We start from the raw sequence: 144,179 nt of genomic DNA on the forward strand, positions 1-144,179 counted from the left end.
TGTGTGTGGCAGTGTTTATGGTAATGTACATGTACATATTATGTGTAAGGAAATATATTTGTAACTGTAAATACATGTCTGCGTTCAAAGACCAACACTACACACAAACATACTTCTGCATTAAAACACCAACATTACACACACAAACATACAACTGCATTACAACACTAACACTAAAATAGACCCTGCATTCCAACACTATACACAAACTTGCATTCAAATGCCAACCCTATAGCCCCCCTTACCCCACATTCAAACATGAACACTACACACAAACATACCCTGTCCCCTGTATTCAAAAACTAATACTACATAAACATACCCCCAGCATTCCAGTGCCTACACTATGGTATTCAAACACCAACACTGCATACAAACTCACTCTGCAAGCAAACACTTGTATTACAAACAAATGCAGCCCAGCATTAAAACACCAAAACATAACACCACTACACTCCTGATTTCAAACATGAGCAATAGAAACAAAAACACAAACATTTTTACACACATACTCTACACAAAAGCATGCCAACACAAATATAACCCTGCAGCAAGGATGTGCAAATGGTAAATCCACAGCTGGTAAAGGATCATGGGAGATAAAGGCAAGCAGCAAGAAGGGGTGCGTAATCATTAAGATAGAAAAAGCATTAGGAAAATAAAACTGAAATAAAAAAATTCTGATCCCTGTAGTATTGTGCTATCCTGTTTTCGGATTATCACTTTAATCTTATTCATAATTATTTTGGTCTCAACATGCACTGTATTTCTGGGTACTAGTTTACACAATTTCTCATTAGTAAACAAAATTGCTTAAAAAGTCACCGGAATAAGTAAAAGAAGGAAAGATACGAGGATGGAAAAATCTTGGTTTGAATGTGTAAGAAATATTTGTCATAGGACAATATTACAACTACTTAACTATATACATGATCGATACAATTTGGTTTATCTGGCCAAAATAAAAAATTACCATTGCCAAATGCGTGCTAATAAAAGAAGATTGTTGCCCAACTCAATTACTTTTTAAATCCCCTTAGACTGTAAGCTCTTTTGAGGTCGGTCCTTTTCACATTTTGTTTTAGCTTCTTTAACTCGTCATGGTTAGTTTTATGTTTGTTATCAGTTGTACTGCACTACAGAATATATTGGTGCTATTATTATGAATAATACTAAAAATAAGTAATAATGATAATAACTTAGTGTAGTTATGCAAGCAGGCATGAACATGTCTCCAACATGTCTTTTGTTCTTCCATTATTCAACAAGCTTCTATTGTTTTTTTTAACAAGATGGTACTGTTTTGCAGCAAAACAATTCTAGCAACCACACCGTTTAGGGGCTGGATTTGGAAAACCAAGTCAAAATGAAAAAATGCAATATTGTGGCATGTTTAATAAATGTCGTATGGAGAGTTGAACAAACAAAACTGAGAAAAAAAACCCTACAGCAAATAATGATTTCTTTGAAGAGAGATTTCCATGAGAAAGGTTGCCGTTTCGGAAGAGAACACTTGCACTATGGGTTAATGTATTCACCTATAAATAAATGCTATGACAGGTCTCCTGTCAGTACACACTGATGAACGGTTCCTTTTTTCACCATTACAACCTTGTGAATGTGGGAAAATTAATTTAAGTGGTAGTTAATTTCTAATGAATTTCATTCAAGCGGCTAATATGATCCCTTGATGTTATGGTAACCTTCATGGATCATTGCTTTATGTAAATAAATTCTATTTTATGCTTGTTTAAAAAAATAATAATGGAAAAGAAAAAATAAGGTTTTAGAAGATGGAAAATTCTTGCATGTCTTGCAAACAGGAACAAAATGTACTAGCGATATGACCTGAGTGGCTATGGAGAGACTTGTTCACCACATTAGTATGGAGATTTTAAAATGCAATCCTTTGTATGCCATATACTTGCTCTTTCCCTCTCAAACTGAAAAAAACGAGTTGTTTTTTTTGTTCTATTTAAAGTAGATGTAAATAATATTGTGCTGACTGAGAATGTGTGCCTGATGACTGGTTTACTTGGCAAGAATGACACATCATGGAATTATCCAGTTAAAATATTTACCATGTCTTTTTACTGTTAAGTAAGATGGTACAGGTGGATAACTTCTTATACTAAATCAAAGTCAGACATCCATACGATAATGGAATTATACTTAATGACCTACAAAGTGTAGTGTCTCTCGCCTCCAGCAGAAGCAGCCATTTTGATTTTGTAGAAGAGCTGCAGCAAATGGTAAATGCTTTTATCTCAATTCGCAAACTAGCCTTTTTATTTTTAGTTAGAACGCTAGGCTCAACAAGATTCTTGCTTCATACATGCATGTATAAACTAAGTATTTTTGTTCACTTAGCCTCTTACTCCTTTCATTACCATTTTACAAAGAAACATTTAAAATATAGCATTTATTTTATACATGTAATGCACGGCAAACATGTGGAATTAAGAATATATCTGCTTTTTTGTGTTTAGTCTGTTAAGTGATAAGAAAAAAGTTAATTTTATCACAATGCTTCCTAAATATTTAGGAATAATTAGCATAGGATAACACATATGAGTTTAATATGTGGTAGGTGTGACACTGTAATATAAACAAAATGGTGCCATGCTTAGCAGTATTTTGGAGGATAATAATGCACACAGCTTGTAAAATTAAGTCTGAATAAAATATCCTGCAATATCTACTACATAGAGCTTTCTTACCCTAGCTACTTTGTGTTCAGTAATGTATACTGGGCCTTGTTGGCTCCTGTAATTGTTACAAATGGTACTTCTGCATCAGAGAAAGGGACTAACTAACTGGTGAATAAATCAATTGTTCTGAGGGGTGATGTTAGTTTGGCACTGATGTGAAATGTAGGTAAGTACCTTTGTTTTGTTTTGTAACTATTTTGCTTTCTCCATTAAAGTGGCATTTTAACGTTTTTTTTTCCAAATAGTGATTGTCTTGAGAAGGTAAAGGAGATATACTTAATTGAAGATCTCTTTACTCTCTTTGAAGGACTCTCTTCAGCTGCCGGCAGTTGGCAGATCACTGCTGTATACTTCTATATATATTTAAAGTAGAAAATAGAGTTCTAAAGAAGATACTCCAAAATCACCCACAGGCCTTTGTGTGCATGCACAATGAGATATCAGTGGCATCTCAATGGGTATTGCAGAACAACAAATCTGTACGATCAGCCATAGTGAGTGAAAAATGGAAACTAACTAACGCTATAGTTTTTCAATAACTATAACCCTGGGGTTAGGTTTAGCTAGACGTGTATAAAGGTTAATTTAGGGTAAAGGTTAGGTTTGGCTAACCTAACCTTTACACTAACTATAACCCTAAGGTTAAATAACCTTCACACTTAACATTAACCTTAACACTTGCATTAACTAGTTAACCATATGACTGTATTGAAGGAAGGGTGGGGATGTACTGTTATGCAGGATGGCAATCAACAAGGACCATTCATTTCAACCTTTGCCCCTGCTGTTTTTAATGGGTTAGGATCAATGTTGGTGGTCTGAAGGCAATCAGAGCACCGGCATCCGCTCAAGAGAGTGTAGGCATAGTCTCTACATTGCTATAAGTAGTGGCAAGGATATGATCAGCTGAGGTCACTATTTCAGTGAATTTGTGCTACATGATCGCTCCACAGCCAATGAGAGGGTGTTAGCAGTAGCGTTGCTGTGTAGGGAAGTGTCTTCCCTAGACGGTAGGGCTGTTTTTAACCATGAAAGCGCAGAGGATTCCTATGTAGGGTTAAGAAAGTCTAACACAAGGCAATCACGTGGTTTGCTTTTAAAGCTCACTTATTAAACCCTAAATAGCCTTTACAGTACGTGCGCTCCTTGCCATCATTCGAAAGGGTCTACTCACTAAAAGCTGAATTTGCTTTTGCTTATTCCCCTGATTTCATTAGGGGGAATTTCCATGTCGATTACACACTTTTTAGACATGCATTATTTGCTACAAGGTAATTCAGTTTTACTAGCAAACAAGAGGTTAAACTACTACTATTCCCTTATCAGAGATACAGACACATACATAAATTGTAATAACAAAATGTATGTGGACACAACATATCTTTAAAAACATTTTTAATGTATAGTTTTAAAAATATATGGTATGTAAGATAACATACATTTCCAAGACTGTTATCATTTATGAGTAGCCGTATGTGAATATGTCCAAAAATTAAAAATGTTTTTTTGAATAAAACCAATGACAGTTCAACTAATCCAGTTGAAATAAATGGATTTCTGATCCAATCATAGTCTTAGATTTCAACATTTGGGAAGTAATGATGAACTTTCTCTCCTAGCAATGTTAACCTCTTAAGGACACAGCTTCAGAAGCTTGTCTTACGCTTAATGACACAAGCAATTTTAGCATTTTCTTGCTGTATGCGTTCAACTGCAATTTGCATCTCTCTCGTTTATTGCACCGACACATATTATATACTGTTTTTTAAAGGACATAAAGGGCTTTAATTTGATGTAACATATATATATATATATATATTTATATATATATATATATATATATATATATATATAAATGCTTATTTATTATTAAAAAAATACAGAAAAATGCAAAAAAAAAAGAGAAATGTTGTGTTTTTTGTACAGTTTTTGCAATAATAATGTGTGCCTAATTAGTGCAGGTTAAAGAAAGTAATTAAAAATAAATTTATTTAGTTGTCCTGATTTACAGAATATATAATGTGTCTGGGATTTTAAGTTTTTTTTGGTAGTTACAGGTCACAAAGCACAAGGAGTAAAATAAACTTTTAATGTGGAGCGATTTTAGAATTTGGTATGTTTGTCTTGTAAACTTAAAGGAACACTATAGTCACCTAAATTACTTTAGCTAAATAAAGCAGTTTTAGTGTATAGATCATTCCCCTGCAATTTCACTGCTCAAGTCACTGTCATTTAGGAGTTAAATCACTTTGTTTCTGTTTATGCAGCCCTAGCCACACCTCCCCTGGCTATGATTGACAGAGCCTGCATGAAAAAAAAAACTGGTTTCACTTCCAAACAGATGTAATTTACCTTAAATAATTGTATCTCAATCTCTAAATTGAACTTTAATCACATACAGGAGACTCTTGCAGGGTCTAGCAAGCTATTAACATAGCAGGGGATAAGAAAATCTTAATTAAACAGAACTTGCAATAAAGAAAGCCTAAATAGGGCTCTCTTTACAGGAAGTGTTTATGGAAGGCTATGCAAGTCACATGCAGGGAGGTGTGACTAGGGTTCATAAACAAAGGGATTTAACTCCTAAATGGCAGAGGATTGAGCAGTGAGGCTGCACGGGCATGTTCTATACACCAAAACTGCTTCATTAAGCTAAAGTTGTTCAGGTGACTATAGTGTCCCTTTAATAGCCATAAAAGAAAACAAAATTGCCACACAAAAGTATATATTTATATAAAGTAGACATCACAGGCTATTGTCCTAAGGTTGTTTTGACACTTTCTAAGTAGCCATTTCACCGCCAATCTCTGCTAAATATTGGAGTAAAATTTCGTTTTTTGGAGTTTTTGGCACACAAACTTATAACAAAGAACTTCTCATGTGTATTTTGTAAAGTTGGTGTGTGCTATTCCTGTACAAAGTTTTATTTTGTGTTCAGTTACTTCTGCTGAGTACAACGATATCACCATTGTATGTCTTTGGCACTATTTCGTGAAGCTACAGTGCCATATAGGAGACCTGTCCGTTTCAACATTTACAGTAGAATTTTGAGAGGCGGATTTAATGGGCCTATGCTTTAATTTGGGGTATTATAGCAGTTTGACTGTTCAAAAAAAAAACACAAAGGCCTACCATTTATAAAAGTAGACACTCCAGGGTATCTCATATGGTGCATATTGTGCCTTAACTTGCCCCCATTTTTTCACCAATATATGCCAAAGTATGTGGTAAAAAATAATTTTGGGCATTTTTTACATACGGATTACATTTTTGCTGGGCATTTTGTACATTTCATATGTGCCACTAAGTTCAAACCCCCCAAATTATGCTCAGCTAAGTCTTCTGAGTAAAACAATATGCCCAATGTATGACCTAGACACTATTTTGTGAAGTTACACTGCTGTAAAAGAGACGTAACAAGTTAAGGTTTTTAAGTGTGAATTTTCATGGAGGGTTTTGATGCGTCCGTGTCCCACTTTGGAGCACTTGAGCAGGCTACATATTACAACTACACCATAAAGGCATACCATTTCTTAAAGAAGACATCCCAGGGTAATTCAAAAGGCAGATTTTGAACCTTAGCGTGGGATCATTTTTCCGCTAGCTTGTACCAAGTGTAGTGGTAATGAGCATTTTTAAATGTATTTTTTTACTTTGTAAAACCAGTTTTTAAACTTTTTTTTACTTATTAAATGTTTTACACTATCTTAACTTTTTTACACTTTTAATTTTTTTTCTAAAGTTTTCTTTTACCATTAACTCCTAACTAGCAGTAAGCAGCACTAACCGTAAATTCCCCATTTTCCCATTACTCCCACCCACCCCAGCTAGCAAAATATTTAATTATAAAATATTTAAATTAATGAATTAAATAAATTGAACCCCTGAGGGTTAAAAAAAAAAAAAAAAAAAGTTAATCCTCAGGGGTTAAAAAAAATTAGATCACAGTATAATACTGTGATCTGTATTTTGATCACTGTAGGCAGTGATCAACTGGCAGGGAAGAGGTTAATTTGTATTCAGACTGGTAAAGGGGGGTGGTATTTATTTTTTTCTTAAACGTTACTAAAACATTTAAAAAAAATTATTTTTTTTTACCTTTTTAAAGCTTATTTTAAAACTTTTTCTAGCGTTAACCCCTAGTTAGCCTAACACCAAATTCCCCAATTCCCAACTAACTTCCACCCATCCCAGCTAGCTAAATATATAATTTTTAAATATTTAAATTAATAAAATAATTTTAACCCCTGAGGGTTAAGAAAAATAATAATTAACCGTCAGGGGTTAAAAAAAATAAATCAGATGACATTAAAATGTATACCCTGCCAATTGATCACTGTAGTCAGTGATCAATTGGCAGGGAAGGGGTTAATTGTATTAAAACAGGGGAAAGGGGGGTGGGATTTAACTTTATTTTATTTTTTTTTACACAGGGAGAAGATCAGCAGCACTAATCCGTCTCCCTGCACTTCACACAGAACCCGGAAGTACAAGGAGGCGGAAGGTAAGTAAATTGAGCACATGTGCTCGCTCTGACATGCTGTCAGAGCGAGCACCGGTGCTGGGGCAGCCCGATTGGGTGCTCCCGGTCTGCCTCTAATACAGAGGCAGACCGGAGCACTGTTAACCCCGCGGTCTGGGGTTAACTTTACGGAAATTTTCCGTAAACGATCCTTAACTGAAGGACAAGGTTGACGGAAAATTTCCGTCCGTGGTCGGGAAGGGGTTAAACAATTAACAAGTCGATATCACATTTTAGCTCACACCGTTTGGGAATACATTTAAAAATGCCCTTCTTTTACTTTCCTTTTCCAAATTGGTATTTTGTCTCTCATAACACAATATCCTGTATCTACCGCTGTTGAGATATTTTCTAATTTTCCTTGCACATTTGTGTTAATGTTATTTAAATGCTCAAATATGTCTGCAAGATAATAATGATAACAAAGTATTTAACCAGGAAAGGTATGTTCAGATTACTCTGGTTTCCATGTATGTCCTGGGGATGTTACTTTGCCCAACATCCAGGGGATGTTACTATTACCCAATTTAGCGTAATGCCAATTTTGTGCACCAAAGTTTGTCTTGAATTAGATCGCAGAATTCCTTTTGCTGATTTTCTTTGGACAGTTTACGTAAACTGTGTACAAATTTAGTTTTTCCCTCAATATGTATACACAACAAAGCACTCGACCACTTAAGAGTGTCAGTGTATTTATATCGGCAGACATTTTGTGCTATGATAGAAATTAAAATGTACATTGTCAGTCACTCTGAACAGAGTAGACTCCATTTTGTTATTTTCAAGTTAACAAAAGACACAAGATTTCTATCCCTTCTGTAAAACTAACCACTTTGCCAGAGCTAAAGGAATGCATAGTATAGAACGGGGGATGGACAGACTGTCTAAATGCTAATGGAGAAATAAATAAAAAAATCCAGACATTTGTGACAGAGAAGATTAAATAATTTAATTTTACTTTCGATATTGTATAACGTCCCATTGTAAGTTTAGGGGTCATACTTAGTTATAACTGTCATATTAGAAATTATAGCAGAATTTGCCAGACACATAGTCTGGACAAAACTTAAATAAACTACTTGATCTGACAGAAAACTTAAGTTATAGACAACTATAAAGATAAGGTAAATGACGTCAAAATAGCCACCAGGAAAAGTTAACTCTTTCCTGGATAGGTATGTTTAGTGGGACGAGACTGCCCTCTAGACCAAATACTTAAATTGTTAAAAGGAAGGATACCACACCCCCAGTGTCCCTATTGGTCTATTACCTAGTGACAAACAGAGAATCTTTTCCTTTAAAAGTTAAGACAAAGGGAAGAGAGAGTGATGCAGAGAGTATGCAGAGGAAGCAGTTGGAAGCAGGCTAAGTCAGGAGACAGAGAAAGAGACCCATGACATTCAGTTCCTGAGACTACTTACTAATCTGATGAAAATATCTACTTAACTGGTAATTATACTGGCTTCAATTAATTAATCTAAATTAATTAAAATTGTCTAATAGAATGATATATGACTGGATAAATCACAATCAGATTTCGATATTTAGAAATCTTAGTTAAATAAGAAGTACATGGTTATAACCATTCTATTCTGCAGATAGAATTACAATAATTATGTATTTATGTGACATATCACATGTTAGCATATCGTGATATTTATCCAGGTGTATTGATTTGCTCTAAAATAAGATAAAATATCTATTTAGGCAAGTTAAAATTCTGCTTATAGAACATGGTAGATTAATCTTATTGGATGGTCCCAGGAAATGACTAATGAGCTGGTTTAAATGTTATTTTATTTAAAATCACATGAGAATAGGTCTCCTTAATTACTTAGGAGGTCTAGCCAGCATTGAAAGGGTTATTCTAACTGTCAGCTAAAGTTTTTATGGCTATTCGCTGGAAGCTTTCTCTGTGTGTAAGTTTCACTGTCGTTTCTCTGTGAAGCCCATCATAAATCTTCTTGACAATTAAGACTGTGTTAGCCATTGGAAGATGTTTTTACATTACCATATTGTATTGCATACTAAATATTCATTGATTATTGTCACGCATGTTACTTATTATTATTTAAATTGTCACAATAAATTGTATCTATTTTTATAACAAATTGTGATTTTATTTATATGGGATACATTTCACTTACACGATAACGATCTTTGGGATCTGAGAATTGAAATAGTGGGCAATTCTCAAATGTTTACTATTATTATCCCATAAATATCCCCACAAGAGTTAACAAATGTCTCTGTTTAATAGAAGCTTTTTAAACCTTGCCACCATTTGTTCACAAATATGAGCAAATAATCTCGATTGAAGAGGTCTACTTTTAATGTAATTAACCATTTGAACCACTTTTTCCATAACGTTTCTTAATTAATTTCCAATGATTTGCACAACTAGTGCTTTGCGATGTAAAAAGCAATGAGTAATTATAACATTTTCATTCTCTTACTTTTCTAAAGCTATAAAACCTTGTTTTGAACCAACCATTGATGGTTAACCATCATATTCCTACACAATTTAACCATTGCTAAATTATTTTCATTCACAAACAATTTGAAGTTTGAAATATATCTTCACCCCTAGTTTTCACTGGAAGCTTTAGACAACACAAGAATTGCACAATAATTCTGTCAGCATGAGTAAAAAACAATTATTGTGCTAACCCACTGACTTATGTTGATTCGTCTAATTGCTTTGTAAAGATCAAATTCTCGTCTTGAAAAATATCCTTTACTTGCAGCTTAAAGGGAAACTAAAGTGCCAGGAAAACAAACATGAAAACACATGAGAATAGGTCTCCTTAATTACTTAGGAGGTCTAGCCAGCATTGAAAGGGTTATTCTAACTGTCAGCTAAAGTTTTTATGGCTATTCGCTGGAAACTTTCTCTGTGTGTAAGTTTCACTGTCGTTTCTCTGTGAAGCCCATCATAAATCTTCTTGACAATTAAGACTGTGTTAGCCATTGGAAGATGTTTTTACATTACCATATTGTATTGCATACCATGTTATACTAAATATTCATTGATTATTGTCACACATGTTACTTATTATTATTATTTAAATTGACACAATAAATTGTATCTATTTTTATAACAAATTGTGATTTAATTTATATGGAATACATTTCACTTACACGATAACGATCTTTGGGATCTGAGAATTGAAATAGTGGGCAATTCTCAACTGTTTACTATTATTATCCCATATAACCTTAGCGTGGGATCATTTTTCCGCTAGCTTGTACCAAGTGTAGTGGTAATGAGCATTTTTAAATGTATTTTTTTTACTTTGTAAAACCAGTTTTTAAACTTTTTTTTACTTATTAAATGTTTTACACTATCTTAACTTTTTTACACTTTTAATTTTTTTTCTAAAGTTTTCTTTTACCATTAACTCCTAACTAGCAGTAAGCAGCACTAACCGTAAATTCCCCATTTTCCCATTACTCCCACCCACCCCAGCTAGCAAAATATTTAATTATAAAATATTTAAATTAATGAATTAAATAAATTGAACCCCTGAGGGTTAAAAAAAAAAAAAAAAAAAGTTAATCCTCAGGGGTTAAAAAAAATTAGATCACAGTATAATACTGTGATCTGTATTTTGATCACTGTAGGCAGTGATCAACTGGCAGGGAAGAGGTTAATTTGTATTCAGACTGGTAAAGGGGGGTGGTATTTATTTTTTTCTTAAACGTTACTAAAACATTTAAAAAAAATTATTTTTTTTACCTTTTTAAAGCTTATTTTAAAACTTTTTCTAGCGTTAACCCCTAGTTAGCCTAACACCAAATTCCCCAATTCCCAACTAACTTCCACCCATCCCAGCTAGCTTAATATATAATTTTTAAATATTTAAATTAATAAAATAATTTTAACCCCTGAGGGTTAAGAAAAATAATAATTAACCGTCAGGGGTTAAAAAAAATAAATCAGATGACATTAAAATGTATACCCTGCCAATTGATCACTGTAGTCAGTGATCAATTGGCAGGGAAGGGGTTAATTGTATTAAAACAGGGGAAAGGGGGGTGGGATTTAACTTTATTTTATTTTTTTTTACACAGGGAGAAGATCAGCAGCACTAATCCGTCTCCCTGCACTTCACACAGAACCCGGAAGTACAAGGAGGCGGAAGGTAAGTAAATTGAGCACATGTGCTCGCTCTGACATGCTGTCAGAGCGAGCACCGGTGCTGGGGCAGCCCGATTGGGTGCTCCCGGTCTGCCTCTAATACAGAGGCAGACCGGAGCACTGTTAACCCCGCGGTCTGGGGTTAACTTTACGGAAATTTTCCGTAAACGATCCTTAACTGAAGGACAAGGTTGACGGAAAATTTCCGTCCGTGGTCGGGAAGGGGTTAAACAATTAACAAGTCGATATCACATTTTAGCTCACACCGTTTGGGAATACATTTAAAAATGTCCTTCTTTTACTTTCCTTTTCCAAATTGGTATTTTGTCTCTCATAACACAATATCCTGTATCTACCGCTGTTGAGATATTTTCTAATTTTCCTTGCACATTTGTGTTAATGTTATTTAAATGCTCAAATATGTCTGCAAGATAATAATGATAACAAAGTATTTAACCAGGAAAGGTATGTTCAGATTACTCTGGTTTCCATGTATGTCCTGGGGATGTTACTTTGCCCAACATCCAGGGGATGTTACTATTACCCAATTTAGCGTAATGCCAATTTTGTGCACCAAAGTTTGTCTTGAATTAGATCGCAGAATTCCTTTTGCTGATTTTCTTTGGACAGTTTACGTAAACTGTGTACAAATTTAGTTTTTCCCTCAATATGTATACACAACAAAGCACTCGACCACTTAAGAGTGTCAGTGTATTTATATTGGCAGACATTTTGTGCTATGATAGAAATTAAAATGTACATTGTCAGTCACTCTGAACAGAGTAGACTCCATTTTGTTATTTTCAAGTTAACAAAAGACACAAGATTTCTATCCCTTCTGTAAAACTAACCACTTTGCCAGAGCTAAAGGAATGCATAGTATAGAACGGGGGATGGACAGACTGTCTAAATGCTAATGGAGAAATAAATAAAAAAATCCAGACATTTGTGACAGAGAAGATTAAATAATTTAATTTTACTTTCGATATTGTATAACGTCCCATTGTAAGTTTAGGGGTCATACTTAGTTATAACTGTCATATTAGAAATTATAGCAGAATTTGCCAGACACATAGTCTGGACAAAACTTAAAGAAACTACTTGATCTGACAGAAAACTTAAGTTATAGACAACTATAAAGATAAGGTAAATGACGTCAAAATAGCCACCAGGAAAAGTTAACTCTTTCCTGGATAGGTATGTTTAGTGGGACGAGACTGCCCTCTAGACCAAATACTTAAATTGTTAAAAGGAAGGATACCACACCCCCAGTGTCCCTATTGGTCTATTACCTAGTGACAAACAGAGAATCTTTTCCTTTAAAAGTTAAGACAAAGGGAAGAGAGAGAGATGCAGAGAGTATGCAGAGGAAGCAGTTGGAAGCAGGCTAAGTCAGGAGACAGAGAAAGAGACCCATGACATTCAGTTCCTGAGACTACTTACTAATCTGATGAAAATATCTACTTAACTGGTAATTATACTGGCTTCAATTAATTAATCTAAATTAATTAAAATTGTCTAATAGAATGATATATGACTGGATAAATCACAATCAGATTTCGATATTTAGAAATCTTAGTTAAATAAGAAGTACATGGTTATAACCATTCTATTCTGCAGATAGAATTACAATAATTATGTATTTATGTGACATATCACATGTTAGCATATCGTGATATTTATCCAGGTGTATTGATTTGCTCTAAAATAAGATAAAATATCTATTTAGGCAAGTTAAAATTCTGCTTATAGAACATGGTAGATTAATCTTATTGGATGGTCCCAGGAAATGACTAATGAGCTGGTTTAAATGTTATTTTATTTAAAATCACATGAGAATAGGTCTCCTTAATTACTTAGGAGGTCTAGCCAGCATTGAAAGGGTTATTCTAACTGTCAGCTAAAGTTTTTATGGCTATTCGCTGGAAGCTTTCTCTGTGTGTAAGTTTCACTGTCGTTTCTCTGTGAAGCCCATCATAAATCTTCTTGACAATTAAGACTGTGTTAGCCATTGGAAGATGTTTTTACATTACCATATTGTATTGCATACTAAATATTCATTGATTATTGTCACGCATGTTACTTATTATTATTTAAATTGTCACAATAAATTGTATCTATTTTTATAACAAATTGTGATTTTATTTATATGGGATACATTTCACTTACACGATAACGATCTTTGGGATCTGAGAATTGAAATAGTGGGCAATTCTCAAATGTTTACTATTATTATCCCATAAATATCCCCACAAGAGTTAACAAATGTCTCTGTTTAATAGAAGCTTTTTAAACCTTGCCACCATTTGTTCACAAATATGAGCAAATAATCTCGATTGAAGAGGTCTACTTTTAATGTAATTAACCATTTGAACCACTTTTTCCATAACGTTTCTTAATTAATTTCCAATGATTTGCACAACTAGTGCTTTGCGATGTAAAAAGCAATGAGTAATTATAACATTTTCATTCTCTTACTTTTCTAAAGCTATAAAACCTTGTTTTGAACCAACCATTGATGGTTAACCATCATATTCCTACACAATTTAACCATTGCTAAATTATTTTCATTCACAAACAATTTGAAGTTTGAAATATATCTTCACCCCTAGTTTTCACTGGAAGCTTTAGACAACACAAGAATTGCACAATAATTCTGTCAGCATGAGTAAAAAACAATTATTGTGCTAACCCACTGACTTATGTTGATTCGTCTAATTGCTTTGTAAAGATCAAATTCTCGTCTTGAAAAATATCCTTTACTTGCAGCTTAAAGGGAAACTAAAGTGCCAGGAAAACAAACATGAAAACACATGAGAATAGGTCTCCTTAATTACTTAGGAGGTCTAGCCAGCATTGAAAGGGTTATTCTAACTGTCAGCTAAAGTTTTTATGGCTATTCGCTGGAAACTTTCTCTGTGTGTAAGTTTCACTGTCGTTTCTCTGTGAAGCCCATCATAAATCTTCTTGACAATTAAGACTGTGTTAGCCATTGGAAGATGTTTTTACATTACCATATTGTATTGCATACCATGTTATACTAAATATTCATTGATTATTGTCACACATGTTACTTATTATTATTATTTAAATTGACACAATAAATTGTATCTATTTTTATAACAAATTGTGATTTAATTTATATGGAATACATTTCACTTACACGATAACGATCTTTGGGATCTGAGAATTGAAATAGTGGGCAATTTTCAACTGTTTACTATTATTATCCCATATAACCTTAGCGTGGGATCATTTTTCCGCTAGCTTGTACCAAGTGTAGTGGTAATGAGCATTTTTAAATGTATTTTTTTTACTTTGTAAAACCAGTTTTTAAACTTTTTTTTACTTATTAAATGTTTTACACTATCTTAACTTTTTTACACTTTTAATTTTTTTTCTAAAGTTTTCTTTTACCATTAACTCCTAACTAGCAGTAAACAGCACTAACCGTAAATTCCCCATTTTCCCATTACTCCCACCCACCCCAGCTAGCAAAATATTTAATTATAAAATATTTAAATTAATGAATTAAATAAATTGAACCCCTGAGGGTTAAAAAAAAAAAAAAAAAAGTTAATCCTCAGGGGTTAAAAAAAATTAGATCACAGTATAATACTGTGATCTGTATTTTGATCACTGTAGGCAGTGATCAACTGGCAGGGAAGAGGTTAATTTGTATTCAGACTGGTAAAGGGGGGTGGTATTTATTTTTTTCTTAAACGTTACTAAAACATTTAAAAAAAATTATTTTTTTTACCTTTTTAAAGCTTATTTTAAAACTTTTTCTAGCGTTAACCCCTAGTTAGCCTAACACCAAATTCCCCAATTCCCAACTAACTTCCACCCATCCCAGCTAGCTAAATATATAATTTTTAAATATTTAAATTAATAAAATAATTTTAACCCCTGAGGGTTAAGAAAAATAATAATTAACCGTCAGGGGTTAAAAAAAATAAATCAGATGACATTAAAATGTATACCCTGCCAATTGATCACTGTAGTCAGTGATCAATTGGCAGGGAAGGGGTTAATTGTATTAAAACAGGGGAAAGGGGGGTGGGATTTAACTTTATTTTATTTTTTTTTACACAGGGAGAAGATCAGCAGCACTAATCCGTCTCCCTGCACTTCACACAGAACCCGGAAGTACAAGGAGGCGGAAGGTAAGTAAATTGAGCACATGTGCTCGCTCTGACATGCTGTCAGAGCGAGCACCGGTGCTGGGGCAGCCCGATTGGGTGCTCCCGGTCTGCCTCTAATACAGAGGCAGACCGGAGCACTGTTAACCCCGCGGTCTGGGGTTAACTTTACGGAAATTTTCCGTAAACGATCCTTAACTGAAGGACAAGGTTGACGGAAAATTTCCGTCCGTGGTCGGGAAGGGGTTAAACAATTAACAAGTCGATATCACATTTTAGCTCACACCGTTTGGGAATACATTTAAAAATGTCCTTCTTTTACTTTCCTTTTCCAAATTGGTATTTTGTCTCTCATAACACAATATCCTGTATCTACCGCTGTTGAGATATTTTCTAATTTTCCTTGCACATTTGTGTTAATGTTATTTAAATGCTCAAATATGTCTGCAAGATAATAATGATAACAAAGTATTTAACCAGGAAAGGTATGTTCAGATTACTCTGGTTTCCATGTATGTCCTGGGGATGTTACTTTGCCCAACATCCAGGGGATGTTACTATTACCCAATTTAGCGTAATGCCAATTTTGTGCACCAAAGTTTGTCTTGAATTAGATCGCAGAATTCCTTTTGCTGATTTTCTTTGGACAGTTTACGGAAACTGTGTACAAATTTAGTTTTTCCCTCAATATGTATACACAACAAAGCACTCGACCACTTAAGAGTGTCAGTGTATTTATATCGGCAGACATTTTGTGCTATGATAGAAATTAAAATGTACATTGTCAGTCACTCTGAACAGAGTAGACTCCATTTTGTTATTTTCAAGTTAACAAAAGACACAAGATTTCTATCCCTTCTGTAAAACTAACCACTTTGCCAGAGCTAAAGGAATGCATAGTATAGAACGGGGGATGGACAGACTGTCTAAATGCTAATGGAGAAATAAATAAAAAAATCCAGACATTTGTGACAGAGAAGATTAAATAATTTAATTTTACTTTCGATATTGTATAACGTCCCATTGTAAGTTTAGGGGTCATACTTAGTTATAAATGTCATATTAGAAATTATAGCAGAATTTGCCAGACACATAGTCTGGACAAAACTTAAAGAAACTACTTGATCTGACAGAAAACTTAAGTTATAGACAACTATAAAGATAAGGTAAATGACGTCAAAATAGCCACCAGGAAAAGTTAACTCTTTCCTGGATAGGTATGTTTAGTGGGACGAGACTGCCCTCTAGACCAAATACTTAAATTGTTAAAAGGAAGGATACCACACCCCCAGTGTCCCTATTGGTCTATTACCTAGTGACAAACAGAGAATCTTTTCCTTTAAAAGTTAAGACAAAGGGAAGAGAGAGAGATGCAGAGAGTATGCAGAGGAAGCAGTTGGAAGCAGGCTAAGTCAGGAGACAGAGAAAGAGACCCATGACATTCAGTTCCTGAGACTACTTACTAATCTGATGAAAATATCTACTTAACTGGTAATTATACTGGCTTCAATTAATTAATCTAAATTAATTAAAATTGTCTAATAGAATGATATATGACTGGATAAATCACAATCAGATTTCGATATTTAGAAATCTTAGTTAAATAAGAAGTACATGGTTATAACCATTCTATTCTGCAGATAGAATTACAATAATTATGTATTTATGTGACATATCACATGTTAGCATATCGTGATATTTATCCAGGTGTATTGATTTGCTCTAAAATAAGATAAAATATCTATTTAGGCAAGTTAAAATTCTGCTTATAGAACATGGTAGATTAATCTTATTGGATGGTCCCAGGAAATGACTAATGAGCTGGTTTAAATGTTATTTTATTTAAAATCACATGAGAATAGGTCTCCTTAATTACTTAGGAGGTCTAGCCAGCATTGAAAGGGTTATTCTAACTGTCAGCTAAAGTTTTTATGGCTATTCGCTGGAAGCTTTCTCTGTGTGTAAGTTTCACTGTCGTTTCTCTGTGAAGCCCATCATAAATCTTCTTGACAATTAAGACTGTGTTAGCCATTGGAAGATGTTTTTACATTACCATATTGTATTGCATACTAAATATTCATTGATTATTGTCACGCATGTTACTTATTATTATTTAAATTGTCACAATAAATTGTATCTATTTTTATAACAAATTGTGATTTTATTTATATGGGATACATTTCACTTACACGATAACGATCTTTGGGATCTGAGAATTGAAATAGTGGGCAATTCTCAAATGTTTACTATTATTATCCCATAAATATCCCCACAAGAGTTAACAAATGTCTCTGTTTAATAGAAGCTTTTTAAACCTTGCCACCATTTGTTCACAAATATGAGCAAATAATCTCGATTGAAGAGGTCTACTTTTAATGTAATTAACCATTTGAACCACTTTTTCCATAACGTTTCTTAATTAATTTCCAATGATTTGCACAACTAGTGCTTTGCGATGTAAAAAGCAATGAGTAATTATAACATTTTCATTCTCTTACTTTTCTAAAGCTATAAAACCTTGTTTTGAACCAACCATTGATGGTTAACCATCATATTCCTACACAATTTAACCATTGCTAAATTATTTTCATTCACAAACAATTTGAAGTTTGAAATATATCTTCACCCCTAGTTTTCACTGGAAGCTTTAGACAACACAAGAATTGCACAATAATTCTGTCAGCATGAGTAAAAAACAATTATTGTGCTAACCCACTGACTTATGTTGATTCGTCTAATTGCTTTGTAAAGATCAAATTCTCGTCTTGAAAAATATCCTTTACTTGCAGCTTAAAGGGAAACTAAAGTGCCAGGAAAACAAACATGAAAACACATGAGAATAGGTCTCCTTAATTACTTAGGAGGTCTAGCCAGCATTGAAAGGGTTATTCTAACTGTCAGCTAAAGTTTTTATGGCTATTCGCTGGAAACTTTCTCTGTGTGTAAGTTTCACTGTCGTTTCTCTGTGAAGCCCATCATAAATCTTCTTGACAATTAAGACTGTGTTAGCCATTGGAAGATGTTTTTACATTACCATATTGTATTGCATACCATGTTATACTAAATATTCATTGATTATTGTCACACATGTTACTTATTATTATTATTTAAATTGACACAATAAATTGTATCTATTTTTATAACAAATTGTGATTTAATTTATATGGAATACATTTCACTTACACGATAACGATCTTTGGGATCTGAGAATTGAAATAGTGGGCAATTCTCAACTGTTTACTATTATTATCCCATATAACCTTAGCGTGGGATCATTTTTCCGCTAGCTTGTACCAAGTGTAGTGGTAATGAGCATTTTTAAATGTATTTTTTTTACTTTGTAAAACCAGTTTTTAAACTTTTTTTTACTTATTAAATGTTTTACACTATCTTAACTTTTTTACACTTTTAATTTTTTTTCTAAAGTTTTCTTTTACCATTAACTCCTAACTAGCAGTAAACAGCACTAACCGTAAATTCCCCATTTTCCCATTACTCCCACCCACCCCAGCTAGCAAAATATTTAATTATAAAATATTTAAATTAATGAATTAAATAAATTGAACCCCTGAGGGTTAAAAAAAAAAAAAAAAAAGTTAATCCTCAGGGGTTAAAAAAAATTAGATCACAGTATAATACTGTGATCTGTATTTTGATCACTGTAGGCAGTGATCAACTGGCAGGGAAGAGGTTAATTTGTATTCAGACTGGTAAAGGGGGGTGGTATTTATTTTTTTCTTAAACGTTACTAAAACATTTAAAAAAAATTATTTTTTTTACCTTTTTAAAGCTTATTTTAAAACTTTTTCTAGCGTTAACCCCTAGTTAGCCTAACACCAAATTCCCCAATTCCCAACTAACTTCCACCCATCCCAGCTAGCTAAATATATAATTTTTAAATATTTAAATTAATAAAATAATTTTAACCCCTGAGGGTTAAGAAAAATAATAATTAACCGTCAGGGGTTAAAAAAAATAAATCAGATGACATTAAAATGTATACCCTGCCAATTGATCACTGTAGTCAGTGATCAATTGGCAGGGAAGGGGTTAATTGTATTAAAACAGGGGAAAGGGGGGTGGGATTTAACTTTATTTTATTTTTTTTTACACAGGGAGAAGATCAGCAGCACTAATCCGTCTCCCTGCACTTCACACAGAACCCGGAAGTACAAGGAGGCGGAAGGTAAGTAAATTGAGCACATGTGCTCGCTCTGACATGCTGTCAGAGCGAGCACCAGTGCTGGGGCAGCCCGATTGGGTGCTCCCGGTCTGCCTCTAATACAGAGGCAGACCGGAGCACTGTTAACCCCGCGGTCTGGGGTTAACTTTACGGAAATTTTCCGTAAACGATCCTTAACTGAAGGACAAGGTTGACGGAAAATTTCCGTCCGTGGTCGGGAAGGGGTTAAACAATTAACAAGTCGATATCACATTTTAGCTCACACCGTTTGGGAATACATTTAAAAATGTCCTTCTTTTACTTTCCTTTTCCAAATTGGTATTTTGTCTCTCATAACACAATATCCTGTATCTACCGCTGTTGAGATATTTTCTAATTTTCCTTGCACATTTGTGTTAATGTTATTTAAATGCTCAAATATGTCTGCAAGATAATAATGATAACAAAGTATTTAACCAGGAAAGGTATGTTCAGATTACTCTGGTTTCCATGTATGTCCTGGGGATGTTACTTTGCCCAACATCCAGGGGATGTTACTATTACCCAATTTAGCGTAATGCCAATTTTGTGCACCAAAGTTTGTCTTGAATTAGATCGCAGAATTCCTTTTGCTGATTTTCTTTGGACAGTTTACGGAAACTGTGTACAAATTTAGTTTTTCCCTCAATATGTATACACAACAAAGCACTCGACCACTTAAGAGTGTCAGTGTATTTATATCGGCAGACATTTTGTGCTATGATAGAAATTAAAATGTACATTGTCAGTCACTCTGAACAGAGTAGACTCCATTTTGTTATTTTCAAGTTAACAAAAGACACAAGATTTCTATCCCTTCTGTAAAACTAACCACTTTGCCAGAGCTAAAGGAATGCATAGTATAGAACGGGGGATGGACAGACTGTCTAAATGCTAATGGAGAAATAAATAAAAAAATCCAGACATTTGTGACAGAGAAGATTAAATAATTTAATTTTACTTTCGATATTGTATAACGTCCCATTGTAAGTTTAGGGGTCATACTTAGTTATAAATGTCATATTAGAAATTATAGCAGAATTTGCCAGACACATAGTCTGGACAAAACTTAAAGAAACTACTTGATCTGACAGAAAACTTAAGTTATAGACAACTATAAAGATAAGGTAAATGACGTCAAAATAGCCACCAGGAAAAGTTAACTCTTTCCTGGATAGGTATGTTTAGTGGGACGAGACTGCCCTCTAGACCAAATACTTAAATTGTTAAAAGGAAGGATACCACACCCCCAGTGTCCCTATTGGTCTATTACCTAGTGACAAACAGAGAATCTTTTCCTTTAAAAGTTAAGACAAAGGGAAGAGAGAGAGATGCAGAGAGTATGCAGAGGAAGCAGTTGGAAGCAGGCTAAGTCAGGAGACAGAGAAAGAGACCCATGACATTCAGTTCCTGAGACTACTTACTAATCTGATGAAAATATCTACTTAACTGGTAATTATACTGGCTTCAATTAATTAATCTAAATTAATTAAAATTGTCTAATAGAATGATATATGACTGGATAAATCACAATCAGATTTCGATATTTAGAAATCTTAGTTAAATAAGAAGTACATGGTTATAACCATTCTATTCTGCAGATAGAATTACAATAATTATGTATTTATGTGACATATCACATGTTAGCATATCGTGATATTTATCCAGGTGTATTGATTTGCTCTAAAATAAGATAAAATATCTATTTAGGCAAGTTAAAATTCTGCTTATAGAACATGGTAGATTAATCTTATTGGATGGTCCCAGGAAATGACTAATGAGCTGGTTTAAATGTTATTTTATTTAAAATCACATGAGAATAGGTCTCCTTAATTACTTAGGAGGTCTAGCCAGCATTGAAAGGGTTATTCTAACTGTCAGCTAAAGTTTTTATGGCTATTCGCTGGAAGCTTTCTCTGTGTGTAAGTTTCACTGTCGTTTCTCTGTGAAGCCCATCATAAATCTTCTTGACAATTAAGACTGTGTTAGCCATTGGAAGATGTTTTTACATTACCATATTGTATTGCATACTAAATATTCATTGATTATTGTCACGCATGTTACTTATTATTATTTAAATTGTCACAATAAATTGTATCTATTTTTATAACAAATTGTGATTTTATTTATATGGGATACATTTCACTTACACGATAACGATCTTTGGGATCTGAGAATTGAAATAGTGGGCAATTCTCAAATGTTTACTATTATTATCCCATAAATATCCCCACAAGAGTTAACAAATGTCTCTGTTTAATAGAAGCTTTTTAAACCTTGCCACCATTTGTTCACAAATATGAGCAAATAATCTCGATTGAAGAGGTCTACTTTTAATGTAATTAACCATTTGAACCACTTTTTCCATAACGTTTCTTAATTAATTTCCAATGATTTGCACAACTAGTGCTTTGCGATGTAAAAAGCAATGAGTAATTATAACATTTTCATTCTCTTACTTTTCTAAAGCTATAAAACCTTGTTTTGAACCAACCATTGATGGTTAACCATCATATTCCTACACAATTTAACCATTGCTAAATTATTTTCATTCACAAACAATTTGAAGTTTGAAATATATCTTCACCCCTAGTTTTCACTGGAAGCTTTAGACAACACAAGAATTGCACAATAATTCTGTCAGCATGAGTAAAAAACAATTATTGTGCTAACCCACTGACTTATGTTGATTCGTCTAATTGCTTTGTAAAGATCAAATTCTCGTCTTGAAAAATATCCTTTACTTGCAGCTTAAAGGGAAACTAAAGTGCCAGGAAAACAAACATGAAAACACATGAGAATAGGTCTCCTTAATTACTTAGGAGGTCTAGCCAGCATTGAAAGGGTTATTCTAACTGTCAGCTAAAGTTTTTATGGCTATTCGCTGGAAACTTTCTCTGTGTGTAAGTTTCACTGTCGTTTCTCTGTGAAGCCCATCATAAATCTTCTTGACAATTAAGACTGTGTTAGCCATTGGAAGATGTTTTTACATTACCATATTGTATTGCATACCATGTTATACTAAATATTCATTGATTATTGTCACACATGTTACTTATTATTATTATTTAAATTGACACAATAAATTGTATCTATTTTTATAACAAATTGTGATTTAATTTATATGGAATACATTTCACTTACACGATAACGATCTTTGGGATCTGAGAATTGAAATAGTGGGCAATTCTCAACTGTTTACTATTATTATCCCATATATATCCCCACAAATTGGAGGCACTGCTGAGATCGTTTAAGTTGAAATTATATTCCATATACAATAATATTGGTGTAATTCATGCAATATTAATCTAAAAGAGTTTTGTATTGAGATTAAATCAGTGTATAGAAATATGTCTGAATCTAGCGCTTCATCTCAATCAGAGAATGGGAAGAAGTTAGCAGAAATACAAGGTTTTCCCTTAAGCATCTTATATCAGCATCTAAGGATTAAAATTGATTATCCAGAGTGGATACTCCAAATAAAAAAACAGGTTTATGATTCGATTCATGATAGATCGGATGATTCACCTATGGTTAAACATTTTAGCAACATAGACGAAGACTCTTCAATGCAATCTGTTACCAAATCATGGCCGTTTTTCATATTGGGTTATTCAATTATGTTAAAAAAGCATAATGAGATTGAACTTAAATTGGACGAGTGTCAGAAAGACCTGGTACTCGAACAAAGAAGGTTCAACACTTTGTCTGATGAAAATAATATCCTCCAGGCTCAAAACTCTGACCTTTCAAATAGACTGGAAAGAATGAGCAAAAGGATGGATGATTATTGTAGCGGAATGCAGTAAGCCTGTCCTGTAACATGCCTGTGTGATTGTATTCGGTATATTTTGCCTGTGTTAATTTTCCTATTCGTATGCTTTCTGTGTGAATTGTATGCTATTCGGTAGTTTCCATCCGTACCATATGCATATGGAAACTACCGAACGGAGGGACCACCCCAGAGAGAAGTGTGTTAGCAATTAAGGTTCACATACTTTCTAAACCGCAAGTTAACAAGCTCGTTAGGATTGTATCTGGGTGGCCGCCATTCGGCATGCGTACACGTGGCGGCGGCCATCTTACGCATGAAAATCTCAGCGGTGTTTGGTCGTCGAGTGTCTGGAACTCAAATCGGACACTCAAACAACCGAACACCGCTGAGACCTCCAGAGCTCCGTAACTACCGAACGGAGAGTCCTAACGAATCCCCATTCGGTAGAAACAAAGTACCGAATGAGGGAACCAATATCTAGGCGGATGGAAGTATGGATAGCAATTGTAAGTGTATGTTTTAACTGCCGAACGGAGACCGACCGCAGGGCCCAAACTTATGGAACCCTTTTTGGAAACCAACTCGTGTGCGGTCGGTCAAACTTCACCTCCACGTAACTACCGAACCACTGGTCCGATCTGGGTGAATTTTGGATATAATAGTCACCCAGATCAGGGCTACCTAGCGGTACCCTAATATTAATGTTATGTTATGGTTTAGGGGTACATCCAGGTTTGGGGTAAATTACTGTGTAAGTTAAGGGGATTATGAGTCACTCTGAGGGGAGGAGAGGTGTGGGAGGTAACAAGCACTGTATTGGTTACTGTCCTAATTAATGTGAATCCCTCCCTTGCATGGGAGCAGGCTTTATAAGAAACCCTGGAATAAACGATTGTCAGTTCTACTCCTGAAACTGTGTGTCGTCCAGTTATTGGGAGTGCTGTGGGGATATTGCTGTACCTTTTTACCTGCTGGAAACTCTGCTGTGGATTTACTAATGACTTGTTCCTGAGCCTCCCTAGGATCTTAAGTGGAGAATAGCTGCGAGAAATCAGCTCTCCGCTACAATTATGATCAACAGATAAAACAGTTACAGATGCAGTTAGATGAATGTCAAAAGGAAAGTGAAAAATTACTGGGAAAAGACCCAGGTGATTCTTCTCAATTCCCTGAGATTCACACACCAGACCAGGTTTTCATAAAACAGTCTCTAAGAAAAGATGTGAGTAATTCTGAGAAAACACCTGTAGATTCTTGGCAATCTTGGGCAGAACAGTTTGAAAAGACTGTCCTGGCCAAACTTGAGAGGGAGATTCCAGTTCAAGGTGATAGGAATGAAAACAGACATGGTTCTGTACACTGGCAGAATTCTGATGCTGATCAGAATTGTGACAGTGAACGAGAAGCTCAGAGTGATGGGAGTGAAAGTGATTGCACTGTCCACTCTGAAGGCCATGTGACTGATATGCCATCTGCACTGTTGTACGGGTCTTTTTCCTCTTCAGCAGACAGATCGCATAGACGCTTACCCAGACACAGGGAAAGTAAAAGAGGTCGTAAATCAACGATGCCTGTTTATGAAACGCCAAAGGTTATTAAATTCCTTAGAAAGACTGTCCCACAATTTTCTAGAGGTTCAGGAAACATATCTGAACATCTGGAAAATTATGATAGAGCAATGAATTCATTGGGCATGTATGATGACATTCTTAAGAAATGGTTCATTACATGGACCTTTGATTCAATGTGCCGTGTTTATCTAGAAAGTCTTCAAGCTATACAGTTAATGTCCTGGTCCAAGATGAAATATGAAATAATCATGGAATATGGTAAGTATAAAACCATTGCTTCTGCAAAGAAGGCGCTTTATAACTTAAAGTGCCGTCCAGATCAAAGCCCCAGAGAATTGTTAATAATCCTTAAAAATGCATACTCCGTGGCCCAAAGAAAACCCAGGTATGAAAGCAGAGGCGGCTCTAGACTTTATGAGGCCTTAGGCGAAACGCAAACATGAGGCCCCACTAACAAAAAAAAGTGTCACATATACACATTGATGCACTGTCTACCTGTGTATGTGCCTGAGAGTGTGTCTGACAAAGAGTATCCTTGTGTGTGTGAATGTATGTCTCTGAACATGTTTGCGTTTTTGTCTGAGACCCTATGTGTATGGGGTAGCTGCTTGAAGTGTGTTGTGTGTATGGGGGGGGGAGAGGTGGGTGATGGTGAGAGGGGGGTGATGGTGTGGGGGGGTGATGGTGAGAGGAGGGTTGATGGTGAGAGGGAGAGGGAGAGGGGGGGTGATGTGAGAGGGAGGGGGGGTGATGGTGAGAGGGAGAGGGGGGGTGATCGTGAGAGGGAGGGGGGTGATGGTGAGAGGGAGGGGGGGTGATGGTGAGAGGGAGGGGGGTGATGGTGAGAGGGAGGGGGGTGATGGTGAGAGGGGGTGATGGTGAGAGGGAGAGGGGGGGTGATGGTGAGAGGGAGAGGGGGGGTGATGGTGAGAGGGAGAGGGGGGGTGATGGCGAGAGGGAGGGGGGGTGATGGTGAGAGAGGGGGGTGATGGCGAGAGGGAGAGGGGGGTGATGGCGAGAGGGAGAGGGGGGTGGTGGTGAGAGGGAGACGGGGGTGATGGTGAGAGGGGGGTGATGGTGAGAGGGGGGGTGATGGTGAGAGGGGGGGGTGATGGTGAGAGGGGGGGTGATGGTGAGAGGGGGGGTGATGGTGAGAGGGAGGGGGGGTGATGGTGAGAGGGAGGGGGGGTGATGGTGAGAGGGAGGGGGGGTGATGGTGAGAGGGAGAGGGGGGATAATGTGAGAGTGAGAGGGGGGTGAGGCTGAGGGTGGTGGGGGGGTGATGCTGAGGGTGGTGGTGGGGGGTGATGCTGAGGGGGGTGGTGGGGGGTGATGCTGAGGGTGGTGGGGGGTGATGCTGAGGGTGGTGGGTGGTGAGGCTGAGGGTGGTGAGGGGTGTGATGCTGAGGGTGGTGAGGGGTGTGATGCTGAGGGTGGTGAGGGGTGTGATGCTGAGGGTGGTGGGGGGTGATGCTGAGGGTGGTGGGTGGTGAGGCTGAGGGTGGTGGGGGTGATGGTGAGGGTGGTGGGGGTGATGGTGAGGGTGGTGGGGGGTGGTAAGGCTGAGGGTGGTGGAGGTGAGGCTGGTGGGGGGAGGTGATGCTGAGGGTGGTGGGGGGTGATGCTGAGGGTGGTGGGGGGGTGATGCTGAGGGTGGTGGGGTGATGGTGAGGGGGTGAGGGGGGTGAGGGGGGTGATGGTGAGGCTGAGGGTGGTGGGGGTGAGGCTGAGGGGGATGATGCTGAGGGGGGGTGGGGGGCGAGGCTGAGGGGGGCTGGGGGTGAGGCTGAGGGGGGCTGGGGGTGAGACTGAGGGGGGTGATGCTGAGGGTGGTGGTGAGGGTGGTGGGGGCCAGGGGTGGTGGGGGGTGATGGTGAGGGTGGTGGGGGCTAGGGGTGGTGAGGCTGAGGGTGGTGGGGTGAGGCTGAGGGGGACTGGGGGTGAGGCTGAGGGTGGTGGGGGTAGTGGTGAGGGTGGTGGGGGCTAGAGGTGGTGGGGGTGATGGTGAGGGTGGTGGGGGCTAGGGGTGGTGAGGCTGAGGGTGGTGGGGGGTGAGGCTGAGGGGGGCTGGGGGTGAGACTGAGGGGGGTGATGCTGAGGGTGGTGGGGGTGGTGGTGGGGGTGATGGTGAGGGTGGTGGGGGCTAGGGGTGGTGAGGCTGAGGGTGGTGGGGGTGATGGTGGTGGGGTGGTGAGGCTGAGGGTGGTGGTGGGGGGATGGTGAGGCTGGGGGTAAGGCTGAGTGTGGTGATGGTGACTGGGGGGGTGAGGCTGAGTGTGTTGGGGGGTGATGGGGAGGGAGAGCCTACCTTGATTTCCCTGGTGGTCCAGTGGGCTCCCTGGTGGTCCGGTGGCCACTGCTCTCGGTCTGCAGAGCTGCAGACCGAGTAGTCTCGCGAGATTTCAGAGCGTTGCCGTGGTAACCCGCGGCAACGCTCTGATTGGCCAATTCTCGCGAGTCACATGGTCTGCAGCTCTGCACACTGCGGAGCTGCAGACCAGTGTCTGCGATGGTGGCCGGGCAGCCAGGAGGGGCCTCGCACCCGGCGGCATACCGGGCAAGCCGCCCGGCCCCCTCCTGGTGTCAGGTCCTCGGTCACTGACCGAGGACCTGACACACTCTGCCAACAGGCGGTTTAGGCGGCCGCGAGGCCCCCGCCAGCGCGAGGCCTTAGGCGGCCGCATAAACCGCCTAATTAGAGAGCCGCCTCTGTATGAAAGCACAGACTTCAAAGATCTGTATTTTCATGCCATGCCAGTAAACATACAAATGAATCTCGCAAGAGATTACGATTGTAAGTTACCGTTAGATTGGCTAGTCAGTCAGTGCATGAAATTGTATACCATACACCGTGCACATGATGAAAATCAGCCAAAGGTTAAGAAACCTGGTGATAAAATGGTGTCAGAGACTAAAATTCAGTTAGGTTTAGAAACCCAACAGAAAAAGAGGACCTATTCCGAGGTTTTGAAAACACCAAAACCTCAGAAACAGGAAAACGCCAGAAGCAATTCTGAAAATTCCTCTGATAACTCTGAAAAATCCAATACCAATGGGAATAAACTCCCCTGGGTTAATAAGAACCAAGGCAATTCCCAATGGAGAAGGAATCCTCAGGGAAATAGGAGATATGGAAACAGAAACAACTAATCTGCTTCCAATAACTCCCAACAGTCTCAGCCATCCCAGCCAAATTCTAATGGGCAAAGACAAAACGGCAATGGGGGAAATAATTTGCGTTGTCAGGTTGGTCAATTGACAGATCAGATGGGCAAATTAATGGAGGAAATAACAAAGATTAACCAAGTCTTTGCTATTAATCCTTTTTTAGGGACAGCTCCAATTGCAGAGCCACCTGTGCAACTGCAGCAGCAACAACAAGTGCCGCAGCAAATATAGCTACAGTAACTAAACAGGCTAGGTTGTCAGTAGATGTAATACCTAACCCTGTTTCCTTTGCAGGTACTCACAGTCAAATAAACAATAGTTGTGTTAGGAAACCTATTGCCTACCCCGTCACTTCACTTCCGGGTGAAGGAGGCGCAACATGTTCCTCTGCTTTTTCATTTCAGCCAAAGGCTAAAATAGCCCCAGCAACCACTAGTTTCCAGGATCCAGAACCTGGATGGCGAATCAGAGAGTCACAATGTGATAGCAAAATGTTTACTATCTATTTCCATCGGAAATAAGACAGTTAAACATTTATTCCTAATGATAGACGAACCTCGCTATCAGGTTTACATTGGCAATGATGTCATACATCGCTTTGCCATACACCTTGACTTGATTAATTCCAACTTGTGGACAAGGTTAAAAGGTAATCCTTGTGGATACCTACACGAGGAAAACGCCATGAAATCAGGACAAATACTCCCAAATGCGGTAAGTATCCAAGTGCCGGATGACATAACCATTCCACAAGGGACAAGTAACTTTTTTTTACCCCTACAGGTCAAGGAGGGTCAGAGATTAGAAAACTCTGATGCCCTAATCTGTTTATCCAACAGGATACAACAATTAGGGATGGTGGTAACGCATACACCAATGGTAAGTATTGGTAAGAATCCCACCTATATAATGGTCAACAATGTTACACCCAATAGTGTTACTTTACCAAAAGGAACATTATTAGGTCTAGCATTGGATGCTGAGTACTATACATTTGGTTTCCAAAACCAAATTATAGGCCTCATCCCTGAAGAATACTTAACTGAGGACAAAATAGTCGATCAAATATTTCATTCCTCCCCAGAAGGATTATTCACTATCCTATCTGTGTATCCCTTCAACGTCGAAGAAGGCTCGTGTAAAATCAAAGAAGCATCAATCACTTTCGATCATCCGCTCAATGAGCAGGAATCACAAGAGTATCAAGAACAAAGAGAAAAGGTAAGTCAACACCGAACTGACCTAACTTCTAGGCTTGAAGAAGCTTATGAGATAGGCCAGCCTGAAATCTTTCCAGGATTTCAGGAAAGGCTAGAAGAGCAAATGTCTTTAGCTGACGGTTGCTCCAACGATGCTGAGCGACAGGAGCTAAAGGAAATCCTTTTGGAATTCCAAGATATTTTTGCCAAAGATTCCTACGACTGTGGGTTAACTAACCTCCACGTAGCCAGAATACAAACTGATCCAAATTTACCACCTGTATTTATCGAACAATATAGACTCCCATTAGCATCATATGATGGTCTACAAGACATCATTCAGAATTTAAAGGAAAGGGGCATTATACGTCCAGTGCACAGTTCGTATAATAATCCGATCTTGGGGATTCTGAAACCTAATGGACAATGGCGTTTATGCGCTGACTTACGACAGCTAAACAAATGCGTCTATATGTCTGGTTGGCCAGTGCCATACATAGACCAATGTTTGGTAAAAATGCAGGGATCCAAAATATTCACTGCCATTGACTGTGCGCAGGGATATTGGACTGTACCAGTCCATGATGAAGACCAATACAAATTGGCCTTCACATTTGGAAAGCAGCAGTATACTTGGACCCGTATGGCCTTCGGTTATATAAACTCTGGTCATGAATTCGCTTTGTTCATGCATAAAGCTATGCCTGACGCATTCGAGAGAGGAACGTTATCATATGTCGACGATGTCTTGCTGAAAAGCACTTCCTTTGATAAGCATATCATAGAGATTAGACATGTTCTCACTCAGTTAAGAGAGGCAGGGATTAAACTGTCTTTACAAAAGGCGCAATGGTGTCGCACCCATGTCAACTTCCTCGGACATGAGGTAACTTCTGAAGGATTAAATCCCCAGAGGAAGAAGGTTGAAGCCGTACTAAAGGCTAAAACACCTTCAAACATCAGGGAATTAAGATCGTTCCTGGGTATGACTAACTACTCCCGTAAGTTCATAGATAACTATGCAGAAATAACGAAACCCCTCTTACACCTGCTTAAAAAGGAAACTACCTGGAACTGGGGGGAGCCTCAGGACCAAGCGGTAAGTGAACTGAGGAGGAAGCTCACTCATGCACCCTGTTTAGCATACCCAGAGGGGGGTAAACCTTTCTATCTGGAGACAGGTTATACCGATTTAAGCATCAGTGCTGTTCTGTATCAGAAGCAGGACATTTTAAACAAAGTTATTGCATATGCTAGCAAGACTTTGTCACCTGTTGAAGTTAAATTCAACATGTGTGAGAAGGCGTTATTGTCGACTGTCTGGGCACTACAAAATTTTCGTAGCTATATCCAAGGTGAGAAAATAATTGTAGAAACAGCTCACCAACCTCTACAGTATCTGCAGAGTGAAAGAATTAGAGACGGTAAGCTCTCTAACAGTCAGATTACAGGGATGGCCGTTAGAAGTCCGTTATAAACATAATAAGAGAAGCCCAGTTGCCCAAGGTTTAGCAGAATTACATGACTGTACTGCTCCATCTCTGGATGATAATGACACCGGAGATGATTTCCTAGAAGAGCAATTGTTATCCCCTTATAAAGTTTATGACGGGGAATACTGTTGACCACTTCCGTGGGTATACATTGATGGTTGTTCATATCACCACGTCGCTGGTGCTGAACGGAAGTGTGGCGGAAACCGCCTCGCCACGGGACATTGGAGGGGCCTGGCTGCCTGCCTCCTACCTGCTGACTATGGCCCCTGGAAAATTGGTACGTTTGAACTATATTTGGGCATGTTTTAGTTTATATTGCTGCTGCTGGCCCTTTTAGAATCATCCGTGGACATATTGGGACGTTTGGGAATAATGTCCCTTTAAGACTTTGTAACATATCACAGTAATACTGTCTTAAATATTATGTAGGTATTTATGTGTTCGGTTAAACTGGGGATATGTAGAAATGTGTGTTTTATGTGTTAAATGTATCAGTATGTAATTTTATGTATTTTACTGTCTTTTTGTCTGCCATGTGGGTAATGGAGTTTGCCTCTGTCCTTGGAGATAATTAGATTCCTTCCCCAATTATCTCCAGGCCAGAGGGGAGGGATTGTGAGGCATTGTGGGAGGTAACCGGTCTAAGCTGGAAAGTCATGCTGACAGGGGTTTTAAAAGATACTTTACTAACTTTTGAACCCCTGGTCTGATCCATGCCATTTTTTAATATGTTGTTCCCCTGAATGGATTGATTGTGGATATGTAATTTTATGTGAATGTGATGTATGGTTTTGAAGTTATAAATATTGTGTAAAAAGTATATTTTAAACTGTATGAATAATGGGATTATGTGTCACACTAAGGGGAGGGGATGTGTGGGTTGCACCCGTGATACTATTGGTTATTTTATGCCTCCCCCTGGGTGTGGCCTGTATGTGTACTCTTGTAATAAAAGCCAGGCTGGATGTGCCAGTCCAGAGTTCCTGTTTTACCCTCAAAGTGAAGTGTCGTCTCATTATTGGGGGAGGATTTATTGTATGCTGTTCCAGTTTGACTGCTAGGATTGAAAACCTATTCGTATGGTTCCTATTCAACTGTCTACAGCATTCAGAGGCTTGAGAAGATTCATATGCTGCATCGGTTCGGTGATTGTGGTGTCTGCCAGAGTGCTTGGAGTCCTCAGGAAGCGCTAGGAGCATCCATTAATGGAGGTACCAAGTCGGGGTGCCAGGCGATCCGTTACATTGGTGGCAAGCAGTGGGATGGCGTCCTAGTGTGAGGTAATGCAGCTCGGAGACACAGATCATTTGGATTACAAAGGGGGGGCAACACTAGTACCCGTACAGCGCCCCTATCCACAAAAGAAGCAACTTCAGCAGAGCAAGCATGGCGCCTGGCTACACTCAGGAGCGGTTAGACAGAGAGGTTGCCATGCGGCTGGCTTTCTTTGGACCCAACCCCTCTGAGAAAATTGTGCAGTTCATAAGGAAATCAACGACAGAGTTCCTGCAGCGCCTAGCAGATTTGGACAAAAAGGGAGCTGAAGGTGTCGTCCTTCCTCCCCAGCAGCAGTCTACAGTTCAGGGAGAGGAGCCTGTTATCCCCTCTCCCCAGCGGCAGCCTAACCCACCAAGGGGAGATGTTACACCCCCCAACGGTGTAGATGGGACCGTAGTCTCTGCATCTGCACCACCAGGGGTAGAGACAGTCTGCCCGATTCCCCAACAGCAAGGCAAAGTAATTGAAGGGGAGACAGTCATTTTTCCCCTACCACAAGAGAAGGTGTCGCAGGGAGAGGAACCTATTACCCCCTCTCCCCAGCGGCAGTTTACGGTTCAGGGAGAGGAGCCGTTTACCCCCTCTCCCCAGCGGCTGGAAGTGTATAAGGGAGAGGAGTTTGTTACCCCCTCCCCCCAGCGGCAGCTTTGTTCAACCAGGGGAGAAGACACCCTGGGTATTTTTTCCCCAAGCCATGGACCTACAACTGGGCACAAGTGGCAGGGGGCCAAATGGACAACTACACCCTGTGAGAAAGGCCGGCTGACTATCAGAGCCCCAGACCGACTGGAGGTCTGGAGTCTGGATAGTCTTAATGGAAAAGGGGAGAAATGTGGCGGAAACCGCCTCGCCACGGGACATTGGAGGGGCCTGGCTGCCTGCCTCCTACCTGCTGACTATGGCCCCTGGAAAATTGGTACGTTTGAACTATATTTGGGCATGTTTTAGTTTATATTGCTGCTGCTGGCCCTTTTAGAATCATCCGTGGACATATTGGGACGTTTGAGAATAATGTCCCTTTAAGACTTTGTAACATATCACAGTAATACTGTCTTAAATATTATGTAGGTATTTATGTGTTCGGTTAAACTGGGGATATGTAGATGTGTTTTATGTGTTAAATGTATCAGTATGTAATTTTATGTCTTTTACTGTCTTTTTGTCTGCCATGTGGGTAATGGAGTTTGCCTCTGTCCTTGGAGATAATAATATTCCATCCCCAATTATCTCCAGGCCAGAGGGGAGGGATTGTGAGGCATTGTGGGAGGTAACCGGTCTAAGCTGGAAAGTCATGCTGACAGGGGTTTTAAAAGATACTTTACTAACTTTTGAACCCCTGGTCTGATCCATGCCATTTTTTTATATGTTGTTCCCCTGAATGGATTGATTGTGGATATGTAATTTTATGTGAATGTGATGTATGGTTTTGAAGTTATAAATATTGTGTAAAAAGTATATTTTAAACTGTATGAATAATGGGATTATGTGTCACACTAAGGGGAGGGGATGTGTGGGTCGCACCCGTAATACTATTGGTTATTTTATGCCTCCCCCTGGGTGTGGCCTGTATGTGTACTCTTGTAATAAAAGCCAGGCTGGATGTGCCAGTCCAGAGTTCCTGTTTTACCCTCAAAGTGAAGTGTCGTCTCATTATTGGGGGAGGATTTCTTGTATGCTGTTCCAGTTTGACTGCTAGGATTGAAAACCTATTCGTGTGGTTCCTATTCAACTGTCTACAGCATTCAGAGGCTTGAGAAGATTCATATGCTGCATCGGTTCGGTGATTGTGGTGTCTGCCAGAGTCCTCAGGAAGCGCTAGGAGCATCCATTAACAGAGGTACCAAGTCGGGGTGCCAGGCGATCCGTTACAGGAAGTTAGTGGCAGGTATCGGAATCGCCTGGATAGGTGATTATCCCAAAGTATCTATAGGATACAATATTGGTCCTAAAAGCAGTCAGATAGCCGAACTCTGTGCAGTATATAAGACCATTCAAATGACAATAGAATATAGTATCACAGAATTTGTTATCATAACTGATTCCAACTATGTTCACAACAGTTTCGTCGAATATCTGCCTAGCTGGAAACGTAACCAAATGCTGAAAAGCAATAACAAACCTGTTAAACATGGGAATTTGTTTTGTAAAATTGATGAGTTGGTTAAGGACCATGGTTTAACCATATATTGGAAGAAAACCAAAGGCCATTCTAAAATAGAAGGTATTGACAAGGATGGTAATGACTTAGCCGATTCACTAGCAAAACAAGCAGCCATCAATGGTGAAACCCTAAACATTGATGATCTTATGGGTTCAATTCATGTTGAAGCCATAACTAGACGACAGGCTAGAGATAATGTCGACTTAAATGTTGCGCAATGGAGTCAAGAAACTCCTAGTGAGGACCTGATTACCAGTCAGAAGAACGATCCTATCATAGGCATATTATATAAACATATAGAAGACCCTGCTGCCAATCCCATCACAGATGAGGATTGCAAAGATAATGAAGATTTACGAATCTTGATGAGATGTAAAGTCCAATTTAGTATCATAGATGGGTTGCTGGTCAGAACTTCTAAACATGGTATTCAACAATGGGTAGTCCCAACTGTATACCGAGGGTTAATGCTCCAACACGCACATGATGCACCTACATCTGGGCATCGTGGTGATAAGATCACATATGAGATATTGCGTGATTATGCATATTGGCCACACATGTTAAGAGATGTTAAGACATACTGTCAGGGATGCTTGATTTGTCCGCAATATCAACCCCATGGTCCAACCCATCGTGCACCACTTCAGAAGAGGGGGGTGTCATTACCCTGGTCTGATATTCAAATTGACTTTATAGGTCCTGTAACAAGATCTTCAAGAGGTATCAAATACATGTTAACCGTTACACGTATGTACACAAAGTGGATAGAGTGTTTACCTTGAAAGAGAACACAAGTACCGTGTGCGCCACTTTGTTGATTAACCATGTCTTTTCCAGGGTCAGTCTGCCTCAAAGAATTGAGTCAGACAGAGGTAGTCATTTTACCAGCGAAGTAATGGCTAAGATGTGGAAAATTCTAGGTGTTAAACGAAAGCTACATATTTCATACTGCGCTGCGTCTAGCGGGGGGAGGGGGGGGGGTAGAGCGATATAACCAGTCTATCATTAATATTCTGAAGAAGTATGTTAAGGAGTCTGTTAAAGACTGGGACGTTAAATTGCCCCTAGTTTTAATGGCGATTAGAGCTACACCTAGCACTGCTACCAAATTGTCACCCTTTTGAATTGATGACAGGAAGAAAGATGGTTTTACCACAGCATTTACTATATCATACTTCGGATCATAACTTGATCAATGCTGCCACTACACATCAGTATATCAAAGATTTGCGCAAGCATTTACAGCATGCGTTTGCCTTTGCCTAAAAGAATCTAGAAAAAGCAGCGACATGGGTTAAGACCTATTACTATTTAAAAACCACGAAAAAGGAATATGAGATAACAGATCAAGTCTATCTGTATAACTTTGCGCGAAATAAAGTCAAGGAAAATAAATTTTTACCTTCTTGGAAAGGGCCATATGTCATCATTGACAAAATTTCCCCAGTAGCATACAAAATAAAAATTCCTAAGGATGGTGATTTTATTGAAAAGTGGGTTCACATTAACCAGTTGCGTGCTTGTCATCCTAAATCTCAATTAAGGATTATAGGTGTGGATTCGGATGCAGAAGGGTGAACGACTAACCTGGATGAATGCTTGATTCACGTGGTATCGTATGATGTGAAATGTTGTGATGTGCCATGATCTCATGTACGTTCATGTCATTAACCATTTCCTTGCCATCCAATAACTACCGTATTTTTCGCTCCATAAGACGCACTTTTTTCCCCCTCAAAAGTGAGGGGAAATGTCTGTGCGTCTTATGGAGCAAATATGAAGCATTACTTACCTGTCTTGTAGCGTTGGCCGGCAGCACAGGGCGCACCGCGGTACTGGAACTTGAATTCCAGGTTCCGGTTTCCGGCGGGACTGAAAGGAAGTGCGCACTCAGCTCAGTGTGCACACTTCCTTTCAGTCTCGCCGGAAACCGGAACCTGAAATTGAAGTTCCAGTACCGCGGTGCGCCCTGTGCTGCCGGCCAACGCTACAAGACAGGTAAGTAATTATGGGACAAGGGGAGGGGGACAATATGGGAGAGAAGAGAAGACTATGGGGAGGGGGGGGACGAAGACTATGGGGAGGGGGGATGAAGACTATGGGGAGGGGGGATAAAGACTATGGGGAGGGGGGATGAAGACTATGGGGAGGGGGGATGAAGACTATGGGGAGGGGGGATGAAGACTATGGGGAGGGGGGATGAAGACTATGGGGAGGGGGGATGAAGACTATGGAGAGGGGGGGGATGAATACTATAGGGAGGGGGGATGAAGACTATGGGGAGGGGGGATAAAGACTATGGGGACGGGGGATGAAGACTATGGGAAGGGGGGATGAAGACTATGGGGAGGGGGGGATGAAGACTATGGGGAGGGGGGGATGAAGACTATGGGGAGAGGGTGGATGAAGACTATGGGGAGGGGGTGGATGAAGACTATGGGGAGGGGTGGATGAAGACTATGGGGAGGGGTGGATGAAGACTATGGGGGGGATGAAGACTATGGGGAGGGGGGGATGAAGACTATGGGGAGGGGGGATGAAGACTATGGGGAGGGGGTGGATGAAGACTATGGGGAGGGGGGGAGAAGACTATGGGAGGGGGGGGGACACTATGGGACAGGGGAGAAAAAATATTCTGAAAAAACTGTCCCATAGTAAGAAACACTATGGGACAGTTTGTTCAGAATATTTTTTTTCTGGGTTTCTTCCTCTAAAAACTAGGTGCGTCTTATGGTGAGGTGCGTCTTATGGAGCGAAAAATACGGTATTTTCTAAGCAGGTTACTAGCTTGTTTAACTGCTATAGGCATATTGCTGAGGAGTCAGTAATAAATGTAGTGAGGGATGAAGTTATAAAAATAGAATTAGAGAGAATACATATATTGATGAATCGTAATAATGTGTTGTCCTAGGCCAAGTGATGTCACACTGTTATAAGTTTATATGCTTAACAAACCTTGAATCATTAGTAGATTAGTCTGAAACGAGTTCCTGATCCGTGACTGTCGAAAGATGTCCAAGAAGGATGTGGCGTATTTCTGGATCGTACTGCTCCTGTGCCAAGAGCTACGAACCGACCCGATCGCAGAGATGGGACCATCCTCCGGCATCCTGATTCAAGAGACACTAGGGTTCATTTTGACAGAGAAGAGGATTCTGACCCGACGTGTGTCCGTCAGCTTGGACCCCAAGATTTCCATCGAGAAGGCGTACAACATTTCATCGATGCAGCTTCCTGAGTTACAGACTTGGTACCAGATGCACCTCCAAAGAGCACAGGACCGTGTGCAAAACATCTTGGAGCAAGCCCGGAAACCATTTGTATCCAGTTCTATTTCGATGAACAACCGACCCAAAAGGTTCCTCACCGCCATAATTGTTGCATTAGATTGTGCCACTGTCGGTGCAGTTGTCGCAACTGGAATGTCTATTACTGTCCAAAAGCTGGATATGGAAATCTATGCACTAAAGCAACACATTAACGATATTCATCAGGTGATAAACCAGCAAAGAACACTTCTCCAAGACGTGTTAACTATTGTGGAAAACACAGTTGTTACAACAAATTTGCATTCAGAGTTAATTGCCAAATCCACTGAGTTGCACCAAAGTCATGACTTATTTAAGCGTGAACTTCTATTTCTGCATGACCCAATATTGTTCCACACACTTGCTTTTCTTGACGAAGTGCAAACTGGAATGATCGAATTGGCAGGGGGACACATACCTCTGTATTTTGTATCCAAGGATATTGTTCATGCGATGCTTGCCAATGTGGATGGAGAAACAATTGAGCCTATGTAATTAAATCTGGCCTTTGAGATGGGGAGCGCTATACCTCTCTTAATTGATCCGGAACGTATGGAGATTTGCTTTTTATTGGCCATACCATATGTAACTCCCAAAAACATTTTTCAAATGAAAACAATTTACAACGTCGGTACATGGAAGGAAAATATCCATGTAAAAGTCCAAACCCCAGATGTTTTGACTTTTCAACCGTGGATACCAGATTGGTATTCAATACCCATTTTGAATGACTGTGAAAAATTCAAAGACAATAATTTCCAATGTGATGGAAAACCTTTTGTGTACGATTCTACCAATGCTTTGTGTGGGATCGAGTACCTTAAACATGGCTCTGAAACATGTCAAGTAACTATGTCAAAAACCGACAGTAATGCGTTAGTACATGCTATCTTAGTAAAAGATAAATGGTTGGTAAGCACGTGTCTTAAAAACATGAGTGTTTTTCGCAGGGACCAGGTGACTAATAAAGTAATTGCCTTACCAGCACCTGTATCACTGATCAAGGTACCCGACGGCTCTCGTATCACCATCGGTGACGTTACGCTATACCCAGTGTACACTGACGTCATCGAAAGTGCTATCGAGTGGTGGATCCCTTCCAGAATCTAGATATCCCTCTAGATCCTAATCTAAAGTTCTTGCTGGACCATAAGCCCAACCACACTATCCAAATGTCAATCAGAAAAGATAACATTTCTGTGGACACATTTAAGTACTCTGAGCTAGATACTGACCTTATTGCTCGTGTTGACTGGTTCATCCATGTTAAAATTGTTATTGGGTGTACAATGATATTAATGATATTATGGTTGATTGTACTAAGTATAAAATTCTAAACTCTTACAGGTACAAAAATATACAAAAATTTTCATTCCACGCACGGGCGTACGTTAGAAATGATGTGATTGCACAATATATCTGGTAACTTCCGTAGTGCTTATTCATAAGCTAAATTAATTTTGGCTATGAAATGCACTAAAGGGGGGTTTATCGGCAGACATTTTGTGCTATGATAGAAATTAAAATGTACATTGTCAGTCACTCTGAACAGAGTAGACTCCATTTTGTTATTTTCAAGTTAACAAAAGACACAAGATTTCTATCCCTTCTGTAAAACTAACCACTTTGCCAGAGCTAAAGGAATGCATAGTATAGAACGGGGGATGGACAGACTGTCTAAATGCTAATGGAGAAATAAATAAAAAAATCCAGACATTTGTGACAGAGAAGATTAAATAATTTAATTTTACTTTCGATATTGTATAACGTCCCATTGTAAGTTTAGGGGTCATACTTAGTTATAACTGTCATATTAGAAATTATAGCAGAATTTGCCAGACACATAGTCTGGATAAAACTTAAAGAAACTATTTGATCTGACAGAAAACTTAAGTTATAGACAACTATAAAGATAAGGTAAATGACGTCAAAATAGCCACCAGGAAAAGTTAACTCTTTCCTGGATAGGTATGTTTAGTGGGACGAGACTGCCCTCTAGACCAAATACTTAAATTGTTAAAAGGAAGGATACCACACCCCCAGTGTCCCTATTGGTCTATTACCTAGTGACAAACAGAGAATCTTTTCCTTTAAAAGTTAAGACAAAGGGAAGAGAGAGAGATGCAGAGAGTATGCAGAGGAAGCAGTTGGAAGCAGGCTAAGTCAGGAGACAGAGAAAGAGACCCATGACATTCAGTTCCTGAGACTACTTACTAATCTGATGAAAATATCTACTTAACTGGTAATTATACTGGCTTCAATTAATTAATCTAAATTAATTAAAATTGTCTAATAGAATGATATATGACTGGATAAATCAGGATCAGATTTCGATATTTAGAAATCTTAGTTAAATAAGAAGTACATGGTTATAACCATTCTATTCTGCAGATAGAATTACAATAATTATGTATTTATGTGACATATCACATGTTAGCATATCGTGATATTTATCCAGGTGTATTGATTTGCTCTAAAATAAGATAAAATATCTATTTAGGCAAGTTAAAATTCTGCTTATAGAACATGGTAGATTAATCTTATTGGATGGTCCCAGGAAATGACTAATGAGCTGGTTTAAATGTTATTTTATTTAAAATCACATGAGAATAGGTCTCCTTAATTACTTAGGAGGTCTAGCCAGCATTGAAAGGGTTATTCTAACTGTCAGCTAAAGTTTTTATGGCTATTCGCTGGAAGCTTTCTCTGTGTGTAAGTTTCACTGTCGTTTCTCTGTGAAGCCCATCATAAATCTTTTTGACAATTAAGACTGTGTTAGCCATTGGAAGATGTTTTTACATTACCATATTGTATTGCATACTAAATATTCATTGATTATTGTCACGCATGTTACTTATTATTATTTAAATTGTCACAATAAATTGTATCTATTTTTATAACAAATTGTGATTTTATTTATATGGGATACATTTCACTTACACGATAACGATCTTTGGGATCTGAGAATTGAAATAGTGGGCAATTCTCAAATGTTTACTATTATTATCCCATAAATATCCCCACAAGAGTTAACAAATGTATCTGTTTAATAGAAGCTTTTTAAACCTTGCCACCATTTGTTCACAAATATGAGCAAATAATCTCGATTGAAGAGGTCTACTTTTAATGTAATTAACCATTTGAACCACTTTTTCCATAACGTTTCTTAATTAATTTCCAATGATTTGCACAACTAGTGCTTTGCGATGTAAAAAGCAATGAGTAATTATAACATTTTCATTCTCTTACTTTTCTAAAGCTATAAAACCTTGTTTTGAACCAACCATTGATGGTTAACCATCATATTCCTACACAATTTAACCATTGCTAAATTATTTTCATTCACAAACAATTTGAAGTTTGAAATATATCTTCACCCCTAGTTTTCACTGGAAGCTTTAGACAACACAAGAATTGCACAATAATTCTGTCAGCATGAGTAAAAAACAATTATTGTGCTAACCCACTGACTTATGTTGATTCGTCTAATTGCTTTGTAAAGATCAAATTCTCGTCTTGAAAAATATCCTTTACTTGAGGCTTAAAGGGAAACTAAAGTGCCAGGAAAACCAAAGCTCTGCTTAGGGTCCGACAGGGTAACAGATATGTAGCGGATTATACTATCGAATTCCGCACTCTAGCAGCCGAAGTGGTTTGGAATAATGACGCCCTCGTAACAGCCTTTCAGGAGGGTTTGGCCGCTTACATACTGGATGAAATAGCATCCAGGGAATTGCCTGTTCTTCTGGATGATGTTATAGACTATATAATTCTTATTGATAACCGTATTAGAGAGAGGCGTAGTCAAAGATGGATGAATTCTCAGGTGTTACCTCCTCTACCCAGTACTGCATTACTAGCATTACCTGCTCCTAGTCAACCATCCCCCGAACCCATGCAATTGGGTGCTACGGGGTTAACTGAGGCTGAAAGAGCGTATCGTAGAAGGGAGGGGTTATGCCTTTATTGTGGAAAGAGGGGGCACCACTGTAATACCTGCCCTAAATTACAGGGAAACTACAGCACCTAAGGCCTAGAGAGGGGTCAGCCTCGGGTGTTATGACTTTGTCCCCTCATGTGTCCATCTCCAGACCGTTTATTACGATTTCTCTTTCGGTCATTAAAACTACTATAACAACCAAAGCCTTGATCGATTCAGGTGCGCCAGACAACCTTATGGATGAGAACTTTGCTAAAACCACAGCCTTGACTTTGATCCAAAAGGCCACACCCTTGGCCTTTGAGGCCATAGATGGTAGACCACTTGAGAAACCTCTGGTGACCCATGAAACCCAAGAAATAGTTATGTCTATGGGTGCTTTGCTCAAGGAAAGGTTAACCTTACAAATAATTGACTCCCCTACTGCTTCCATCATTATGGGTTTTCCCTGGTTAGTTAAACACAACCCGATACTTGATTGGGGTTGTTTAGATATACTCTCCTGGGGAGAATCTTGTCAATGAGACTGTTTGGCCCATGTACGTCCTGTTTGTTTACTCAATGTGCCCACGGCTAAACCACTTTCTGTTTCTGTCCCTTCTGTGTATGCAGACCTTGCATTGGTTTTTGAAAAAAGGGAGGCAGATAAGCTGCCTCCACACCGTGACTATGACTGTGCCATAAACCTGTTACCAGGTACTATGCCTCCTAGGGGTAAGGTCTACCCTCTTTCTGAGAAAGAAAACCAGTTCATGGAGGAGTACATACGGGACTCCTTAAGTAAAGGTTTTATTAGAAGGTCCTCCTCTCCTGCTGGTGCTGGTTTCTTTTTTGTGGCTAAGAAGGAGAGCGATTCGAGGCCATGTGTAGACTACAGGGCTCTAAACAATATAACGATTAAAAATGCCTATCCGATCCCTCTCATCACTGAGTTGTTTGATCGTGTTAAAGGTTCTAGATATTTTACTAAACTAGACCTCAGGGGGGCTTATAACCTGGTTCGTATAAAGGAGAATGATGAATGGAAAACGGCGTTCAATACACGTAGTGGGCCTTTACGAGTATCTAGTCATGCCTTTTGGATTGTGTAATGCTCCTGCTGTATTTCAGGATCTCATAAACGATGTCCTTAGAGATCTACTGCATGTCTGTGCCGTAGTCTACCTTGATGACATACTTGTATATTCTCCAGATTTGAAGTCACACCATACTCATGTAAGGATGGTGCTTAAGAGGTTGTTGCAGAACGGTCTTTATTGTAAATTAGATAAATGCTTATTCGACCAAACTTCTGTACAATTCCTAGGGTATGTCATTTCTGAACAAGGATTCAGCATGGATCCTTCTAAATTGGAAGCTATACTGTCTTGGCCCCTTCCCCAAGGACTTAAGGCAATACAGCGGTTTATAGGGTTTGCCAATTATTATAGGAAATTTGTTAAAAACTTTTCATCCATCATTTCCCCTATCACTAAACTGACTAAAATAGGTTTACACCCCAGGGTTTGGACTCCTAAAGCTATTGAGGCCTTCAAGACTCTTAAAAAGGCATTTGACACTGCCCCTGTGTTACACCATCCTGAACCTTCCCTTCCCATTGAAGTAGACTCTTCTGAATCAGGTATAGGAGCAGTGTTGTCACAAAGACAATCGTATGACGAACCCCTCCTTCCCTGTTGTTACTTTTCTAAAAGGTTGTCTGAGTCTGAAAAGAATTATGACATCGGGAACAGGGAATTATTAGCTATAGTGATGGCTTTTAAAGAATGGAGGTACTTATTGGAAGGAGCTAGACACAAAATCCTGGTTATAACTGATCATAAGAATCTATCCTATATCGCAGATGCTAAAAGGTTGTCCTCTCGTCATGCTAGATGGTCTTTATTTCTCTCACGCTTTCAGTACATCATCACTTACAGGCCTGGATATCGCAATGTCAAGGCTGATGCTATCTCCCGACAGTACGAACCTTTAGATTCGATTGCCTCCACTCCTGAGCCCATTGTGCCTACATCTAATATAATAGCTGCTACCCGTTTGGTTATTTTGATGGTATCAAGACATACCAATCCCAAGCACCCTCTGAGACTCCTGTTGGTAAGCTATACGTGAAAGTGAGAGACAAAAAAAAAGTTATTAGCTTAATTTCACACTGCCAAAACTGCTGGTCATGCAGGGGTTACCAAGACATACAAGGGTCTCCTTCAACAGTTTTGGTGGCCCTCACTTAAAAAAGACGTGGTAGATTATGTGCAGGCTTGCCGTGTCTGCACACAGTGTAAGTCCCCTAATGTTAAACCCAATATAAAATTGTAACAGAACCTTACAATCCACTGAGCTCTGTGGAATAATCAAGGGAATTGCATTGTATATCATCTGTTCGGTAGTTTGATTCGTTTCTTTATCAGTATGTTTCTACCGAACACCGGACCACCTTGGTGTGTAATTAAAGGGACACTATAGTCACCTGAACAACTTTAGCTTAATTAAGCAGTTTTGGTGTATAGAACATGCCCCTGCAGCCTCACTGCTCAATCCTCTGCCATTTAGGAGTTAAATCCCTTTGTTTATGAACCCTAGTCACACCTCCCTGCATGAGACTTGCAAAGCCTTCCATAAACACTTCCTGTAAAGAGAGCCCTATTTAGGCTTTCTTTATTGCAAGTTCTGTTTAATTAAGATTTTCTTATCCCTTGCTATGTTAATAGCTTGCTAGACCCTACAAGAGCCTCCTGTATGTGATTAAAGTTCAATTTAGAGATTGAGATACAATTATTTAAGGTAAATTACATCTATTTGAAAGTGAAACCATTTTTTTTTTCATGCAGGCTCTGTCAGTCATAGCAAGGGGAGGTGTGGCTAGGGCTGCATAAACAGAAACAAAGTGATTTAACTCCTAAATGACAGTGAATTGAGCAGTGAAATTGCAGGGGAATGATCTATACACTAAAACTGCTTTATTTAGCTAAAGTAATTTAGGTGACTATAGTGTTCCTTTAAGAAGTACTTTACCTCCCAGCTTGTTTCCAGCCGTTCGCATAGTTCAGCACGAACTCCGTGTGTAAAATATAGGTGGCCGCCATTTCGGGACTTAAACGTGTTCGCGGCCATCTTGCGCACGAACAGCGGTGTTTGCCTGTGAACGCATGGAACTAAAAACGGATACAGAAATAGGCGAACACCGCTGAGACCTCCATACACCCATAACTTCGTGCTGGAACTACCGAACAACCGTCCGTTCGGTAGTTATACTTAATTTGCTATGGGGATTCCAGCGAATACCAAGATAGCTGTGGATGGCAAGGATTTCGTGGAGTTTTAATAGGCGAACGGAGACCGACCGCAGGGCCAAAACTTATGGAACTCTTTTCGGCTAGAAAATCTGTGCGGTCGGTCAAAACTAACAAAAAAGCGGTGCTGGACTTAAAGGTGTACCCCCTATTTTTGGGGTACATCCAGAACTTGGGTAAAACTGTGTATGTTCTAATTATGTTATATGTTTATCTGAGGGGAGGAGACGTGGGGGTTGTACCATGTATGTAATTGGTTATTTTCAACCTCCCCCTGGGTGTGTTCTGTTTGTACCTTTTTGTAATAAAAGCCAGGCTGGGTGTGCCAGCACCTCAGTTCTTCTTGACTCTTCAAAACGTAGCCTCGTCTCATTCTTGGAAGGGGATTATTTGGGAATATTATTCTGCTCCTTTTTACAGCTGAACCTGACTCTCGCTCTGGATATCGTGGATGGGATTACACCAGCTTTACTTTCTCCACAGCAGCTTGCAGGGAAAAGGACGTCTCCAACGGCTGATACCCTCTCACTACCTGGGTAGCCGTTACAAAAATAGACATAGATCCAGAAACCAGGTGCAAATAGAAATGTTCTATAGGTGAAAAGCTGCCACTCAAATTAGGCTCACCCCAATAAAGATGCAAATAAAACAAAGATATAAGTGGAGCTCTGGTTTACCTTTATAAGCAGTAATATTGTATGAGTAGACAAGATGCTATTACGATAATCTGCAAGTAATATATAAGCAAATCTTAGTGCACTCCAAAGAAGGCATAAACAAAATTTATTAATTAATTACCAATTAATACATTTTGTTTATACCTTCTTTGGAGTTTTTCCCTTTCCATTCCTACCAAATTGGTGTAAGGAGGAGGAGATCAGGAGGAAACAAAAGAGGGTCATATTCCGGCTCCCAGCTACAGCAGACAGCCCGCGCGGCGAGAGATAGCAGAGAGCACACAGCTCCCTCGCCGCGGCTGAGATGAAGACAGGCGCCCGACCCACTGGACCACACGGACAAGTCCACGCCAGCACTCCAGGTAGGGAGGCTGGGTGGACATTTTTCAATAAAAAAATAATAATTTGTGTGTCTGTGAATGTGTGTGTATATGTGTCTGAATGTGTGTGTATATGTGTCTGAATGTGTGTGTATATGTGTGTCTGTGAATGTATGTATGGGTGTCTGTGAATGTATGAGTGTGTGTCAGTGTATGTGTCTGTGAATGTGTGTGTGTGTATATGAATGTGTGTGTGTATGTGTATCTGTGAATGTATGAGTATGTGTCAGTGTATGTGAATGTGTGTGTGTGTATGTTTGTCTGTGAATGTATGAGTGTGTGTGTCTGAGTATGCGTGTCAGTGTGTGTGTGTGTGTGTGTGTGCATATATATATATATATATATATATATATATATATACACACACACACACACATTGGAGTGTATATTATTTTTTTGGGGGGGGGGAATCTTGAGAGAGTTCCCACACTTTATTCCCCAGGACTTTATTCTCCCCTGCTCTAAGCCTCCATGGGCCGGCGGGGAGATCAAAGATCTACCTCAAGATCTACCTCACCGGCCCACAGCAGCATGGAGGGAGGCAGGAGAGGACCCGGGGAACTCCAGACAGCAGCTCTGCCAGGTTCCTCTCGCGATATCTTAGCGTTGCGAGATCGCTCAGATCTCGCAAGAGTTAACTCTAGCCCCGCAGGCTAGAATTAACTCTCCACTGGACCACCAGGGATGGCACATGGCAGCAAGGATCCCCCCTCCCTACATAAGGTACGAAGGGAGGGGGATATTTACTAATCTGCCCCCACCTCCACAATCCCTCCAAACATACAGAACACACATACATACAGCACCTACAGAAATACAGCACCCACACACATCCAGTACACATACAGCACCCACACACAGCACGCTCACACACACAGTACACTAACCACACTCTCACAAACACACAACACCCTCACACACAGCACACTAACAGCACCCTCACAAATACACGACACCCACACACATCACACAAACAGCACCATCACACACACATCACACAAACAGCACCCTCACACACACAGCACACTAACAGGACCCTAACAAACACACACACCCTCACACCCAAACAGCACCCTCACAAACACACACACACAAACACCCTCACACATAGCACACTACCAGCACCCTCACACACACATCACACTAACAGCACCCTCACACGTACACACACAGCAGCACCCTTACACACAGCACACTAACAGCACACACACACACACAGCAGTGTGTGTGTATATATATATATACACACACACACATACACATGCGGCGTGTGTTTGTGCTTTAGGGTGCACACCCTAATGCAATAGGCTGCGCACGCCTATGGAGCCAAGTGTGTTATTGGCTCTACGTTTGTGAGTTACCCATTTATTATTTATTTCTATTCATTTCTGTAAAAACCATCTGCACTAAGATTTGCTTATATATTACTTGCAGATTATCGTAATAGCATCTTGTCTACTCATACAATATTACTGCTTGTAAAGGTAAACCAGAGCTCCACTTATATCTTTGTTTTATTTGCATGTTCTATGTTGTGAAGGTTAAGGGATTCCTTCACTTAAGTGTAAGAGCTTGTTTTCACCTTGCTGCTATTGTGTGCACCTTCTTTCTTAATCACCCCAATAAAGCCTAAGAAACAAGAGATAGGATAAATAGATGATAGACGATAATGTTAAGCCCCTGGGACTCCTTATGCCCCTATCTGTACCCAAGAAACCATGGACACACTTATCCATGGACTTTATTGTGGACCTTCCTTCATCTGATGGACAGACAGTGATTTTGACTGTAACTGATAGGTTCTCCAAAATGGCACACTTTATTCCACTTAAAAAGCTACCTTCTGAGGTTCAGTTGGCTCAGGTGTTTGCTAAAGAAGGGTTCCGCTTGCATGGTATACCACAAGATATCGTATCCGACAGGGGCCCTCAATTTGTCTCTCGGTTTTGGAGGGGCTTTTGTGCTGAGATGGGGGTCTCCTTGTCGTTTACTTCCTCCTATCATCCACAATCTAATGGAGCTGCCGAACGGGCAAATCAGTCTGTGGAGGTATATTTACGCTGCTTCACGAATGCACACCAGGACAACTGGTCTCATCTCCTTCCCTGGGCTGAATTTGCCAGGAACACTGTGACTCATTCTTTTACTGGCGTAAGTCCTTTTATGGTGGCTTATGGGTTCCAACCCTGTGTCCTTCCCGGTGTGTTCTCCGACAAGGGAATGCCCGCTTTGGACGAGCACCTCGCCTCCTTACGGAAGATGTGGGATCAGGTCCATGCTGCTCTGTCTCGTGCTGCAGTTACTCAGAAGAGGTTCGCTGATCGCCGTAGGTGTGCGGCTCCTTCTTATACTCCGGGTGATAGGGTTTGGTTGTCCTCTACGAATCTCCGCCTCAGGGTTCCCTCGATGAAATTCGCGCCCAGGTTCCTTGGCCCCTATAAGGTATTGCGTAGGATTAATCCTGTGTCCTACTCCCTGGCCTTGCCTCTTTCCATGCGTATACCCAACTCTTTTCACACCTCCCTTTTGAAGCCCTTGCTCTGTAATCGGTTCTCTGGGTCTCTCAGGCGTTCCGATGCCCTCCGCACGGTCTCTAGTGACGTGTACGAGGTGGCTGCTCTCCTTGATTCTCGTTTCTCTCAAGGTCGGTTGCAGTATCTGGTTGATAGGAAGGGTTACGGCCCTGAGGAGCGGTCTTGGGTTTCTGTCTCTGATTTGGACACGCCCTCTTTGATCCGCTCCTTTCATGCACGGTTTCCTTTGAAGCCTTCGGCTTCCCGCCCTCTGGGCGGTCCTCGAGGGGGGGTTATGTCAGGGCTCCACAGGCGGCTGTGAGGGGAGGCTGCAATCCTCTCGCAGCACTCACCCTCGGTCCGTCTACGCCCGCGGTCCCCTCTCCCCTTACCTGTCCGCGAGCGGCGTCCTCTCTTCTTGACACGCCGCTCGCGTCCTCCTCTCCTCCTCCCAGCGGCAGCATGTATAACGCTGCACGCTGGGAGCCGGCACAAATATCTGAACGCCGGGGTCACTCACGTGACCCGGCGTTAAAGCTACAGCACATTAATCTCAGTGGGAGGTATAGATATCCCCCACGTGTGATTGTTAATTCTGATTGGAAGTTATCCAATCAGAATTAAGCACAGGATTTAAATACTTACCTTTCCTGTCTCTCAGTGCCCTGTTGTGGTCTTTGATACCTGTATTGCTTTTTGCTCGTGCGTCTCTCTGGTTACCGTATATTTGGCTTGTTATTCCGATTCTCCTGCTTTCTCCATTCCTTTGACCTCGGCTTGTTTCTCGTTCTCCTGTTTTCTGGCTCCCTTTACTTGGCTTGTCTCCTGACTATTCTTAGTGTGCTTAACCCGGCCATTCTAAGGCCCGGTACTGCACCCTTTACTATCTGTGACCTGTTAAGCGTGTTAGGTTCCCGAATCGTGACACATGCCTTCAGTGTTATCGTGTTATCTGCCCAAGGTATTTTATTAACTTCCATCTCAAATTCTGGCCCAAACATTTACACTTACATTAACTAGCTAACCATATCTTTCCATATGGGCACGCTGGGCAGTTGCCCGAGGCCCCACAGCAATGCCCATGTGCACAGGGATTGAATACATATGTATTCAATATACACTGAACAAAATTATAAACGCAACACTTTTGTTTTTGCCCCATTTCTCATGAGCTGAACTCTAAGATCTAAGACGTTTTCTATGTACACAAAAGGCCTATTTCTCTCAAATATTGTTCACAAATCTGTCTAAATCTGCGTTAGTGAGCACTTCTCCTTTGCCGAGATAATCCAGCCACCTCACAGGTGTGGCATATCAAGATGCTGATTAGACATCATGATTATTGCAAAGGTGTGCCTTAGGCTGGACAAAATAATCATGCTGTCTAACTAGCATAATTGGGTTGAGTTGATATCTAATTTAAATCGCAGTATAAAAAAAAAAAACAACCTAGTGTAGTGTAAAGGTCATAAAGGACCACAATGTAGCATTAGCTATTTGAGAGGTTTATATACAATACCAATCACCCTATGCAGTAGCCAGGGACCATTCCTTTGTCATTCATCAAATCTAGCTTTGGGTGTGTCTGAATTGGGAAGTAGGATCCTCACTTCTGTAACAGATGCAAATCTGCTTCTACCATAGGCACAGAGTGAACCATACCATTTCTCTGTATTATTATTATTATTATTTTATTATTTATATAGCGCGATCAGACTCCGTAGCGCTGTACAATGGGATAAGAAGCATTGCCAGAAAGCCCCACCAGTATGGAATAGAGCGGAGAGTAGTAATAAGAGTAGTGGAGACAGTGCCTTGTGAAACTAAGGGGGACAAGGCAGAGAGGGCATCTAATGTAGTAATGTGTCTGTATTTATCTGGAAGAGTTTGGCACTTAAAGGCCTCATTAAAGGATCACTATAGTGTCAGGAGAACAAAGCGGTTTTCATGACACTATTGTGCCCTGAGGGTGCCCCCCCCCACCCTCAGGGTCCCCCTCCCGTGGCTCTGAAAGGGGATAAAACCCCTTCAGCAGCTTACCTTAATCTAGCGCCGGGTTCCCTCGGTGCTGGTGACCTCTCCTCCCCCGCCGACGTCAGCTCCCCGTCCGACATCAGCGGAGCCAAATGCGTATGCGCGTCAAGTGCCGCGCGCGCATTCAAAGTGTCCATAGGAAAGCATTTCTCAATGCTTTCGTATAGATGCTCTGTGCGATGGAGGCGAAATTCGCCTCCAGCGTCACAGATGCGCCTCTAGTGGCTATCCGGTAGACAGCCACTAGAGGTTGGATTAACCCCAAATGTAAACATAGCAGTTTCTCTGAAACTGCTATGTTTGCATCTGAAGGGTTAAAACTTGAGGGACCTGGCACCCAGACTACTTCATTGAGCTGAAGTGGTCTGGGTGACTATAGTGTCCCTTTAACTTTTCTTTCACATGAAAGAAGTGTATCATCGTTATCACATATCTAGGTGTAGTAAAAGGGAAAGTGTTGAGGACTTTGAACACAATAAACCCTATCCACCAGCAGCTCATTAGGCTGAACCGTGAGTATAAATTCCTGGAAGAAATCCTGTAGGTAGATATGTAGCTCTATGGTGGACACCATCTCTGGCATTCTCCAAAAACAGAGGTTATTTCTCCTGGATCTATCCTCTGCATAGGACAGCTTTATCCTAAAGTAATCCAAAGTGGCTTAGATTTTCTGGAGCTAGCCTATTGTGTTTCAGCATAATATGATTGGTCCTCTGACACAGATCCATATTTCCTTGTATAACTCACCAGCCAAAGTCTTAAGTTGGCTTGTAATTGAAGCTTGAAATGTCTTGGACAGGTCAGCCAGCAATGTTCTGATTTCTGAGGAGGTATCAGGCCAGTCCTCAGCCAACAGGAATACTGGCACTCCCCCCAGAGTTGCACGGCACCATCTTGGGCTTCATCTAAGCCATCGCAGGCCCTGCCAGCCGATGTACGGGGTAAGAAAAAGAAAGCTAAGTCTATTTGTCCTCTGGGATCTCTTAGAGGTAGCAGCAGGGCTACCTTCAGACATTTGTGGCTCCTTACACAGCTCAAGGCCTGGGCCCGGGACCAGTAAATGAGTCTGTCCACAGGGGCAATACTAAGGCTGCCCACAAGGATTCAGTGTGCAGAGGTGGCTCTAGACTTTATGAGGCCTTAGGCGAAACTCAAACATGATGCCCAACTAACAAAAAAGTGAAAAAATAGAGTTGCAATACATGCACAATGTCACATATACACATTGATGCACAGTTTACCTGTGTATGTGCCTGAGAGTGTGTCTGACAGAGAGTATCCTTGTGTGTGTGAATGTAGTCTCTTTTAAGTAGGAGTTAAAACAACAGGAGTTAAAACTACAAGGGAGTTTAAACCAAGAGGGTAAATATTGTTTTTGCTCACTTGTGTTTTTTGTAACTGGGGATGAGTGCTAGCAAAATTGCAAGTTTTACTCAGTGTACATCCTGCTGCATGTATGCATGCCTGGATAAATCTGTCCAGGGTCCATACCTCTCTGGTGGGTGTGAGCAAGTGTTTTTTCTGGAAGCTCAGATTGGAGATCTGGAGAGGCAAATTGCAACACTGAGGGAGATTGACATTCTTGAGAGGAGTCTGCTGCTCGCTGAGCAGAGTTTAGTAGGTGCAGGTAGTGGAGTGGGAGGAGATGAGACAGTTGGAGAGCAGGCACATAGCTGGATAACAGTGGGGTGAGGAAGCAGAGGGGGAGGGAAGAGGAAAGGTTTAGCTAGTCCTGATCTTGTGCAGCCCAACAGATTTGACGTTTGAGTGAAGATGTTGGGAGCATCAGCTCAGGAGTAGCTGTACTGCAGGAAGCTGTTCCTTCTAGCAGCCGTGGGAACAGCCCCTCTAGTACAGGTGGGGTTGAGAGGGTAAGGAAGTCTAGACAGGTTGTGGTGGTAGGGGACTCTTATTAAGAGAGTAGATAGGTTAATCTGCCACTCTGATCGACTTAACCAGACAGTTTGCTGTCTCCCGGGTGCTCGGTTCCGGCATGTTGCCGACAGAGTGGAGGGATTATTGGGAGGGGCTGGGGATGACCCAGCTGTCATGGTCCATATTGGTACCAATGACAAAGTCAGAGGAAAATGAAAGGTCCTAAAGAATGAGTTCAGGGAACTAGGAAGTAAGCAAAAGAAACGGACCTCCAAGGTAATATTTTCAGAAATATGACCTGTGCCGCGCGCTACAGTAGAAAGGCAGTGGGAGATTAGAGAGGTCAATGCGTGGCTGAAGTCTTGGTGCAGGAAAGAGGGTTTGGGGTTTTTAGAGCACTGGGACGATTTTGTGCTTGGGTACAACCTGTGTAGTCGTGATGGATTGCACCTAAACGGAAGAGGGTCTGCTGTACTGGGGGATAGGATGGCTAGAAGGTTGGAGGATATTTTAAACTAGTAGTGGGGGAGGGTCAAACCAGATAGAAACTGGAGATAGGATAGAAAGGAGATGGCCTTTAGCTCAGAACAAAGGGGGTGGAGATGGGGGGGAGGGGAAAGCTCAGAACAGAGGAGGTATGTAATATTGATAATTCACAAAAAGTACAAATGACTCATGATAATATTAAATGTATGCTTACTAATGCAAGGAGCCTATATAACAAAATGGGGGAACTAGAGGCAATAGCATACACTAAACAATATGATATAATAGGCATAACAGAAACATGGTGGGATGAGGCACATAACAGGGCAGTTATGTTTAATGGTTACACGTTATTTCGGAAGGATAGGAAAAACAAGAAGGGTGGTGGGGTATGTTTGTATGTCAACCATGAGTTAAATTGAAATCTTAGGCATGTGGAGTGTGACGAGGAAATATGGAAGCTCTTATGGGTAGATATCTGCTTGGGGCAAACAAAGGGAAATCAATTATTGGTTGGGATATGTTATAAACCACCTAATGTAAATATTTATGAGGAAGAACAGCTGTTAGAGCAAATTGGGAAAGCTGCAATTTGGGGTAAGACGTTAATTATTGGAGATTTTAATTACCCGGACATAAATTGGGATAGAGGGACTAGTACTTCAGCAAGGGGAATCAGGTTTTCGAATGTGTTAAATGACACCTTTATGTCACAACTTGTACAAGCACCAACTAGAAAGGATGCTTGTCTGGATCTCGTTATAACAAACAATGTTGATCTTTTAACCAACATTCGAATAGGAGAGCATTTGGGAAATAGTGATCACAATATGGTAATTTTTAAAATTAACTCAAAAAAGCAAAAGCATGTAGGGTATACCAAAACTTATAATTTTAAAAAAGCCAATTTCAATAAGATTAGGGCAGCTCTACAACATATCGACTGGCATAAACTCCTTAGTGATAAAAACACTGAGGATAAATGGATATATAAGGATGTAGGCAGCAGCGTACATACCGCGGTCGCAGGGGTCGTCTGGCAGGGGGCCTGGCCGCCCTGCGACCCGGTATGTACGACAGTGTGGCCATTCTCTTCTCCTGGGGGGCCCAGGATCTGGCCACCTCAGGGCCCCCGAGGCTGACCCTGGTGTCACCTGGCGGACGCGCGAGGGAGCACTCTCCCTTGAGCGCTCTCTGCCCAGCTCCCTTAACGCACTGCACTGATGCCAGAGCCGGAATATGACAGCATATTCTGGCTCCGCCATCAGTAAGTGGCGCGCAAGAGAGCTGGGCAGAGAGCGCTCAGGGCAGTGTGCTCCCACGCGTGCCCCAGGACCGGCCACCGGGCAGCCCTACTGGACCCCAGGGAATCCCCTAAGCACTCCTAAAGGTAAGGAGGCTGGGGGATTAAATTTAAAAAAAAAAGTATGTGTGTTAGTATTAGAGTGTGTGTGTTAGTATTAGAGTGTGTGTGTATGTGTGTTAGTATTAGAGAGTGTGTGTGTGTGTTAGTTTTTGTGTCAGTGTGTGTGTTAGTTTGTGTGTGTCTGTTAGTGAGTCTGTTTGGTGTCTGTTAGTGAGTGTGTGTTTGTCAGTGAGAGTGTATGTTTTGTAAGTGAGTGTGTATGTGTGTCTGTCACTGAGTGTGTCTCTGTCAGTAAATGTGTGTGTCTGTTATCTAGTTTGTATGCGTCTGTTCGTGAGAGTGTGTGTGTTTAAAACCCCTTCAGCACTTATCTTTCTCCAGCGCCGGACTTCCTTGGTGCTGGGGATCCCTCCGCCCTGATCCGCCTCTCAGCTCCGAATGCGCATGCGCGGCAAGAGCCGTGTGCGCATTCAAACCGCCCGTGTGCGCATTCAAACCGTCCATTACTCAATGCTTTCCTATGGACGTCCAGCGTCTTCTCACTGTGATTTTCATAGTGAGAATCGCGGAAGCTCCAATGAGAGGCTGGATTAACCCTCAGTGACACATAGCAGTTTCTCTGAAACTGCTATGTTTTCAGCTGCAGGGTTAAAACTAAAGGGACCTGGCACTCAGAGCACTTAATTGAGCTGATGTGATCTCGGTGTGTCTGTAGTGGGTCTTTAAGTGTATGTGTATCTACATGCACTGGCGTACATACCACGGTCGCAGCTCTGCGACCAGATGCCAGCCCCCATGTGTTGCGGCTCCGGCCCGCGCAGAGTAAGCGCGCGGGGAGGGCCACGGATCAATTTTAGCACCGGGGCCCCATGGGTCGTGTGTACACCACTGGATCTAGGTTTGGAAAGAGATGCCATAGATAGATACTGCACTTTTTATAGTTATTGCAAAAAGACATCAGAAACACAATTCTAATAAATTAACTGAAAGAGAATGAGAAAACATTAGAACTGTAGATAGTTGCAAGATGTAAGTACTACTGGGCAAATAGGTTAAACAGCAGCAGTTGATCAGATGGGGCATTGTCACCAGGGGAGGGCTGGCAGCCTCAGGCCTGGGGGGCAAATCCAGTCAAGTGGCCCATTGCACCACCGGATCAGCTAACCATCCTTGCTCACCTTTTCCTGGTTTTAGAATGGATATTGATGTTATGCTAATCAGTAGCTCTTTGCCATACCAACTCCTTCGTGGCTCCGACTTTCAATGTTGTCAGAGCGCAGGCTGAGAATCTCTGAGCCTGTGCTCTGACTCACTAATTGAGCACCAGAATCACGAGGGAGAGGATATCATCTAAGGCACCTACTGCTCTTGTGCACCAGTGGACCACCAGGTTGTTTTGGCCGCCGGGCGCATCTGTTGTCATGGCACCCTGCATGACCATACAACTTGCACAGCCCAAAGGCTGGCCCTGCTGACAGACACCCTGGCACTCACTCTCAATAATTTTCAAAACAACAGCACATGGAGAGACAATATAGTATCAAAATAGCCAGGTGCAAACCATATAAACACTCCCTCGAATGTTTCAAATATCCAAATATCTATAGAATACAGAATGCACACCATAACAATACTTTGCTTTATTATGTACAAAAAGTACCAAAGTGAAAACATACAGAAAAAAATAAACACAATGACAGAAGCAAGGGCAAATACAATAAAGTAAATAAAGTAAAGTAAATTACCCCAAAAAAATTCTTATAAGCCACAAGACGGGGGGTTTGGTGACTCGTGTTTCTGTCTTGTGGCTTGTAAGAATTTTGTTTTGGTAATTTACCATTACTTTATTGTATTTGCCCTTGCTTCTGTCATTGTGTTTATTTTTTTCTGTATGTTTTCACTTTGGTACTTTTTGTACATAATAAAGCAAAGTTTTTTGAGATTGTTATAGTATGCATTCTATATTCTATAGATACTCACTCTCAATAACACACACAAACCCTGGCAGACACAGACACACACACACACACACACTGAGGTACAAATGTTTTTAGTTTTTTTTATACTACTATACATTAAATAAAATATCAATGTCCCCCCTCTCTCCCCCACCACCCTTCTTCTTACCTTTGGTGAAAGAAGAGGGGGACACAGCCAGCCCTGGTGGACCAGTTGTGAGTTCTGTACAGCCTGCAGCTCGTCTGGCTGCAGGCTGTCTCCTGTCCTCCTGCACACAGAATGCTGTGTGGAGCATTGCCATGGTAATGCGCGGCATTGCTCCACACAGTCTGCTTGCGGGTCGGCCTCTTCTGCAGCCCTGGCTCCTAGCGTCCCTCTCTCACCGATCGAAGGGAGATCTCCCTCACCGGCCCAAGGGGGCCCACAGCCAGAAAACAGGGCTGCCTCCCCATTGGTCGGCAGGGGAGATCAAAGGATCTCCCCTGTCAGCCAGGCACACTGTGCAGCGTGGTGGGGCCCCTATGCCTGTGGGGCCCCCGGCTACTGCCCAGCATGCCTACGCAGAAAAACAGCGCTGACAGACACACATACACAGACTAACTTCCAGACACACTCACTGACCGACAAGACACACACTCACACACACACAAATTATTTTTTTTCCCTTGTTGCTCCTACCTTTAGGAGTCCCCTGGGTACTCTCTCCGGGATCCAGTGGCTTACATCATGATCTTCCTGCTCCTCTCTGCTCCCTCACACTGTTTAGTGATGCAGGGCCGGAATGACGTCATATTCTGGCTCCCGGCATCATCAGAAAGGGTTCGCAAGGGAGCAGGAAGGTCAGCAGAGGCAGTGCTCCCTCGCCGGCGCCTGCCTCCTCCTTAACCCGGACCATGCATTGCTGCAGAATAGGCACCTGTCATCTGGGACAAGCAGGTGCCTACTCTGCCTTGCTACGGGGGTGCCCTTAGGTGGCCTACTGGCCACCTGCTGGGCTCCATGTGACAGGCCATTGGCCTGCTCCACGTGGCACTCCCCACCTCCCAGCGGCCGTTTTTCAAATTATTTAGGGCGGCCTAGGGGGCAATTGCCTCCCTGCCCCCCAGCCCAGCCCGCCCCTGATTGTCACAGAGTATAAACAGCTTAAACCTGCCTAACATGGACAGAAAGATCTACACTTTTTTTAAAATTCTTTATTTTTGTCGTGCATAATAGTAACATATTGCTCTCGTGCGCCACAACAGCGGCATTAGGATAAGTTTAGAAAACATTTGCAATACAGGTTGTGACATATGTTAGTCAGGCACATTTTTAAGTTATTAGGAGTAGTATTTCAACAGTGTAGATTCTCGCTTGAGTAATTATAAAACATCATTAATTGAACTCTGTACAGCTTACAATTTAGCATACAATGTTTAAGACTGGCGTGTGAAACAGCACATTTTGTTTTAAATTGTGGAACAAGCTAGGCTGGCACGTCTATAGCAGTAACAGTAGTGTGGAGCAAATTCACAAGATTATATAGACATGTGTATAAGATGCATTGCTAGATGGGATAGGGTAAAACATAGTAAACTGACAGCATGGTAAAGGCTATTTGTGGATAAAGTTAGGAGTACTCCATGACATGCCTTAGCTATGACGATAGAGTGGAACGACAAAAAAGTAAACAATGGTATGTGGGAGCGTTTGTCATGCCTGCTGTTGAGGGTTCCTTAGGCTGTCTATCCTCCACCAGTCTTCCCCAGGTCAGGCCCAACCTACCCGCGTGGCGTTCTGCGGCACCGTGGGCACTCAGAGTCCGGCTCAGTGCACCAGACCCCCCCTCAAGAGTCCATGCCCCGGCCAACTCCTGCACCTCCCCAGCACCGCATATGCTTCCTTGAAGTGTTTGGATCCAGCTGCCCCACTGAGTGCCGGCCACACACTTGGGACTGGGTCTACCTCCTCACGGCCGCCGGTATACCGGAAAGGTAGGTGTATCCCCAGGGCTCACAGTGTCGGGAGCAGATCTCCTCTGGGCCACCCCCGAACCCAAAGGCCGGGTCCGTGACTTCTCTCCGGAGCTGGGCGACCAGGGGTCCTTTCGTGTGGCAGCTGCCTTCGGGATCCCCAGAGCAGCGTGCAATTGCTTCCTCCCATTAGTTTAGGCTTCCCTCCTCATCAGCGTCCATGTCTGCTAGCGGGCTTGCTTTGCAAGTTCAGGCGACTCGAGTGGCACCAATGCGGGAACCCCCGCCACTGTGTGAGCTGCCGCCATGTGGCCGGGATAACCTCCGCCGGCCGAGGGGGGGAGCGGGGCCATGCCCCGAGCCGCGGTAGGGCTCCTTGTGTCCAGGTTTCCTTCGTGAGACTGTTTCCCGTCTTGGCATCGCATTAAGAGTCATCTCGGCGGCCGCGTGTGTTTAGGCTTATGGCGGCTAGTAGGCCGAGGGTAGCTGTTTTAGCTCATCTGGTGTGCAGTGGGTGCCTTCCAGGTATCGGATTGAAGCTGGGGATATTCTCTGTTAAATGGAGTTAGAATATTAGGCTTTGGGTCGGTTGGTACCATTGTTTTATGTGATTTCCATGGGTTTGGAACTGGAGCCAGTGCAGATGGCTTCCAGTCGGCTCGGCGGCCCCGCCCCGCCCCCAAGATCTACACTTTTAATTGTAAAGTTTAACAGGGGCTTACAGCCCAAGATAATCTTAAAATATCAATAATGCATTTCATCAGTGATAGTAGCACAAACTACTGTAAATTTGACTGTTCCCCGCGAGATACCCCCAACCCACTCGGACTTCCACGTTGCCCATCAGGAAATCAGTGCGAAAGTCCTAGCACACAGACAAAAAAACAAGAGTAAAATGCACACACTAAAAAGGGGGGAAAACTTCCTGAAGGGTGCTTCAGAAAAGGATGGCCAATCCGTGAAGACATAAAATTAAAGAAAATAAATATCTGAAATGTCTCCACTTCCTTGTTTTAAATAAAAGGACTGCATTTTAGAAGAAGCCTCAGGTGTGCCTGGATATTTTTATTCTCAGATCCTACCAGTGGGGACTGGGATACCCCTGTCGGTCCACAGGGGAGGGAAATGGGACCAGATGATTACAGTTTTAGGAGCCATTGCAAGTTGATCAGGCCTGAGAGCAGAGCAGCAGCTGTCCACTGCGCCTCCGCCCTGAGTAGGCCTCAATTCTACATGTCATCTTCTGGAACTTCAGAGCACTTGTCTCAGGACACAATTGCAGCCCAGGTAGTCACTTGTGTTACAATCAGGAATTATTTTAGCACTGGCTGAGGTTATTATTATTATTATTATGGTATTTATATAGCGCCATCAAATTCCGCAGTGCTTTACAATGGGTGGACGAACAGACATGTAGTTATAACCAGACAAGTTGGACACACAGGAACAGAGGGGTTGAGGGCCCTGCTCAATGAGCTTACATGCTAGAGGGAGTGGGGTAAAATGACACAAAAAGGTAAGAATAGTATTAGACTAGTGACAGTTGCAGAAGAGGAATCAGTCAGGTGCTATTAACAGTTATCTCAGTGTGGTCATCGAATAAAGGCCAGAACTGTCAGGTGCTGGCCCCCGGACAGAAACATTTTAAACAAATAATTTACCAAATAATGTTGCACATATTGTAAGTAGTAAAAGTCAGTATAGTACAAGCTGCAGATAGTATTTTAAATAAATAACAATCCTGAATATTAACATAAATGTTCCCCTCATATTCTATAATCCTCACGCATATGTATTCTTTCATATGTACCGTTTATACTCGAGTATAAGCCGACCCGAATATAAGCCAAGGCCCCTAATTTTACCCCAAAAAACTGGGAAAACGTATTGACTCGAGTATAAGACTAGGGTGGGAAATGCAGCAGCTACTGGTAAATTTCTAAATAAAATTATATCCCAAAAAAATGATATTAATTGAATATTTATTTACAGTGTGTGTATATAATGAATGCAGTGTGTGTGTTTGAATGCAGTGTGTGTGTATGAATGCAGTGTGTGTGTGTGAGTGAGTGCAGTTTGTGTATGAGTGCATTGTGTGTATGAATGCAGTGTGTGTATGAGTGCAGTGTGTGTATGAGTGCAGTGTGTGTATGAGTGCAGTGTGTGTGTGTGTGTGTGTGTGTGTGTGAATGCAGTGTGTGTTTGTGTATGTGATGCAGAGCCTTGGTGGGGGGGTGGGCATTTTTATTATTATTTTTTTAGTTATTATAATTTGAATATAATTTTTTTTGGTTATATTAATATTTTTATTTTATTATTTTTTTTATTATTATTATTATTTTATTATTATTTATATATTTATTTATTTTTTCGTCCCCCCTCCCTGCTTGATACATGGCAGGGAGGGGGGCTCTCACTCCCTGGTGGTCCAGTGGCATTGGCAGTTCAGTGGAGGGGGGCAGAGAGCGTTTACTTACCTCTCCTGCAGCTCCTGTCAGCTCCCTCCTCCTCCGCGCCGGTCCGGTCAGCTCCTACTGCAAGTCCCAGTGTAAGTCTCGCGGCCGCGCTATGACCCCGCAGCTCTCGCAAGACTTACACTGGGAGCTGACAGGGGAGCTGACCGGACCGGCGCGGAGGAGAAGGGAGCTGACAGGAGCTGCAGGAGAGGTAAGTAAGAGCTCTCTGCCAGCCCCTTCCTACACAGCCCCCGGTCTGTATTATGGCAATGTAAATTGCCATAATACAGACATTGACTCGAGTATAAGTCGAGTTGGGGTTTTTCAGCACAAAAAAATTGCCGAAAAACTCGACTTATACTCGAGTATATACGGTACGTATCTTTTATTAATATATATAAATATACACACACACAAAGCTCCACATATATGCTTTGGACACACACATACTAATACGTGTAGAAACACATACATATACACTGATGCACACAAACACATGCTAACAGATACAGACACAGTGTGTCTGAAAGAGCGTATCTGGATGTGTGTATTTCTGACTGTGTCATTGTGTACTTGTGTATGTGCCTGTGAATGTCTGAATGGCAGTGAGTATCCTTGTGTGTGTCTGTAAATGTGTACCTTTGTGTTGGGAGTGTATGCAACTTGTGGTGTTTTGTGTGTACAGCGGCCTGCTGCTTGTGATCTTGATTTGTTGTTTTTATGGCAAGACTGTGTTGCATGTGTGGAGGGTAATTTTATCACATGACAGGAGGCTTCGTATTTTGCTTAATCTTTCTTTACTATCTCCATAGCAGCAAAGAAAAGAATGACATAACTTTTAACCAATCACAATATAGAATAGGGTATAAGAGGTGTGACCTATGACATCATTTCCTCTTTCTTTGCTGCTCCATCACAAGCTAAGTACTATATTTTGTGTTCTCTATACTTAACATATTTTATTCATGCACTTGCTCTATTACTGTACCTTTTAATATTTACACTTTTATTTCTCATACCCTATCTGTATACCATGGGACCTTGACTGGCTCCCTAGGTGTCTTTCACGGCTTCACCGCCGTCTGTACTTTCCCTCCATGTCTCTGTTTCTGCCAACGGCTTTTCTGTGCGCTTGCGCGCAAAATTTTCGGTAGTTTTCTACCGAACGCGTTATTCGGTAGTTTTGCGCATTCGCCTGTTTTATGCGAATGCCGCGGTTCTTCTATGCGATCGCTCATTGACTTTCGTTTCTTTCGTTTCTTTCTACCGAACGCTTAGTTCGGTAGTTTGACGCGTTCGCCTTTTTAAGGCATTCACATCCATTTTACATTACGCATGTTCGGCAGTTTAACTATACGAACGGCAAACTTTCAGTTTTGCCGCCCAAACTAGGGGAGGTACTATCCTCCCCACACTAAGGCTGTCAGTCCAGGGGCCATCTTAAAGGGATAAACACTGCCTGATTTTTCTGCTCCTGCAATCCTGCAAGCAATTGAAAATCTTTGACCCTTTTCATTCAGTGGGACCAGGTTAGTGCCTTACTTTAGGGGTTGGTTTAGCCAGTTGGTCTGCACCTTATTCTGGCCGGGGTGAGCACCCATTTTATGCTGCTAAACGGACCTGTTTATGCAGGATTCCTATTACCTGGGTGAGCCCCAGTAAACAGCCCTCTCCTCTTTACGACCTACTGGTCTCTAACCTCAGGTTATTTAGTCCTGATACTACACCACCACGGTCCCCAGGCCTCTCCACTTATTGTGCCTAAGTGCCCTCACGCAATTTATTGGGTGAGCCCTGAATTCTCATTCCTTATAATGGAGGAATCACAAACCTCAGACCTCCAGGCCATGATAACAGCAGCCGTGGCTGCAGCCGCTTCCAAGTCGCTGAACAAGCCGCTTCCAAGTCGCTCCAGACGGACTCTGAAGTCCCAAAGCCCATCTCAAAACGGGTTCATTATAAAGCGGACTCCGAGGACTCCGACTCCTCCAGGGAACGTTCACAACGGCGAAAGCGCCATTGGAAGGGCAATGTAACCCCACGCAAGGCTAAAGGGAAAGCCCCTGCTGATCGCAGGAAAGCCACGGTTCGTGCAACCCACGAACTCACACAACTTTCTTCAGGCGAGGAAGACGTAGAACCTACTCAGGCACTAGCTGTGCTGGATGAATGGCAGGCGGCAGCCTCCGACCAAGGGGACTCAGACAGGGATTCCACGGCCAACTCTGACCCTTACTGTATAAGAGAACAGGGTCTGGGTGAGCCCCAGGACTCCATGGCAACATCCATGGATAACCCACAGGAGGGCATGGAGATTTTCCTCGATAATTCGGGATTCCAAATGTTTGACCCACGAAACATCCGGCACCCCCGTTTGGAAGAATGGTCACCACCTGAGCATCTGGCAAGGTTTATGCACTTCTGGCTCAGAAAATCGCTGGACAAGGAAGATGAGATCCGAATGCCCTCGGCCTAGTCTCCCAGACAAGGTAACGCACACCCCCGAATTTGACTCGCTCATGACTACATTCATGTCCCGAGGGGGTCGGGATCCGCGCAAGGGCATAGAGCGCGGTTTCAAAGGAGCGCAAGACAAACTGCTAGATGCCATTGGGCCACTAGCCAAAATAATGGAAATAGCGGATGAAGCCTACGAGAGGGCTGATACTTTTACCCCAGATACGGTGCGTGAATGGGCACGAGATACCCGGGAATGGGCACAAAGGTGTTTCTGTTTCCTAGGGAACACCAACGTAGCGCTCTCTTCGGAGAGGCGCCGAGCAGCACTTTACCGTATTGACGAAAAACTGGTAGAACTGGGGGACAAGGAATTAGGACCCTTAGCACAGGGTAAATTATTTGGAGAGGCCTTCCTTAAGGAATTAAATAAAAGGGTCAACATATTCACGTCCCTTAACAAGGCACAATCTTCGATGCGGAAAGTCTTCCGCGGCTCTCATACCCGTGGTGTTTTTGGAAGGGCTGGACGGCAGAGGGGCCGTGCCGCCAGCCGTTTTTGGCCATCTGGCCCCCGTACAACAAGGACTCAGCAAATGTACAACCCGGAGTCATCTAGCCAACATAGATTCCACCAATTCAGGGGATCTGATCGTGGCCGAGGCAGCCGAGGACGCTCACTGGCAAGATTCTCCAACGGTAAGTCGGAATCTTACTCTGTCTCTAACCTCCTGTCATATCGCAGGTCGTGTTTCTCTTTTTTTCCAGAACTGGAAAGAACTATCTTCAGATGCGTGGATACTCCAGATGGTGCAGGGCTATCGAATAGAGTTCGACTCGACCCCGCTCCAGCTGGCCCCTCCACGTCCGATCCAGACTACACGGGCAGATGCCCGCCTCATAGATGCGGAACTCCGAGAACTTCGCTCCAAGGGTGCCATCCAACCGGCTCCGGATGCCACCGGTTTCTACAGCAATATCTTCCTGGTCAGGAAGAAAACCGTCGAATTTCGCCCTGTTATCAATCTCAGGGAGCTCAATTCTCACGTGGTATACCGTCATTTCAAAATGGAAGGTATACATCTTCTCCGGGACTGGTTCACTCGTCTGGACCTCAAAGACGCGTGCGTACCTTACCATTCCGGTACACAGAAGCAGCCGTCCCTACCTCCGCTTCTTCTGGCACGGGATTCCCTGGCAGTTCACCTGTCTCCCGTTTGGCCTCAGTTCGGCCCTGTGGTGCTTTACCAAGATTATGAAGCCAGTAGTGGCGAAGCTCAGATCCCAAGGCATAAGATGCATCATCTATCTCGACGACATCCTGATCTTCGACGAGGATGCGGAGACACACGGACAACACACTACACCTTTTGGGCTCTCTGGGCTTTGTCGTCAACCGTCCCAAGTCCGCATTGACCCCGGCTCAATCAGTTCAATTCCTCGGATTCGTAATAGACTCCACATCATGCACTCTCCACCTCCCGGCTACCAAAATTACGGCAAACCGCAGGGAGATCCGAAAAGTTCTTTGTCGGACTACCATACCCCTACGATTACTGGCACGGATTGGGGGCCTTCTCTCCGCATCCATCCAGGCCATTTTTCCCGGACCCCTGCACTACAGGGCCATGCAGCGCCTCAAGGCAAGTTTCCTTCGCAGGCAACCAACATACGACCAACCGGTTCCAATGTCGGCCGAGGTTCGGGAATAACTACACTGGTGGCTGGACTGCATGCAGGCTTGGAATGGCAGGGCCATATTCGGGAACCAGCCAGACTTCGTACTGGAATCGGATGCCAGTCGTTCAGGCTGGGGAGCAACAGACGGAACCACCTCCACAGGAGGAGTCTGGACTTCAGAAGAGCTCTCGATGCACATAAATTGCCTGGAACTCCTGGCCGGGTCCTTTGCCATTCGCAGCCTGGCAAAGGATCGATCCAACTGCTGCATCCTACTCCGCATGGACAACGTCTCCGCGGTCAGATACATCAACCGCCTTGGAGGCACTCGTTCTCGAGCACTGGTGGATCTCATGAAAGAGATCTTCGACTACTGCCTTCCACGCAACATCAGCTTGCTGGCAGAGCACTTACCAGGAGACTCCAATACGACAGCGGATTGGTACTCACGCCACTGGCGGGACACCAGCGACTGGCAGCTAGACCCTCATATTTTCGCGCTACTGGATGCACAGAGGGGCCCTCTCTCCATAGACCTATTTGCGTCCCGCAACAATCGACAGACAGAGGTTTTCTTCAGCTGGCTCCCAGACCCAGAGAGCCTCGCATCGGACGCGTTTCTCCAACAATGGCCAAGGGACGGTGCCTACGCATTCCCTCCTTTCGCAATGATAACGAGGGTCCTTCACCGGATTCGGCTACAGGGAGTGAGAATAATTCTCATCACGCCGCTCTGGCAGAGCCAGCCATGGTACCCGGACCTTCTGGAACTTTCAATCGAAGATCCCCTCCTCCTACCAGATGCCCCAACCATCCTCAGGAGCCCACCCACTAGTCCTGCAGGAACGCTTGCCCCTTGTGGCTTGGACTCTTTCCAGGGCTCCTGGAGAACCGAGGAATTATCGCAGGAAACTAAGGACCTGCTATGGGATTCATGGGCACCAGGAACAAGGAGGTGCTACTTATCAGCATGGCATTCCTGGACAAGTTGGTGTGTGGGACGTGACCTCAATCCCTTTACTGCACCTACTCACTCCATCATGAATTTCCTGACCTCACTCTTCACTGCCGGAAAATCATACCGTTCCATCAATGTGGTGCGGTCGGCCATCTCAGCGGCTCATACTCCGACTCAGGGGACTCCGGTCGGTAAGGACCTGCTCATCTGCAGACTGCTCCGCGGCATGTGCCTACGGCGCCCCCCCGGAACCCAAATACTCTAGACTTTGGGACGTTGGTGTGGTCCTCCAATTCTTACGAAATTGGCCTCCCAACGAAGAACTGTCACTCCTCCTGCTTACCGCAAAATTCACCCTTCTGCTCTGTCTTGTTTCTTTCCGACGGGTATCGGATGTACGCGCATTTGACGCCAACGTGTTTACCTTCTGTCCGGCGGGTGTCACCTTTCGGATCTCACGTCGCACTAAGTCTAACTCTCACTCGGTTTTCTACCCTTTCTTCCCTTCTGACCCTCAACTCTGCGTGGTCTCAACCCTCCGTCAATACATGGAAGCCACCGCGACGTTGCGGCAGCCTTCCACTCATCAGCTTCTCATCTCTTACGTCCACCCTTATGGTCCGGTTTCGGTTACTACACTGGCCAGAAGGGTTAGATGGCTATTATCCCTTGCCGGTATTGACCAAACTTTCGGAGCACACTCCGTGTGTGGGGCAGCGGCCTCTTCCGCTTATGCGTCAGGCGCGTCCCTTTCGGATATCTTACGAGCGGCGGACTGGACCAGAGAATCTACCTTTAGGACATTCTACTTTCGTCCTCTTGATAACCCGGCATTTTCTTTTCTTTCACAGCGTTGAAAAATACGAAGCCTCCTGTCATGTGATAAAATTGAAGATTATGCTAGCTTTAGTGTACAGATAATCTTAATTTTAATAATGACAGGAGGCGAGTATTTTCCCTCCCTGTTCTCTTTCGTTCTTCCCTCCCTTTCATCTTCACTTCTACTTATAACACTTGGCTCTCTCATATGGGGGTATAATGCCTAACTCGGGAGCACTTGTTTCAATGCCTTATTTTCATTCACTTATGATATACTGTTTGGGGTGGGATACTTATTTAACACCATTAAGGGAGGACGTTTAGTTTATTAACATTTTATTAGACAATATTGAGTTGAATTACGGGACAGACACTCATTGTTTTAGACAATCATTTTTGGACTCTAACGCACCTTATACTCTCGTTTCAGCTTAAACAGAAGTTACACGGAATCATCAAAGTCTCCATACAAGATGTAGTCGTCATCGCATCAGGAGATTTATCATCAGCTCTAGGGAGACCATCGTTTAAAAATGGGATGCCTTCATCTGCATTCTACCTGTTCCGGTTCAATTTATTCTGATTGAGTTTCCAGTTTCTTATTTTATGGACTTTTCTAATGTTCTGTTATTTTATACATTATTACCTTGTGATGTCGCAATTTTAAAGAGGAAATGATGTCATAGGTCACACCTCTTATACCCTATTCTATATTGTGATTGGTTAAAAATTATGTCATTCTTTTCTTTGCTGCTATGGAGATAGTAAAGAAAGATTAAGCAAAATACTCGCCTCCTGTCATTATTAAAATTAAGATTATCTGTACACTAAAGCTAGCATAATCTTCAATTATATATATATATATATATATATATATATATACACTGCTCAAAAAAATAAAGGGAACACTTAAACAACACTATGTAACTGTAGCGGTACTTACCCTCTCCAGGGGCCGGCCGGGGTCCTCTGTTCTCGCCGCGCGCGGTCCTGCTTCTGCAAGAGCCGCGCACGGCTCATCCGACGGCGAAATCAGAAAGGCGGGCAGTGACCGCGAGAAGCGGTCACGTGTCCCGCCTGACTCTAAGAGCGCGCCGCGTGTCTCGGGCGCGCTCTTAAAGGGACAGTGGGAGCCGAAATATGAAACGGTCTCCGATTGGCATACACTCACGTTTTGGGGGCGTGGATATGACAGGGGCCAATCAAATTGAAATATAGGGTATTTATACTCACCTTTTGCTTAGTACCTTGCCCTATCGTGGTTTCGGGTTCAGTTCCCTTTAGTGCTTGTATCGTTCAGTTGGTTTTTTGGTGCTAGACCTTGGCTTTGTTCCTGACTTCGTTTTCTCTTTATCCCTGCTTGTCTTGTTCGCCGGTTTGCTCTCCTGTGTACCAGTCCTTGGCTTGTTCTAGTTTACGCTGTCTCTCTGTCCCCTTGACCTCGGCTTGTTTTGGACTCTGTCTTTTCTTGTCCTCGTCTAGTCCGGCCATTCTAAGGTCTGTAGGTGATGTTGCTTACAGCGCAACACCGTGCAGGACGTTTGGTATTTGCCAGAGAACACCAATATTGGCAAATTCGCCACTGGCGCCCTGTGCTCTTCACAGATTAAAGCAGGTTCACACTAAGCACATGTGACAGATGTGACAGAGTCTGGAGACGCCGTGGAGAACGTTCTGCTGCCTGCAACATCCTCCAGCATGACCGGTTTGGCAGTGGGTCAGTAATGGTGTGGAGTGGCATTTCTTTGGGGGGCCGCACAGCCCTCCAGAGGTAGCCTGACTGCCATTAGGTACCGAGATGAGATCCTCAGACCCCTTGTGAGACCATATGCTGGCCCTGGGTTCCTCCTAATGCAAGACAATGCTAGAACTCATGTGGCTGGAGTGTGTCAGCAGTTCCTGCAAGACGAAGGCATTGATGCTATGGACTGGCCCGCCCGTTCCCAAGACCTGAATCCAATTTAGCACATCTGGGACATTATGTCTTGCTCCATCACGTTGCACCACAAACTGTCCAGGAGTTGACAGATGCTCTAGTCCAGGTCTGGGAGGAGATCCCTCAGGAGACCATCCGCCACCTCATCAGGAGCATGCACAGGCGTTGTAGGGAGTTCATACAGGCACATGGAGGACACACACACTACTGAGCCTCATTTTGACTTGTTTTAAGGACATTACATCAAAGTTGGATCAGCCTGTAGTGTGTTTTTTCCACTTTAATTTTGAGTGTGACTCGAAATCCAGACCTCCATGGGTTGAAAAATTTGATTTCCATTTTTAAATTTTTGTGCGATTTTGTCAGCACATTCAACTATGTAAAGAACAAAGTATTTCAGAAGAATATTTAATTCATTCAGATCTAGGATATGTTATTTTTGTGTTCCCTTTATTTTTTTGAGCAGTGTGTATATATATACATATATATATAAATCCAAATAGGTTATGGCGGGGAAAAATTGTAATTGAAAACCCCTTCCACCTGAAGTCTGTGGATAATTAATACAATGTTAAACAAAAGTCTGCACACCAGTCAAGCCATAAGACTTGCTTTTCCCACAGAAATCCCATAACTGCAGCGATGTTACAACCGCAAAGGATTCTGGGTGGGCATTTGCAAATTAGTTTAACAAAGAATCACATTTTTGCCTCATTCCATTTTAAACATGCATTCCTTTTAATCTGTGTTTTCTGTATACAACAGCTTGAAACACAATATAGGAAAAGATGCAAAACCATTGAACCACTCATGGACAGCTGTTTTGTTGTTAATGCAACTCGTCAGCATGAGGTTGGTTACTGGTTTGCTTATTGAGGCTTGGTAGTGCTTGGGAAGCAAAATCCAAATAGGTTATGGTGGAGAAGTTATGGTGGGGAATCCTTTGCGGTTGTAACAATGCTGCAGTTATGGGATTTCTGTGGGAAAAGCAAGTCTTATGGCTTGACTGGTGTGCAGGATTTTTGTTTAACATTGTATTAATTATTCATATATATATATCTATATATATGTATATCTGCCTGTGGGGAGTATTGGGGTGATTAAGACAGTGTGAGAGTCGGTTGGAAATCTGTGAGAGGGTGAGAGTAGGGTGTGACTGTAGCATGGTACAGTGTGAGTGTGGGAGGCTGATGGTGCTGGATGAGGGTGGTAACTGTGGTAGTATGTGTGTTGTGGTAATTATGGCAGGGTTTTGTTTCTGTGTACCCCCACTGTAATGTTTTTTTTGTAGCTCCCATCCTGATTGCATTTTGGTATTGGAGGGGGACAATTATTAATTTACCTGTTGGTCTAGTGTGCTTCCTGGTGGTGCGGTGGGCTTAGTTGCAGGACAGATGACCCCTCAATCTGCACACAGCCAGAAGCTGAAGACCAGCTGCAGGGGGTCACAGCAGAGCAGGTGCTATAATAGTAGCATTTGGCTCTGGTGTCTGGGAGCCCAAATTGCAAACACTGGTTTGCGCAATACAAATTTCCTTTGCAATTCTGGGGTATGGGTGCATACCCTTGTAATTGTATATACACATGCCCTGTTGTGAATTGGTTAAATAACACTCTAGACGCATAAAGCACTTCAGCTTGCTTAACTGCTTTATGTCCCTAAACCTTTTTTTTTGGCAGTTCATAAAACTTCCGATTTCAATATAAACCATATTTATCAAGACTACATACACCCAGATACAAAAACAGGAGCACATTCTGATAAACAATCGACTAGTGTAACCTGTGATTTATTCAAGAGCAAGATACATAATGCATGGGAAAAAGTATAGGTCAGAAACTGGTGCTGGACAAGGTTTTACTTCCAATTGCCATTCAGTTGGGCTGACATTAGCACTCTGTGCAGGCCACAACAAACTCATAAATTTAATTTATTGAGGAAACTGACTGCACTCTTGGTTCCTGCAACATGCCAGCGAAAAGTAGGTTCCACCAACCTATGGGTTGGTGTACTGCAAAGTGACAATGTTGAATAGGAGGAAAGGTCCAGGCATTCAAAACGTCTTATAAAGTGCAGACAGCATTAGGAACATTAAGCATAAAGCGGTGTTTCAGCCAGCTAAGCCCTTTGTCATGTCAGGCCGAAATGCTGTCATTTTATGCTTGAGGTTCCCTTTAATGTCTGCACTTTATAAGCCTTTTGACTGCCTGGACCTTTTACCTTATAACAACAGACTCTTCAATCTAACCATGATTTCATGGATATCATGTTCTGCCAAGGTCAAATTTGGAAGCTCTCCATCATCTAAAAGGTGAACCCTCACTGACGCTAAAGGGCCTAGCCTAATCTCAAAAAATCATTTCAAGACCATTAACTCTTTTCCACCAAATTTTAGAAGCCACTATTTTTTTTTAGTAGGTAACATTAAGCTGGCATTCATATAATATAATATAATATAATGTAATCTTTCCTATCCCCAAGTTAATTTCCTAATGCTCTTTCCCATTTGTTTCCTACCAGATTACATTACAACTTTTTTTTTATGCAACCCTCACCCTCCCTAGCTCCTGGACAATCATTACATTTACGTTTTATATAAATTGCACTTCACCAACTTCGAAAGCTGGATCCCTGTGGAAATACACCTGTTTTAAACTGTCAGCACATGTATCATGTACATTTGTCTCTGTATGTGTGACATTAGATTTTAACTTCAAGTTATATGTGTTGAGCACAGAAAAAAAACATTGTGTTGCTTCATTTTTATTCCTTATTTTTTAATGAATAGACTACAAAACCATAAAGACATAGACATAGAACGATATACAGCTTGACTGTCTGAAACTGAGTTTAATCTATCCCTGCCGCTGCTTGTGTTTATTATTGCTTTTGCAGTACACAAAAATCCTTCCACGCCTTTTCACAAAGTAGCAGTCGGCGCAACGTTTTTTCACAGCACTTTTTGTTTTCATTCCACAACATTGCTGTTCAGATAGAAGAGGACTGCTTGTGAGAAATGGAGATTGCTTTAGTCCAGTAATGTTCCAGGATCCTGCGGACCACCTACAGACACTGATAATTGTATGGAGGGGAGAATAACCTGCTGCATGTTGATTCACGAGGCAGAGGGGCTTTATCATCGCCATGAGCCTGCTTCTCAGCAGAAGGGATGCCATTGTTCAAACCCTGGAGAGTAAAAGAAAGAAAGAAGAATTTGTATTTTCAGTGAGGAGGCTGGTGGTGATGATTATCTACAAGTTATGGATTTGTTAAAGGACCACTCTAGGCACCCAGACCACTTCAGCTTAATGAAGTGGTCTGGGTGCCAAGTCCAGCTAGGGTTAACCCATTTTTTTATAAACATAGCAGTTTCAGAGAAACTGCTATGTTTATAAATTGGTTAAGCCTTCCCCCTAATCCTCTAGTGGCTGTCTCATTGACAGCCGCTAGAGGCGCTTGCGTGATTTTCACTGTGAAAATCACAGTGAGAACACGCAAGCGTCCATAGGAAAGCATTGTAAATGCTTTCCTATGCGACCGGCTGAATGCGCGCGCAGCTCTTGCCGCGCGTGCGCATTCAGCCGACGGGGCGGAGCAGAGGCGGAGAGCTCCCCGCCCAGCGCTGGAAAAAGGTAAGTTTTACCCCTTTTCCCCTTTCCAGAGCCGGGCGGGAGGGGGACCCTGAGGGTGGGGGCACCCTCAGGGCACTCTAGTGCCAGGAAAACGAGTATGTTTTCCTGGCACTAGAGTGGTCCTTTAAGAGATGGGCTAGTAACACAAGGATACTGCAACACACAAACACTGACACCTGCACACACCTCGCCCTTCATAAACACATCCAGTCACACACTCCTCCACAATAACATGCATTCCACCAGCATTCACACCCTCACACAACACTGTATGTCAACACAGCTACATCCAATCACAAATAACATGCTGTATTAACATGGTAACATGAGAATGGACAATAATAATAATAATAATACCAATATCCCTATCATAATGATTAGTCTAGTATCACCTTACTTAGCTGTATCTGGTGTGCTGCACAGACACTATACAGACAGCGGACCTTTCTTGTCCGGTCCTCTCACAGACAGTGTAGTCTCAATAAATGTCACCCAAACTCACAGAACTCTCCGCACTGACAGACCCAGCACGATATCTCACTGCGCACGCGCACTGCGTCCCAGAACCGTCATCTCCCACGTGATGTACGTACAGCTCCTGTCGCTATTGGTGCCCGCTGCAGTTCGATGCAGTCTTGCTTTACGGCCAGATTTACATCCGGGATCGAGCGGCCAATAAGGGAGGACTGAGGACAAGCCGCTAAGGTGACAGTAAAAATGGCGGCGCCCTGCACTGCCTTTGGCCGGGTCTGGTCTCGCAGACTAGGATGGATGTCAGTGACCGAGAGTGTCCGGAGCTCTCTGAGACCTCAGTCCTCCCCGGGATCGGCTAGCAGGCTGGTCTGGAGAGCCTACACCGCAAAGAGCTCCACCGGGGAGCCTGTTACCCACACCGGCCAGGTCATGTTCTGCCCCCTCTCTGTACTCTGCTGTAAATAGATACACTGTGTCTGTCTGAAGCCAGTCCAGCCTGTATAGAAACTCCAGAAATAATATTAAGCAGGTTAATTAATAAATATCTGGGGGAGTTATTGATCGTGTAGCAGTAAGTAGGGCAAATTGGTTTGTTGGACATACAAGAGGACAATTAATAAATGTGTAACTTTAAGAATGAAAAAATCTGATTAGCAGCAATATCCAAGGAAGTCATTATACTCGGGTATAGTCACTGCTTGATTATTTTAACTTTAATTTTGGAATTCCTTTGTAATTTATTAGAGTTCTGAATTTGCTAAATAACCCTACGCTTACTGTTTTTTGTTACACATCTGCCGTGATTAGCAAAAACTCCTGCAACTTAACGAAACACCTCACTGTTAAAAATTATTACATTTAGTTTTTAATGTTTGAGGCAGTCACATCTAGGACTTTTGTCACTCAGTGTGCAAATCTATGTTGGCACCCCGTCCCCAAATTTTAAACTTTTGTGTGTTACTTTCGGACCTACTCATGCCTTTTTGTGTATCTTCTTACCCTTCTTTTGTGTTTATCTTTATCCCTCTTCACCTTTCCAATCTTGTGTGTCCCTTTATCATAACCTTTCACTTCTTACCCCATATTACTTCCACTGTATCACTTAATCTCCTTACCTCGTGTCTGTTTCTTGATGTAAAATACATACAATGTAGGAGATGATTCACACTTCTAAAATGGTTCTGTAATATAAAAAGCAATATAGTGTAATATGCTAGTACAATTGTATCAATCGAAATGAGCGTCAGGTACTCACAAGCCTAGAGCCAAATTTCTGCATATGGCTCTCATGGATAGCGCTGTGGGACTTTTCAGGATGTCCCTCTCCTATTCCCAGATCACTTTTATGATGCTCCGGTTGGGTAATAATCCAGGTTCCACAACTTGACTTGACTTTTTTCAAGAGAAAACTTTATTGCTCCCCAACGTGGAGTAAAACATGGATCAAATTAAAATTTCGATAAAATAAATAAAAAATGGAGTAACTGTATATAGTCCTGCCAATTGGCAAAAGTCCAAATGTCCGAAACGCGTTTCGCCCCGTACCAGGGGCTTTTTCAATCGGTGTATGGGCTTCCTTCTCTGTTTGGCGTCTTCTTAATCCCCTTGTGTCTTTTCACTTCCGGGTTCCGGCTATCGCACGTATGGAACGCAACGTGCGTTCCACCGCTGACGGCATGCGTTCCACTTTCAGAGGGCGCCGTCGCTATCTACTGACGTCACTGGAACGCATGTCGAGCGTGTCGTGCGTTCCATTTCGGAATTAATAGGAATTTAGATAGCTTTAGTGGCATAACATAAAAGTGCTAAATAAATATGAATTTGTATAGCATTAGTGGCTTAGCATTAAAGTGCTGGTGGAATTTAAATAGCATTAATAGCTTAACATTAAAGTGCTTAGTTAAACATTAAAATGCTGTTGTTGTGCAAAAAGTGATATTAGCCTTTAACTTAGATAATATTAATCACATTGAAAAACATCTTATGCTGACATATTATATTAAAGTGCTAGTGTTGTGCCAATGGTGATAATCATTCTTAATCTTAATACTGTTATATTTAAAGTGCTTATAGTTGTAGGGTATTATTAAATATTCATCACACAGGTGTCTCTAGATGGATAACAAAGTGCTTTCCGTTTTAGAGGATTGCAAATATATCTATTACTTTTAAAAGCCTGCTCTATGTAGTAGGAGGTGACAGCATTTTTCTGATATTATTCAATTTTATTCTAACATAAAGATGTTTCTAACAAATAGGCATTTAGAAGAAATGACAGACCTCGAAGTCTGAATTTAATCCGTGGGGTATTAGAGTGTTAAAATTATAGATAAATTTCATTTCTTCTATTCCGATTTTTTTGTTAAAGTCACCTCCCCTCCAATCTTTTTCTACAAGTTTAAGTGGGCAAAAAAATAGGTTCTCAGGTTCCTGGTTATGGTGGGTTTTAAAGTGCTTTGATAAACTGTGTGTCTCTAGACCTTTTTTTATGTTGCGCACGTGTTCCGAAATTCTTATGTGCAGGCATCTTATGGTTCTGCCTATGTATAATAGGCCACAGGGGCATTTTATCACATAAATGACTCCTTTAGAGAAGCATGTAAGTTGTTCCTTAATGGTGAATTCCTTATTGATGAGATCTTTAATATCGGTCAGGTGTCTCTTTTTGCTTTTGGTGGTCCTGCACGCCAGGCAGGTCCCACAACCATAGAAACCTTTATTATAGTTTAGAAAATGTTTTATTTTGGCTGGGCCTTCACTACTTCGAACTAGGGTTTTTTTCATATTAGTGGCACCTCTATAAATTATACGTGGTTGGGTCGGTAACATAGTTTTTAAAACAGGATCTTCTTGTAAGATATACCAGTATTTCCTGATGGCTCTATTTATTTGTTTGTGGTTACCATTAAAATTGCAAATAAAAGGAATATTCTGGGTATACGTAGATTGTGTGTTTTTGGGTTTGTAGGTTAGTAAATCTTTCCTTGATGTGTTAATTACTTCCTCCATAGCTATGTTCAGTTCAGTTTCTTCGTATCCTTTTTCTTTAAATTGTTCTCTTATTCTCCCTGCTTGTGTCCTAAAGTCTTCGTCATTAGTGCAGTTTCGCCTTATCCTCAAAAATTGTCCTTTAGGTGCGTTCTTAAGCCATGGTCTGTGGTGGCAGCTGGATTTCTCGATGTACCCGTTTGCATCTACTGTTTTGAAGAAATTTTTTGTTTTAATTTGCTCGTTTTGTACAAAGATGTGGAGATCTAAAAAATGGATTTCCTTCTGACTTTGAGAGGTGGTGAGGATAATCCCCCAGTCATTGTCATTTAAAAAGTGTTTGAACATCTCTAAAAGGTCTGTCGTGCCTTCCCAGATTAAAAAGATGTCGTCTATATATCGGTGGTAGGACACCAAATTCGACACCCAGGGATGGATTGAATAGATGAAATGTTCCTCCCAATACGCCATAAAAAGATTTGCGTAACTGGGTGCGAGTTTGGTGCCCATCGCCGTCCCTCTAATTTGTAGATAAAAAGTATCGTGATACCAAAAAAAGTTGTTTGTTAAAATGAGATGGATCCCTTCTAAAATGAACTCTATTTGCTCATCTTTAAAATTCGCTTTAACTAAAAAATATTTCACCGCTCTTATTCCTATTTCGTGTGGAATGATGCTGTACAAGGATGTAACGTCACTTGTGACCAAATGATAACTGTGTTTCCATTGGATAGAATCTAGAACTTGTAAGATATGAATTGTATCTTTCAAGTGTGACAATGTCTTAGCAACTATAGGCTGTAGTAGTATATCGATGTACTCTGAAATTCTGGAGGAAATGGAGTCTATTCCTGATATAATTGGGCGTCCGGGTGGGTTTAGTGGGTTCTTATGTACTTTAGGTAAATAATAAAAAACCGGTAATTTCGGGTGTGCTATCTGTAAATATTTACCTTCTTTTTCTGTAAGTATTTCTTTTTCCAATCCCTTCTTAATATATTCTTCAAAGAGTTCCTTCACTTTGTTAGTGGGATTAGAATTAAGTTTTTGGTAAGTGCTGGAGTCTGAAAGGATTCTTTCAGATTCTTCCATATATTTCAGCTTCGATAATACCACTATCCCCCCCTTTGTCGGCTGGTTTTATAATCAGGTCTTTGTTTTTTTGTAATTTTGTTAAAGTATTTTTTTCTTTTCTAGACATGTTTTGTTGAAATTTATTTAGTTTTTTGATTTTGTTTATTTCCCCCATCACCATGGTCTCAAATGTTTTCATTCCATCAGAGATCATGTCTGGGAAAAAAAGTTTTATGTTATGCCACTAAAGCTATCTAAATTCCTATTAATTCCGAAATGGAACGCACGACACGCTCGACATGCGTTCCAGTGACGTCAGTAGATAGCGACGGCGCCATCTGAAAGTGGAACGCATGCCGTCAGCGGTGGAACGCACGTTGCGTTCCATACGTGCGATAGCCGGAACCCGGAAGTGAAAAGACACAAGGGGATTAAGAAGACGCCAAACAGAGAAGGAAGCCCATACACCGATTGAAAAAGCCCCTGGTACGGGGCGAAACGCGTTTCGGACATTTGGACTTTTGCCAATTGGCAGGACTATATACAGTTACTCCATTTTTTATTTATTTTATCGAAATTTTAATTTGATCCATGTTTTACTCCACATTGGGGAGCAATAAAGTTTTCTCTTGAAAAAAGTCAAGTCAAGTTGTGGAACCTGGATTATTACCCAACCGGAGCATCATAAAAGTGATCTGGGAATAGGAGAGGGACATCCTGAAAAGTCCCACAGCGCTATCCATGAGAGCCATATGCAGAAATTTGGCTCTAGGCTTGTGAGTACCTGACGCTCATTTCGATTGATACAATTGTACTAGCATATTACACTATATTGCTTTTTATATTACAGAACCATTTTAGAAGTGTGAATCATCTCCTACATTGTATGTATTTTATGTTTGTATTTTATAGAGTGGTGTAAGGGGTTTCCACTCAGGTGATCTGTGGCATTTATTGCCACCACACTTAATCCCACTTTGTTTGTATATTTTTTGTGTTTCACTTACTACTGTTTCTTGATGCTCTTACCCTTTTTTGACCCCCACATACATACTGTCACATCGCATACAGCACTCGCAGTCAGTGGTACACAGTCCTACACACCATTACAGTCAGACACTACAAACATAATCACAAGCACACAGTCACAAACATATTTACTGTTACAGGGACCCACAGTCACATACAGTTACATGCGCGCACACAATAACCAAATCCTACCTTTATGGGCATTGGTTGTGGGAGAGGAGTGGAGCTAGGAGCACATTTCATGGTGCTTATTGGTTAGGAAAGAAGGGACTCCTTCCTGTTCCTCCCTCAGCATACGACTCTTTCCAGACAGCATAGCTAGGCCGGTGTAACAAGGAGCGAGTTTCTGCTGCTTCTGAGCGGGTGGCGTTGCCGTTATACCTCTTCATCCCAGGGTACATGCTCCCTAGTTCCTAGTTTTGCCATAAGCTTGGAGTTTCCCTTTACCCCACTAGATGTAAATATCTTCCTACCCCCAAACACAGAACGTTTACCTACTTTTTTTTTTTCAAGTGGCAAGTCCTTTCTCGGCTCATTTTTGTCCCAGGAGACTGTCAGTGAAAACAGTCCTTCTTCTCTAGCCAAATCTGTCAAAAGCAGGGATCACCCAATAAGAGCAGCATGTGATCTACAACAGAGTTTTACTCTGTTATAGCATAGGGAGCACCCTTAGTGGACCAGGAAGACTGCCACTAGAAGCATGGTAAACCTGCAGTGTAATCATAGCCGTTCGAAATAACGGCAATGTCTTACATTGCAAGCTTGCGCAGACAGGGGCAATGCACCCAGGCTACTTCCTTTAGATAAAATGGTCTGGGTATCTCCAGTGTCCATTTAAATCAGGGGTCCTCAAACTTTTTAAACCGGGGGCCAGGTCACTGTCCCTAGGACACTGGGGCTGAACTGAACTATTGGGGCTGAACTATAGTTTGAAAAAAATATAAACAAATTCCTATGCACACTGCACATATTTTATTTGTAGTGGACGAAAAACAATGCAATATTAAAAATAAAGAACAATTTTAATCAACATAAACGTATAATATTTCAATTGGAAGTATGGGCCTGCTTTTGGCTAATGAGATGGTCAATATCTGGTTCCATATTTGTCACTGCTAGTCGTAGCAAGTAATGCAAGTGTTCATCAGTTACAATGGATCTGGTTGGAGATTTCAGATGTTTCGTTCGGAAAAAAGTCTGTCCACAGACACGGGTTCTGCCAAAGATGGTTGCAATTTTGAGTGCATGGTTCCTGAGATTAAGAGATGTTTTAACCCCTTAAGGACACATGACATGTGTGACATGTCATTATTCCCTTTTATTCCAGAAGTTTGGTCCTTAAGGGGTTAAAGGGGAGAGATGCATAGAAATTAGTAAGGCTGCTTGATTTGAATGCTTCTTTCAGAGAGTCACAAATCTGTAGTTCGGCCAATTCCATTTGGTAAATCGGATCAACAATTTCAATGTCAACAGAAAATGGGTTCCGGCAAAAGCTGTATGTCCTGTTCATGGAGATGAAGCTCTTTAAATCTAATTGGAAACTCCTTTTACAATATTTCTAGTACATCCATACATGTTTTGTTTGGGAATGCAACTGCTGGGTTTTTCCACCAACAGGTTTTGAGTTGTGGGGAGAAGACAGAAGTTTTCCTCCTTCACTTATTTAATGGGGAGGTCTAATTTTACTTGAAATGCTTTTACATGTGAATACATATCACAGACTTAATTTGAAGTTGAACATTAAAACTGTTGAGTAGTGATGTCCCGAACAGTTCGCCGGGAGCCATGTGCGATGTTCGGTCCGCCCCCTATTCGTCATCATTGAGTAAACTTTGACCCTGTACTTCACAGTCAGCAGACACATTCCAGCCAATCAGCAGCAGACCCTCCCTCCCAGATCCTCCCACCTCCATGACGAATAGGGGGCGGACCGAACATTACGCTATGTTCGCTGGCGAACGGTCCCCGGCGAACTGTTCGGGACATCACTACTGTTGAGTAACTCTGTTACATCTGTCAGAAAGTCAAGGTGCCATTTCCATTCTGCATTTTTGAGCTCTGGCACTTCTTTGTTTTTCGAAAGCAGAAACCTGTGGATGTAAGTCATAAAAATGTTTCAAAACTCTCCTTCGACTCAGCCTACGGACTTCTGTGTGGTACAGAATATCTTCATAGGCAACATTTAGCTCAGACAGAAATTCCTGAAACTGTCTGTGGATGAGCTCTAATGAAGTTAACAGACGCGCTATGAGCTTGGCAACTTGAAAACTTGCTCGCTATGATATATTAGCTGCTTTTGCTTCCCAAAAGTATTTTGCAGAGTTGTCAATCCATTTTTTAGTTTTAATATTTTATCTTTTCTCACTTGTCCGACCAAACAATAATTTATCTTTATGTTGAGTTTTGTAGTGTCGACGCAAATTGTATTCCTTGAACACAGACACTAAATTCTGGCATATCAGACAAACAACTCTTTCTTTGTACTGCGTGAAAAAGTAATCGTAAGTCCACTGTTCTTTGAATACCCTGCACTCAGAGTCAATTTTTCTTTTGACATAATGATTTCCTAGGGATTGAACATTTCTATTGGTAAAATACCAATAATTACAGAGCTACAAAAATAATATACCAGCAATAATGACTAAAATAAAAAATACCAGCGCTCAGCAGTAACGCACAAGCTCATTCACTAGCAGGCAGACACTCTCTCTCTCTCCCCTCCCCCTGGGAACTGGCAAAACCTTGAATCTAATAGTGAGGGCTGTGTATTATTAAATATGTGATGTGCAGGGAAGGGGACGTTCATTTATATGGCTTGTGGTTTCTGGAAGATCTACTCAGACACAATATATATTTAATATAGATTAAATAGATTTGAATATCTTTATACATAACTTAAAGGGACACTATAGTCACCTGAACAACTTTAGCTTAATGAAGCAGTTTTGGTGTATAGAACATGCCCCTGCAGCCTCACTGCTCAATCCTCTGCCATTTAGGAGTTAAATCCCTTTGTTTATGAACCCTAGTCACACCTCCCTGCATGAGACTTGCACAGCCTTCCATAAACACTTCCTGTAAAGAGAGCCCTATTTAGGCTTTCTTTATTGCAAGTTCTGTTTAATTAAGATTTTCTTATCACCTGCTATGTTAATAGCTTGCTAGACCCTACAAGAGCCTCCTGTATGTGATTAAATTATGTGATACAATTATTTAAGGTAAATTACATCTGTTTGAAAGTGAAAGGCTCTGTCAATCATAGCCAGGGGAGGTGTGGCTAGGGCTGCATAAACAGAAACAAAGTGATTTAACTCCTAAATGACAGTGAATTGAGCAGTGAAATTGCAGGGGAAGGATCTATACACTAAAACTACTTTATTTAGCTAAAGTAATTTTAGATGACTATAGTTCCTTTAACCCCTTAAGGACCAAACTTCTGGAATAAAAGGGAATCATGACATGTCACACATGTCATGTGTCCTTAAGGGGTTAAAAACAAAGCGACAAGCATTTTATCAATATCAACAATCATGAGGATACAGATTGCCATTATAACCCACAGTTGAAATATTGTCTGTTTTATCTCCCTGGTGCTCACTCCGGTACAAGTATATGAATATGTGGTGGACCTACATTCAAACAAACATAAATATATATGTTTAACTAGTTCCATAACTAGGATATGTGTTTTGGATAGTATCATAAACAGTCCATCATTGACACAAACATACATGTCCAGAGGCTCGTATATAGTTGGAAGTGCTGGGTAGAAGATTTCTAGTGATGCCATGCTCGCATGGAAGAGACTCTACCAGGCTCTGCTGTGTTTAGGCAACAAGCCAGGAGCCTGTGACACTGTGAGCCTTCTAGTGTCGTGATGTAGTGTAGAAGTGTAAGGCAACAATGAAGCTGTCATTGACACCGTGGATTTGTTGCACGTAAATGAAAGAAGTAGAATATCTTAAGGTACTTTGGACCCTTATAAATACAATAGTGAAGAGTACTCAGAGACTTAAGTATGATCATACGTTGGAGAGCATTGGTTTTATTTCTTACCTGTGACCTCTATTTTAACAGTACCCAAGTTTTAAAATGATAGAGTACCTCTGCTATGTCAAAACGAACTCATTGTCACTTTTTAGTGAACATGTAAAAAAAATCCAAGCACCATAAACTAGTAGCTATGGTGCCGTGAATGCTCTGGCACCTTCCTAGGGTAAATAGTGAAATGACTTACAAATGGATTGACAGCATTTTTGGAGCCTACGGATTGCCTACTCCTCCTGCGGCGCAGGGAATTGCTTATTTGTCGAATGCTTAAATTACCTAATTTGCACTGCAGGGTTTAGCTCCATAAGCTAATGGAAGTTCCTGGCAGGAGCTTCTGGATCCAAAAGAGGCTGTGACAGGCAACTTTCAACCCGATTGACTATTTTCCCTGGGAGAGTGCCAGTAGTTGTGGTGCATTGTGTGTTCCTTTAATCTAAAACTCATGCTAGCAACAGTACTAGTACATGTATATATTTTTTTAAACTTTTTTTAATTTTGTGGCTATATTACAGTTGCACTCTATTAAATATTAACATTATTATTATTTCAGGTTTTTGATGAGCACGACTACAGAAAAGTACGATTTGTTGGGCGTCAAAAAGAGGTAAGCACAGATATTTTATGGTTATAGTTCTCAATGAAAACTTTTTATTTTTTTATTTTATTTTTTTTATGTCTTCAGTTTTCCACTGAATAGCCTCTTCTTACATCATAACATACTGTGATATCATGGTGGTTTTCACTTGCAGTACATTTAATGTGCATACTATGTGCACTTACGTAAAAATATAAACCCACTGATTTATATCAAGGTAAATTCTTGAACACATCCTTGTCCTCTGTGTAGCCTGCTGTGTGGCTATATGTCTGAATCTGTCAGGGTTATTCACTAAACTTGTGCATTCATGTGGCTCTGTCATCTCAACTTAACTTTCTCCTATACACCAAACTCCACATTTCCACAAATTAAATCTGAATGGAAAATCCGAGGCAAAGGTTGTGACTACAGCTAACTTTGAGATTTTTTTTCAGATCTGCTTTTCTGTTTCTTTGTTTCAGTTTTTGTATTTTAATTTAATTAGCAAAAAGTTTGTTTATGTCAATGCTCAAATTTGTAGACGGGTGCCTCTTTCTGAAATGATTTTGTTTGTCAGGACAAGTAGGCTGTCATGATGGATAAGTAGATTGAGCTATCACGTTAGTCCTTTGGAAAAGTAAATAAACAATTAAAAATAAATAAAAATCTAAAGTTCTGTATATGTACAGTCCTCATCCATCGTTAGACTTTGTCTACCAAAATTTTAGATACAGATAAAACATACAGTGTGACAGCCATTACCTTAATATAGTACAGTTAAAGGGATTCTATAGTGTTAGGAATACAGCCTTGTATTCCTAACACTACAGTGCCCTCTAGTCCCCCCCCCCCCCTCCCCTCCCCTCCGGTCATTTAAGTGTAAAACCCTTTATCACTTTGCCGATCTCACCCCCACTGGGACCTAATGCGCGGTGAGCACTTTAGGCCCTTGTGACGGACTGCCTGCCACCCCGACTGGGTGCCTTCTAGTATCCCCGAGTACTTCCAAGCACTCCACCAGACACCATAGCCACCGCAGACCCTTAGCCGCCGCAGCTTGACTGGGGCCTCGCCGTTCTCCACTCACCCTGGACCCAAGTCAGGGATCCAGCTTCCAGTGGGGTAGACCTCTCCTCCTCCAGAAAGTATAGCAGGATAGCCATTACAAGAGCTAGTGATGTAGCTGTTCCCTACAAGCACGAGACAAAGTTCTGTGTTGAGGGTGAAGTAGAACTGTTTAATGGCAGCCACAACTGGCCTTATATGCAAGTCCCCATGCAAGGGGTTTTCCGTAACACATCCAGGGGCATTCCCCATTGGACCTGAGAGGGGACTGTGACAAAGTACACACTGTAATTACATTTGCTCTCAGGTCCAGGACACTCCCACACAAAACAGGATAATCCCTCCCCTGTGCCTGATAGATAATTGAGTCAGGAACTGTACTAAACTCAATTATCTCCAGGCACAGAAAACCTATATTTAACAATAACCCGAAAATACTCCCAAAACACATGGAAACCCCACGAAAGTCATATCCCCTAATACCCCAATCTGAGGGACCAACATATCTAAATATCACCCAGATCGGTTCAGGGGTTCAGGATTTCCATGGAAGTCATAATTTGACCGAGTGCACATTAGGCTCTTGCCCAAAATAGTTCCAGAGAATCAGGGCTTCCGGATACCGAACATAGTCAATAGTCTTACCCTGGTGCTTGTTCCCCTCATCCAGACTATCGATTCCACCGAACAGTGATCTTCTAAGTTGTGTAGAACTGAACACAGGCGATGATGCGATGATGGAAGTCCAGCGGTGTTCAGAAGTTTTTGTGTCCGATTTTAGTTCCAGGAACTCGTCGAACAAGCACGGCTGCCTGCGTTCATGCGAACAAGATGGTCGTCACCTCGTGGTCGTTCATGCAAACAGCGGCCACCCATTCAGACAATTAGAACACTGCGGTTAGAATCGTTACCAAGTGTTAATGAGGTTTAACAAGCTCTCGGGAGGTCTCTGGTTTGCGCGGCTGTTCGGTTCCCCAACCATATAACCCTAATTGCATGAACATAGCCTTCTTAAAGGGACACTATAGTCACCAGAAAAACTACAGCTTATTGAATTTGTTCTGGTGAGTAGAATCATTACCTTCAGGCTTTTTGCTGTAAACACTGTATTTTCAGAGAAAATGCAGTGTTTACATTACAGCCTAGTGATAACTTCACTGGCCACTCCTCGGATAGCTGTTAGAGATCCTTCCTGGGTCATGGCTGCCTAAAATGCTTCCAAACATTTAGTATCTCCTCCCTCTGCATGCAGACACTGAACATTCCTCATAGAGATTTATTGATTCAATTCATCTCTATGAGAAGATGCTGATTGGCCAGGGCTGTGTTTGAATCATGCTGGCTCTGCCCCTGATCAGCCTCCTTGTCAGTATCAGCCAATCCTATGGGGAAGCACTGTGATTGGATCAGGGCACCAGTTCTGATGATGTCAGCAGCCTTTTTTTTTTTTTTTTTTTTAATGAGACTGTTGAAAGTCTGCAGCTGAAAACAAGTTACTCGGGTTGTGTTCTTCACATTTTTATCTAATTTGACTGGAGGCAGTACAAGACCATGAGCAGTGAGTGCGGGTCCAAGTATATTATATATTTATTTGTGTAAATTCTTTTTCTGCGTACCATCTGTAGAAATCAGTGATATACTGAAAAATGTATTTCTTAGGTAGTGAGATCTGTTTAAAAGTGTTTGTAATATTTTTGCTCCAAGACTGGTTCAAAATCCTGCTTATATTACATAGTTACATAGCTGAAAAGAGACTTGCTTCCATCAAGTTCAACCTTCCACACATGTGTTTCTGTTGTTGATCCAAAAGAAGGCAAAAAACCTAGTCTGAAGCGCTTCCAATTTTGCAACAAACTAGGAAAAAATTACTTCTTGACCCCAAAATAGAAGTCACGTGTCTCCTTGGATCAAGCAGTGATTACCCCACTAATTAGAAATTATATCCCTGTATGTTATGTTTTTACAAGTATTTATCCAATTGCAGTTTAAATATCTGTATGGACTCTGACAAAACCACCTCTTCAAGCAGAGAATCCCATATTCTTATTGCTCTTACTGTAAAAAAAACAACCTTTTTTGCCTTAGATGAAATCCCCTTTCTTCCAGCCATTAAGTTCTTTCTAAGGGCTTTAGGAAAAAAACAGCATCCATTGCAGTCAGGTAGTGAGATCTGTCCGTTTTTTCAGGTTAGAGAAGTGTTTTTAACCAACCAACAACCATGAGTTTGGACATCTGGTGAAAGCATGGAACTATCAAGAGAAAAATTATTACTACGTCTAACTCTTTGACACTTATATAAACTGAGAGAGACAATAAAAGAAACCCAGTCCAAAATAGTTGAATCTACTACAAGTCAAAGATAAAAAGAAAACCACACACTTCTACTTGATCTTCTTCTCAAACAAAGAAAAGAAAATATGATGACCGGTACTTATCATTTGGATTCACAAGTGCCAGTAATGAAAATATTCCTCAAGCACACTGCTTACTTTGCAAGAAAATATTGCCAAACAGTTTGTTAGCACCTGCTAAATTACATCACCAGTTTGAGCAAAACCACGCAGAGTACAAAGATTAAGACCTGTTTTAAGCGAAAGCTTCAGGATTATCAGAAGACTAAACCGTTTCATTTATGAGCACAATATTTAAAAATGATAATGAAAAGGCCGCTGATTAAAAGGCTTGTGCTGTATTTTTGGCATTCCATGGTGTTGGTATACAATGTCAAAGGGTTTCATGGGAAAATTCAATTGGTAACCCCTGCATTAGTCTAAATCTCCTTTATTCCAGTCTAAATGCGTGAACTTGTGTTCTGTGTATAGCCCTGTCTATGGAAGGATTTCCAGACAATAGTTTGTACTGGCCCCAAATCTATTTGAGTAATGCTATCATATATCCTCTGCACTATTAAACAGATTACAATGTAATATTTCTCTGTAGCTAAAATATTCCATTCCTTTTATTAATTTTGTAGCCCTTTTTCTAGTGGCATATTATCCTTCTGTAGTGCAGGTGCCCAAAATTCCACAGCATATTCAAGATGTGGTCTTACCAGTGATTTGCAAAGAGGCAAAATTATATTTTCAACCTGAAAATGAATGCCCCTATTTATACATGACAATACCTTACCAGCCTTGGCAACTGCTGATTGACATTGTTGCCTAGTTTGTTGTCTATAACAATTCCCAAATCCTTCTAGTGTGTTAACCCTAATTCACTTCAATTTAGGATTTAAGTTGCATGTGCATTCTTTACCCTGAAGTGCATAACTTTGCATTTATTTACTTCTATTTGACTGCCTAGCCCCTTAATCTATATAAATACCTATGCAGTGAAGTAATATCCTGTTCACATTGTATTACTTTACTTAGTTTTGTGTCATCTGCATACACCGACACATGACTTTCAATGACTTTCAAGATTATTTACAAATATATTAAATAGAAGAGGTCCCGGAACCCTGAGGGGACACCACTTGCCACTTTTGTCCTGCATGGAAATGTACCATTAATGACCACTCTCTGTACTAACTTTACGCCAATGTTCTACCCAAGAACAAGAATATTCATCTAGACCAATTTCTTTTAGTTTGTACACGAACCTATTGTGTGGAACCACATTGCTTGCCTTGGAAAATCCAAATGCATCATCACTTCAATTGCAACACCCTGATCTATACTTCTACTTCTTTGTAGAATTAAATTAATTTGACATGACCTATGTTTCATAAAAGCATGCTGATTTTTGCCAATAACAATGGTCTTTCCAATGAATTCCTGAATATTTTCCCTTAATAAGCCTTCAAATAATTTCCCAGCCACAAAAGTTACCGTATTTTTCGCTCCATAAGACGCACCACACCATAAGACGCACCTAGTTTTTAGAGGAGGAAACCCAGAAAAAAAATATTCTGAACAAACTGTCCCATAGTGTTTCTTACCACCCACTCCCCTCTTCTGTCCCATAATGTTCTTTAACCCCTCCTCCCCTGTCCCATAGTGTTCTTTAACCCCTCCTCCCCTGTCCCATAGTGTTCTTTAACCCCCCATCCAATAGTGTTCTCCCCTCCTCCTATAGTGTTCTCCCCTCCTCCAATAGTGTTCTCACCCCATAGTGTTCTCACCCCATAGTGTTCTCACCCCATAGTGTTCTCCCCCCCCCCCCCCAAGGTTCCGGTTTTCGGCGGGACTGAAAGGAAGTGCGCACATCCTTTCAATCCCGCCGGAAACCGGAACCTGAAATTGAAGTTCCTGTACCACGGTGCGCGCTGTGCTGCTGGCCCACGCTACAAGACAGGTAAGTAAAGCTTCATATTCGCTCCATAAGACGCACAGACATTTCCCCTCACTTTTGAGGGGGAAAAAAGTGTGTCTTATGGAGCGAAAAATACGGTAAGCTCAAAGCTCTATAATGTCCAGGCAAATATTTTGAACCCTTTTTGAATTTAAGAACCACATCTGCCTTTCTCCAAACCACCGGTGCAATTCAATAAATAAATAGAAACCTGAAAGATTAAAAACGGTCTTGCTTATTTCCTGTCACATGTTCATCCTCACCCTGTGGTGTCTCTGGGGATAACTACCTTCCGGGCATTGGTGGAGATGCTGGGCGGCAGACCTGTACAATGATGTCTGACTCCTGCGGCATATTGAAGGATCCGGACGCTGTGTTCCCATGCCAATTTGTAGCCCCACGTACTCCCGCGGTGTTAACGACGTCGGCGTGCGTATGACGTCACACACAGGACACGCGCACGTTCTGGAGTCAGAGGCCGGGTATGGCCAATCGGATTTAAAGGAGACTTATTTAAACTCCTTTCTTGTCTTTCCTCATTGCCCTGTCGTGGTTTCCCTTAGTGGTTGTCCGAGAGTGTGTTCCTGAGCGTTTATTTCTGGTTATTGACTTTGGCTTCGTTTGACTTCCCTATATTCTGGTATTTTTGGCTTTCCCTCATCGTTGTGTCTCCTTCTGTGTCCCTGACTTCGGCAAGTATTCTGACTATTCTTAGGTACGTTAAGTCCGGCCATTCTAAGGCCCTGGAAGACGTTGCCTTTAGTCCTAGGTGGGATATAATTCTATGTGTTGGATCAACTAGTAATCCGGACATTTCCATACTTGCCTCCTGAAGAACTATTAGGTAAATACCATCAGGCCCTGGGGCTTTGTTTACATTAACTTTCTTTAGTTGCTGTAGCACCTTGTCTTGAGTTATTCAGTCACATTTTTTCTGCAATCTGTTTGCAGCAATCATTTGCATTTATCTTGCCATACATTCCTCAATATAAATATACTGAGGAAAAATTATTTGAGTTCTGCATTTTCCTGGTCTTTGTTAATTGACATTTATGATTTATGTATGTACTTAAAATTATTTTGAGGGATTTCTTGCTATCTTTGGCTATCACTTTCTCATTTTATAGTTTAGCCCATCTAATTGCCATTTTGCATACATTTGCCTTTGACTTCCTTATATCTTATAAAGAATACCTCTGATTTAAATGCTTTCAAACTATTTTTTATTTTATTTTTTAATTTCTTGCTTAAAGAAAAGCTATAGGTGCCAAAACAGCTCTAGCTTAAAGGGACACTCCAGGCATTAAAACAACGTCATTTAAATGATGTTGTCATGGTGCCAGGAGGCCCCTGGAGGCATTCTTCCCCAAAGTTTTTAAACCTTCTGAGAGCCAATCAGTGACTCCCCATTCACTAAACTGCTTGAGAAAGGTACTAGAGGCACCTAATAGAGGTCTATTTGTAAGGGTGACAGATGAGGTGGCGAGACATTGACATCAAGGACTTAAATTAAATTATCTCTCTATCTACAGGTGCCGGATATGTCTCAATGTCCTCCTGTTGAGGACCTAAGTATATAAAGTGTGGCAGTTGTCCCAATAAAGCATTCCTTCTTTACCCTTTACAAAGTCTAGACTAGTGTTTGAACAGTGATGCCTGATATCTGCACAGAGTTATAAGCACATAGGGGAAAGGGGATCTTGGCAGCGAGATTTCAGTTTCTAGGCAGACAGGCTGCCACAGTGGTCCTCCTCATACTGCTTGTAATCTTTGCTGCATATTTTTCAGCAGGTACAGGCAATTTTTTCACACACAATGGTGTTTTTCTCAAGGCTTAAGGCAGATTAACTGCTTGAGTCTGTGCCATTTAGGAGTCAGATCTCTTTGTTCATGCAACTGTAGTCCCGCCTTCCCTGCATGTTATCTACACAGACTCCCTACACATTTCCTGTAAAGAGAGATCTAATGTTTAAACATTGTTGTACAATTATTGTACATTCTCCTTAAATTAGACTGTCTTACCTCTTACTCTGTCAATAGGCTGATAGAGCCTACAAAACTGTGATTAAGGTTTAATTAAAAGAGCAAAAGATAAAAACTTCTAAAGTAAATTCACTGTGCTGTGAGATCTAAAAATGTAAACACATTTTTAATGGGGTCTGTGCGAGTACCAGCTGGGGGTGGAGGGGTTGCTAGGGCTGTGTAAACAGAATAAAAAGAGAATTAACTTGTTAGTGGCAGAGTATGATTTATACACTAACACTGTTCCATGAAGCTAAATTTGTTTTGGTGCTTAGAGTATACTTTTAAGACATTGTTGGTGTTTAAATTGACCTATACCTGTTTTATGGCCAAATAGATTGCACAAAATATTTACAGGGTTGTTCACTAAAGTGAGAATTCCAAATTAATTCCAAATTTAAAAGAACACAAACATGTATTCCTGACACTATAGCTCAAAGAGCAGGTACCCAGCCACCTTAAAAAGGTTTTTACTAAACTTTTTTTCCAGCACTGCGCAGGTCTCGTCTTGGCGCAGTGCTGGAAAAAAGTGAAGTTAAACACTTTGTCCAGCTCACACTCTGCCTCCTTGGCTGAGATCATGTGACTTGATGATCTCAGACAATCCAGTGCATGTAAATTACCCTTGTACTTGTCAGATGTTGATCCCGGAGGATGTTATAACCTCATCTTTTATCCCATAAGAGCCAGGCATATCACATGAAGTTACTAGCCTGATATGCTTGATCTTTGCTTTGAGAAATTACTTTGAGTTCATTTAGGGTATAAAAAACCCCAGCTGCAGGTTTGAAATGAGACACAGAACTGCTGAATTTCATCTGCTGTCCATAAGCTGCCAGGGATCAGGCTGTTACTGTATGATACCCTCTGCATTGATACAGAGGCATGCCTTACACTTCTGCATAACATATTGGCTTAGTCAGTTGGAAGAATGAGATATGATGTAACATTTTTCCAAGTTGGACAGGAGTTTAGAGATCCATAAAGTTATCTCTTTTGCCTAAGCAATTTCCAGCTAGACACAAGTACAGTACAGGCAGAGAGAGGGTAAAGTGTGTGTGTTTGTACAAGTGAGTGGCTAGTTAAGTATGATTGTTGCTATTTTGGTGTAAGGAACTAGTGTTGTATGTCTTATTCCGTATGTGTGAATGTGGTTAGCTAGGTATCATAGAGAATGAGTAAGGGTATAGCTAATAAATTGTTTATGCCTGTTATGATATATAAACCATATACATACATAAGGTGGAGCTTCTAAAATGGGGTTTGTTTCAGTATAAATCTGTTAATAATAAAAATACAAAACAATGGTGCAATATTGTTGAAACAGGTTAAATCTGATATATAAACATAAGGAGTGTCACTCGCAAGTCGAGAGCCACAGATTACATATGACTCAAATGGTAAACGCCTGTGGACACTTGTAGGATGTCCAATTCCTTCTTCAAGCTGACTCCCTGGAGTTCACACTTTTTGACCCTCAGGTTAGTTGGTGTCTCCCCAAGCTCCACGGTCCCAAAGGTATATACACAGGATACCAAGGACGTCGAGAGTCTGATACCAGACCAAATCCAAATGTCAGTTTCAAACCAGTAAAGCCCTCTAGTGGCCGTCTGATAGACAGCCATTAGAGGCTGACTTAGTACTGCAATGTAAACATTGCAGTTTCTCTGGAACTGCAATGTTTCACTTTGCGGCACAAAGGGCTATAGGAACACTGTACCCAGACCACTTCAATGAGCTGAAGTGGTCTGGGTGCCTACCTTGTCCCTTTAACCCCTTAAGGACCAAGCTTCTGGAATAAAAGGGAATCATGACATGTCACACATGTCATGTGTCCTTAAGGGGTTAAAGGACCACTATAGTGCCAGGAAAACATACTCGCCAGGCTCTAGGGGGTGGAAGGGGTTAAATTTACCTATTTCTCCAGCGCCGGGCGGGTAACTCTCCTCCTCCTCCTCCATAGCGCATTCAGCCAGTCCATAGGAAAGCATTCTGGTCGCTGGCGTCCTCTCACTGTGAAAATCACAGTGAGAAGCGCTGAAGCGCCTCTAGTGGCTATCAATGAGACAGCCACTAGAGGCTGGATTAACCCTATTATAAACATAGCAGTTTCTCTGAAAGGGTTAATCCTAACTGGACCTGGCACCCAGACCACTTCATTAAGCTGCAGTGGTCTGGGTGCCTATAGTGGTCCTTTAAGCTGTTCTGGGGTTTGTCTGAATTCTGTATCACTGTACCACCATGCGGACATATAACCAAGCAATTGACTAGTGTGATGGACGAGCATGTTAGTTTGCATCTTGATTTGGAATTCTGCTTGTGACACCAAATAAATTAGATGATTGATGGCTACAAGATAATTACTTAAATGTCAATGACTGGGTCTAGGTACAGTGAGTGGTTCTTTAGCTTTAACCCTTTTTTTTAGGAACTGTAATTGTTGCATTGCAGGGTTAAATCCACCTCTAGTGGCTGTCTTCCTGACAACCACTAGAGGCGCTTCTGCTATACTGACAGAGTGAAACTCGGTCACGTGATGCTGAAACTCATAGGAAAAGAATATGATCAATCCTTTCCTTTGTGACGCATTTGGATTTGCTGTATAGGCACATTAGTTCCCAATGCTCCTCTATGAGAAGAATTGAAAGTCAACTTGAGAGCCAGATAAAGCCGTAGGAGGAGTGGCTAGCAGCACTGCAGTCTTGATGCTCCAGTAAAGGTAAGAAAACTGGATACGAGAGGGGACCTAATACAAACCTGATAATGGTAATTAAGCTGCTTGTGTGTGGCTATTTTATATTGAATTGGCACACTGTATTCTTATTGTACCATGTTTCAGACTAAAGTTTGTTCTGTGTTCTCTCTAGCTTTTATCCAAAATAAACAATAAATAATATAATGCCTCTTTGTCAACCTGTCACATTTTGTTTCCTTCTAACATATTTGGAATTGATTCAACTCCCCAAAAAGGGAAGAGAAAGCACTAGCTGATCTTGAATCTGTCCTATACCAGATAAAGAAGATGCACAATACAGAGCTGTGCCTTGATATTTGTTAACCACTTTGTACATTTCTCTGGGCACAGTAAATGTTTTATTTTCCATTGCTACTCATTTATCTGCAGGAAAGGGTGCGTGTGTATTTCTGCAGTAGGATTGATTTTCAGAGACCAAGCATTAATAATAAGGTCATCCATGCCTTGAGAGCCTGTGCATTAAGTGACAGTAGTATGGCCCTTTTGTCATTCAGAAGTGTCAAGGCATCGCATGGTCGTCCCACAAAGTAGGTAGACGGGGTCTTTCAGCTGCCACAGTCGGTGCCTTGATGTCTGCCAGAATAACCTGGAAGGTATTTGTGTTGTCAGTCACAGAGACATCACATTACTTTAAACTGTAACACAGCCTATGTGCGGTTAGCCGTCTTATCCATCAGCGCGAGCAGATGGAAACAGTACATCATTTTAATGCACCTATTAAGGATACCCCCGTAAGGAGAGAGAGACAGCCTTTTGCTCAGTAAATTGAAGATGCTCACAGTTACAGTCATGTTTGTAACAGAGAGGCTTCTTTTTGTTTTAAAGGACTTCTTTTGTGTTTACTTCAATGGGGTTTTTAATGTTTGTTGTAAAAGGGACCTGACAGACTAGTGCTGACACCCCCAACCTCTAAGTGTTTAGTGTACTGTATAGATTAGTGAGGGGTACTTAAGTTAAATTTGAGTCCTCATGCTATTAATTGTGACTGCAAAGGTTGAACCAGGCACCAGATTTTGATTGGGTTTTAAGCGAATGCCGGCAACAAATTGTTTCTGCCTTCCCCAGTACAATACAGACCCAGCAGACACTAAATATATTGTTTTGCTAAATTAATTTTACTGTGTAATGTATAATAAATTATTCTTCGACTTAGAGCTATTTGTGTAATTGAAGAATGAGCCACAAAATTTGATACATACTGTGATGAAAGTAACCTCGTCACTGGTTGTTGGAGGAGCCTGTTGGCCAGCCTCTTACCCTGTGACTATGGCCCTGCAATAGACCTGGCTAAAATACTTTTAAAAGGCTCTGTTCATGTTAAGTATATACTTGTACTCCAGGCAGAGAGACCGACCACTGGCACGAATTCTCTGGAACTGTTTTGGGCATGGGGCCATGTGCATGGTCGGTCAAAAATAAGACTTCCAGGAAATTTCTGAACCCCTGAACTGATCGGGGTGATTTTTGGATATGTTGGTCACCCAGATCAGGGCTATCAGGGGATGTAACATTTGCGGGGATATTATGTGTTTTGGGACTCCTTTTTTTTTTTTTTTTTTTTTTTAGAAATGTGTGTGTTTTTTGTGTTTAGAGAAAATTGAGTTTAGTATACTGCTTGACTCCACTATCTCTTAAGTAAAGGGGAAGGCTTATTTGTATTGTATGTGGGAGAGTTGTACATTTAACTACTGTTCTGATTGGTTTGTAAGCTTTGTGTCTCTGTCCCTAACAAGGTCCATGTGGGCGTACACCTTGCATAAAAGGCCAGCTGTTGCTTCCATTAAACAGAATGCTTTACCCCTTCATGAAGTCTTGTCTCATGTTTGGGGTATTGGAGAACTACATACACTCTGGGGATTGCTATATCACAATACTCCCTTGAGTATAATCACTAGCTCTTCTAAGAGCTGTTCCTGCTACGCTCTCTGGACTAGGAGAGGTCTACCCACTGGAAGCTGTATCCTGGTCTTGGGTCCAGGGTGGGTGGAGCACGGCGATACCTCAACCATGCTGCGGCTGTTCGTGGTGATCTACGGTGGTTATGGTGTTCCAGTACAGTGCTTATGGTGCTCGCAAGTACTAGGAAGCAGCGATTGACTGAGGTACCCGGTCGGGGTACCAGGCAGTCCGTCACACATACAAATGCATGTATTAAGCTGAAAAAAATACAAAGGTTACGGAATCAGGTTGTACCCAACCCTTAGTCCAAAATTGGGTTGATGAGGTAATATGGGCATAACCCAATATGAAATAAAACCGGTAAGCGAAGAAACCTAACTACAAGAGATCGGAACCAACCCCACTGAAATTACCTCACATTTAAATCATTCTAAAGTAATAGCCAAAAGTAATAAATTAATAATAAATACAACTTTATTAAAGGTATATGAGAACAAAAACAAACTAAACCCTTAAAATGTAAGAAGAGAGTGAAAAAGGGTGTGATGAAAAGAGTAGGGAAAATGTTAGTAGATAGGTAGTTTGTATAAAGGCTAAAAAAAAATCTCTTAAGGCACTCCACCAAGTTAGCCAAATCTCTATCCCTGTGATGTAACCGTTTCTTTAAGAGTATGCGTGGTATAGATGAGAGATGATGTATCAAAGGATGCCCAGCTATATGCAGTCTGAGTGAGTGTCATGAACGCCTTTCAGATTCACCTAAGAAAGAATTACTTATCACTTGTCAGGAGTGGAAACCGTACAGGATGTATAATATAATAATGGGGGGCTAATTCACTGATTATGAATCTAGAAATGTGGGTAATAATGCACAAACTCGTCTGCTAAACTGTAAACCGTCTGCTGCTTAAAGGAAGCCCTCTTAGTGTGACCTAATAGTAATTGTCTGCATGGAAGATATACCGTATATTAGAGTGAAAATAAACAAAAACAAAAAAATGAAAACAGCCATTCCGAAATCCAATATCAAGTAGACCGTTTAGCAGGTTTAACATACTACCTATCTACTAACATTTTCTACGCTCTTTCCATCACACCTTCTTTCACTCTCTTCTCACATTTTAAAGGGATTCTCCAATGCCAGGAAAACAAAGCTGTTTGTAGAATCCTGGAGTGCCCCCCTCCCTCCTGCCCTCCATCCCATGTCGCTGAAGGGGTTAAAACCCCCTTAAGCCACTTAATTGAATCCCTTGGCGCTGGGTCAGGCTCCCGGAAGCTCCCCCATGTTTTACATTGCTGCACTAAGTGAAAAAGGGTCACAGCACCCAGACTACTTCAATTAGCTGGTGTGGTCTGGGTGCCTACAGTGACCCTTTAAGGATTTAGTTTGTTTTGGTTCTCATATACCTTTTAATAAAGTCGTATTTATTTTTAGTTTATTTTTGACTATTGCCTTAGAATGATTTAAATGTGAGGTAATTTCAGTGGGGTTGGTTCCAATCTCTTGTAGTTGGGTTACTTCTCTTACCAGTTTTATTTCACATGTATTAAGCTATTCGTCACTTCCAATGTATATAATTTTTTTTTTAAAAAAGTGAAAAAATGCTCCTTTACTTTCCAACAAAGTTTACCATCACTGTCAGCTGACCAGTTACTGTGACATTAGAGCAACGTTCACACTCTTACCTTTTTGGTCAATGTTTAATGATGAGAAAAAAGAAAGCAAACAAACTCTGAATTCTTCCCCCCACCCCCCTTTCTTTCTAACATTACTCAGTTAACAATATTACACTATTACAGAGGTGTGGTTTTTTTTTTTCTTTTCTTAACCCCTTAAGGACACATGACATGTCTGACACGTCATGATTCCCTTTTATTCCAGAAGTTTGGTCCTTAAGGGGTTAAATCGGTTGGATGCAGTCTTTTCTCAAGGGTGAAAACGGGAAAGAAAATGTGAAAAAGGAATAAAGAGTGGCAGAGATTATTTTTACACACTATACAAAAGGAACCAAAATAAAAAGGGCACATGCACAAATGCTGCTGAATACGTAAAAAAAAAAAAAAAGTTTTATTTTCCTCTACCGCAGTGAATTCATAACACTGGTGTCCTCTGGTTCCTCTTCCCCCTACCCCCTGGCATGTAAAGTAAAAAAAGAAAACTCTTATTTACTCACCCGTTTTTTTGTTTTGTTGTTTTTTTTAAACCAATGTGGCTCGGCCCTGGGTCGGCGCTCCGCTCCTATGGGTATTTCACTGACACTGGACGTCCTCATACAGAGTGTGAGGACATCCAGCCACTAGAGACAGTCTTGGTCCTGCAAGGTAATCATTGCAGTTTCTCTAAAACTTGCAGGACTAAGTGGGACAGAGACCCTGCACCAGACTACTTCAATGAGATGAAGTGGTCTGGGTGACTATAGTGTCCCTTTAAGTTTTTCAGACTTCACAAACATGTTTGCTGAAAGGAACACTCTAGCATTAGGAATAAAAACCTATTCCTAATGCAATTATTATTTTCACACATGGTTTCTTATTTTGGCTTTATTTTTGATAAATCATGACACAGTGTAATATATTGTTCATCTGAGGTTTTATTTACCTAATTTACGTCTGTATGCATAATATTTTTTATTTTATTGTGGAGTATTTGCTACTATGCCTGTCATCACTATAAATTTTTACATTTGTTAATACATTTCTTTCAGGTCAACGAGAGTTTTGCTATTAATTTGATAGCGGAACAACCAGTGAATGAAGCTGAAGATAGAATAGTATCTTGTGATGGAGGAGGTGGCGCTTTGGGACATCCTAGGGTTTATATTAACTTGGCAAGTATATAAAATAATTTCACCTTTTGGTCTCTGGTTAAGAATGTAATGCTACAATTCAAAATGTTACAGGAAGTGAACTAATCAAATGTTTAGTTCTTTACATGGAATGTTGTATATAATACATATAGTCACAATGGGTTGTTCAATTATACTTTTGTCTTGGGTATATTGAAGGGATAACCCTGGGTGTAAGTTTATCAGAAGGGTTGCCCTGACACAAATGTAAAACTTAACATTTAAACACTCTATTAAAAGACATATATTTTTGAAAAAGGAACAAAACGAAAAAGTGAAGAAAATAAAAAAACGTAATGTCAATCCAGCCGAACAGGGGAATTCTCCAAGTCAGTTGTGCTTTCAAATTGGCTACTGTGGCCTTAAATTTCAAACCCACCCCAAATTCACTCTAGATTAAAAAAAAAAAAAAAAAAACATATTTACAAAAATTAATACAGTGAACAAAACAAAGTGGGGAAAAAAATAGTTAATAAAAGAAAGTATATACAGATCGTTAACTGCCAGGAAGAGCTGCATATATAGTCTCAATGTACTGCACTGTGCCTTTGAGGGCACCTAATGTCATTGGGTACTATATTCAGACAAAAATGCACACCTCACCGCAGTCTGATCTGTTATACCAGCTCCACTTCAGGAGAAACGGAGTGGCCTGACTCAGAAAGTAAGTCCTCCTCTCAGAACAAGAATACTCAATCACAGTATAGACCATCATCATAGAGAACACTGGCTAGTAGAAGTATTTCAAAAACCCAGACAAAACCGTATCCTTTCTAGACAAACTGCTATAGACAATTCTGCTCTTCCAACTACCTCTTCACCTTTTTTAGAACAGGGTTTTCAATGCCAACAGCAAGCACGATTGAGAGATCAAGGGAAAGGGGCTTTAAACCAAACTAAAGAATGCAGAGATACTAATTCCTAATAAAGTGGTGAATTTGTAAAAATTTGAATAACTACCTAGACGTATATAATACTATTTAATAAAGGCCTATCATTTGTACCAACACTAACTTTGGATAGGTTTGAGTGGTCCAAAGATATTAATCTATTTGGAAGAAAACTAGCGCTAAAAGTTTTTTATAAAAAAAACAGGACCTTTAAAAAGCCAATTATCTCAGTCTATCTGTTGAAGATTATACACATGGAAAAAACCTAATAGCCTTTCTGGATGAACATGATACCTCTAAACCACTGACTGATTTTAAACCAAAAAGCTGGTACACTCCAAACTTTCAAGAGGTTCCACATGTGGACCTGTTCATCCAATTCAACACAGATAGAACATAATTAACCAACATGCAATACCATCAAGAACATAATCTTACCATATGAGTGAGATTAGCCTTGAACATGAACTCACACAACTACAAGACATCATAATTAATCCCACCAACGAGGGGGGTAATATAGTCCTTCTACAACAAGAAAAATAAATCAACATGTGTATGGAACATTTGAAAGATTCAAACTGTTGCCAACTTTTGAACTCCGACCCAACCACCACCACCTTCCTGCAAGAACTAAAGGAATTACTTACCAAGGCCCATAATAACATCATCCTCTCTCAACAAGAGTACAAGTTCCTGTTACCAAATCACAATCCAACTACAGATGCTCCTCACTTATCGTCCGGGTTCCGATCTTACGACCCGGTCGTAAAACAAATTGGTCAATAAGTGAGGCGCATGTGCACCAGTACAGGTCTATGTTCAGGGATATTTTCCTGAACATAGATTAGAGGGATTCACTGCTCTGGTGCGCCTGTCTATGTTTGGGGTAATTTCCCTGAACATAGATCAGCTCTCTAACGTGGGGAAGCCCTTGAATCCTCACGCTAGAGAGCTGGTCGCAAAGTAAGAACCAATAGCAACTTTTTACTGTCTTCCTTAGATCCCCAAAGACCTCACAGATCCCTCAGGAAGACCCATAATTTATGGTAACAAATGTCTTACTGAAAGACCAAGTAAATTTGATAGACAAGATCTTACATTGTATAGTTAGACAGCTTCCATCTTACCTCAAGGACATTGCACTTGAAGATTTACAAGTCCCTCCTTATACATTATTAGGCAGCTGTGATGTGGTATCTCTATAGCAATAAACCACATGACAAAGGTATTAGAGCATGTAAATTGTTCCTAAACCAAACTGAATACAATGAACACCAAAAAGAGTTTATCCTAACCCTACTTCATTTTATCTTCTCACACAATTGTTTCATTTTCAATGGAAAATTTTACTTACAAACAGGAAATGCCATGGGCATGGTTTGCCTTCCTAGTTATGCTAACCTATTTTTAGGTTGGTGGGAGCAATGTGTTGTCAATGTTCTACCACATAATCTGTACCAACAATGAATTTTGAAATGTTACGGGTATATAGATGACACACTGCTCCGGTGGACTGGATCGATTCCATGTTTTGAGCAACTTGTGGAATCTCTCAATGACAATGACTTAAATCTCAAACTGCCCATTTAATTATTGAGGAATCCATGGCCTTCCTGGACCTGAAGATAGCGCTACTGGAAGATGGAACTATACATACTAAATTACACAGAAGATCTACATCCACAAACAGTATTTTACACTGGAAGAGTCACCATCCATACCATTTGAAAGCCTTAATTCCATATGGCCAATATCTTCACGCTAGTAGGAATTGTTCAGAAGATGAAAAATTCCTCCAAGAATGCACATTTCTAAGCTCTCGGTTTAGGGCTCTTGGATTTTCCAATAGACTCCTAAAGCGAACATACCAACAAGCAAGCCTCAAAAATAGATCTGAAAGTTTGAAAGCTAAAAAAAAAAATGATCAACCACACACTAGATGCATAGCCACCTACAACACTGGATGGACTAAGGTGTCAGAAATCATGAAAAATAATTGACCTATGCTCATACAGAACCGCGATCGACAACAATGGTTGCCAAAATATCCATCATTGTCCGTACGCAAAGCAAAAAACTTAGCCATCTAGACTCAAAGAAGGAACGTTTAACATGGCTTAACAGCACAAAGGCCACATAGATGTTTCCACTGTAAGACATGTCAACACATAAAGCCATCTACACTTAGTGTCCAATCAGACACAAATCCCCCTAGTCAATTGCAACACCAGTAAATTGATCTACTTGATCACCTGCACCTGTGGCAAACCCTTCAGATCTGAATTTCCAAGCAATAGAAAAATTGCAACCAAACTCCAGAAAAGGGGATTTCAATCTATGCCTGCTTCAGAAAGAAGCACAATGGATGTTCAAGTTTAAAACTCTTGCTCCCCAGGGACTGAATGACTTGTAAGACGTATATTGTAACATTATTGCATACAAGTGTATGTGTATATATATATATATAATTTTATATTTTCATTCTGTGGATACCACCAGGACAGCCATTTAAGTCTGTCTCTTCATCCATATTATTGGACCTAATACTAATTAATGACACTTCTGTTCTAAAGCAGTTTAGAAAAATTGTCATGAACCTACCTGTTTGATTTCAATTAGCTAAGGCTTTGTGGACTGCTCTCATTGGCTAAGATGTTATATGGCTAACCCTCTGAGGGTATTTGTTTTTCTATGAATATCTTAATATCCTTTTTTTTCTGCTGAGAGATAAAGCATAATATGAGCCTCTGTGTCCTTTAATATAATCATGATTATCTTTCCTTTTATGGAGACAGAGCTCTACTGTGTTGATAACGTTAGAAAAACACTTACACATGTATAAGTCTTACTAACCAAATAGCACTACACAATTAATAGTAGTTTCTTAATATTTGTTATCCCGTGCCATCTTGATCGGCACAAAAAAATAATTAATGACACTAATCTTGCCATTTTTTGATTACATTAATTGGACAATCTGTAAGAAGGTATGCCAATTTTTCTTCTTGGAGCCTCAGATTGGCTAGGAAAGCTGCCAGTCATCATGAGCAGGGCCGGATTAACATAGGGTCTGATGGAGCTGCAGGCCCAGGCCCATGGAATAGGCCCATTTAAAAAAAAAAAATATATAACTTTTTTTTTTTTTTTTACACAATACTCTTAGGTTTGCCACCTGATTGGTATTTTACTGATTTGTATATTTGAGGCTGCCTGGCCGTGCCGGTATTGAAGTAATACCGGCAATACAAATGCAGGTATTTTTCCAAGTATAAAAGGAGATTACTCTGCAATACCAGCACCGGCCAGTAGGCGTCGCTGTGTGTGTGGAGAAAGGCAGGGATAGGAAGTTACAGCATATCCCTGCCTCTCTCTACTACTCACTGATCTGTGGGGGAGCAGCTACACAGCACAGAGAGTCCAGACAGCAGCTCTACAGCTCAGGTAAGTGAGGGATGGGGGAAAGGCTGCAGGGAGACTTGGGGACACTGAGACGCTAGGGGACACTGAGATACTTGGGGACACTGAGACATGGGGATGCTGAGACAAATGGGGACGCTGTGAGACATAGGGACATTGGGAGACACTAGGGACACAGTGTCCCCATTTCTCCCAGTGTCCCCATGTCCCATAGCCAGTGTCCCCATGTCTCCCTGTGTCCCCATGTCTCCCTGTGTCCCCATGTCTCCCTGTGTCCCCATGTCTCCCTGTGTCTCCCTGTGTCCCCATGTCTCCCTGTGTCCCCATGTCTCCGTGTCCCCATGTCTCCCTGTGTCCCCATGTCTGTGTCCCCATGTCTGTGTCCCCATGTCTGTGTCCCCAAATGTCTGTGTCCCATGTCTACCAGTGTCCACATGTCTACCACTGTCTGTATTCCCATGTCTGTGTCCCTAGTGTCTTAGTTTCCCCAAATGTTTCAGTGTCCCTAGTGTCTCTGTGTCCCCATGTCTCTTTATCCCTAGTGTCTCGGTGTCCTCATGTCTATTTTCACAAGTGCCCCCAAGTGTCTCAGCGCCCCATGTCTCCCAGTGTCCCCGGGTCTTTCAGTGTCCCCATCTCACTGTGTCCCCTAGTATCCTAGTGAAATGGACACACTGAGACATGGGGACACTTGGAGAAATGGAGACACTAAGAGACTAGGGGACTGGGCGACATGGAGATACTGAGACACTGGGTGACTTGCAAGACTGGGAGACACTGGGAGCAATTCCTCTATTCAGCAGATTTTACAGAATTTTCTCATATGTCACTCCTTGTGATTTACATCATGCAATGTCACGCATAACTAATTAATTATACAAATGATTAAGGCTGTTATTTTTATTTTTTCAAGAAAGGTGGCAACCCTAATTACTCTTCACATACTCTTGCTTAAAGGAACACTATAGGGTCAGGAACACAATCATGTATTTCTGACCCTATAATGTAAAAACCACCATCTAGCCCCCCTGGCCCTTTCTTGCCTCCCTAAATATAGTAAAATATTACTTGTATTCTGTAGTCTGCAGCTGCTGGCTCTGCATCTGAACTGACTGTCTGCTGACATCATCATAAGTGGTGGTCTGAGCAAATTACAATGCTTCCCCGTAGGCTTGGCTGAGACTGTCACCTAGGCAGATCAGGGGAAGAGCCAGCACAAGTCAAACATAGCCCTGGCCAATCAGCATCTCCTCATAAAGATAAATTGAATCAATGCATCTCTATGAGGAAAGCTCAGTGTCTGCATGCAGAGGATGGAGACACTGAATGGCAGTGCTGCACACAAGCACCTGTAGCAGCCATCTAAGGAGTGGCCAGTGGAGTTATTTTCTCTGAAACAACAGTGTTTACTGCAAAAAGCCTGAAGGGAATGATTCTACTTACCAGAACAAATACAATCAGCTGTAGTTGTTCTGGTGACTATAGTGTCCCTTTAAGTTTGGAAGCTTAAGAGGGATGTATGGCGAAACTTGTGTGGACTAGCTGATAACCTAAATTAGTTTAGGTAATGCAGACTTTGGCTTCTCCAACACTGTGGTATGTCCCCTTTCTTCTACATGCACTACATACACCTTTACTCTGTTCCAGACTATATACCAGGAACTTCTGCCTGCTAGTAAGACGATAAGAAGACAAGTGGACATGTGAGTGCTAGGGGACAGTCCTTAGAAAGCGTGGAGTAGGTGCATTCATGCCAGGCTGGCCTTCTAATTCTTTTGACACATGCCCCCTTTTTGGGCATGTTCACCCCTTTTGGCAGGTCTGGTCACGTGATTCGGGTAAGTGGCACACCCTTTTACCCTCCCCTTTGACTTCCTGCTTCACTGGACACTGCTGTTAGGGGTTCTGTATTTACTTGAAAGATTAAAGCATAAATTAGAAAGAGATTAGCATAGAGTATGTGTTTTCGTATAGCTGCATCCTTTGAGTTTCCCTCCAACACCATCTCCATCAGATACATGACGCTTTGGAGGTATGGTTGTTTTAGTGTTTTTGGTCGATAAGATTCTGTAATTAGGCCCACCATAATTGTCAGCTCCAGGCCCACTGGGCTCTTAATCTGGCCCTGATCATGAGACACTCTGGCTAAATCCAATGAACCTGTCAGGTTTTTTTGCCCGTTATATAATTCCTTCCTGAGATTTTTCATTTCCCCTTGAAGAGCCTGCTTGGTGAAACGTACGTCGGGCTAGCTTAGGTGGTTATCTCTTCAGCACCATATATCGCTTATGTGTTTGGGAATCCCTCAAAAAAAACAAGTATAGTCTGATCTGTAATGTGTTATGACTCTGCCATCATGCATAGTGGAAGTAACACTGAGCCGTATTCTTAACCTTAGCTAGATCTGCTAGCAGAATAATTAATTCATTTTGAATGATAATAGGTGCCCTCAAAGGCACAGTGCAGTACATTGAGACTATGTTTGCAGGGTTTTTGAAAATACTTCTACTAGTCTGTGTTCTCTGTGCTGATGGTCTATACCAGGGGTCCTCAAACTTTTTAAACAGGGGGCCAATTCACTGTCCCTCAGACACTGTTGGGGGCTGGACTATAGTTTGAAAAAAATATGAACAAATTCCTATGCACACTGAACATATTTTAATTGCAGTGCACAAAAAAACGGAAAAACAATGCAATATTAAAAATAAAGAACAATTTTAATCAACATAAACGTATAATATTTCAATGGGAAGTACGGGCCTGCTTTTGGCTAATGAGATGTTCCATATTTGTCACTGCTAGTCGTAACAAGTGATGCAAGTGTTCATCAGTTAGTCTGGATCTGGTTGGAGATTCCAGAGGTTTCATTCGGGAAAAAGTCTGTTCACAGACATAGGTGCTGCCAAAGATGGTTGCAATTTTGAGTGCATGGTTCCTGAGATTAAGAGATGTTTTAAAGGGGAGAGATGCATAGAAATTAGTAAGGCTGCTTGATTTGAATGCTTCTTTCAGAGAGTCACAAATCTGTAGTTCGGCCAATTCCATTTGGTAAATCGGATCAACAATTTCAATGTCAACAGAAAATGGGTTCCGGTAAAGCTGTATGTCCTGTTCATGGAGATGAAGCTCTTTAAATCTAATTTGAAACTCCTTTTGCAACATTTCTAGTACATCCATACATGCTTTGTTTGGGAATGCAACTGCTGTTTTTTCCGCCAACAGGTTTTAAGTTGTTGGGAGATGGCAGAAGTTTTATTCCTTCACTTGTTTAATAAGGTGATCTAATTTTACTTGAAATGCTTTCACATGTGAATACATATCACAGATGAGCTTCCCCTTTCCTTGAAGTTGAACATTACAACTGTTGTGTAGCTCTGTTACATCTGTCAGACAGGTAAGGTGCCATTTCCATTCTGCATTTTTGAGCTCTGGTACTTCTTTGTTTTTCGAAAGCAGAAACCTGTGGAAGTAAGTCATAAAAACGTTTCAAAACTCTCCCTCGACTCAGCCAACAGACTTCTGTGTGGTACAGAATATCTTCATAGACAACATTTAGCTCAGACAGAAATTCCTGCAACTGTCTATATGGTTTAGTGCGTGAGCTCTAATGAAGTTAACAGAAGATACCACAATTTTCATGACAGAGTCTAACTTCAGTGATTTACAATACAGTGCTTGTTGGTGGATGAGGCAGTGTTTTGCTATTGGATGTTAATGGTTATGATTATCCATCTCTTTGTTAATACGTGCAACCACTCCTTTCATAGACCCCACCTTGCTAGGAGAACCATCAGTTGTCACACTTGTTAGTTTAGCCCAGTCCAGCTCCAAATCATTCATAGTTTGGCAAACTTTTTCATAGATATCCTCTCCTGTTGTTGTTCCTTTGATGCTTTTCAGTGCAGCAAGCTCCTCTGCGACTTTGAAATAATAATTTTGTCCCACAAATGAAAACTAGAAGTTTTGCAGAATCCTGAACATCATTGCTTTCGTCGAGTGCCAACAAAAAATAGCAAATTTTTTTTTTTTTTTTTTAAGAGTTTTGCAAATGCAGATGCAAATTTTCACCCATTTCTTCAATCCTTTGTGTAATTGTAGGTCCTAAAAGACTCAATGTACTAAATAAATTGGCCTTCTCTGGACACATCTCTTTGGCAACATAAAGAAGGCATTCTTTAACAAATTCTCCCTTTACGAATGGTCTGCCAGTGCACGTTATGAGCTTGGCAATTTGAAAATTTGCTTGCAATGATATATTTAGCTGCTTTTGCTTCACAAAAGTATTTTGCCGAGTTGTCAATCGATTTTTTTTTTTTTTTTTTTTCAGTTTTAATATTTTATCTTTTCTCACTTGTCCGACCAAACAATAATTTATCTTTATGTTGAGTTTCGTAGTGTCGACACAAATTGTATTCTTTGAACACAGACACTAAATTCTGGCATATCACACAAACCTCTCTTTCTTTGTTCTGCGTGAAAAAGTAATCGTAAGTCCACAGTTCTTTGAATACCCTGTATTTAGTAAAATACCAATAAATACAGAGCTACAAAAATATTTATTCTTTGTAGGGCTTAAACTAAAATAATAAATATCAGCGCTCAGCAATAGTGCAAATGGTTGGCGTTCAGCAGTAACGCAAAAGCTCACTCACTAGCTGGCACACACACACAAGCTCATTCACTAGCGTTCACACACACAAGCTCATTCACTAGCGTTCACACACACAAGCTCATTCACTAGCGTTCACACACACAAGCTCATTCACACACACACACGCTCACTCACTAGCAGACACTCACACGCTAACTCACTAGCACACACACAAGCTCACTCACTAGCACACACACAAGCTCACTCACTAGCACACACACACAAGCTCACTCACTAGCACACACACACAAGCTCACTCACTAGCAGACACACACACAAGCTCACTCACTAGCAGACACACACACAAGCTTATTCACTAGCAGACACACACAAAAGCTTATTCACTAGCAGACACACACACACACAAGCTCATTCACTAGCAGGCACTTATCACAGGTGTAGGTGAGAGGTGGCCCAAGTATGCTAATACTATTAAATTGACCATAGCAATTTCAGTTTAGAGCTGAGAAGACTGAGCTGAAAATCATCCCCCTGGGAACTGACAGTACAAACCGCACAGATTTTGTCGCATCTGGCAAAGCCTTGAATCTAGTAGTGAGGGCTGTGTATTAAATATGTGTTATGCAGGGAAGGGGTCATTCATTCATATAACTTTTTTTTCTGGAATTCCACTTTGCAGAGCCCTAATACACTGCTGACCCCCCAAATGTAATACACAATAGGTTCCCCAAGCCCCTTTACACCTACCTGTACTTCCAGATGCAGACAGGACAGCTCTTCTCAGTTGGAGGGAAGGGATTCTGTAGCCGCCCGGATATGATGTCATATGCCTCTCACATCCGGCTGCTGGCATAACAAAAATCTTTGCGCTCTTCTGACCATCAGCCACGAGACAAAAAAAAATGTTTTCCATGTCAGTGCAGCCACTTCTCAAAGCAGAAGTACTGTGATTGAGTATTCTTGTTCTGAGAGGAGGACTTACTTTCTGGGTCAGACCACTCTGTTTCTCCTGAAGTGGAGCTGATATAACGGTTCATACCGCGGCGAGGTCTGCATTTTTGTCTGAATATAGTACCTAATGAAATTAGGTGCCCTCGAAGGCACAGTGCAGCTCATTAAGACTATATATGCAGCTTTTCCTGGCAGTTAACAATCTGTATATGCTTTCTTTTATTCACTATTTTTTCTTTTGTTTTGTTCACTGTATTCATTTATGTAAATATTCGTTTTTCAAAATATCTTTCAATATCAGTGATTTTTTTTTTGATTTTTTTTTTTAATTGAAGTTATACAAAACAAAAAGTTACTAACACAAACAAACACACCCACACCCCATCAGAGCAGGAGAAAATTGCTGATTGTCATATCAGGATTCTGTCCATACTCACAAGAAATTTGTGTACCATTGTCACCACTTATAAATCTTTAACATCACATCTATCCCTAATAAGTATATATGTGGCTGAAAATTATTATAATTATTTGTTATAATTGCCTTCCTATTCAATTCCTAAAAATAACTATAACTAAAACCGATTGGCCTTGTATTTAGGAAAGTTTTAATAATAGTTCAGAATACATATCATCTTTCTTTTTTGAACGAAGTCCTAGATTATTTATTAGACCTTTTTCCATTGTCAACTGGAACCTAATTTGCTTAATTAAGAGAGATTTTTGGAAAGGAATAGATGATCTCCAATTTCTGGCAATTAAGATTTTAACGGAAACAATCGGTAGCTATCGAAACATCTTTTGTTAATTTAACGTTCCAATTTAAATGCAGAAGAGCTGTTGCCGGGTTTTGATCTAATGATCTGTGAGACAATGTTTGAAAAATAGAAAAAGCCCAGGGACCATAAAGGACGAGCTACCGGGCAGGACCACCATATATGTATATAAGACCCTGTGTAACTTCCACATCTCCAGCATATGGGATCATAATTCTCATACATCTTAGCAATTCTTACTGGGGTGAAATACCATTTAAAAAGAAGTTTAAAATGGCATTCCACCAAGTTTAAACAATGAATATGTTTAGCAATGTGAGTTAATGAAATACACCAATCCGCCTCAGAGATCTCAATGTCAATGACTCTTGTTCCCATGTTTTATTAAGTTTATGGGGAATGATATTTAATATATCTACCATATGGTTTGCAGCCAAAGTAACCTTATTTAAGGCCTTGTAATTGAAAATGTGCTCTATATGAGTTGAAAGTGGAGAAGAACTTTTTATGACATTCTTATCAATATAATTTTTAATTCGAAGATAGGTAAAGATTTCCCTACGTGGTATATGTAAAGTATCAACAATCTGCTGGAGAGGTATTACCGTATATACTCGAGTATAAGCCGACCCGAATATAAGCCGAGGCCCCTAATTTTTCCCCAAAAAACTGGGAAAACTTATTGACTCGAGTATAAGACTAGGGTGGGAAATGCAGCAGCTACTGGTAAATTTCTAAATAAAATTAGATCCTAAAAAAAATATATTAATTGAATATTTATTTACAGTGTGTGTATAATGAATGCAGTGTGTGCGTATGAGTGCAGTGTGTGTATGAGTGCAGCGTGTGTGTGTGAGTGCAGTGTGTGTGTGTGTGTATGAGTGCAGTGTGTGCAGGGCCGGTGCAAGGATATTTGCCCCCCCCCCCATATGTCCTGACCTCCCCTCCTCCTCCCTCAGTGGTCCTTACCTCCCCACCCCCGTGTTCCTTCACCCCCCTCCCCCAGTGGTCCTGACTCACCCCTCCCCTAGTGGTCCTTACCCTCCCCTCCCCTAGTGGTCCTTACTTCCCCCTCCCCTCCCCTAGTGGTCCTTATCCCCCCCTCCCTCCCTCCCATAGTGGTCCTTATCCCCCCTTCCCTCCCATAGTGGTCCTTATCCCCCCCCCCTCCCTCCCATAGTGGTCCTTATCCCCCCCCCCTCCCTCCCATAGTGGTCCTTATCCCCCCCCCCCTCCCTCCCATAGCGGTCCTTATCCCCCCCCCTCCCTCCCATAGCGGTCCTTATACCCCCCCTCCCTCCCATAGTGGTCCTTATACCCCCCCTCCCACAGTGGTCCTTATACCCCCTTTTTTTATTATTATTATTTTGTATTATTATTATTATTTTGTATTATTATTTCTTATTTTATTTATATTTTTATTTATTTTTCGTCCCCCCTCCCTGCTTGATACATGGCAGGGAGGGGGGCTCTCCTTCCCTGGTGGTCCAGTGGCAGTTCAGTGGGGGGGAGAGGGGGGCTGGCAGAGCTGTAACTTACCTGTTCTGCAGCTCCTGTCAGCTCTCTCCTCCTCTGCGCCGTCTGTGCAGCTCCTTCTATCAGCTCACACTGTAAGTTATTGTAAGTTAATTGTAAGTTACTACAATTTACACTGGGAGCTGACCGAGGTGCTGAACGGACGGCGCGGAGGAGGAGAGAGCTGACAGGAGCTGCAGAACAGGTAAGTTACAGCTCTGCCAGCCCCCCTCTCCCCCAGTCTGTATTATGGCAATGCAAATTGCCATAATACAGACCTTGACTCGAGTATAAGCCGAGTTGGGGTTTTTCAGCCCAAAAAACGGGCTGAAAACTCGGCTTATACTCGAGTATATACGGTATATTGTCACCTACCATAAGATCGGAAATTCTTATCTTATCAGTATCTGCCCAGTGGCTTAACGAAAGATCTTCAATGTTTATCTCTAATAGCTTAAGTCTAGTCGATCTTGGTATGAGTTGGCAAAACCCCAAAGTTTTCTTAATTTCCTCCCAGACCTCTAAAGATTGCAATAAAATAGTAGAATTTAATTGAGACCTGTTTATTTTTTTGCTATCAACTATCCACATGATGTATTGTAAATTCGAGGTATGAGAGGCTTCGGACTCTATAATAAACCAAGGTTCTTGGGTCATCAAAGGATCTTGTAATAAGTGTATGTGTCTAATCATATTAGCGTAATAATTATAGGTAATATTTGGGAAATTTAAGCCACCCTTCGATACTTTTTTTGATAAAACTTTTCGACTTATCCTAGGGGTTTTATTCTTCCAAATACATTTTTAGAAACCTGATTGTATCATTGTCAGCCATGAATTTGAAATTTTAAACGGAATCATAGAGAAAAGATAAGACCACTTTGGGAGTATATATGAATTAATTTTATTTATTTTACCCAACCATGAAGTTTCCAGATTTTTCATTTTTTTTTTATTTCAAATGTGTGTGTTTCATAAGATTTAAAATGTTCTTCTCCATTGTGTTGTTTATGTCTGCAGGAATAATTAAACCTAGATAATTCAATTAATTTTTAGTCCAAATAAAATTGTATATATGGTATAGGCTTTCTATAATTGAATTATCTATGTTCATATGCAGGGCAGTAGATTTCATAATATTTCACTTGAAGTTTGAGACCATAGAAATATTGTAACGAAACTTCTGGAGAGGTAAGAGTAATTAATGAGTCATCCGCGTATAAGTTACATAGCTGAAAAGAGACTTGCGTCCATCAAGTTCAGCCTTCCTCACATGCTTTTGCAAAAAAAAAGTCTAATCAAAGGATTATTTCTAATATAGGTAGCAAGAGGCTCAAGGGACAGAATATACAATAATGAGGATAAAGGACACCCCTGCCTCGTACCATTACGAAGATCAAACCATCCTGCAACTATATTGGGTCCGACCGTTCTGGCGGAAGGGGTGGAGTACAAAACCATAATTGCATTAAATATCCAGCCTTTAAAGCCAAAAGCAGTCAAGAACGCTGCTAAATAACCCCACCAGACCCTGTCGAAAGCTTTCTCCGCGTCCAGAGACAGGGTCAGGAGGGGCATACTTTGTCTATGCGCCTTGTCCAAAATATCTAATAGTCTTCTAACATTATTTGAAGCCATTCTTCCTGGGATAAACCCAATCTGATCGGAGTTGATAATGTTAGCTATAATTTTTTTTTTAATTCTCTCAGCGATAATAGCAGAGTATATCTTTATATCTACATTGATCAATGCTATCGGTCTATAATTTGAAGGATTTGAACTATCCTTGTTTTGTTTTAATATAGGAATAATATTAGATTGAGTTTTTTAGGGATAGTTTTGTTTTCGGCCATATCATTAAACAATTCCATTAATGGTTTTATCAAGTGAGTCTTCATATACTTATAAGTTTGTAAAGCCGTCAGGGCCCGGTGTTTTATTAGTACGTAATTTATCTATTTGGAATTGAACTTCTTCAAACAAATTTTGTTTTATTTAGCATTATCAAATCTAAATCAGTTAATTTGGGGATCGGAATGTTAGTCTCTAATGTCGCTAATATTAGGATTTAAGTTGAAATTATATAAGTCTTCATAAAATTTGTTGAATATTTTTCCAATTTGTTCTGGGGAGGAATAGGTATTTTGTCCATCTGTCAAATGGTTCACCCTATTTTTTGCATATTGATTTTGCAATCTCTTTGTAAGATTTGTATTCGCCCTTTTCCCGGTATAATAATTTGTAAGCCTTAATTTATTTATTAGTCCTAATTTTTTCTTCCTCATTTAAATGTATTCTCTTTTGTATATCATTTAAACGGGACTTTAATTCTGGGGTTGATTGTTTTTTTATTTAAACTAGAGAGATTATAATTCAATGTACAAATAAGATTCTCTCCCCCCCCCCCCCCCCCCATTTTTTTTTTAATGAATATGGCCCAATTTAATTATATATCCTCTCATAACCGATTTGTGCGTGCACCAGTTTAGCGCTGGAGAGGTATCTACGCATTGATTTTCTTCCCAAAAGTATGTTAATAATTTTGTCAATTCCTCTCTATTCTTCTGATCTTTGATAAGAGCATCATTTAGTTTCCACGTGGTTCTACCTGGTGATTGAACTAAACCTAATTCCATCAAAATATAGCTATGATCAGACCAGGGATTATCCTTAATTGTTACTTTTATTAAAGTGGGAAATAGAACTAGCATTAGTTAAACAAAAGTCTATCCGTGAATAGGTATTATGAGCACTAGACAAGTGAGAATAGTCTCTTTCTAGTGGATGGAATAATCTCCAAACATCATAGAGATTGTGTAATTTAGAAATAAGTTGTAGCTTTTTGGCTTGTTTAAAAGCTCTTTTGTCTCGGGCATTTGGAGAAATATACGTTTTATAAAGTTTAACATTAGCTACACAATTAAAATCACCGGCAATTATCAACGTACCCTTAATAATTTTGGAAACTTTGTCCATTTTACGTGAAAAAGAGGCCATTGGATCTATATTTGGGAGGTATACATTAACCAAAGTGTATATCTTGTTATTTATTTTACACACCAAAATGATGTAACGTGCATCCCTATCTTGTTCTAAATGGATAATTTCTCATTTTAAAATCATTCTTAAAAATAACTGCAACCCCTCTTTTCCTTTTATCAGCTAAAGAGGCCTGAATAATCAATATCCGTGATTAAATGTCAAGTTTTTAATTTGTGTCAGGGTAACCCTTCTTTATCTGAGAATCTATAGTGAATTCAGGGTGGGTTTAAAAGCACGACTGACTTGGAGAATTTTTCCAGTTTGGCTGTTTTGACCTTGTATATGTCTTTTATTTGTGTTTTACGTTTTTTACATTTGCGTCACGGCAACCCCTCTTTATCTTGTGTATATGATAGTCTCTCTAAAATAAAATATAATAAAACTGGAAAAAAATACATTTTCTATGCCTTTATATCACTCTGTAAACGATTTGACAGTTTGAGAACACTTACATTAATGTAAATAATTATAAGAGTATAGTGCCCCAACAACAGTGTTGGTCAACTTCATATAAAGGGACAATCCAAGCACCAAAACCATTACTGTCCCTGTTATCACTGAATTGTTAACACCGCTTTTTCTGTCAAAAGGCAGTGTTTATGCTAGTCCCTAAGGACACTTAATGGCTGTCTTTCAGACAGCAACTAGAGGCATTTCCACTAGCAATCCTGCAATCTTTGCAGGATAAACATTTGTTGTCTCCGCGATCAACTTAAATATATAGAACCCTCCCAATAGAAGATGCCCTGAGTGAGTATCTCTGAGAAGATGGTGATTGCCATACATGTGTAGTAACCCCCCATTTCTTCCCAATGGGACCCATATAATGTTAATGGTATTAGCTTGGTGACCCATTTTTTAATTATGTTTAGCAGCTCATTTTTTTAGGATAATAACCATTTTGTTTCTGTTGCCTGGGGAAATTAGTGCTGCAACGTTAAACAGCTTATTTTCTATTCTAAAGATCAGTACTCCTTTTGTAATTGTTCTCTGTTTAACCCCTTAAGGACCAAACTTATGGAATAATGACGTGTCACACACGTCATGTGTCCTTAAGGGGTTAAAAGAAGTTAAAAGTACATTGTTTTAATATTGCAAAGGTCTGATGTTTTTTTTTTTTTTTTTTTAAATAATAAGGGCATGTAGGCAACATATTAAAATGAAGATAAGTTACCTGCGCTGTTCCCAAATCCCTATATATATTTAAACAGATGGAGGTTATTTAGTTACTCCAGTGGTCATGAAAGGGAATGCCCGCCTGCCACGTTACAATGCTGCTGCCCATCCCATGTGTTCCCTATTAAGGGGTATATATAAATATAGCCCTCTCTGTCTCATTAGAGATCTCTTTGCGAGAAGCTTAAGGAAGCAAGGTAAATGGTTAGTGTAGGGACACACCTAAGAGGTTTGCCTTGATGTGGCAGATGGGCATTCCCTCTAATGGCCATTGGAGTAACTAAATAACCCCTATTTGTTTAAATATACATAGGGATTTGGGAAGACGGCAGGTCACTTTTTTTCCGTTTGGTTTTTACTGTATGTTTTGGGGCTGATGTGTACTATTGTCGTTGCTGCCGCCCAGGAGTAGTGGGAGTTTGAGCGCAGGACTTTTTTTTTTTTTTTTGTAAACCTATTAAAATGAGTTTCTTTCAGTACATATCTGAATTACTGTTTCTCTTCTTGCAGGACAAAGAAACAAAAACAGGAACCTGTGGATACTGTGGACTACAGTTTAAACAGAAGCATCATCACTAATATGTCCATAATCTCTTTTGTTTAATCCCTCTCCAATAAATATGTATTACTGAACACAACAGGTCCTCTTGCCTTACTGGTCTGCACAACCAATATATTTTATTATTTTTTACAATAGTAAGCAGTTAACCCCTTAACGCCGTTACGGCGTTCCATGCCGTCGCGCTTTAAATGGGCTTTAAAGCCGTTGCGGCGGCATGGAACGCCGTAACGGTTTAAGCCCCCAGGAGCCAGCAACTACTCACCTCCGCCGCGATCCTCTTCTGGGGGGCTGCCTGAGAGCCCAGGCAGCCCCCCTCCGGCAAATGAGGCCCCCGGGGGCCATGTGATCGCTCTCAAAGAGCGATCACATGGCCCCCTATAGCTGGCTATGGATCTGCCAGCAGGGGGACTGTTTGAAATATCAGACAGTCCCCCTGCTGGTAGGAGGTGTAAAAAAAATAAAATAAACATGTTTAAAAATAAATTAAATATATTTTAATATATATATATATATGTATATATATTATATATATAATATATATACATATTATATATATATGTAACGTCATGCAACGTGTATTTTAATATTAATATAAGTATATAAATTAATATTAAAATACACTTAGAAGGACGTTACATATATATAATATGTATATATATTATATATATAATAGATGTACATATATATATTATATATAAATTCGTATAATTAAAATAATAAATAAATAAAATAATAAAATAAATAAATAAAATATTGAAACAAAATTTAATATAAATTATATATGCATATGTAATTTCATTCTAACTGTATTTTGTTATTATATATATATATCGGTAACAAAATACACTTAGAATGACATTCTATATATATCTATCGTTGTATAAAATACAAATAACCGCAAATATATATATATTATATATATAAATACATATAATTACAGAAAAGATTACATTAGTATACACGTAGAATTTAAATACCTATAAATGCATATATATTAAAATTCTACGTGTATATTTAAATAATCTTTTAACGATTATGTGATTTGATTAATTAAAATTTGATTGACATGCCTGACAACACAGGAGAAAGTGCAGAGAATTTAATTCGCAAGCACTATATTTGACCCTGTAACTCTCCAAGACACCATAAAACCTGTACATAGGGGGTACTGTTTTACTCGGGAGACTTCACTGAACTCAAATATTAGTGTTTCAAACTGGTAAATTGTATTACAACAATGATATTTTAAGTAAAAGTGACGTTTTTCGCATTTTTTACAAGCGAACAGCACTTTTATGGTCTATATTATTGTTGTAATATGTTTTACGGTTTTAAAACACTAATATTTGTGTTTAGTGAAGTCTCCCGAGAATAACAGTACCCCCCATGTACAGGTTTTATGGTGTTTTGGAAAGTTAGAGAGTCACATATAAGGCTTGCATTTCATTTTTTTCACATTGAAATTTGCCAGATTGGTTATGTTGCCTTTGAGAGCGTATGGTAGCCCAGGAATGAGAATTACCCCCATGATGGCATACCATTTGCAAAAGTAGACAACCCGAGGTATTGCAAGTGGGGTATGTCCAGTCTTTCTTAGTAGCCACTTAGTCACAAACACTGGCCAAATATTAGTTTTTTGCTTTTTTCACACAAAAACAAATATGAACGCTAATTTTGGCCAGTGTTTGTGACTAAGTGGCTACTAAAAAAGACTAAACATACCCTACTTTCAATACCTTGGCTTGTCTAATTTTTCAAATGGTATGCCATTATGGGGGTAATTCTCTTTCCTGGGCTACCACACCGTCTCAAAGGTAACATTACTAATCTGGAAAATTTCAATTTGAAAATGGAACGTTCTATATTTGACCCTGTAACTTTCCAAAACACCATAAAACCTGTTAATGGGGGTTACTGTTGTACTCGTGAGACATCGCTGATTACAAATATGCGCATTTTTTTGCAGTAAAACCTAACAGTATTATGACATTCACAGCTAAAATGGCAGACGGAAATACAAATTTTAAAAAAAAATCTTATTTTCTCACCTTTTTTTTTATTTTATTCATAATAAATTATGTTCCATATATGAATAGTTAATGATAGATTAAAGCCCTGTTTCTCCTGAACAAAATGATATATAATAAGTGTGGGTGCATATAATTTGAAAGAGGGGAACTACGGTTGAACAGACATATAGCGCAAATTCCAGTTTTTGTTTACATTTTGTTTTGATCAGAACGTGCACTATTGACTCCGTCCTGAAGGGGTTAACATGTTTTGGTATGTTCCAAAATAAGATTGTGTATATACTGCTAATCGTTTAAAGTAACTTTGCTATGAAATGGTAATTATGTGAAAAGGTTTACAAAAAAGTGATTAACCTTTAAAATCTCATTCCATGATAAATTACTAAATCATACACATTTAAAGGATTCAATTAAAGGAACACTATATGGTCAGGAACACAAACCTGTATTCTTGATCCTATAGTGTTAAAAGAACCATTTGGCCCCTCCTTGCCACCCTAAATATAGTAAAATCTTACTTTTATTTCAGTCTGCTGCTGCCGGCTCTGCCATTGATCTGTCTGCCTGACCTTCCATCATAAGTGATGATCAAAAGCCAATCACAATGCTTTCCCATTGGAAAACAATGGATTGGCTGAGTCTGTCCATGAGGCAGATGAGGGACATAGCCAGCACAAGCCAAACACAGCCTTGGCCAATCAGCATCTCCTCATAGAGATGCATTGAATGAAATAGTTTTCAGCATTTTTAGCATGTTTGTCAACTCTCTCACTATACCATATTCAGTAAGTGGGATTTTGCTTTTGTTTTTTTGTGTCAAAAATTTAATAATATCTGTCACATTATTTTACTTTTATTCACCATTTTCTTTGGAGTGATAGGAACTCATTAATATTCTGGTTTATTCTTTGTAGGGCTTATGCTCTGTACTTGGAATCTCTGGTTTTAGTCGTATTGTGACCATGATTTCCAGACCCCTTTAGTCCCACCACTTTTGTCTTTTCTGTATTAAACATTTGTTGTTTTATTTTAGTTTTTTTTTTCTTTAGGTGTGGGGAGGGGGTTTATTTGTCAGCTGACACTCTCAGCCAATCAGTTACTCCCCATTTCTAGAACTGCGTTATGGACAGCTCTATACCTTACTAACAACCTGAGAACTAAATTGCTAACCCCCCTTTTCTCTCACCAAGCTACCTTTTGATCAATGTGTCATTAAACTACTCTGTACTTTTTAGATCATCTGGTCCTATTGAATTGAAAATCATACATGTTTTAACATCTTTATCCATTTTAGGAATGAACTGTATATATCTTGTTCACAACTTATCACACACAAAGGTGCTTTAATAGGATACAAAAAAAAGCCAAAATTGTTACATTAGAGGAAATGTGCCATATTGGTAAAACTAAAAGGCAACTTCTAACAGTACACAGCATGCAATATTTCAGCTTAATCTAACATATTCAATTAAAACAAAAGGTTTTCAAATCTCACTGTTATATTTAACCTAATTGATAAAATGTAACAATTCCACCTGACACCAGTGAATTGTGAAAAATATATAAAATAACTAAACTTATAGATACAGCCTCCCAGATGGTAACCAACCAAAATAGATATAAACAACACAAAAAAAGTACAGATCCTGCTAATGTACCTAAATACAAACAGTACAGTATTGCCTGAGACCGGTTTTGCAGTTCACCCAAATTTAAGATGATTAAAATGACTTGGTGATGCCATCCTTGATGTCAAAATTCCACTTTCGTGCTTGCCACAGAACAGACTGACAGGTTCTCCAAAAACTTAATCCAAAAGGTATTTTCCAAAAGGATATTTATTTGCATATACATTTTAAAAAAGAGATAAAGAAGACTATGATATGCTGCTATTAAAGGGACACTATAGTCACCAGAACAACTACAGCTTATTGAATTTGTTCTGGTGTGTAGAATCATTACCTTCAGGCTTTTTGTTGTAAACACTGCCTTTTCAGAGAAAACAGTGTTTACATTACAGCCTAGTGATAACTTCACTGGCCACTCCTCAAATGGCTGTTAGAGATCCTTCCTGGGTCATGGCTGCCTAAAATGCACCCAAACATTCAGTATCTCCTCCCACTGCATGCAGACACTAGAGATGTCCCGAACAGTTCGCTGGCGAATAGTTCCTGGCGAACAACGCTTGTTCGCCACGGCGGGCGAACATATGCGATGTTCGGTCTGCCCCCTATTCCATATCATTGAGTAAACTTTGACAACCCCACCACCCGCCGCTTGGGGGGGGGGGGGTGGATGTCAAAGTTGACTCAGTGATATGGGGGGGGGCCTACTGTCCTCCCCCCCCCCGGCCCCCACCCCTGAGCGGTGGGTGGGGGCCCTAAAAAAAAAAATAGGGGGGGAACTTCTGTCCCCCCCCCCCCGGCCCCCACCCCTGAGTGGTGGGTGCCCTAAATACTAAGAAGGGGGGGACCCTAATGTCCTCTCCCCTAAGGTCCTGGCCCCCACCCCTGAGCGGCGGGTGGGAGCCCGAAATACTAAAAGGGGGGGGGGACTTAATGTCCTCCCCCCCTGGCCCCCACCCCTGAGCGGCGGGTGGGGGCCATAAATACTAAAAGGGGGGGACCTAAGGTCCTGGCCCCCACCCCTGAGCGGCGGGTGGGAGCCCGAAATACTAAAAGGGGGGGGACTTAATGTCCTCCCCCCCTGGCCCCCACCCCTGAGCGGCGGGTGGGGGCCCTAAATACTAAAAGGGGGGGACCTAAGGTCCTCCCCCCTGGCCCCCACCCCTGAGCGGCGGGTAGGGGCCCTAAAAAAAAAAAAGTGTCCCCCCCAGGTGACTAGGGGTCCCCAAACCCCTAGTCACCCCCTCCCACCCCCCAAAAAACAAAATCAACCCCCTACCTACCCCCCTCACCCTAAAAATAATGAGGGGGGGACCTTTAACTAAGTACCTGTTAAAAAAAAAAAAAAAACTTACCATTCGATGTTTTCTTTCTTGTAAATCTTTTTTCAGCCCCAAAAAAGGCCAAATAAAAAACCATAATAACCGACGCAATAAAAAAAAAAAAAAAACAAGCGCAAAAATAATAATCCATGTTCACCCGGCGAGGGCTCCGCGCAGACTGAGCTCTGCGGGGCTGGGGAAAGGCTTATAAAGCCGTGCCCCGCCCTGCAATTAGGCTCAGAGCACTCTGATTGGTGGGTTTAAGCCATCCAATCAGAGTGCTCTGACAGGTAAATGAAGAGACTGACAGGTAAGTCTCTACATTTACCTAACACAGCACTCTGGTTGGTTTGAAATCCACCAATCGGAGTGCTCTGTGTCATTTTACGCAGCATGGGACAGTTCTTTGGAATTTGACTCATAACTCTCTGATTGGTTACTTAATCCATCAGAGTGTTATGAGTCAAATTACGCAGCGTGATAAAATTCCAAGGAACTTTCTCACGCTGTGTAAAATGACACAAAAGTATACAATAAAATCCATTAACGCGTTTCACCTCAAGGGTTTTATCAAAATGGAATAACAATAATTGTTATTCCATTTTGATAAAACCCTTGAGGTGAAACGCGTTAATGGATTTTATTGTATACTTTTAATAATAAATTACGTTTGGCTTTATCTCTGTGCCATTCATATTTTTATTATATATATTTTTATCACTCCAATTTTATATTATCCTTTCCTGGCATTTTATATATCCTAAGGTGGGGATTATACCACCCACGCCATATCTCAAGTGCAGTGTCATCTGCACTGTATACTGTGAGTATATTTATTTTGTTTTGTATATACCACATCTTATCTTCAGAGAGCACTATCTGTTATATATTTTTCTCCCTTCTCCTGAGAATTGGACAGCACCAGTGGATCAGAATTTCCTGATATCCTACTAGCAGGGATTATACTGCAGAACGCCCATTCCACCTGAGCTGGTTATAGCTCATACAAATGTGAGTTTATTACATCTTTATTCTTCATTTTCCACGTACCCCACAATCTGCACCATTGGTCCTTTTCCCTTTTATATTTTACATATCACGGGAGGATCCAAAGCATCATAAGAAGAGAGAACACCAGCGCAACATAGACATTTATCCTCCTTTTTATATTGACTTTTATATATATTTATATATATCCTTTTTATATTTTTATTGGGACTTATTTTATTGTATCTCTTGGCGCAGCCTTTTCTCCCCTTTTTTCCTGTACATCCTTATCCCAGAGGGTTAGAGGGTGACCCTCTGTAAGGTTGCTGCCTCCTTTGTATATTATTAGCGCTAACCTACTCTACACTTTTTCCCTGACATCTATGGCCTGATCCAGCACTCTTCGCAGGGCACGCTCCAGGAAGAAAACAAATGGTATGGTCGCTGATGGTGCCTTCGGTGCGACTGACTAGGTTTGTCACCTCCTCAAAAGGACGCATGAACCTACAGGCATTGCGCATGAGCATCCAGTAACGTGGCAAAAAAAATCCCAGCTCCCCAGAGGCTGTCCTAGCACCCCGGTCATACAAATTCATTAACGGCTTTTTCTTGTTGGAGGAGGCGGTCGAACATTAGGAGTGTTGAATTCCAACGTGTCGGGCTGTCGCAAATCAAGCGCCTCACTGGCATGTTGTTTCGCCACTGGATATCTGCAAAGTGCAAAAGTCATGGCCGTGTAGGAACGCCTGAAATGGCCACACACCTTCCTGGCTTGCTTCAGGACGTCCTGTAAGCCTGTGTACTTATGCACAAAGCATTGTACGATCAGATTACACACATGTGCCATGCACGGCACATTTGTCAACTTGCCCAACATCAATGCCACCAACAAATTTGTTCCGTTGTTACAAACCACTTTGCCGATCTCCAGTTGCTGCGGAGTCAGCCACTTTTCCACCTGTGCGTTCAGGGCGGACAGGAGTGCTTGTCCGGTGTGACTCTCTGCTTTCAAGCAAGTCAAACCCAAGACAGCGTGACACTGCCGTATCCGGGATGTGGAATAGTACCTGGGGAGCTGGGGGGGGGTGCCGTTGATGTGGAGCAAGACGCAGCAGCAGAAGAGGACTCAGCCGAGGAGGTTATGGAAGAGGATGGAGTAGGAGGAGTAGAGGAGGTGGCAGCAGGCCTGCCTGCAAGTCGTGGTGGTGTCACCAACTCCTCTGCAGAGCCACACATTCCATGCTTTGCAGCCGTAAGCAGGTTTACCCAATGCGCAGTGTAGGTATCAGTGGTCAGATGGACCCTTGCCCCAACACTGTGTGCGAGACATGCCATTACTTCCTTTTGCACAATCGAGTACAGGTTGGGGATTGCCTTTTGTGAAAAGAAATTTCGTCCGGGTACCTTCCACTGCGGTGTCCCAATAGCTACACATTTTTTGAGCACCTCAGACTCCACCAGCTTGTATGGTAAAAGCTGGCGGGCTAATAGTTCAGACAAGCCAGCTGTCAGACACCGGGCAAGGGGGTGACTTTCTGACATTGGCTTCTTACGCTCAAACATGTCCTTGACAGACACCTGACTGTGGGCAGATGAGCGGGAACTGCTCAAGGCGAAAGACGGAGTGGCGGTTGGTTGAGTGGGGGCAAGGAGGACAGCAGTGGTTGATGTGGCTGAAGATGCTGGACCAGGAGGAGGATGGCGGCTTTGAGTTTGTGTGCTGCTTGTACTCATGTGGTGATCCCATAGGCGTTTGTGATGTGCGATCATGTGCCTACGCAAAGCAGTTGTACTTATGGGTGTTGGTGGGTGTTGGACTTCCCACGACTCAGTTTCTTTTGGCACAGGTTGCAAATGGCATCGCTGTTGTCAGAGGCAGACACAAAAAAAATTCCACACTGCTGAGCTCTGCAATGACGGCATTCTGGTGGTGGACACAGCATGCGTTGATTGGCGTGCTGTTGGGCTGACCCCGGGTGCCGATGCTTGCTGTCTGACTGTGCCACTAGCTCCTTGCGACAGCAGCGGGTACAACATCATCATCATCACACCGTACGTCCATGTGTGTAATACTGCCTGCCTGAGACATATCCCTGTTATCTACATCCTCTGGTAATTATGGTTGCGCATCACTCATTTCTTCAAACGGATGTGTAAATAACTCCTCTGACATACCAAGTGAAGTGGCTGTGGTGCTAGTGTTGGTGGTGGCGGCACGTGGGGGAGCTAAGGTGCAGGAAGATGGTGCGTCAAGGTTCCGAGCGGAAGCTGTAGAAGATTGGGTGTCCTGTGTTAGCGAGTCAACTATGTCCTCAGAACGTTTCAAGTTCAGGGTACGTGGCCTCTGAAAACTGGGCATTATTCTAGGGCAAAAGGGAATCACAGCACCACGACCACGACGGCCCCTGCGGGGTGGCCTGCCTCTGCCTGTCATTTTTTTTGGATTAGTGGTACTATGCGTGCAAGCTACTGAGACCAGATATGAGTGGCACTGTGCAGTGGCAGAGGTTGGCAGAGTACACACTGTAGGCCTGACACCCGCTTGAAAGACACTGACTGCTATTAGATTACAGTCAAAAACGTTTTGTTGTTTTTAAATGCAAGCTATTGTGACACCAGCTATGAGTGGCACTGTGCACTGGCAGAGGTTGGCAGAGTACACGCTGTAGGCCTGACACCCGCTTGAATGACACGGACTGTTATTAGATTACAGTCAAAAACGTTTTTGTTTTTAAATACACGCTATTTTGACACCAGATATGAGTGGCACTGTGCACTGGCAGAGGTTGGCAGAGTACACGCTGTAGGCCTGACACACACTTATGAAGGACACTGACTGCTATTATATTACAGTCAAAAACTTTTTTTGTTTTTAAATGCAAGCTATTGTGACACCAGATATGAGTGGTGGCACTGGGCAAGTGGGCACAGTATCCACTGTGAGCCTGACACAGAAGCTGGCAGGCAGGCAACTGCAATTAGATTACACAGGAAAAAAAAGCAGACTGATGTTCTAGCCCTAAAAAGGGCTTTTAAGGGCTTTTTGGGGTGCTGTCCTTACAACAGAGATCAGATGAATCCTTCAGGACTGTAGTGGACACTGAATACACTAGCCTAGCTATCCATTTCCCTATCAAATCAGCAGCAGCTACACTTTCCCTCCTCTCACTAAGAATGCAGCTTCAGAATGAATCTAAAATGGATGCTGTACAGGAGGTGGGAGGGTCTGGAAGGGAGGGTCTGCTGCTGATTGGCTGGAATGTGTCTGCTGACTGTGAGACACAGGGTCAAAGTTTACTCAATGATGACGAATAGGGGGCGGATTGAACCGCGCATATGTTCGACCGCCATGGCGAACGCGAACACGCTATGTTCGCCAGGAACTATTCGCCAGCGAACACTAGTACATCACTAGTCCTTAATAACACTTAAAATATTTTCTCAGCCACAGATGTTAAGCTCACGTGTCTATAAGTTCTAGAGAAAAGGTTTTGAAATCTTTTCAAATATAGGAACCACATCTGCCTTCCTCCAATCCTTCGGTACAATACCTGAAAGCTAAGACTTTTGAATGATTAAAAACAGACCTATAAAACTTATTTCCACACTTAGCTCCTTATGTAATCGTGTGTGAATACCGTCAGAAGCTTTGTTTACATTAACTTTATTTAGTTTCTGCAGCACCTTGCCTCGAGTCATAGAATCACAATGTTTCTGCCTATTTTGTTTGCAGCAATCATTAGCAAATCTCTTGCCGTAGGATCATCCTTTATATGTACTCAGGAAAAATAGTTATTTAAAATTTGTCTTCATTAAAGGACCACTCTAGGCACCCAGACCACTTCAGCTTAATGAGGTGGTCTGGGTGCCTGGTCCCTCTAGGATTAACACTTTTTTATATAAACATAGCAGTTTCAGAGAAACTGCTATGTTTATACTGAGGGTTAATCCAGCCTCCAAAATCTCTAGTGGCTGTCTCACTGACAGCCGCTAGAGGCGCTTGCGTGATTCTCACTGTGAAAATCACAGTGAGAGCACGCAAGCGTCCATAGGAAAGCATTGTAAATGCTTTCCTATGCGACCGGCTGAATGCGAGTGTGGCTCCTGCCGCGCATGCGCATTCAGCCGATGACGTCGCAAGGAAGAAGGAGAGGAGGAGGAAAGCTCCCCTCCCGGCGCTGGAGAAAGAGGTAAGTTTAACCCCTTCCTCCCCCCAGAGCCCGGCGGGAGTGGGTCCCTGAGGGTGGGGGCACCCTCAGGGCACTCTAGTGCCAGGAAAACGAGTGTGTTTTCCTGGCACTAGAGTGGTCCTTTAACTAACACAACCATCTCTGTTTTCAGTGTAACTACACATTTCTTTTAATGTATGTATTTTTAAAAAAAGTTTTGGGGTTGGTTTTGCTCTCTTTGACTATCGGTTTCTCATTTTCTAGTATAGGCAATCTAATCGTCTTTTTGCATGCATTATTGGCTTCACTATATCTTATATAGGATGCTTTTGTTTTGCCTGATTTAAAAACTTTAAATGCCCTATTCTTATCTTTAATTTCTTGGTTTACTTTCCCACTAAGCCACATTGGTTTTAATGTTTCAGGGTTTTTTTTTTTTTTTGGTTTTTTTTTTGTCAATCCTTCTTTTAATAAGATATTGGCAAGTTAAACATGAAATCATAATACATCATTTGTTAAACAGAGTTATTTTTTGCTTTTAAATGGAAAGTTAGAAATAGGCAAGATAACATGTCTAGATATGTGCATCAAGTAAGACATTCTCTTGGTGGGTAAAGACGGAATGCAGTAAAAACAAGTAAGCACAAACCAAACCAATTTGTCTGTGCTGAAAACTGATGCTTACTTTGGTGGCGAGGCAGGCTAACATTATTTTAATGCTGCAGTAATACAAACTATAAATTCAAGAAGTTTAAAGATTAAACACAGTCGGATTACTTGGTATTTAGCATGGTAATCGAAAAAATAATAGACATTTAATAGACTAGACCACTGGGGCTAAGCAAATGGCTATGTTACTGTGTCATGTGGAATAAAGTAAAAAGAGGCCACAATAATCGTGCTGACATGATGGCGTCCGCCAAATATAACAGGAAATCGTATGTAAGGCGATGGGCCTGAATCAAGCTTCAGCCGACTCCCATAGATGGCCAAGTCATGGTGTAAGCAGGGGAGACTGTGGGTCCATCCACAGAACGGATGCAGGTTGGGCCCACCTCCAGTCCCAGGCCAGTATGAATGCCAGTAGTCCATGGTCTTAGGTACTCTAAAAAGACCAAGTCCTTTGCCCACTGGGGGTAGATGGATGATCTGGTCGTTGGTCGCCTCACTCAGTGGGCTATCCAACTCTTTTGTGGACGTCGTGGAAAGGCAAAGCCTCACGTGGCTCTCGGACCAGGTGGGTAAGTGGTAGGTTTAACAGGCTTTTTTTAGGGGTGTCACCCAAAGGGTCCCCCCTTCCCTCCATACCACGCTTTTCCGATCTTCCGTCTGAGATTGATTGGCTGTTTCATGCTCTTGTATTTGTGCCCAGAAGCACTGAAAAACTGCACCCAGCTTCATCAGGGAGTCCTCTGCGGAGCCACTCTGGGGGAGACATAGGCCCTGCGAGTCAGAGTAACGGGCATCCGCTATTTTGCAACTTCTAGTAGCACCGAGTAACTGCTTAGGTCAAAGATTAGGCACAGCTAGAACGTATTGAGCCAGCCAATCTGGATCGGGATAACTCCCCCCTGGTCCAGAAGGGGGTAGGGGTCAAGTGGGACCGCACAGCAAGCAGAGTGTCTGAAAGAATGGCCACCTCTCCCCAGCTCCACTCACAGCGGGTCTGATAAGGCACCTCCCGGCTCCCGGTGGGTGAAGGTTTCAAGTAAGGAAGCTATCGAGTCTCCGGGGCTTCCCAATATAAGTAGTGCACCGGAGTCGGTCTAGCAGCCAAATGTTCAGGATTATTTAGCAAATATCCACAAATTAGCTGGGAGCGCTCGCACCCCACATCTAGGCAACTCGAAGGTCAGACTCCGCCCTCCTTAATTTGTTTCTTTTACATGTATTACCTAATGGAACATACTGTGAATTGTACCTTTCTAATATTTGTTTGAAGATTTTCCATTTATCCCCAGTGTTTTTTTTGCACTAAAAAGTTTATGCCAGTCAATATGTTGTAAAACTGCCCCATATCTTATTGAAATTGGCATTTTTAAAATTATATGTTTTAGTATATCCTGTGTGCTTTTACTTTCTTGAGTTTTTGAAAAGACAGCATACTATGAAAACTATTTACCAAATGCTCCCTACTTGAATGTTTATCAAAAGATCAACATTGTTTGTTTTAACCAGATCCAGACAAATGCTCTTTCTAGTTGGTACTTGTACCAGCTGTAGCATAAAGGTTAATTTAACAACAAAAAAAAGGATAACATTGAATGAATAGATAGAATATCTAAAAAGTAGATATTTATACCAAAAAAAAAGAAACAGATAAAGGTATTTTTAATTTGTCAGGTGTTCCCTTATCGGATAATAAAATGAGACTATTGGAGAAAAGAATGAAATTTGCCTCTAATAAGGGGGCAAATTAATTTGATTAGTACATTGGCCTAAAGAAATTGAAGATTATGCTAGCTTTAGTGTACTAATAATCTTAATTTTAGTAATGACAGGAGGCGAGAATTTGGGACATGGGCTGTTGAGCAATCAAAACCACCACATAATGGATCAAGATTCTGTTCCAAACACCAATCAGACGGGGAAGGACCAGATGGAGAGGTAGATTCATTAGGTCGCTGGGGCCCAAGAGACTCCTAAGAGGTCCCTGGCAGCCTGCGATAGTCTGCCGAACTGCCAAGAACCCCAGAAGAAGTGCAGGCCACCAGGGTCATCCAACCCTCAAGGAATAGAACATGTAGATTCCCCTCCGGGTCCGTGAGAATAGTAGGATATGAATGTAGAAGGAGGAGATCCTCAGCAGTCAGTCTCTGTCACAGCTGAACGACCAATGCGGTGTTATTCGCTGAACAACGAGATGATGGAGAATTTTCGCAATCATTGTGAAGGAGGGAAAAGCATACGTCCCCCAGGGAGGCCGAGTTGGCTGGAGTGCGATCACCATTGTGCACCATGTGCATTGTGCCAATTGAAGAACACCGCATTCCGGCGGCCCCTCTGATACGTGTCTCCCCCGGGAGATAGTCCGACCTCGAGCTTCTGCAAGGAAGGCAGAAATCAAAGATGCCTTTAATGATGTCTAATATAAGTTGGTTCCGTCTAGGCGATTGGTATATCTGACTGTCGACGCTCTGTCCATCCAGAGTAGGATGCAGCAGATGGAGTACTCCTTTACCAGTCTGAGGATAGTGAAGTACTGCACGAAGAATTCTAAGTATGGGAGTTGTGCACCCACTGCTGTGGATGTGCTCTCGCAGGTTGTCATCGCAGCCCCACAAGTTGGTATGCGACTACTGAACGAAGTCCGGTTGATCGTAGGGGTTTGCCTTAGTGAACATTACCAGGAATCACTGCATGTCCTGGTAACGTAGCCAGGATGCCACGATCTGTGCAAGTATGTGTCACGGTGTTGCAGTGGAGGACCGTGTGAATAGTCTTTGAGGATAGAAGAGACCTTTGAAGGGGAAAGTTTCCATGTGCAAGGCACGGAGCCGCTTACGAATCTAGAAGTGGATCATCCACTACGAAGCACAAGGATTCCAGCTGGACCATGAAGAATCGCGAGTGTTGACGCAATCTTGAGTTCCCTGTGGGAGCAGTAAAAAGTACAGTCGATGGTACCCTAGGGGGGCTTACCTGAGGAAACGGTATCTAGTGCATCTGCACATTCTGTGCTCTCTGTCCGATCATCTGGAGCACCAGAGGTTGTCTCTCGCTCCTTTCGGGTAATAGAGTCAGCGATAGCGGAGTACTGGGGTCAGAAGTCCCGAAGTGGTTGGCGACAAAGCCTGGTTGTCGACCGATCCCGAACACCCCGTAAAGAGGTCACCACATAACACCTTCCTCATGGAGGTTTGGGTCTTGATGAGGGCAGCGGGACCATAAACGTGTGTAATATGTTCCCTCAGTAAAAAAACGTGCCTGTGCCTGGGGTCCCAATGATTTGGCGCCCAGATCCGCCAACCATCCATCAATACCGAGGAGTGCTGCTATGCACTTCCCATAGGAGAGGCGAACATTGGGGTTTCTGACGAAACAGAAACACCTCTGAGCCCATTCACGAATATCGTGAGCCCATTCCCGGATGGTGTTGGCGTTGTCCGGTATATTACCCATGAGTGCGTCGATAGAATCCAGCAGTTTGTCTTGGGTGTCCCTGAGAGCTCTCCTGACACCCTTGAGGAGTCGCGTTCACCCAGAACCATGAATTACATCATCCGCTGGTGAAACACAATCGTCTGTGCCACTCTGTCCGGGAGGGAAGGGCAGTGATTTCGGACATCTTTATCTATCTTTATCACAGGTGCATAAGGTAGCCAGGTGTTCGAGAGGGGACCAGTCTCTCGAACATGGGTGACAGATGTTGTAGATTACACAGCCATTGGCCAGTAGAGTCCTGGGTCGCTTCGGTGTCTTCTTGGTCAGTAGCGTGCAAGGCTCCGTCACCTTCAGATACTTGGGGATCCCCCACAAAAAATAGGCAAGTACGTTTTTTGTGATATGGGATCCCCTGTAGAAGACACAAACCAGTAGGCATTCTCAGGATGCAGGGCAAACAGACCAGCCTACCATAGTAGTAGGCAGTGCTCACAGAAACCCCTGCAGGGTTGTATTCTGAACAGTGGCCAAATAAAATAGACTAGGGCTCACCAAGTAAATAGAGGTTGCAACAGCATGCCTCCGCTAAGCAGCAGCACACATATAATAGGGGCCTTATCCTAGATGCACAGGGTATGAACCCTTAAGTGCTGGCCACAGCCCTGATAGAGAGTGGCAATCCGTTCTCCCACCATGAATTCACTGTCAAGTAAGGTATGCCTTTAAGCAGGCAGTGTTGAAATCCTGTCTAGCAGTTAGCCGAGGCTGCAACAGCATGCCTCCATTCAGTATTTCAGTGCAGCGCACATATAGTATACTGCACAGGGTATGAACACTTAAGAGCTGGCCACAGCCCTGATATAGAGCATAACTCAGTTCTCCAACAATAATTCACAGTCAAGTGAGATATTCCTGTATGCAGGAAGTGTTGAAAATCATGTCCAGCGGTTAACAGAGGCTGCCACAGTATGTCTTCTCTCAGCAGCACAGTGCAGCACACATATAGTAGGGGCCTAACCCTAGGTGCACAGGGTATGAACTCTTGAGTGCTGGTCACAGCCCTGATAGAGAGCATCAATCAGTTCTCCAACATTAAAATTCACAGTCAAGGGAGTTATTCCTGTAAGAAGGAAGTACTGAAAATCCAGTCCAGCAGTTTATAGAGTATGTAACAGCATGTCTCCATTCAGCAGTGCAGTGAACATCTAGTAGGGGCCTCACCCTGGGTGCACGGGGTGTGAACCCTCAAGTGCTGGCCATCCATCCGCTCTTCCCATAATAAATACACTGTCATGGGAGATATTCCGTTAAGCCAGAAGTGTTAAAAATTCTGTCCAGTAGCTAACAGAGGCTGTCATAGCCTATCTCCATTCACCAGTATAGAGTAGCGTATACATAGGGGGGATTCAACCTAGGTGCACAGGGTATGAACCCTTCAAGAGCGGGTCACGGCCGTATAGAGTGCACCAATCTGTGCTAAAACAGTTGTTTAACCCCTTAAGGACCAAACTTCTGGAATAAAAGGGAATCATGACATGTCGCACATGTCATGTGTCCTTAACCCCTTAAGGACACATGACATGTCTGACACGTCATGATTCCATTTTATTCCAGAAGTTTGGTCCTTAAGGGGTTAAGGGGTTAAAGGTCATGGGTATATCTCTTTTACCTGCATGTTCTGGGAGTCCTATTCAGCAGCTGCAATAGCCTGGCTCCATACAGTAGGACAAAGTAGTAACGACCTAGCCATGGTTAACCCCAGGTATACAGGATAGAGTGTGCATGTTACCGTCCTGATAGAGAGCACTAATCTGTGTTCTAACAGTTAATCTGAGGTTAATGGGATGTATCCCTTTAAACCTCGAACCTGGGACCTTAGAATTCAACACCTGTGTCAGAGCCTGAGCTGTGCAAGCAGCTAAGGATAAGCTGGCAGCACAAGCATAAGCTACTCCCGGGTGCCGAAATCGTGGTGCGCGGGTGTAGCAAGGGAGAGGGCCAAACACCCAGAATAAGGTAAAAGTAAAAATAATAAAAATAAAAAAAAAAACAGGTGCCCATAAATGGGAAGCCCAGCAAAACAAATTGCAAAGCCTATTGAAATTCAAACCCAAAACAAAGAGGCAATAGAAATACAAATAATGGAGAAGAGTAATACTCTGACCTGTCTGCTTGATGGAGCAGCAAAGAAAGAGGAAGTGATTAGGTCATTATACCTCATGTACATCCTACTCTCCTGTGATTGGTTCTTTTTTCTGTGAGTTTCTTTACTGCTGTGTGGAGCTAGTAAAGAGAGATGCAAAATACGAATCCTCCTGTCATGTTGTAAAATTCATGATATCAATGACAATCAAACAACAGGTTCAAAAACCTAATTCCCCTTGCTGAACAAGTAGTCCTTGTATTCCAATTCATGTCCGGGTAATTCAAAACTCCATTAATTAACATGTTACCCATATGCACAGCTTTCCCAATTTGCTCTAACAACTGGTCTTCCTAATCAATAGTAACATTAGGTGGTTTAAACCATATCCCAACCAATAATTGATTTCCCTTTTTTTAGCCCTAAGCAAAACTTTTGAATTCACATATATTTGTGAGTGCAACTTACATTTTTGTGATTGCTATATAATTTACAATACCACACTACGTTATATTTTTTCATATTTTATGAGGTACAACAGGTGTATCCCACTTTTTTGTATATTTATCAATTGCAAAAGATCATTGCCTATGAGGTGATCTGTGGGAATCTGATTGTCACTGTGTAAGATAAATATGATGACCTTTTTTGACTGTATACATCATTTGGTGTTGGATTTGTTTTATATATATATATATATATATATATATATATATATATATATATATATATATATATATTTCTTATCCCAATACTGCCACATATAACTATTGTTACTGGACACTGGGGCAAATTTATTTTCAAATGTTTTATTGAAAGTTTTAAATATGATTGTGACTGATCTCCCTGTCCCTGGATTTTACAGTTTTTATTCACTTCGCCTGTTTGTTCGGTGAAATACGTTTATTCCCTATATTACACTCACACTCACACTAGGGGGACGTCTATGGTGGAAACCCCTCTACTCACCCGGGTGACCGCTACAATGATAATAAATCAAACAATAATAATGATAATAATAACCTCAAACAAACAAGGAAAAAGGGTAAACACACAAGTACTATTAATCATCCAATACTATTTAAAAATGAAAAATAATAAATAATTTAAAGAAATTGTACAATAATAAGTATAACTTTACCATTGGTAGTGCCTTATTTAGCAACCATAATGCAGCGCAAAGTGAATTAACAATACAAATATGTAACAAAGTTTGGTGACCGGCCTGGGAGGAAAGAACTAAATATGATATTGACGTCTAATATTTTATTCCCAAATCATCAAATTGAGTTGTAAGGTGGTATTTGCATCCGCTGGCAATCTTGTAGCTAGCTCACAATGTTTGTTTTAAAAAAGGAGCTGTAATACCTCGCTAAAGGGACCCTTGATGATTTCCAGTGTTGTGGGATTGCGGAAGTCGCAGAAATAAGCAGATGACCCAACATTACTCTTTGACTTTTGGATATATTTTCTGGTAAATTTATAAATAAACAAAGATGTGGGGGTATTGGCAATGTTATGATGGATTGGATGAGTTTATGTATCTCTTTCCAGAATGGAGTTATCTTAGGAGATGTCCAGAAGATGTGACATAATGATCCAACCTTCCCACAACCCCTCCAACATGAATTAGTGTTTGTCAATTTTAATTTAAACCGTCTAAAAAGTGTAAGGTACCATCTGTATATTAGTTTGTAATGTGTTTCTATGTGTGATGTACATTGTGTAATGCCTTTTAGTGTTAGTAAAGAGTCTTCAACTTCAAATTCCCTACCCAGCTCACTCTCCCATTTCAGCATGTAATGCAATTTTGGGCCTTTGCCGGCAGCAAAATAGTTATAGCATAGCATAGTTATAGCATAAGGTACATTTTTGGAAAAATATTTTTTTTGTAAATTTGACATTGCCAATTGTTTCAAGTCCGAAACATTTAAGTGTTCATGCAACAGTTTTACCATTTCATCAAAAATATGAGTGTCAATCATCTAAAAAATTTTTTTCTTCAACTGAACAAATGACAACAAATTATTGTTAAAAAATAAATTGTTTATATGCATGATGGAGAGTGAATTCCAGTATTCTATGTCTAGATTGCAAAAAACTTGAATGCCAAAATCTTAAGCCATTTTTCAAGAATGGGTAAGCCACAACCCATTAAAGGGCTATATGAGTATTTTAAATGAAAAAAAAAAATGACTTGGCAATGAAACTAGAAAAAATTGTGGGAAATAACCTTCTTGGAGAATTATTTTAAATTCATTATTTTAATTATTTAAAAGAAAGCTTAATACCACAAGGTTTAGGCATTGAAAAAATGTCAGCCTTTGGTTAAAACAATAAGTTATGGGGGCGTGGCTTGGACGCCGGATGAGATGGCGGTGTAAACCGAGAGCTCCCCGCAGGCTCAGCACAAATACTTGCCTAATCAGCACCTACGACCACGAACATGGGCAAAATACATAAACCAACACAGACTAATCAACTGGCCAACAACCCACAAGGGTCTGAAACGACAAGCATGCGCCAATTCCTTACAGCGCCGGCCGATCAGACCTCCCAGGCCTCAAACAACTCAGAGGCCTCGGGCCTATCCCGCCTGGCCTCACCACGGGAGAGCTTCCCCCGACAGAGCCTCGCAAACCCCAGCTACACAGCCATCAAACCAGACAGGGTGGCCCTGCTCCACAACCTGCCTACAAAAACAGATTTGAAAGAGGCGAATGCAGCACTCCATAAATCCATTACGGAAGAGCTTCATGCTCTCAGAGAGGACATACAAGGAATACAACATAAACTGGCCCAACTGGAAGCGGACTGCGACCACATTGGGTCGGCGCAGACTGCGAACACGGGCAAAATACAACGACATGAAGAGCCACTCCGCCAAATGACCTTACACGTTGAGGACCTAGATAACCACGGGAGAAGGCAAAATATACGAATCAGAGGCCTACCGGAGGAGCTTGAACAGACCACCCTGATACGAGACACCGAAAACTACACCCATTGAATTCGTTAGGGCACATAGAGCCTTCCGACCACTAGGTCCACCTGAATCTCCACCAAGGAGATATGCTGCCTGACCCACTTTCAAACGAAGGAGGAAATCCTGAAAAAGGCAAGAGACATCAAACACGTCCTCCTTAATGGAGTTGAAATTCAACTTTATCCGGACCTGTCCCCAGCAACGCTGACATACCGATGGGCAATGCGCCCTCTCACACGAAAGCTACAAGCTAACAAGATTAGATACTGTTGGAATTTCCCCACGGGAATACAGGTCACTACAGCCAACAGCCCTTTCAACGTGAGAAATGACGGAGACCTGAGTGACTTACAGAGGGAACTACAGCTATCTCTGTTACAAATGACTTGGCCCGATGGCCTTCTGTATTTTTCCTCTGGAAATGCAACACCAGGCTATGCTGCCTGCCCAACCCAGAAGAACCAGAAAACAGGCCAAGCGCCCATCGGGCGCCAACATGTGAAGACTAACCTGCAAACCGCGATCCCACATGAAACCAGCCGAAGCCACGACCGTCTCCCCAAAGACTATTACCACGAAACTGTGGACAATGGATCCCAAAGGGCTCGCTAAAGTTACACCGAACCTCCACGTAACTGCAAGTATACTGCCCGTTAGGCAGCCCCTCATAGACACTCACCTAGACATCGAGAAAATGGGCAGGAGGGGGAGGAAAGAAACACGAGACCCGAACGACAGACACGTGAAAACCAGGACTTGCTCCAATACCTGAACCCTCTCCACTCACCAGAAAGAACGTGAAAAGAGTGAGGGAAAGGATGTGGGGGACAAATGGAAAATGGGGATCTAGATACACACAGAGCAAACAAGCACACTGACCCTTTAACCCACTACATAGAGAGACCAGGGGAAGACAAGGGCCTAGCTCCTTAGCTGGACCTCGCTGCCAGAGCCCAACCGACCTGTAATGAACCACGGGGAGCAGGCAGAGGCGATGCCAGTGGGGTCCACCTAGGGAGGGGGTCACCGATAGTACACCCTAAAAGAATGTGAAATATAGGACACACGAACAACCCACCTACCTACAGGGAGGAAAAGGACATACATCAGAAGGAAGGACGGGAGGGGAGCCCAAGCAAACAGATGTCAAATGTAACGTGACCATATACCCATCATTACCATATGGATAGAGAAAGGACCACACACGCCTACATGTACCCCTAAGAGCTAGAATCACTACACCCCACAACCCATTAAGGGAACACACACAAACCAACTACGGTAAAAGACACTCAACAAAAAAGGGATGTGGAAAAGGGATAACATAGCCCAACCCGGGGGACACGCACGTAAATGCTAGACAAACTGGCCAATGTGGGAGGGGGATGCATACGGTTAAAGAATCTATATATAGGACCTCTAATTGTAATTGTTACTGTTTTGAATAACTTGTGTTATAACAAGTTGTGATACGTAATCATATGTTCATGCTTGTGTTATGCAACGGTGAGGCACACTGACGCAACACGCGAATATAGCTACATACTCATGCCGGCCTTAGGGCCATCACATCTCAAGGCGAGGAAAACAGACAGACAGCACACCGATCAAACACTGAGGAGTCACAAGGGGACGCCAGGGAACCCTGCCTAACTCTAGGACTCCAGAGAGTACCGCCGGTAATAGACCAGGTGCAACCTTATACCACAAAGAACACCCGGACATCCTTCCAACGCCTCACAGGCAGAAGCGTCACCTAAACGGTGGGCAAAACGCATGAACCACTGCTGGTATCGTGCGCCAAAGCTCCCCGACGCCTACACCTAGCCGTCACCCACTAGTGATAGAGCCCTTGGAGGACCTCTGAAACCTCCACTAACACACCCCAATACCTGTTCCCATAACCCCCTTGACCCCTCACTGCCCGGCAAACACTCCAGACGCCCTGATCCAGACCCCCTGCCCCGAACACAGACGTCTTCAGACATAGACGACCGCAGAGAACCTACCCCCCATTACTCTGACCAGACGACATGGCATTGACTCCAGATCGCCTTACTATCCTCACAGTGAACGCTAAGGGACTAAATAAAACAGAGAAATGATCGGGGGCCCTGATGGACTTCCAAAAAAAAGAGCCTCAATAGTCATGATTCAAGACACTTCAAGACGGGAGCCAAACCTAAACTGACAAACCACCACTACCCAAAGGCTATTATAGTGATTACCGGGGGGGGGTGTAATCTAGGGGAACCACGATACTTCTAAACAGGAGTGCCGTTCCAGGAGGGGGGGGTGCATGTCAGATGGGGGAGGCAGGTTCTTATTTCTCAAGGGAAAAATCGCAGGTCAACTGTACACATTTGCGAATATATACGCCCCAAATAAACAATACTATCGCTTCCTCCAGCAGACACTTCGCAAACTCCGAGACTTCACAGAAGGAGTTCTCATACTTGGGGGCTACTTTAACATCACACTAGACCCCACTTGGGACTGCTCAACAGGCACCTCCCATGTCCCAACCCAACAACTCCACCACATCAAATCCCTACTCCGCAAACACCAACTCATCGACTGCTGGAGATCCCACCACCCAGACGAAAGGGACTACACCTTTTTCTCCTGTCCACATGGTTCCTACTCCCAAATAGACCACATCTACACAACACATTATGACCTTCCCCAGGTAATGAACGTAACCATCGGGGTGGCAATGTGGTCATACCACACCCCAGTAACACTTAAACTCAAATCCCCACTTTTCCGCTCCACAATATCGAAATGGAGAATTAACGAATACTTGCTTTCCAGACCAGACGTCACGGCTAACATAGAAGAGAAACCAAAGAATACTTTACAATTAACACCTCAGAGCAGATAAGGGGTCATTTCATACAACAAGGGGCAATACTAAAGAGACAAGCCGAAATCCAGCTAACCGAACTACTGACTGACATACAAAAGATAAAGAAACAAAATAAGCTTGCATAAAACTGCTCCCACCACACCCAACTTTTGCAACTACGACGAGAACAACAACACTGCTCCACTCTAAACACCATAGGGACGTGCTCAGACACAAGGCCTTCTTTGCCCTACAGGGAAGTGGCAAACTCCTAGCCACGCTGCTGAAAAAACAAAGACAGCGGACATACATCGACAGAATTAGGGATAAACAAGGGACCTTACACCGTCTCCCGATTGACATCCTGACGGCGATACGCACATACTATTCAGACTTATACAGACTACCACAGCTGCAAACCAAAAACGGGAAAAACACGTATACGGGAGTCCGTCCGGGCATATCTCACAAAATTCCCGATGCCGACTCTAGATAGAGAGATCTCCACGCTCATAGACGAACCAATTACAGTAGAGGAACTAGCCCTCACAGTCAAACAAACTAAACAAGGCAAAAGCCCGGGACCGGACGGTCTCCCAACGAAATATTACAAGACCTTTGCTGACAATCTATACCCACCGATGGTGGAAGCGTTCCATTGCAGTAAGAGAAGGACACCGCATACCTAAACAAGCCCTGATAGTCCACATCACCATTATTCCCAAGGAAGGTAAGGATGGAGAATACTGTGGAAACTATAGGCCAATCTCGCTTAGAAACTGCAACATTAAGTTACTAAAAAAAAGCAGGCTATAGGCGCTCACTAAAATAGTTGAAGTATACGGCAGCAGTGAACCAGCAGGACTTCCCAATACCTGCTAATAACCAAAAAGTGCAAAAACAGAGTGGTAAACCGCGCCACAGAGGAGTAGAAAATAGTAAATTATAAAAATGATAAATACATACATATGGGGTATTTCAACAGTATGGTAGTGGATATATACCTTGAGGGAATACAAATATAAAACAAATAATAGTGCAATATGTCAATGTAAAATATATACATATAATATAATGGAAAACCAGTAAAAATGCTAACTCACACTTTGCAGAGCTACTAAGAGCTCTGCCGTATAGCGCCTGGACGGTATAATCCCCGTCTTCGGATATAGTGATGGAGGGTAGTATCCAAAGCTCCACAGCCGTGCATAAAACAGAAACACAGATAAAATCCAATGGTATAGAACGTATAATAAATAATATTAAAACAAGAAGTAAGTATCCTACTTACGATTTTCAGAGCAATGACTCGCTCTGGTGATGAAAGCTTATGGTGGTATAATCCCCACCAAGGGATATAAACAGGATCCAAAGTGCACCAGGAACAAAAAGTGAACCAGGGAGAGAAATAGGAAAAAAACTGCAACTTTATTCATAAAAATATAATATTAAAATCTAAATAAAAGTCCAGCATCCAGTCAAAGATTACAAGATTAGGGATACTATTACGTGTATGAGTAAAAATGTTATCTATTTATTAGAATGTCCCTGCGGTTTACAATACGTAGGGAGAACTATTAGACCCCTGAAAACTAGAATTGGAGAGCATTGTAGGAATATTGAAAAGGGTTTTAAAAATCACCTTGTTTCCTCCCACTTTGAATTACATAATAATGATCCTCATCTTTTAAAGTTTATGGGTATCACAAAACTATCCCAACATTGGAGAGGTGGTGATATGGTTTAAAAAATTGGGCAAAAAAGAGATGGAGTGGGTCTATTTTTTAGATACACTACATCCTAATGGCCTAAATGCCGATTTTGATCTTTTTAACTTTTTTTAAAGAATTTTTTATTAGTTAATTTTTTATACAATGATTTTTTCTATAATAACTTCATTCTACAGCTATTAATATTTTATCTATATAATTTTAAATTCTAATACACACCTCTCCTATGTACACTTCGCATCTGTATTATATATGCTCCTTTTTGGTTTCATAAGTTATGCCACTGTATTGTCATCAATATTTATTGTTGCCCATATATAACAATTTAAGTATTTCTGGATAAACATATCTCCATATATAAGTATATGAGATTCCCCTTAGAAGACCAACTTAAAAAGAGTTTATTATGTATACTGTTGGCTCTGCATATAAGGGAGCAAAAGGTATATGAACAATACTAAATTAAACTAAATATGATTTGTTAATTTGTTCCTCTTCATAGAATATATATGTGTTATATTATATATTTATATATTACTATTGTGTACTGATAAATATGGGTTTCTTATAACCCTTTCTTTTTTCTTGGAGACTGAGCGCTTATATCTGCCGAATTATACTGCTGTTAGCCACTAAAACTACCACTCCCAATAACCACTGCGAGCCACGTGACGTCATTTCCTGGCGACGTACACGACTACCGGTGCTAACAGCAGCATATGGACTATATTATCCATCACCCCTTGCGGGCCGTGTGTCACTTCCGGTTGACGTACGCGACCCGCCGGAAACAGGAAGAGTGCACACACCGGACTACATTTGAATTATCAACAAACCCTATAAGAACCTGGACGGACTTTTACCAATATTATAACTTCTGAAGAAGCCCCTATTCGGGCGAAACGCGTTAAGTACTGTGGGAGACTGGATGCTGGACTTTTATTTAGATTTCAATATTATATTTTTATAAATAAAGTTGCAGTTTTTTTCCTATTTCTCTCCCTGGTTCACTTTTTTGTTCCTGGTGCACTTTGGATCCTGTTTATATCCCTTGGTGGGGATTATACCACCATAAGCTTTCATCACCCGCCGGAAACAGGAAGAGTGCACACACCGGACTACATTTGAATTATCAACAAACCCTATAAGAACCTGGGTCCACTGGATATACCTTTTTGAAACACTGAACCACATAGCACTGGGACCCCACCTACGAAGCTGGATGGAGGCACTGTATCACGAACCTACGGCTCATATACTCATAAATGGGGCACTCACTGATCATTCGCCATACACAATTGCACCAGACAGGGATGCCCCCTGTCCCTGTTGCTATTTGTCCTTGCCCTTGAACCATTCCTAACGCACGTCCGACGCAACAAAGACATCACCGGACTAACAACGGGCACAGTAAACCATAAAGTAGCCACGTTCGCGGACGATCTCCTCTTCGTGATGTCCAACCCGGAGATCTCCCTCACCAACATAATAAAGGCCATCCAGAAATTCAGGGACATCTCCAACCTGAAAATTAACCACACCAAGTCATATGTCCTCAACTTCAGTGTACCAGCCAACCGAGCCGAACCTCTACGTCACAGCTTCCCATTCCAATGGACCGACCACAAAATCAGATATCTGTGAATCTGTCTGACCAAGAAGAGCGGGGACCTGTTTCGGGAAAACTTCACTGACCTGCTACAGCCGTTCCAAAAATACATGAGGGACTGGTCATTCCCACACATATCGTGGTTGGGAAGAGTCCAAGTCATGAAGATGAATTTCCTCCCACGCCTCCTGTACCTTCTCCAGGCCATCCCCATCACGATTCTTGAAGCATTATTTAATTCCCTTAGAACCGCAATGACAAAATACCTATGGACTGGCTGAAGACCTAGGATGAGACTCACCACACTAATGCAACCCAAGGACAGGGGGGGCTTAGCCCTCCCAGACTTCCACCTATACTTTGTGGCCACGCACCTCCAGAGAGTGGTGGAGTGGTCAAAGGACAAAGTATACAAGCTCTGGAAGGTAGTGGAAGAGTCAGAGGTGGGCAGACCGATCTCGGGGATACCCTGGGGCTGAGAGACCGCTGACAGAGGGGAAATGTCCATATACACCAAACACACCCTAGGCGTATGGCGGAGGGCGGCGAAGGCAGGGAACCTGGTGCCGTACCCCTCCCCCCTCTTGCCACTGACCCACAACAACGACTTCCTACCTGGGCTGGACCCAAAGGCATTTAAAGATATTCTCCCAGTCCCCTTACCACACTTACACCACATTCTTCAGGGAGGGAAATGCAAACCACTAGCAGACATGCTGGGGGAGACTCCCCCCCCCCCCCACGCCTTCACTTTAAACACGCTCAGCTGGCCAACTTTGTCCTCACCCTGCCCCAGGGACCAGCACTCATTAGAGACCGAACCACATTCGAAAAGACTTGCCAACACCCGGACCCAGTCCCACACGGAGTTTCCCTACTGTACTCCATGCTCCACACCGAGACCCCAACAGAGAAACCCCTTTTCATGGGAAAGTGGGAGACAGCCCTAGACAAAACATTCTCGGACACAGAGTGGGACTCCATCTACTACTTCACACATCACTGCTCAGTACATAGTAAAATCCAGGAGACAGCCTACAAGCTACTAACACATTGGTACAATACACCATATCTCCTCCACACAATAGACCCGAACCACCTCGAGATATGCTGGAGATGTGAGCAGGAGGTAGGCACCACAAAACACATTTGGAAGGGGATACATAACATACTAGAAAAATTATCCGATGCACCGCTCCCCCCCCCCTGGAACCGGCTGAAATGCTACTACACCATACACCCATTGTCACGATACTGGGGAACCCAACACGCTAACACACACACAGACACACAGACAGAAAGTGTGCAGTACTGGTCCTTAGAGTGGCCGGGCTAAGCACACACAGAATAGTCAGGAGACAAGCCGAGTAAGGGGAACCAGAAAACAGAATAACGAGAAACAAGCCGAGGTCAAAGGGTAGGAGAAAGTCACAAAGTCAGTATAACAAGCCAGAGAGTACGTAACCAGAAAGCACACGTTCAGAATCAATACTATAAAGCAAAGACCACAACAGGGCACAGATAGACAGGAAAGATAAGTATTTAAATCCTAGCCTGAATCCTGATTGGCTAACCACTAATCAGTATTAACACACACACGTGGGGGATATCTATACCCCCCACTGTGTTTGTTGCACTGTAGCTTTAACGCCGGGTCACGTGAGTGACCCCGGCGCTTAGATAATAGTGCCGGCTCCCAGCGTGCAGCGTTAGACATGCTGCCGCTGGGAGGAGGAGAGGAGGACGCGAGCGGCGTGTCAAGAGGAGAGGACGCCGCTCGCTTATCGGTAAGGGGAGAGGGGACCGCGGGCGGCGACGGACCGAGGGTGAGTGCTGCGAGAGGATTGCAGCCTCCCCTCACCGCTGCCCGCGGAGCCCTGACATAACCCCCCCCTCGAAGACCGCCCAGAGGGCGGGAAGCCGAAGGCTTCAAAGGAAACCGCTCATGAAAGGAGCGGATCAAAGAGGGCGCGTCCAAGTCAGAGACAGAAACCCACGACCGCTCCTCCGGGCCGTAACCCTTCCAATCAACCAGATACTGCAACCGACCTCGAGAGAAACGAGAATCAAGGAGAGCAGCCACCTCATATTCGTCACTAGAGACCGCGCGGAGGGCATCGGAACGCCTGAGAGACCAAGAGAACCTGTTACAGAGCAAGGGCTTCAAAAGGGAGGTGTGAAAGGTGTTAGGTATGCGCATGGAAGGGGGCAAGGCCAGGGAGTAGGATACAGGATTCACCCTACGCAACACCTTATAGGGACCAAGGAACTTGGGCGCGAACTTCATTGAGGGAACCCTAAGGCGGAGATTCCTAGAGGACAACCAAACCCTATCACCCAGAGCATAAGAAGGGGCCGCACATCTGCGACGATCAGCAAATCTCTTTTGAGTAGCAGCAGCACGACAAAGAGCAGCATGGACCTGATCCCACATCTCCCGTAAGGAGGCGAGGTGCTCGTCCAAAGCGGGCATTCCCTTGTCGGAGAACACACCGGGAAGGACAGCGGGTTGGAACCCATAAGCCACCATAAAAGGACTTACGCCAGTAGAAGAATGAGATACAGTGTTCCTGGCAAACTCAGCCCAGGGAAGGAGATGGGACCAGTTGTCCTGGTGTGCATTCGTGAAACAGCGTAAATACAACTCCACAGACTGATTTGCTCGTTCGGCAGCTCCATTAGATTGCGGATGATAGGAGGAAGTAAACGATAAGGAGACCCCCATCTCAGCACAAAAGCCTCTCCAAAACCGAGAGACAAACTGAGGGCCCCTGTCAGATACGATATCTTGTGGTATACCATGCAAGCGGAACACTTCTTTGGCAAACACCTGAGCCAACTGAACCGCAGAAGGTAGCTTCTTAAGCGGAATGAAGTGCGCCATTTTGGAGAACCTATCCGTTACAGTCAAAATTACTGTCTGCCCATCAGATGAAGGAAGATCCACAATAAAGTCCATGGATAAGTGTGTCCACGGTTTCTTGGGTACAGATAGGGGCATAAGGAGTCCCAGGGGTTTAACATTAGGGGACTTACACTGTGTACAGACACGGCAAGCCTGCACGAAATCTACCACGTCTTTTTTGAGTGAGGGCCACCAAAACTGTTGGAAAAGACCCTTGTAAGTCTTGGTAACCCCTGGATGACCAGCCGTTTTGGCTGTGTGAAATAAAGATAACAACTTCTTTCTGTCTTTTACTTTTACGTACAGCTTACCAGTAGGAGTCTCAGAGGGTGCTTGGGATTGGTATGACTTGATACCATCAAGAAAAAGAGACGAGATAACCAAACGGGTAGTAGCTATTATATTAGTTGTGGGTACAATGGGCTCAGGAGTGGAGGTAATAGAATCTACAGGTTCGTACTGGCGGGAGATGGCATCAGCCTTGACATTGCGATAACCAGGCCTGTATGTGATTATGTACTGAAAACGTGAGAGAAATAAAGACCATCTAGCCTGACGAGAGGATAACCTCTTAGCATCTGCGATATAGGATAGATTTTTATGATCGGTTATAACCAGAATCTTGTGTCTAGCTCCCTCTAACAAGTACCTCCATTCTTTGAATGCCATCACTATAGCTAATAATTCCCTGTTCCCAACGTCGTAATTCTTTTCAGACTCTGACAAGCGTTTTGAAAAGTAACCACAGGGAAGGAGGGGTTCGTCATACGATTGTCTTTGTGACAACACTGCTCCTATACCTGATTCAGAGGCGTCTACTTCCAGTACAAAGGGAAGGGAAGGATCAGGATGGTGTAACACAGGGGCAGTGGCAAATGCCTTTTTTAGAGTCTCGAAGGCCACAATAGCATTAGGATTCCAAACCCTGGGGTGTAAACCCTTTTTTGTCAGTTTAGTGATAGGGGAAATAATGGATGAGAAGTTTTTAACAAACTTTCTATAATAATTGGCAAACCCTATAAATCGCTGTATTGCCTTAAGTCCTTGGGGAAGGGGCCAGGACAGTATAGCTTCCAATTTTGAAGGATCCATGCTGAATCCTTGTTCAGAAATAACATAACCCAGGAATTGTACAGAAGTTTGGTTGAATAAGCATTTCTCTAATTTACAATAAAGACCATTCTGCAACAACCTTTTAAGCACCATCCTAACATGAGTATGATGTGTCTCCAAATCCGGAGAATATACCAGTATGTCATCTAGGTAGACTACGGCACAGACATGCAGTAGGTCTCTAAGGACATCGTTTATGAGATCCTGAAATACGGCAGGAGCATTACACAATCCAAAAGGCATGGCTAGATACTCGTAATGCCCACTGCGTGTATTGAACGCCGTTTTCCATTCATCGTTCTCCTTGTTACGAACAAGCCCCCCTGAGGTCTAGTTTTGTAAAATATTTAGAACCTTTGACACGATCAAACAACTCCATAATGAGAGGGATCGGATAGGCATTTTTAATCGTTATATTGTTAAGTGCTCTGTAATCTATACACGGTCTCAAATCGCCCTCCTTTTTCGCCACAAAAAAGAAACCAGCACCAGCAGGAGAGGA

At 41.6% G+C, this 144,179-nt stretch overlaps 1 protein-coding gene across 1 annotated transcript; it reads left to right on the forward strand.

Moving 5' to 3' along the window:
- Positions 1 to 72,721: 72,721 nt before the first annotated feature.
- On the forward strand, positions 72,722 to 114,212 carry NDUFS6 (NADH:ubiquinone oxidoreductase subunit S6). The gene is made up of 4 exons (XM_063450581.1): positions 72,722 to 72,990; positions 82,256 to 82,309; positions 97,022 to 97,144; positions 114,055 to 114,212. The coding sequence occupies exons 1-4, from the start codon at positions 72,808 to 72,810 to the stop codon at positions 114,121 to 114,123; spliced, it is 429 nt and encodes a 142-aa protein (XP_063306651.1). The 5' UTR covers positions 72,722 to 72,807; the 3' UTR covers positions 114,124 to 114,212.
- Positions 114,213 to 144,179: the final 29,967 nt, after the last annotated feature.

The sequence above is a fragment of the Pelobates fuscus genome, chromosome 4 (assembly GCF_036172605.1).
Source record: "Pelobates fuscus isolate aPelFus1 chromosome 4, aPelFus1.pri, whole genome shotgun sequence".
NCBI classification, from domain to species: domain Eukaryota; kingdom Metazoa; phylum Chordata; class Amphibia; order Anura; family Pelobatidae; genus Pelobates; species Pelobates fuscus.

What these genes read in the sequence shown, in the direction of transcription:
- NDUFS6 (XM_063450581.1), top strand. Translation starts at nt 72,808, where the DNA reads ATGGCGGCGCCCTGCACTGCCTTTGGCCGGGTCTGGTCTCGCAGACTA. An exon ending in CTGTTACCCACACCGGCCAG is followed by an intron (nt 72,991 to 82,255) that starts GTCATGTTCTGC and finishes TTATTATTTCAG; the next exon opens with GTTTTTGATGAGCACGACTA. An exon ending in CTAGGGTTTATATTAACTTG is followed by an intron (nt 97,145 to 114,054) that starts GCAAGTATATAA and finishes CTCTTCTTGCAG; the next exon opens with GACAAAGAAACAAAAACAGG.